Below are 143073 nucleotides of genomic sequence, written 5' to 3' on the forward strand. Positions count from 1 at the left end.
ACAGCTGTGGGGGCCCTTAAGAGTTGTTCAACCCTAGACTTTCTGGTGATTACAGAAGGCTGAAGAACCGTTAAACCACTGCCCCCTCATCCCTTCTCCCCCCCCCTCCCCCATTGGCATCAGCTGCAGCTAGAAAGGAGTCCAAAGAGGGCGGACCACTCATTTCTGGCAGCATAGCTTTCTGGGCAATGAGTCACTTGTTTCTAATAGAAGTGCCTGCATACTTGCCTAGAGAGGCTGCTTATTTTTGCAGACATTGTAGGAATAATCCCGGCATACACCTTACATGAGCATTTTTATGTCTGTTCACAGTCATGCAAGGGAAAGTCGTTTGTGTGAAGGGGGATGAAGGGAGAGTGGCAGGAGTATAAGAGTCAGCCTGGTGGCTCTCTTAGGATGCAAGTTCTTTTACAGAGATTTATTTGCTTAATGCATGGCTTTATTCATGGTTTTGTTTTAAAAGGCTGGCGTGTTTGGAGTTTGCTTCTTCAGCTCATCCTCAAGGAAGCAGCTGACACGTGTGAAACTGGGCACTGCAGAAGACGGGGACAGCGCAGGGAAAAGAAGGGGCAGGGAGGAGACAGTACTGGAGGACCTGTGGGAATGCAAAAGTGAAGGAATGGGAGGGGCAGCCCTCCCGCAATGTTGATTTACACCAGGGGTATCCAACCTTTTTGAATGTGGGGCCAGATCATGAACTTTTTATCACCCAGTGGGCTGGCAAGCCATATTCAAAGACCTCACAGGAAGAAGTATCACATCAGAAAGTGATATCACATGACTTTTGACACCAATGAAGTTGCAGGAAGTGACAATGAAATAGGTCTGGAAATGTGGTTTAAAATCCAAAATAAAAACAATACAAAAGCAATAATGAAATAATACCAAACACTTGACTAAAATAAACACTCAGGTTACGGCAGCAAGCTATTTTGGCATTCCTCCCTTGTCAGCCTGGCAGCTTTGCAGGGAAAGGGGCCAGGCCTTGGGTGCTGCTTGGTGCCCTGGCCATATTTTGCCCAAACCCATCCTTCTAGACACTCACTGCTTGGAAAGAAACAGGCTGGAATCAGGGGCTCAGCAGGCCGTACCCAACCTCCTTCTAGCTGCCTTGGCCTGAGTTCCTCAGAGTTTTGCATCCTATTATTATTTTTTAAAGGTGGTGATGGCTGAGACCTCTCTCCCATACCACACAAGGTGTCTGAGACAGAAGGGTGCCTGTTCTGCTGCCCTGGTGGCTGTGGACACTGCCTTGGAGGGGGAGGCAAAAGGTCAGGGATGCCCCTAGCTTCTCTGCATTGTTCTCTAGTCTCCTCCAGCTGAGCCCTCTCTAGTGCAACCTTATATTAATTTTTATTTTTTACTTTTTGGGCCCCTGTGCCCCCTTGGCCATGCCCATACAGGCTGGGAGACAAATGGCCTCCACCTGTGGTGTTTGGTGGCTCTGGGCTGGGGGTGCAGCTCTAAGGCAGCCTGTCCTGAGCAAGGGACCTCAGGCCAGAGAAAATGGCTTGGTGGACTGCATGGCAGCCTGCGGGCTGGGCTGTATGTTGGACAAGCCTGGTTTACATCATTTTCCTGTGCTTCTGGGCCTGCTTTACACTTTGGCACCTCCTCATCAGAACTGTACCTAGACCCCTGGTGGCCCAGGGCAAACTTTTAGTATCGGGTCCCCCTTCGCTAGAGATAATGATAATAATAATAATAGTAATAAAAAAAATTACTATGTTCAGGCCCCCAGTCTGTCTAGGCCCCAAGCAGCCACCCAGTACACCCATGCCTGTGTCCAGCCCTGCTTATCATTCAACCTTAGGTCATATACTTGCTTGGAAGGTCAGCTTGCCCATAACAGGTTCCTTCTGATTTTTTAACTACAGGGCTGATCACCAAGAGATTCCCTGACACATACTTTTTTTTGTAGCAAAAGCTTGGAAGACTGTGTACAATACACAATTGAAGAGTGTTCCTTGATAAGAAGTTCACAGCCCCACAGCAAGGTAAGAATCTCATGGCTTCTCATATCCACTAGTTATCTTTCACAATCATGGTTCTTCATAAAATACAGACTGGCTTCAGCGGCTAGAACCATCACCCTGCTTTCAAAAATGATGAGCGAGTCCCTAAAATCATATATACCTTTTACATGTGAAAGTGGTAATCTTTCCCCTTTGCCTTCTAGCTTCAGAGCAGGGGATGACATTTAAGCCTTTCTCGACAACCAGGAGGGCCAAAAATTCATTAACTTTTCTGATTTATATTTTCATTCTCTCACAGACTCAGTGTTGGAATGGACCCTATGAATTGCCTACATCCAAACCTCACTGCAAGTTCAAGATACGAATAACTGAACCTTGGGCTTTAAACATACTCAAATACTGCAAGACTTGTAATAAAACTGGAGCTTTTACAACACTTGCATAAGTACAGCTTCCATTCCAGTTCAAGAGCAGTTTGGGTCCTTAGCTCAGAAAGTCACTTCTAAAGAGCCAAAGATCATTCTTTCCCATCTTCCACTGAGTTCCACCAAGGGAAAGAATTTAGAAGAAACTTATTTACTGCTCCAGGCTCAACCTGTCTTTTCTCTGAATCTGTTTCTCTTTTGCATCTAAACTGTACAAAAATAAGAAGTATATCACATGGATTAGTTTTTCATACACATCAGGAGTAGGGTGTTGTTAATCGCTAAGAACTGGCATGAATAAATGAAGCGCTGTGACTGCTTGTAAAAATTAAGGACTGAACAGATGAATGGGAAGGCATTTGGTGTGTGATTCAATAGATGTCCATCTTCAAACATTCCCAGTCTGTCCATCTTCAAAATAATCTCCATATGGGAAAGGAAATACTTCCCAGGAAGATAACACATCTTTTACTACACCACCACATAGCACAGCCTTCCAGGACAGATGACATTCATTATGTTTCCTTTGCTTAGGTCTTCTTCTGTCACAGCACAGTAGAGTTTGGCTTGCTGGACTGTAACCCTGGCTCCTTTCACAGTTTAAACACCTGAAATAAAAACATACGGATTCATGAGGTCTGTTATTCTAGTCAGTGACTCTTTAGTGGTGCTATTAGTGTCATGTAGAGAGAGAAAAACCTATAAGGCTATTCTAGCTTATTTCCCTCTTCTCTTACCAGAATAAGCTACATGGCTTAAGTTTGTGGAGTGATGTCCGAGTCATGCAGCCTGGTTTTTATGAGGTTTTCCTGGTATAAGTGCACCCATAATTGAGGTTGTCTTGCTTGAACTGGACACATTAAAAATTATACACGTAATCAAAATAGCTAAATCACTACAAAAAAAGGGTGTAGACAAGAGCTGGGCAAATAATGAATTGTTTATCCTAATGGCTGGACAATAAAATAAAATAAACTAACTAAAATAAAAGTTGAGATGAAGCAATACAGTATATTTAATAACGCTTTGATGACACCAAAAAAAGATAAAGCCAAACAGAAAAATGTTTCAGGTCAACCCCATACATTTCATTCTACCTTAAAAGTAATCTGTTATTCCATTTTCAGCTCCTTTCACCCCTTTTAAAAAATTTTTCTTTTTAAAAAATTCAGGCCAATCTTTACATGAAAAAAGCTGTTGCACAACCCATCCAGTCAAGAAGCTTTGCTTTGAAAATCTTAAGTTGTTCAGCAATTTCCAATGTGAATTATTGTAATGTTTAGAAGATGTTAAACTGTTTTGACATGTTCAAAATGGTTCATCCTATTTTTTCCAGCTGAAATCCTTTGCTAAATTTAATCCAAGTATACAGGTACTCCACAATGCCAATTTTCAGCCAATTCACTACTGGTCAAAACCTTTTTACTCAGCTCTAGGGTAGATCAGGCCTTACAAGGAAAAAACTCAAAACACAGGAAGCCACCCTCGCTTTCTGCCTTGGGTTCAGTTCTCAGTTACCCAATATACCATGCTGGAAGTGTAAAGTGGCTACAGCCTGAATGACAATCAGGCCCCTTGGGGAACAAACTGCCCAGGTGCAAAGCAGGTGCAGAGGTCTCTCAAATCAGACCAGGTGCAATTTGTGAGAACTGGGTACATTAACAGGATTGTAACTGTATAGTGTTTGAGGCTGTTACTGTAAACTAACAACAGAGGAAAAAGAAAGGATGCTTATAACCAAAAAAGCAGAGGTTATCAGCAGCAAATACATCACAGGTCCCAAAACCAGTGTGGTTGATTGCCCTGATTACGTAGATTTAAAGTTCATAGAGGGTCAACGTCTGCTGAGGTTTGCGAGGCCCCTAGCGGACATTTAAACGCCTTGGGATCTGATCCCAACAACTGAGCCTCCAACCATGCCACAGGTGCATGGCAGGAGGTGCAATTTGGGATTGAGGATCAGATCCCAATCACACCCTAGTTGGTAGTACAGGGGGAGTCTGAGATTATGATCCTGGACTCCCCCTTTACTGGCAAATTGAAAGCCACATGCCTACAGGTTTGGGACTGGAGCCAACAATAAGCTGACTATCAGGCAGGCAGGGACTGCACTGGGGCTGGTTCAAGACCCTGGTGTGGTTACTGGCCCAAGGCAATGGTTAACTCAGCCATATATTCAGTTTGGAGAGCCATATAAACCCATAACTGTTATATGTGGAACAATATTATAGCTAGTTTGCCATTTTATGGCACCTTAAATTGGGCACAGAGCTGGAGCTGACAATGTGAGTGATCGCCCAGGGCCCCGTGGTCAGGAAGGTACACCCCCCCCCAGTCCCTTACACTTACACACACACACACACACACACACACACACACACACTTGTGAAATAGCTCAGTCACCTGTGGAAACAAATACTGCCTCCTAGCCCCTGATCCCTCTGTTGCTCTAACAAAATGGTGCTGGCCTCCAGGGCTGTTAGGAGCCTAATGCCTCTACTGAGGTGCACAGACACACTCCAAAGCAGCATATACCCACCTCTCCCCACCCGCATCCATGGCTTCCTGCTGACAGCAGCATCCAGCCAGAAGCCAAGGAGCTTACAGCACCCCCAGGCCAGCTGTTCAGGGTCCCTGCAAATATACACAACAAAGTGGCCATCATAGAGGGCATTCCAGTTTTCTACTACTCTGTCCTCTATTGATACAAAACCCAATGCCTTTATGTCCTCTATTTTTCTCTTGAAGAGAAAAATAGAGCACATAAACATGTCCAGTGTCATATCAAGAGGGCAGAGGACAACTGGACTGTCCACTATGATGGCCACCCTAATATACAGCCAGCACATTAGTGACTCTCCACCCCCTTCCACATGTTACAGGTATCACACAATTAACTGGTTAATTGCACAATTACCTTGAAAATAGCTAGACACGCAAAGAATTTATCACACCATGAAAAGGTCCAATCAGCTATAAAGTTAGACCTCGAAAATGTGTATTAACTTTACAGTTGGTTGGTATCCAACTTTAATTTGCTGAAACAGAGCATTGAAGGATGTAGCAACAAAGTGAACCCAGCTCCAGCAGCTGAGGATGTCCCAGCAGCTGCAGAGCACAGCTGTGATCTCCCAGTTCTAGGGGTGCATGAAGCTCCCAGGGCTGGGAAATTGCAGCAGCCACAACCTCCCAGTCATCAGGGTTCAGCGATTGCTTCACAGCTGAGGGGGCTCCAAGCCATAGAAGCTTGCTTCTTGCTAGTGCAGGGGGGAACCCAGGATCAGGCTCCCCATGCACTGGCAATAAGGTCTGATGGGATCTACTGCATGATCCCACAATCACATCCTCTGCCATACACATGTAGCATGGCAGGAGGCACAATTTTGTGGATCATGCATTAGATCTCATCGTGCCTTTACCTGAATTACTCCATTAATTCAGCTCTCAAGAGAACATGAGGAGTTATCTCCTCCACATGAATGCACTGAGTAGGGATCAAGATGCTCCTTGACCTGCTACTTCCCCCAGTATAGCTCCAAAACACAGGGCATGATTCTGTCCATCAGGAATTACACTGCTAAAACAAACACTGCCTGTGCTCCTAACTCCCGTGTTTTAACATTATGCCTGCAAGAGCAGGACAACCTTCAGACATCTTCTTCAACACTCCATCTTGAAAGTTCAGCATTGATAGGGGAAGGATGAGGTGGAAAAGGGGAGAGTCTAATATCCCAAACCCAGGCCAGCGGGTCAAATCTCAGTCAGTTTCTTCAGGGAGTTCCTCTGTGTTGCCAATTTACTAACTTCAGTTAAGTTGTACCTGATTAACACCAGCATAAGGGAGTAATAAATTGGATCCTGATGCCCTGCAGTGGCTTTGGACCAAGACTTCAGTGCTCCATCTCTCACTTTCCCAGGCATAATGGGTGGATAACTAGTCCCAAGCTCACTCCAGGCAGGGCAGCAAGGAGTCATTCATGACGGTGTGAATAGTGCAGGTTGCAACAACTGGAACTGGTAGGAAAACAGCCAGGTTCACAGCCAGGACAGCAAGGCTCCAGGAATACCCTGCACTGGATGAGCAGGTAAGCATATCAGCTCACCAGAAAAGCGGGAGGACTGCGGGTAGGAGTCGAGAGGCAGGCTGAGGAAAATAGGAGCTCTGAAATTGTACAGATTATTTCTGCATTTATTCCTTTCTTCTGCAGGAAACCAGCCCCTGGTCCCTACACCCAGCTGGGCGATTGGTAGGCTTCATGCTCCCTCGTCCCTCTGTCTCTCCCTCTTCCTGGGGAAAGTAGCTCTTCCCCATCCTCACTAGGGTTCAATGGGCTCCTCATCCTTCTCAACCCTTCGCACCCCAATTCCCAGTCAGGCACATCATGCTTCTTAGCCATGGCCAGCTTCTTCTTCTTGAGTATGACCCCAAAAGCCTGACTCCCACCCTCAATTCTGGCCAGAGGCTAATGGCCCCTTAGCTTATTTGTCACTACTGGAGACAAGCTCAGACTGGTCCTCCACTGCTGGCTGTTTCATGTCCTTTCCTAAAAGAGGAAGTTACTGGTATAAGTTTCAGGACTACAAAACCCATCTCATTAATAAAGGCTCATGCCCAGGTTGTTTGCTGGAGATTATGAACCTGTGTTAACAGACCTATCTACTTCTGCCAGGTGGTTTTCAGTCCCCAACACCACTGCAGATTCACTTAGACCTTCCCTGAACAACTTGACTGGAATTATGCAGCTGAAAGCAGCTCTTAGTACATCCCCATTTTACACTTTTCATGCCACACAGTCTCCACAAAACACCAACTCACCCTGTCTAAAGCTGCTGACGTGCAGCTGCCCTTGGAACAACAATGCAACCACAATCAGCTCAGAGAGGAAGCAGGAGGCAAGATGCTGATGCTGGCTTATGGATGACTTCCTCTATTTCAAGAGCCCTACAATTGTCTAGAAATGGGTTCTCTTTTACAATACTATTGCGAAAAGAGAATCTTATGGGTCCCAGATTGATATCTCAATGACCAGTGAGAGCATTTTTCCATTCACTTTGGTATGTTCTCTACAGTCATCAGTCCTGCAAACACAGGGCGAAAGCGAGGTTCATTTCACTTCATGCACACTCAATAGCAGGAGGTAGTGCAGGTACCAAAAGACCCTCCTACTAGCACACTCCCCATCTAGTCCCATTATTTTTAATGGTTTAACTGGGGTGGGGGTGAGCAAGAGCAAGTTAGGCCTTGCCTGTAAACAAACCTGCACTGGTTTTAATTAAATCAGTTTAGTTTAAATGGAGCACATTTGGTTTATCAGTACTTTATTTTAATTTAGCTTACAACCTGTTCCCATAGCCTTTTCTTCAGCTCAGGGCTTGATTTTAATTTAGCTTATAACCTGTTTCCATAGGCCCTTCTTCCACTTAGGGCTTGTCTAGCCAGGGGAAACTAACTGAAATAAGCTTGGGTGTAAATTTCAACTGAATAGCTATTCTGCACTAATTCTCTTGGTACAGTTTAGCTCACTCCACTTCCATGTCATTCCAACCTATGAAATTCTCAATGGCTGGCCAAGCTAAAGGCTGGAGCAATGCCTGGCTGCTGACAGCTCTATGAACTGCTGATTTCTGAATTTCAGACTGCACCCCTTCTCTCTGCATTCCCATTGATTTTTATTTATAATATGTCTACACCATTCCCCAGACTCAGTTGGTTCATTCCTCTGTATATCTGGGCACTAAGTCATGGTTTTATTTTTTTTTAACTGCAGTGATTTTTACATAAATGTTTTGGTTAATGTTTTAAAGAATATCCCCAACCCCAAAGAATAGTAGGAGCACTTGAGATAAACCTAGTGCAGTGCAAGCATGCTTGCCATACTCAAAAAAATGATAAGACACTCATAAAACACAGCCCTGTGTAACAGATGCAAGCTGTGAAAAGCTACACTCGGCATGAAATAATTTAGCCCCTATCCTCAGACGACTCAAGTGTCATGCCCCTAGTAACTTTCATTTTGAAAGGGATGGCTCACTGGCTACTCCTGGCATCCTCAAAGTCTCTGAAGCCTTCTCTGTCACTCAGGGTGAGGCTCTCTTCTCTGTTCTCACACAAAGTGAGCACACAGCTGGTAGTCATAATTCATGGTAGCTATTCCTCTAGCCTTGTCAGCGATTGCTATCTCCCTGTCCATTACCACTGTGCTCCTGCAGCTGTTTAGGTAAGCATGAGAGTTCTTTCCAGTGGTCCAAATGTCCTGCAAAACCTTTGCCTGCTATAGTGGGAGAAGATGAACAGGGTGCAACCAAGGGAGATGCCACTGATACCAACAGACCTACAGCTATGGCTGCAAGTCTACCTTGTTCCTTAAATGAAAGGGGTGAAAGTTCCTACCAACTCCAGGATCACAAACATTTCTGCACTACTCCACGTGAACATTGGTAAGCCTGCCAAGATGGGCAACCAGGCCTTGGAGCATAGCAGAGACATATCCCATCTTATTCATGAATTCATGGGAGGCAGATGGTAAGAATACAGATTCCATTTATTCCCCAACACTTCTGGGGAATCCCCCCAACACTCCATACAAAGTTATCAATAAATTCTTGAGGGTAACAGGCCTCATGACCCATGACTTCTGTAGCACACCTGTCACACTATGGCCAAATGCTGGTAAATAAAATAGAAGGCTCATATACTGGTGAGCTGATACTATTTCCCCAGGGTTCTGAAATAGCTGCCGGCCATTCCAAGCCCACAGCACAATCCTCTCCAAGTGGGTGATGTCCATTTCACAAGCCTAGCCATGGTGCTGCACTAAGTGAAGCTGATTCAAGAGAAGGTCTTCCAGAAGCAGCCAGCCTGTAGCTGACTCCTCCTCATTGTCCTCCTGGTGCAGCTGCTGCAGCCAAAACCACAGCAAACGCTGCTCAAGAGGACAGTAGTTGGCTTGCAAAAAGCCCAGTCCAGCAGCAATACATCAAAACACATCAGCATAAGCTGCTTGATTATGCTTATGCAGAATGGCCAGCACTGTTTCACCTTGGATAAGTGGGTAACAGTTTGAAAAGGGCACTAGCTGGCCCAAAATGTGACGCATCTTGGCAGGGTGGGAGAAGGAGAGACCATGAGATAATTAGCATTTGAGCTAATGACCCCATAATTGCAGTTGATTCTACATATTTTCCAGCAGGCATCTCAGAATGCAGGAGCACAAAGGAGCGTGGGATACCAGTCTACCATGCTGAGTGCCTACTGTGAAGGATGTTCATTCCCACTGTGCAGAAGCAGTAACTTGGGGCAAAATAAGAATCATCTGTCTGTGTGTGGATACACCCACTCTATACTGCACCCTAGGAAGAAGTTACCCAGCTGCATTTCATTGCAAGGCAAAGTGCCCCAACAAAATAGAAACACTTCTATATTAGTCAGTCAGTTTAAGAGCAGTAACTAATGTGCCAAAGAAGATCTTCCAGATATGAAGGTACAAGTTTTTATAGACTTTTACAGAGTACAGCCCCACAAAGAGTGATTTTTAAGGTTTCCTAGTAAAAAGTCTTGCTACGTGCATTTCCCTCCCACACCCAGCACTCAACCACTTGACTTGGCTCCATTCATAGCATCACTACATGCTAGAGGGGACAGTTGTATGTGTTGTGTGCCAAGTCATTTCATCCTCCTAATTACTAAACCAGAAAGGTCTGGAGCAGTCACTGCCAAGCCATTATCAGTGGTAGTCATGCTGCTAGTCCAAACATCCATGGCAAGGTGTCTACAGACCCCAGCACCTCCCCTTTTTCAGTTAAACATTTGATAGTAATGGCACATCGTAGACCACATGAAATGTTGAAGGTTGGCAGTGATCTGTTTCTGAAGAGACTGGCAAGACAGAACCAAGAGGTGGTGAGTCAAATCTCAGTCTCTTTCTTTCCAAATGCCAATTCAGGGGCATGGCTCTCACTGTTTTTCCTGACATGGGTTCCTTTCATGCCTTGGGGTAGTCCTTACTTGGGTGCAATCAAAATAATCAGTCATGACCCATGATCATTGCACTGGTATAGGAAAAATTACACAAGATTAAGCAACAGACATCCAGAACAAAACCATGATGAACAAAGCCTGAGAATTTGGGCTGCCAAAATATCTTCACTTGAAAGATGAAATATATTAATAAAAATTGATTTAAGATTATTTAGACTGATTTTAAACCGTATTTTGGCTTCTGATGGAGCTGAAGGACTATCTGAAATGAAATCCTACTAATTCTCTCTGCTTAGCAAGGTTATTTTCTGCTTCTCTCCAGGAATACAGAATCTAAATGATCTGATGTTTAACAGGAAGAGCTATTACAGTAGAACTCAGGCACTTTGCTGAGTTATGTTCCTGAATCCCTGCAAAGGGGAGCATTTATGAACCTGCTGGGTATATACAGAGCCACAACAAACAGCTGTGCAGGTCTGCTGAAGGAGCTCTAGCTGTTTACTGCAGCTTTTAGGCCAAAGGGCACCACTTCACTCAGCTGGAGCGCAGTTGATCAGAAGAAAAGCAACATCCTTTGAAGTAAAACCCACAAACAGCCAAGTAGCTTGCTTTTAATTCGGCATCCTGCTGTGAATTAAATGGGGTTGTAAACTACCCAGACACTGGATGACCCAGGTTCTACTGGACCTTAAACCTTAAATTACCAAAGCATTTCAATATCCTGTCAAAATTATCATAAAGAAACAGATTAATGCTAATCCCTTGACTGTGCTTTTGCAAAATCCATGTCACCCAGGAGGCAGAAGTCTTAGGGGGCTGCTCCTACCATACTACCATAACAGTGTTCAGCTGTACAGTTTCCTCTCAATGCCTGCCATATTGTGGTTTCTTCTGTCTTCTCAGCTGCCAGCTGTGGTTTGGTTGGAGAGACATCATCTGGAACAAGCAGATTCAAAAGGAATGGGCTGTATGAACTGATGGTGTTGAAACAGAGATGTGAACACTCCTCTGCACTCCTGGTCTGCTCAGTTGGGAGAGCGCCTCATTCTTCCTGTGAGATCTTGCTGATAAAAGGACCCACTTCTTTCAGGGCTTGGCTGAATTCTGAAATGAGCTGTTAGCCTCTTTTCATTGGCTCAACCTTTAATGGCGATGACCCAAGTAACATCATCAGTTCATGCCAGGCAATCATGACATGTAGATGCAGCAGGGTTGTAACTGCCTTTGTTTTCAGGACAGACAATTCTAAGATCACCCTTAATGATTAGGAGTTTTAAGTCTCCTCTACTTAGTTGTTTCTCAGATAACCCTTTAGATCCACCAGCAGCCAAAATTCTGTTTCAAATGAGTCCAAATATCCTTATGTCATATAGATGTCACACACACACATCTTTTGGCTCTTTAAATGGCCTTTTATTCTTAAAGAACGTATGTAAATGGTTATTCAAGATAGCATTGTTTCTTCTTTATAATTCATTCAGGGACAGTTCTTGGAAAGATAACTCAGTCTTTAAGCTTGGAAAAGCATTACTTAGGTATTACCTGATGCATATTTAAATTCCCCAATTAGTAATGATATTCCATATTCAAATAGCTTATCTTTGTAATCAGCTTTAGCATAAACAGACATGTAAGCATTTTAACATTTACACAGCAGTGGCGTTAGGAAGTTATTACATTAGATGCTCACAGTAAGATATAAAATGCTTGCAAATGAACATGACAAAAAAGGCAATTTTAAGAAAAAGGTTTTCACCTTTGATGGAAACAGGAATTTAACACTGCAAAAGGATTTTACAAAACAAATACCTCCCTCTCCTTAACCTCTGAAGAATGGAGATTTCAGAGTTTTTTATAAAAGGCATTAAGTTTAAAATTTCTCCTTTATACAACTTTTAAACCAAAGCTCTTTCCTTGCAAAGGAGTATACAAAAGCCCACAGTATGATACAGTTTATGGCATAAGGCACTGATCACCATAACCTCTTTCATAAATATCCCGTATAGAGCATCCTTACACCTTTTTAAGTCAAGACTCTTCCTAAACAAAAACTGTACTGTTGAAATCTTCTCTATGACCAACTGTCTTTGATAAGATATTCCTGTCAGCTTTGTGTTCCTTTTTTGACCCAAAGGGTGCATCCAGACAAGCGTGCATGTGTGGTTTGTGGCGGTAAATGTGCAACTGTGTGCTGCACTGCAAATTTGCCCTGCAGTGCCAAAATTTGATACCAGGATGTCCCAATATTAAAAAAAAACCAAAAACAAAAATGCTGTGGTGCACAAGGCAGCAGCAGAAACTACCAGAAACTGAACCTAGCCATCCACAACCATGCTCTGGCTGACAACCAGGCTTCATGCAACTAGATCAACACGACTGCTGCCTTGGGAGGCCCCCAGGACCTCAAGTAAGACTGCAGGGGCCAGCATGGGTTCTGGCTCCAGCCTCCCCTACCACACCTGGGATAATTTCCAGTTTCAAAAAGGACACTGGGGGGGTGGGGGGAGCAGAGCAGAGGAAAAGCAAAATCCCAGACATCTGTTGATGTTTTAAAAAAAAAAAACCCCAGATGGAGATAGAAGCACCCAAAAAGAGGACATATCTGGGAAAACCCAGACACATGGTAACCCTAACTCTCGTCAGGGAGGATTTTGTTTTGAGTTGGAGAGCAGCTGCTTGCCTTTTATGTTGATTAATACTGGTGGACCGGATAGTGACTAACAGGGAAGGGGGAGGTCACACTGGTACCCCAGGGGCATACAGCTGTTTTAAGCTCTGCCAGGGGCAAGGCTCAAGGCGCTGACAAGTGGCAATGGGGAAGGGTTAAAGCCTAGGCCAGAGAAAGCCATAACCCAAAGGCCTGAAGCCCAAGTGAAAAATGAAACCAGAGCCAAATGGCGAGATTAGGGCTGGGACCTGGAAGCCAAGTCCAGTACAATGGGGCTAGGCACAATGACTAGCTAGAGTAGAGGGGCTGGGAAGACACAGGCCCCCAAAAAAGGAGTGAAGGCCTGAGGTGGCCTGGTGTTGCTGTGGGGCCAAGTGCCCCACCAACGTGATAACCCATAACATCTGTGAGGCATGAGCATGGCTGTAAGGGAGGTCAGAGACCATGACTCTTAAAGCACCTGGGGCCTAGGTACCCCAAAGAACAGCCTGTCTGTAAAAAGATCCCCCTGCGTTTTGGGCAGCCTCCCAGTCATTTTTAAAACAATAGCAAGGCTTGGCAGGTGAGCAGGATGGAGCACACAGAGGACACGAGACAGCAGGAACTGGGGAAAGGCAGTATCATGCCACTTTACTCTTGACCTGTCACAGAGGCTAAGTGACAAGGCAATTTTGGAGTTCTTTGGAATCCTCTCCCAGTTTTGTCCAGGGTCCTGATTTCAGATCTCTCTGGAGAACCTCCTTGGCCTTGTAATGAAAGGCATGCAGTACTGAGGCTCTGGATCCACTTTTGAGGCTTGCCGTACAAAAAAAAGTTCCTTCCTGAAATGACCTCTCTTGATTGTAACAGTTTCGCTAACCTTATGCTATCTCTAAATTGGGATTTTGGGGATGGGATGGATTAATAGTGATGAGAAGGTAACTTGGGAATTATCTAGAAACAGTTCACATCTTTCTCCAGTGTCTGTGTTTCAGATCTTATCTCAGCAACAGGTCCCATCTATTATACAGCACTGCCTCATGCTCAGGACATGCATTAAACCCCCTCTGCGAAACTGGTAAAGTTCTTTAGCAGTGGTTCTCTGTAGAGAGTCAGTTGAATTCCCTGTGTATCTTACTGCATGGTCTCAGTACCTGATGCATCCTCTTCAGACTTGTCAGGTGTTTTTCCATCTTCAGCTTCACCATCTGTAATAAGAAATGGTACAAAAAAGAATACAGAAAAAATTGTAAAAAATGAAACCCAATAAATAAATAAATATAAAGCAATAAAAAATACCTTGCAGTAAGAGATCCTTATAAGCAGTTTGTAATCAACAGCAAGCAGTGCTAGGGCTGGGTGTTAATTTCTGTGGCTGAGGAAAAGAGACCTAATCAACTGCCATGCAGGTTGCTGTTTTTAGTTTAGCTATAGAAGATTTCTTCAGGAAAACTGACTTGCTACTGGGTGGTCATAGGTTTTTTGTCACTAATAAACCAAGCTCAATTGCATCTGCATCAGAACCTGAGCCCAGATAGCTTCCAAAAGTGTTATGATCTTTCTATTTGGGCAAGCTTTTAGCAAGCATGATTAAGTAATGGGGCACTCAAGAGTTTGTTGTATATTGCATCATATGTTATTTTAATATTTTATCTGGGGGGGGTTTATAAACTATCTGGTTTTTTATTGCAAGCTGCAGCAAGCCTTTTCTGGGGAGGGCAACGTATAAAGCTAATAAATTCATAAATATGACTTGACTCTTAGCCCTCTACTCTCACAGTTCAAAATGCACCTTATTAAAGGAGGACAAGTTTCATTCTCTTTCTCCTTGAGATGGGGAAAGGGAAAGGGACCTGCCTATGGTGACTCAGAAACTCACTGGTAGAGCTGAAAACAGAATCTAGCCATCCCCACCACCAGTCCAGGGCTCTACCAGCTGGAAGACACTAATAAGAATGTGAAGACACCAGGCAGAAAGCAAGTCTCCCCCCTAAGACGCTTCGAAAAGATTTTACACTTCAAGTGCCCAGAATTGCAAATCACCCTGTGGCCTTTTCTTCTAGAAACACCACTCCATGTTCCTTCTCTCTTACCATTAACTTCAGGTAAAAGTTAGAAATACTTAACAAAAGTTAAAGATCATGAGAGCTGTTTCCCATTCAGCTGATTCCCTGACATAGGAAATGGCTCACTATGGCTTAAAATGATTCATTTAGAAAACAGAACTAAAAGTGAACTCCTGGACCCCTATGGCCTGCTCCCTGAAGTTGACAGGCAACCACTTATCTCAAAGCACCCAGTAAAATGTTCACTCTGTCCCAGCTCTTGCATTACAGCCACAAAACACATGAGGAAGAACCTGCAGTGCTTCATGGAAAAGGAAGCAAAGGCACCACCAAAGCAGAACCTGCTCAAAGGATCCTAAGAGGCAGACTGAGCTCCATGCTACAGAGAAAGAAAACCTGCCCCTACCTCCCCACCACCCTTCCAAGGGTCTTGGAATTTTCCCTCAGGTCAGATTGTTAATCAGACCCACAAATCTTGGGTGGATTTAACCCTAAGCGAATGAGCAGTACCTACCAGACAGGAGTACCAGCGCACTCAAGCTAACTTCCCAGCTTGAGCTGCAGCCAACATTCATGGCTGCAGAGGAAGGTAAAAAAGAACACCTTGCATACTCAAAAAACCCACTGGATATTAAGTTTCACCTACATGAATGTGGCTTTTCTCATACATTCTTCTTACAGCATTACATGTAGCCTGTCAAAGCGATGTTAGAGTCAGGAGCTATATAGGTCATCACCCTTGACATACCAAAGGTTACGGAACCAAGGAACTGCTCAAGGAGGTCAAGCAGAACAGTGCAACATGCCCATCTTGTGAAGTTCCCCATCAGGATTTTAATTGCTTGTGTTTATTTTCATGGGTGGTAGCTGATGTTAGACAAACTGATCCTTGCGGGATGATTGATGCTTTTATTAACGCCCCCTCCATCCGCCTACACAGAGGGGTGATGCCACAGAAATAAGAAATGCCAATAAATCTATCACTTGGGGCAAACAAAAAGAAAACGGGATAGGCATAATCAGGGTTCTAGAGTTTTGTAAAGGTTGTGTCTTTGTTGGAACTATGAGAACAGTCACAAACATTAGGAAAAATTAAAATAAAACAAAAGGAGCACAAACCTTGGTGTTTAGGGTATAAGCTGACCTTTAACAGCTGGGACAAGGAAGTGACTTCCCTGATAAGCACATCAGGCTCAGATAGTATTTTGTATGCTTGTTCCTTTAGAGCAGTCAGTACCGGCCATTCGCTCAGAGTCCTCCTATCCTAGGTGCCCGCCTGGTCTGTTCCTATCAGGACACTGGTTTACTGTGGAGTCTCTGCTTAACTCCCGGGCCATAGAACAGAACATATTTTCTTTACTTGCTATCTGTTCTTCAGCTGGAGCCCTGAACCTGAACTGCCTACACTAAAGAGGGCAAAAGTGGCCAATCAGTCAGGGTCAAGATCAGGGCAGCCAATCATTTTGCCAGGGTTAAGGTAAGAGTTAAGGAAGACAATCAGTTTGCCAGTCAGGTCAGGGCAAGGTGCTAGTCTGTCCTATCTTCTGCCTGACTTCAGGCTAACACAGCTAACCACCTCTCTGGTCACAGTTGGGGTGACTGACTAGTTTGCAAGGGTCCAGCTGGCAATAGGTTTTAAAAAGTATTTCTATACAAGTACGGAGAGGGACTTAGACGGAAATGTTAAAAGACCAAGAACAAGCGCTGTACAATGTGAACGCGTTCATAACACTTCTGCATTCTTACCTTGTATCGGGTCATTATTTCTTTCATTAAATGGTTCGGTTTCAGACTCAGCATTTTGCTCTTTAGGATGTCCGGTTCCTCCACCTAAACAAATGCAATACAAAAACATGCATATAAACACGCTCAGAGAAAAAAAACAAAACCTAATACATGGGATGGCTGAGTCTCAAAACAAGCAACTCGGATTTATCTTCCTACGCACACATGCAACAAAGTACCCAACTCATGCAGTAGATGCATCATTCAGTAAAACGTTTTGCTGGTACAAAGGAAAAACAGCCTCCCTTTCCCCTCAAAACCAGCTCCCAACTTTCTCACCCAAACCTCCAGGTGGGTTGGAATTTAAATCTTCAGAGCCTGGACACAGGTATCACAGCTGATCTTAGCTAAGGGGTGGGCAAACTATGGCCCACAGGCTGCATCCAGCCTGCCAGGGCATCTATCCAGCCTGCGGGATCCCTAAAAAATTTAGAAAATATTTCTCCACTCCTGACTGCCTCTCAAAGACAACAGAAGCCACAGGTAGTAGGACCCAGGGGGAGCTGGCAGCAGAAGGCAGGAGCTGAGCCCCTCCCACCCCCAGCTATTTGCCTGCTTCCTACCACCACAACACCTGGCAACACCTGGCTCCCGGCTACATTGCCAGACTGCAGCACAGGGCCCTGCCAGTATTTGGGGGGGGGGGTACGCACGCACACAGGCAGGGGCAGTGCATGCATGTGTGCATATGTGTGCAGACAGGGGCAGGGTGTGTGTGCATATGTATGTGTACATGTGTGCGCACACAGGGAGGGGCAGAGTGTGTGTGTGTGTGTGTAGGCAGGGGCAGAGTACACCCATGTGTGTAGGCAAGGGCAGAGTGTATGCATGTGTGTGTGTACAGACGGGGCAGTGCATGTGTGTGTGTGCACGAAGGGGCAGTGCATGTGTGTGTGCAGGCAGGGGTAGAGTGTGTGTGCATGCATGCGTGGAAGCTTGGGCAGGGGCAGAGTGTCTGTGTGTGCAGGCAAGGGCAGTGCATGCGTGTGTGTGTATACAGGCAAGGCAGTGCATGTATGTGTGCAGGCAGGGGCAGAGTCTGCATGTGTGTAAGCAGAAGCAGAGTGTGTACGTGTGTGTTTGTAGGGCGCATCCCACACACACACCCCACCATATACACGCACCCACACCCCCCTTGCACTGCCATACACACAGACCCCCCACAGCCCCCTCACACATCCAATCCACCCTTCCTCCACACAGCCCCCACAAACCCCATGCCCACCCACACCCCACATATCCACACACCTACATGCTTCCTCACCCAATATACGCACACCCCCCTCAAACCTATACCCCACCAATATACAAGAGTAAGACTTCACTTTAAACTACTGTGCAGTCATCTCTATGTACACTACACAAACACATGTAAGTCAGGACAAAAATATTTTTTGAAATCAAATTAATGAATGCCTTAGATGTTCACATTTTAAAATATAATTTGGTATTTTTCTGGTTCCAAGATGACAAGGGCACACTTGCCTGCCTGTACACTAATGCCAGGAGCCTGGGCAACAAGCAGGAGGAGCTCATCCTCCTGCTCAGTGCAAAGAATTATAACGTCATTGGGATAATGGACACCTGGTGGGACTCCACCCATGACTGGACCACTGTACAGGAGGGATCATGTTGACAAAAGGGGTGGGGGTGTAGCTCTCTATGTCAAGGAAAGCTACATGTCCCTGCAAGCTGATGTTGGCAACTGGCATGGACAGCTAGAGACCCTCTGGGTAAAAATTTGTGGGGAATACGGCACAGGGGACACAACGGTGGGAGTCTACTACAGATCTCCCACTCAAAGTCCTGAGCTTGACCAGGAGTTCGCCCGGGAACTGACTGAGGCCACTTGCTCCAGGACCTTGGTTGTCATAGGTGACTTCAATTACCCGGACATCTCGTGGGAAGATCACTCAGCAAAATCCGAGTAGTTGCAAAGCTTTCTCTCGTGCGTGGATGACCTCTACCTGACTCAAGAAGTCTATGGGCCAACGAGAGGCAAAGCGCTGCTCGACCTGGTACTGGCTACGGGGGACAACCTAATCGGCGACCTAGTGATCGATGGGAAGCTGGGTGACAGTGACCACGAGCTGATCACCTTCACCATCCGCCGTAAAGCTGGCAAGTCAGTCAGCAGCACAGAAGTCCTTGACTTCAGAAAAGCTGACTTTGACAAGCTCAAGAGGCTAGTTGGTCAGGCCCTCAGGTACCATGACCCCAGGGAGTTGGGAGTTCAAGAAGAGTGGTTGCTTCTCAAGGAAGTGATCCTCAATGCACAAGCTAAATCTATTCTAACATGGAGGAAAGGCAGCAAGAAGGCACAGCAGCCCCCCTGGCTCTCCAGGGACCTAGCAGACCTCCTGCAGCTAAAAAGGAAAGCCTACAAAGGATGGAGGATGGGATTCACCTCCAAGGAGGATTACTCCACGCTGGTCTGGTCCTGCAGGGAGCAAACCAGGAAAGCCAAGGCTGCAACTGAACTCCAACTAGCTTCAGGCATCAAGGACAACAAAAAGTCCTTTTTCAGATATGTGGGGAGCCGGAGGAAAAGCAAGGGCAATGTTGGACCCCTGCTAAACCAGATGGGGCAACTGACAACTGATGCCCAGGAAAAAACCAACCTATTAAATAGGTACTTTGTGTCAGTCTTTCATCAGTCCCATGGGACGCCCACGCCTGCTATGGGACAAGGAGATCCGGGTGATGGGGATCCCCTACCCTCCATAAATGCTGACATCGTGAAGGAACACCTTGAGAAGCTGCATACCTTCAAGTCAGCCGGCCCTGATAATCTGCACCCCAGGGTACTCAAGGAGCTAGCGAGCGTCATAGCCCAGCCCCTGGCACGGATCTTTGAAAACTCCTGGCGCTCTGGTGTAGTGCCCGAAGACTGGAAGAAGGCCAATGTGGTGCCAATCTTCAAGAAAGGGAGGAGAGTGGATCCGGCTAACTACAGGCCCATTAGCCTGACTTCTATCCTGGGGAAGATCTTAGAAAAGTTTATTAAGGAGGCCATCCTTGAGGGACTGGCCCAGGCTAACATCCTAAGGGATAGCCAGCATGGGTTTGTTGCGGGTAGGTCTTGTTTGACCAATCTCATTTCCTTCTATGACCAGGTGACCTATCACCTGGACAAGGGAGAAGAGATTGATGTCATATATCTTGACTTCAAAAAAGCTTTTGATCTGGTATCCCATGATCACCTCTTGGCCAAACTGCCCAGTTGTGGCCTTGGCTCCACCACCATCCGCTGGCTGGGAACTGGCTCCGTGGTCAGACCCAGAGGGTTGCGATTGATGGCAGTCACTCATCGTGGTGCCCTGTGACCAGTGGGGTCCCTCAAGGCTCTGTCCTGGGACCCATACTGTTCAACATCTTCATTAACGATGTGGACATTGGAGTCAGGAGTGGACTGGCCAAGTTCGCCGATGACACCAAACTTTGGGGCAAAGCATCCACGCCAGAAGATAGGCGGGTGATCCAGGCTGACCTGGACAAGCTCAGCAAATGGGCAGACGAGAACCTCATGGTGTTTAACACCGAAAAATGCAAGGTTCTCCACCTTGGGAGGAAAAACCTGCAGCACCCTTATAGGCTCGGCAGTGCTACGTTGGTTAGCACTACAGAAGAAAGAAACTTGGGGGTCATCATTGACCACAAGATGAACATGAGCCTGCAATGCGATGCTGCGGCTAGTAAAGCGACCAAAATGCTGGCGTGCATCCATAGATGCTTCTCGAGCAAATCCCAGGACGTCATTCTCCCCTTGTACTCGGCCTTAGTGAGGCCGCAGCTGGAGTACTGCGTCCAGTTTTGGGCTCCACAATTCAAAAAGGATGTGGAGAAACTTGAGAGAGTCCAGAGGAGAGCCACGTGCATGATCACAGGTCAGGAAAACAGATCTTACGATGACAGGCTGAAAGACATGGGACTCTTTAGCCTGGAAAAGCATAGGCTCAGGGGTGATCTGATGGCCACCTAATAAGTTTATCAAGGGTGACCACCAGGATCTGGGGGAACGTTTGTTCACCAGAGCGCCCCAAGGGATGACGAGGTCGAATGGTCACAAACTCCTGCAAGACCGTTTCAGGCTGGACATAAGGAAGAATTTCTTTACTGTCTGAGCCCCCAAGGTCTGGAACAGTCTGTCAGCGGAGGTGGTTCAAGCACCTACATTGAAGACCTTCAAGAGTAAATTGGATGCTTATCTTGCTGGGATCCTATGACCCCAGCTGACTTCCTGCCCTTTGGGCAGGGGGCTGGACTCGATGATCTCCCGAGGTCCCTTCCAGCCCTAATGTCTATGAAATCTATGAAAACCCCTTGCTGAATGGAGTATATCTGGGAGCAAGAGACGGACTTCTCATGGCAAAGGTCAGGGGCTAGGAGGCGGAACTGCCAGTCACATGATGGCAACCAGGGGGCGGAGCACCTGTCAAGGGGTGGCAGCCCTTGACAGCTTGCCAAAACTCAGTAAGCAGGCCTCCAGCCGAAATAACTGCCTGCCCCTGTCTTAGCTGGTGGGCGATTCACAAGAGGAAGAGGGATGTCATTTACCTGGGTATTCTCACCATCATACTGCTAGAATGATGAGTCCCTTTCTGTAAGAGAGATCCCTGCCCTGTTACAGGAGAATCAGAGGGAGAGTTTAAAAAAATGGAAACTGCACTTTTAAGGCGAGCTCCTGGGAAGCTGGAAGACGTGGGCCTTGGGGATATAAACCCAGTTCCAAGAACAAGGCAGGGGCATTCTGACCCAGGCAGACCTGAAGGCAGGAGCTCCCTGCCAGGAGCTAACAGAAGTAGCACAGAGAACTGGAGACTGTGAGCAGACCCAGGAGGGCTGTTGTAGATATCTGTAGCAGGTTTGGGATGGCAGCCAGAGAAGAGCTAGGGAAAAGCCATCCTAACTGGGACTGCTTGCAGACTGGCCAAGCCCTAGAGGGGCTGACTGACTGACTGCAGGGCAGCAGGTCCCCTGCTCACCACTTTTCCCTGCCACCCTGCTTCCCTCCCCTGCAACCCATCGCAGCAGGGGGCAGAGGAGCCGCGCAGAGAACCTCTTTGCCACTGCTCACTCCCCTCCTCTGCTGCCCCGGCGATGCGCCCCCTGCACGCGGGGCTGCAGTAAGGGCAGCGGGGCCGGCCTGTGACCCTCAAAGCATCAGGGCAAGTGCTGGAGGCACATCGTCAGGGCAGCAGGGGGGAGCTAGCAGTGGCAAGGAATCCCCATGTGGCCCCGCTGTCCCCAGCTGTGCCAGGTCACACCTGCCAGGCTAGGGAGGCCTGAGGGGAAGGAAGCATAGCGGGAGCTCAAGCCCGCAGCCTGCACCTGCCCCAGGTACAGATCTGGGGGGACACGGGTCCATCCTGCCCCCTGGCAGTGTGCGCAGCAGCAGGGAACTGGCCCTCCCACTCTCCCAGATGAGCCACCCACGGCCCTGTCCTGCTCCCCACTGGGGCCTTGCAGATGCGCATTGTAGCCCCAAGCCCCACACGGCTGAGCAGCAGCCCCAGTCGTACCCAACTCCCTCCCTACAGGGGCCTCGATCCCCCTCTCTGCCTGCTGCAGCTGCTCTGCAGGCTGCCTGGTGCCACATGCATGTCTATGCACATGGCACCCCATCTTTCCACCTTCCTCCTGCTGCCTCCCAGCTCCCTGCAGGCTAGAATTCACCAGCCTGCACGGAGCTTATTTCAAAATGGCAAAATCCGCGTGTTTCTCTGGTAAAATGAGAAAACCATATTTGCCTCTGATACAAGGCAAAATCCATGATTTACTTCGTTTTTCTGTGGGAAATGGAAAACCTGGATCCCTGCTCGTCACACTAACATTCTCCAACATTTTGTTTTGCTGTCCATGGAGCTCTTAATATTTTTTAATAAAAGCATTTCTTGTGCTTCATGATTCTGAAATTTTCTGTCAAGGTCCAACCTTCACAGCAACACATGGCTTTCATCCACACACAGGTCTGAATTTTTGTTTTCATGCTGACCCCTCTATTCTTCCAGATCCATAATAAGTTTGCCATAGCTGTTCTTGCTACAGTGAATTCCCTTTGAATAGTCTATTCACATAAACACAGACAAGCTATCTGGCTCTCACCAGGGACACCATAGGCTTAGTTGGGATGAAACATGTCTGCCATCAGAAATGTCAGCTGCAGCATTGTGAACCTGCCTTCAAACTTAGCTTGTGCTGAAAAGCAACACTGGGCACCCAGCAACAGGTATATTCTCAGAATTGAGAAAAACATTGTTTGAAACCTTTAGACTAAACTGTTCATTAAAAACCTAATCAACTCATCTGCCAATACATCAGGTACATAAAATGTATGCATTAAATCAGAGAGGCTCTACACATTTATACATTCTTCTTTATCAAATGGGGAACCTGAGTTACAGAGCAGTGAAGTTGCTTGCTTCAGTCTAGACAGCAAATTGGTAGCAGAGGCAGGAAAAAAAACCCTAGTTATTTTATTTCTGGTTCTTAGTCCAATGCTCAATCCTCAAGACCATTTAACCTCTTGTTTAACAGCTATATTAAACAACAAAAGGAAAGATTTCCTAAGAACACTGGAGCCTGACAATACCTTCCAGGTATACCCGCCGGGAAGCTCCTATCAGCCTGGCACATCCTGCATAACCTAGGTACCCTGTTTCACTCCATTTCCCCAAACCCCAAGGCACATGTAGCCTGTCAGAGCAATGTTAGAGTCAGGTCATCACCCTTGACATACCAAAGGTTACCGAACCAAGGAACTGCTCAAGGAGGTCAAGTAGAACAGTGCAACATGCCCATCTTGTGAAGTTCCCCATCAGGATTTTAATTGCTTGTGTTTATTTTCATGGGTGGTAGCTGATGTTAGACAAACTGATCCTTGTGGGATGATTGATACTTTTATTAACACCCCCTCCGTCCTCCTACACAGAGTGGTGGTGCCTGATAAGCACATCAGGCTCAGATAGCATTTTGTATGCTTGTTCCTTTAGAGTAGTCAGTACCGGCCATTCGCTCAGAGTCCTCCTATCCTAGGTGCCCGCCTGGTCTGTTCCTATCAGGACACTGGTTTACTGTGGAGTCTCTGCTTAACTCCCGGGCCATAGAACAGAACATATTTTCTTTACTTGCTATCTGTTCTTCAGCTGGAGCCCTGAACCTGAACTGCCTACACTAAAGAGGGCAAAAGTGGCCAATCAGTCAGGGTCAAGATCAGGGCAGCCAATCATTTTGCCAGGGTTAAGGTAAGAGTTAAGGAAGACAATCAGTTTGCCAGTCAGGTCAGGGCAAGGTGCTAGTCTGTCCTATCTTCTGCCTGACTTCAGGCTAACACAGCTAACCTCCTCTCTGGTCACAGTTGGGGTGACTGACTAGTTTGCAAGGGTCCAGCTGGCAATAGGTTTTAAAAAGTATTTCTATACAAGTACGGAGAGGGACTTAGGCGGAAATGTTAAAAGACCAAGAACAAGCGCTGTACAATGTGAACGCGTTCATAACACTTCTGCATTCTTACCTTGTATCGGGTCATTATTTCTTTCATTAAACGGTTCGGTTTCAGACTCAGCATTTTGCTTTTTAGGATGTCCGGCTCCTCCACCTAAACAAATGCAATACAAAAACATGCATATAAACACGGTCAGAGAAAAAAAACAAAACCTAATACATGGGATGGCTGAGTCTCAAAACAAGCAACTCGGATTTATCTTCCTACGCACACATGCAACAAAGTACCCAACTCATGCAGTAGATGCATCATTCAGTAAAACGTTCTGCTGGTACAAAGGAAAAACAGCCTCCCTTTCCCCTCAAAACCAGCTCCCAACTTTCTCACCCAAACCTCCAGGTGGGTTGGAATTTAAATCTTCAGGGTCTGAACACAGGTATCAGAGCTGATCTTAGCTAAGGGGTGGGATAAATACAGTCCACAGGTCACATCCTGCCTGCTGGGGAATCTATCCAGCCCGCAGGACCCTTAAAACATTTAGAAAATATTTCTCTGCTCCTGACTGCCTCTCAAAGATGACAGAAGCCAGGGGCAGTAGGACCCAGCAGGAACTGGCAACAGAAAGCAGGAACTCAGCCCCACCCACCCCCAGCCATTTCCCTGCTTCCTGCCACTGCACCACCTGGCTCCCGGCTGCATTGCCAGACCACAGCGCAGGGCCCCGCCAGAATGGGGGTAGGGGGGAAAGGGAATATGTATTCGTGTACAGGCAGGGGCATAGTGTGCACGCATGTGTAGGCAAGGGCAGAGTGTGTGTGTGTGCGCACAGGCAGGGGCAGAGTGTGTGTAGGGCAGGACACAGTGTATGCATGTGTGTGTGTGCAGGCAGGGGCAGAGTGTGTGTGTGTGTGCATGCACACACACATGTGCATGCATGCGCAAGCAGGGGCAGGGTGTGTGTGTGCGCGCACAGGCGGGGCAGAGTGTGTGTAGGGCAGGACACAGTGTATGCTTGTGAGTGTGTGCAGGCAGGGGCAGAGTTTGTGTGTGTGTGTGTGTGTGTGTGTATGTGTGTGTGTGTGTGTGTGTGTGAGAGAGAGAGCAGAAGCAGAGCATGTGCGTGTGTTTTTGTAGGGCAAGTCCCACATGCACACCCAACCATACACATGCACCCCACCCAACTTCCACTGCCATACACGCAGACCCCCATAGCCCCCTCACACCCCCATCCACCCGCCCCCACAATCCCCATACCCACCCACGCCCTACATATCCACTCCTACATGTTCCCTCACCCTATATACCCACACCCCCCACAAACTTATACCCACCCCCCACAATATACAAGAGTAAGACTTCATTTTAAACTATCGTGAAGTCATTTCTATGTACACTACACAAACACATGTAAGCCAGGACAAAAATAATTTTTTGAAATCAAATTAATGAATGTTTTAGATTTTTGCATTTTAAAATATAATTTGGTATTATTCTGGCTCCGAGATGACAAAACCCCTTGCTGAATGGAGTATTTCTCATTCTTGGTCCAATGCTCAATCCTTAGCACCATTTCACCTCTTAACAGCTATATTAAATGACCAAAGGAAAGATTTCCTAAGAACACCGGAGCCTGACAACACCTGCCAGGAAGCTCCTATCAGCCCAGCACATGCTGCATAACCCAGATCCCCTGCTTCCCGCCATTTCCCCCAACCCAAGGCAACTATCCTCTATACCCCCAGTGCTCAGTCACCCTTCCTCTCATGCCAGGACTTCTGTGTATCATTACTGTTGCCTCCCCATAAAGCAAGGTCTCACATTCCCCCCTCCAAACATATACCAACAGTTGCGTTCAAGCCCCACTCCCCTCTAACTCCTCATTCTCCTTCTGATATGTCTACGTGCAACCCCCCCCACTACCTCCATTTGCCTTCATGACTAGGGACCTACTAAATTCACAACTACGAGCAGATAAAAGGGTGGGAAGCTCTGCAGTCTTAGAATATGGGGGGGATGGGAGGGCTGTGGAGCAGGAGGCTTGGAGACTGCAGACAGCTGCACTGTGGTCCCAAACCACCCGCAGCAGGCAGCCTGCAAACAGGGTCCACCGTGCCTGGCCCAGCTTGCTGTGTGCGAGTAGCCAGGCCAGGACTCTGTGGATGGAGGTGCAGCCTGCCACCTGCCTGCTACAAGGCGGCTGTAGCAGCTGACCCCACTGCACCTTGCCACCCCAACAAGCTTCCCATGCCCCTGCTCCAAGACTACAGGGCTTCCCACACTTTTCTTTGTTTGCAGGGCAAGTTTTTTGGAGTTTCTTTTAAAAGGCACTGCTTGGGGATGTTCCAAAACCTTAGCTCAATTACCCTGATTAAGCCCAAGGAAACCATTAATCCACACTTAATCAGGTGTGCATTAATGATTTCCCTGGGCTTAGGCAGGGTAATTTCCCTCCAGTCATGAGTATACTCTCAGGAAAGCAGCCAGCCCCCTGGAATCACATCAGCCTGGACTGTTCAAGTAAAGATAAAATTCTTCCGGGCACCTAAGTGAGTGCAAGCAGTCAGGATTCACCAGTGGTGCTCCTTCTAGGGCCTGCAAAATCACTAGCAACTTCTGAGAAGTTGATCCTATGTGACTCCATAGAAAAAAGCCAGAGTTAAAGGGAAGATATGAGAGTAGAACAATTTTAAAAAAGCCTAACACTCTATTTTATTCATAAAATTGTCAGAAATTTAAATACTTCCATTGAAATTTAAATTCTTTATCTAAAGATTCACACTAGAAAAGTTCAGTTGGTTATTTCTCATATAAAAGATTCAGTCACAAAGCCCACATACTGTCATATGACTAAGGTTTCTACTCACACAACACAAAATAGCCAACAGCAAATTGTCAGTGCAAATAGTTTGCAAGCAACTAACCATCACAAACTGGGGGGTTTTTTCTTTTTTTAGTGACTGAATTAATGCTTGCAAATGACAAATGTTATTCAAAGACACTGGCAAAGTGCAGTCAAAGAAAGGAGTTAATTTAATGCAGAAAATTAAGTAAATAGGACATTGGCAGGTTCTAAAAGGGAATTTGGAAATTTCTGGCTCTCAGTCATATATTCAGACAAACAGACCAAGCTTGTGATCTTATGACAATAACTCAAGATGCATTTCAGAAATATAACAAGTTCTGTTTTCAGCAAAACTTTTGCTGTGAAAACTCCACCATGAATCTTTGCAAGGGTTGTACCTAGAGTATATTGAGCCTACAAGTTCGGCATAAAATAGGATCATTTACCTGGCAGTCTTGAGGCAATCCAATTGGGAAGACGACCTTAAAAATAAAATAGATGCATCATTCTTAGCAGATGTAGTGAGTTTAGAAGGAGAAATAAGGTAAAAGTGAGGCACAGGCACAAAGTAGCACCAAATTCTGGCTTAACAAGTACATAGAACATACCAGATTTTACATGTGTATTAAATATATAAATACATGCATTTGCATTTTATTTGTAATCCTGAAGACAGACTCTGCAGGGACTATGATGACTGCATTACAGTACAGGCAAACAAATAATTTATATCAAGTTAACAGGGGACAGAGACCTACTGCAGAACAGCCAAGGTGCTTGCTCCTTTCCCACAATAACTGAAAGCTAAATCAGGGCAGCTGAGCCTCATTTCATCTGTAGCTAAACTTCTACACTTTAAGCCCTCATTTGCTGCAAAGTAAAGAAACTGTCTGTCTGGAGCAACTGATGTGCTAAGTCAAAGAATCATAGAAAATGAGGGTTGGGAGGGACCTCAGGAGGCCATCTAGTCCAACCCCTTGCTCCAAGCAGGACCATCCTCAACTAGATCATCCCAGCTGAGGCTTTGTCTAGCTGGGTCTTAAAAACCTCCAAGGATGAGATTCCACCATCTCTCTGGGTAACTTGTTACAGTGCTCTACTACCTTTCTTATAAGAAAATTTTTCTTAATATCTAACCTAAACTTCCCTTGCTGCAACTTGAGACCACTGCTCCTTGTTCTGTCATCTGCCACCACTGAGAACAGTCCAGCTCCATCCTCTTTGGAATGCCCCCTCCAGGTAGCTAAAGGCTGCAATTAAATCTCTCCCACCCCAGTCTTCTCTCCTCCAGACTAAATAAGCCCAGTTCCCTCCGCCTCTCCTCACAAGTCATTTCTAAGAGAAGACCATCTTATGAGAAGACCAACCCCCTAACCATTTTTGTTGCCTTCTGCTGGACTCTCTCCTATTTGTTCATATCCTTTCTGTAGTGCGGAGCCTAACACTGAACACAGCACTCCAGATGTGGCCTCACCAGTGCCAAATAGAGGGGAATAATTACTTCTCTCGATCTGCTGGCAATGTTCCTACTAATGCAGCCCAGTATGCTGTTAGCCTTCTTCACAATAAGGGCACACTCTTGGTTCATCTTCAGCTTATTGCAACTCCCAAGTGTTTCAAGGGTCCTGGTACCCTCAAGCGTACTCTCTCAGTGTACGGGCAAGTGTTCACCCCATAGAGACAAAGTATGTCAGCACAACTGCCAGCGGATTCTTCATGGTAGTGTTTAACAGCTATCATAAACTGCCCGTCTCAAGGTTAGCATTAAGTATTGCTTTTTTTTTACAATGTCATTAATAAAGTATGGTGATGGTATTAGTTACAATTCAGTGTGTAAGGCTTTAGATTCATAGGTTGTAAGGGGCTGGCAGGGACCTCAGAAGATCATCGGGTCCAGCCCCTAGCACCAGGCAGGAAAGATAGCTAGTCAGGTGACCCCAGCAATGTGACTACCCAGTCTCCTCTTGAAGATTTTCAGGGTAGGCAATTGCACCACATCTGGAGGGAGCTTATTCCACAGTCTGGACACCCTAACTAAGAACTTGTTCCTAATGTTGAACCTGAAACAGTTTTCCAGGAGTTTGTGGCCATTACTCCTGGTTTTCCCTAAGGGTGCCCTGGTGAACAGTTGTTCACTGAGCCCTTGATGTACTCCCCTGATGTAGTGGTAAACTGCTACAAAGTCCCCTCTCAGCCTTCTCTTTTTCAGGCTGAAGAGTCCCAGGTCCTTCAGCCTTTCTTTGTATGGCTTGCCATGCAAATCTCTGATCATACGAGAGTCCCTTCTCTGGACTTTATCAAGCCTTATCACATTGTTGCTAAAGTGCAGCACCCAAAATCGGATGCAGTACTCCAGCTGTGGTCTCGCCAGTGATGAAAAGAGCAGAATAATCACTTCCCTGGTTTTGCTGGAGATGCACTGATTGATGCATGCCGGAGTATTATTTGCCCTGCTGGCTACAGCATTGCGCTGCCGGCTCATATTCATACTGTGGTCTATTATTACCTCCAGATCCCTTTCATTCATAGTGCTGGTCAATTTGGTGTTGCCAAGCCTAGAGGTGTGCAGGAAATTGTTCATCCCCAGGTGGAGTGCTTTACATTTCTCGATGCTGAACCTCATCTGGTTCTGACTCACCCAACTTGCTAACCTGTCTAGATCCACCTGTATCTGTAGCCTATCTTCAAGCATGACCACACTTCCCCATAATGTGGTGTCGTCCATTAACGTGGCCAGTGAGCTCTTCACCCCCACATCCAAATCATTAATAAAGGTGTTGAACAGTACTGGACTAAGCAACAACCCCTTTGGGACACCGATGGCCTCTTCTCGCCAAGACGACACACATTCATTAGGACTATCTGGGTCCTACCCCGCAGCCAGCTTCATACCCACGTAAATGTCTCACCGCTAAGCCCATAATCCTCCAATTTTCTTGTGAGAACATCGTGGGATACCATATCAAAGGCTTTTTGGAAGTCAAAGTGTACGATGTCAACCTCTTTTCTCTTATCTTAACTTCATAAGCCATTTCAGTTTAGAATTTAACAGAATGTTTAGACTGCTTAGCTTAATCAAGGTAATTGCGCCACAGTTTGGGGCCACCTGCCAATCTGCAGTAAAAGGCAGGACTGCTGGGGCCCCTCAGCCAATCAGAGGTATGGGGGGGGTCCTTATTTGTGATAAGCCCACAAAAATAGGCACCACGATCAGCCTGTGAAATTGTTCATCAGCCAATAAGCTTGTGCTTGTCCTACAAGAACTTACAATGCAGCAAAATCACAGTGCATGGAAATAATTTTCTTCAGTACTATACATACCTGTTTTCTGAAGGAAGATGGCTATCAGTATCAATGCTATCAATACTGCCACGAAGTAAAAAAGTGCTATCAAGCCAGTTCTCGCTCTTGTCTGAATTAGTTTTACTTTAAAACAAAAAAGAAAGAAAAAGATGTGCTGAAAGGACATCTGCTGTACATGTAAAAAAGGGTTGACTTGAAGCCATGAAGAAACCAAATTCAGTCACAGGTGTATTTGCACAAGCTTCAGTGGAGTTACATCAGGGATGACTCCATCCTAATGACTGCATGTGACACTATCAAGCTTGAGAGAGGACAAGACTGCAATTTTCCCACATCAGGTTGCAGTTGGCTGCCACCCTATGTCTATCTAATGGAGTCGGCAGTTTTTGACAGTGAACAGTTCTACATGCATTAGAGGAAAGGGTAAGAATCTCCATACTAAAAAGTCTTGGAGTAACTTGCTGCAGGGGGGAATTTATTGTTTGATTACAGTTAATGGTTGGCTTATGCTCCTAGAATATGAAGAATCAGGTTCCATCTGCAAGGCTGATTGGATCTAATAGAGGTGTTGATTTTTCTCGAAGTGTTTCTCAAACATTGGCCTCAGCCATGTTCCAGGGCACCAAGTTCTGGAGGTTACTAAAAGCAATTTACTGATGCAGTGAGAAGAAAGGAAAGAAATCACTTCCATTCCTCTTCTAAGACATCAGTTCAACTCCAGATCAAGTCAGCAGCAACTCCATTATATGACGGCTTGGTGGCCTATACAAAATGATCTGATAGCTTCAGTCTGGTTCTGAGGGAACAGGTCTTCACAATGCCGTGAGCATTAACAAGCTAACAAGGGGGCTGGAAGCTTCAGCAGAGGCCAAGTTTTACTCTGTCCAAGGAAGGGAGACTGCAGTCCTCTCCTTTCTCGTAGAAGCCCATAACATCGTAGCTAAAAAACAGACTCTGCTCATCTCCCTGCAGCCTGCATTCTGAGGCAGGCATCCAGCATTTATTAGCTCTCTAGTCCCTCTTAACATTAGAAGCACCTGATAACAATGACTATGGACTACTTACAGACATTAATCCCCTCCACCCCTGCCCCTGCCCCAAGGGTGCTTTACTTTAAATTCCGTTCACCCCCACACCATGCCTAGCACATGCCCAGAAGATGCATCACTTTAGCTGGACCCAGCGCACCCAATGACTACAAGGGTTTTTTTGGCACTTTTATCTAATAGCTGATTGCATCAGCTTTATATAAATGCATTAAAAAGCCCTGCTGAAGCACCTGATCTATACATATGCTGCCAAGCCAGGCTGAATTAATGTGCGGCTTCTTCTGGTAAAGCACCTTTTTCCCCCCTCCCATGTCTGTCAGCACCCTTCTTTGCTTCAATCTTAATGGCATGAAAAGCGAGTCGGAACCAACACTTCATCTGCAAACTCATTCCCTGCTCCCCTCTTAGGTTATATCTATACCGCATGGAGCAGCACCATGCAGAGAGACACCTGAGCTAGTTCTTCACATACTAGATCCAGAACCAGAGGCAGGATAGCCACACTGCCTCATTCTCTGCCGAGGCTACTAAGAAGCAGGGGTAACTAACTCAAAAGCAGTGCTGCATGCACTCCTGCAGTGATAGTGCTGCCTCACACTGTGCACATCGCAGTGTGCCAGCTAGCATTCACAGCAAGGCCCAAATATCTCCACCCCACGCTGCATCAGGCCGTATAGTGATATCTTTTGTGTTACAGACATTATCTTACACATATACTTACCTACAGGGCACTCATCCAGAGAGAGTGAACCATTGATTCTTCCACCAGAAACCTCAATAATGCAATAAATTTTCTGGGAACGGTCTGAAGTCAGAGGAAGCTTAGCAATATTATTTTCCCAAATCAATCTGTCCATGTTACTATACCACCAAAAATACCCAACGTTTGTGGAGAGATCTGTGTGGCAAAATATCTCCAGCCTATTTTCAACAATTGTGCAATTTAAACCAGGTGGCAAAAGAGGACCTAGGAGGGAAGAGAAAAAAAAGAAAATCCATGTTAGTTTGATTGCATACTGTTTGTGTTCCAAAAGGGCTGCACTTCTAACATTAAAACATCACATAGAGGATATTTAGTCTAGAAAACAAGCAGCAACAACAATATTTATAATTCCATAGCACACAAAAAAAACCTGGAGTACTTAGAATAGGGGTCTTCTTTCAACAGGATACCAGCTCTCCAGGTATTAGATCCAAATTTAGACATCACTGCTTTTTTACCTCATGACAGGACCAGCCCTACAAATATTCCCAGCCTGAGGACCACCCAATGCCCCTGTCCTCAATCACTAGCAAACTGCAAAAATCAAAGTAAAATAAGAATGCAAAATTGTATTTTAATCGAAACTGTGCTGTATGAAAACAACAACTATATTTCATTAAGTTTTGGGTAAAAGTATTTGCTGTTGCCAAGTGAGCCATTCATTTTCTGGCCACCAAATTTTCTTTCTGTGGATCATTTTCTTGAGAGGGCAAATTTAAACTTTTTTTACTAGTGAAAAAATAGACCTAGATCAGGGGGGGAAAAACCCCTGTAAAAATATGATACCCAACTGTTTTAAGTGAAAACTTGCAGAACCCTGTAGGTTTTTCAGACAATTGTCAAATAGAGTACAGCATAAGCATGAGCATGAGCATAAATGAATGTGAGATGTTGCTGCCTGGAGGCAGAGTTCCCGAAGAAGATACGGCTAAGTACAGACAGTCAAAAAGCCAGAGGCTAAATAGGTTCAGGCTTTGCAAGTTAATTTAAACTGAGTAGACTGAACCAATAAGCAAGAGAACAGACATTCACTTTTGATTCCAGAAATGCAGCCACATGCCTACAGTGGCTCAGGCCAGAAGCTGAAGGGTGCTAGAGCATGTCTCCCTGCTTGGCTGGGACAGACAGCCTGGACCAAGGCTAGCCAGCCTGCAAGGGACTGTCTTGTCAGGTCTCCAATCCATGCTGGAGGGCTGTCTTCATCATGTCTCTAATCCAACCTTTCTATATGAGCTACTCCCAATATTCTACACAGGTCACTGCTTCTGGTGTTGGAGTTGCCAGATATTGTCAGGTGCATTGTGGTGCTATAGGGCATCTCAGGAGATAATCCATGGTTTGCTTTGCCTGATAAACACATTGGTCGGTTGCAGCTGGGGGACTGTGAGTTAACTTAAATTTGGAGGGGATCTGGGACAAAAGTTCAATAAACCAACTTAACTTAAATCAGGTAAGTCTGATACCACATCCATCCAGGTGTATTTTAAACCAGTTTTAGCCATTTTGAAAACGGTTTATGTGCATTGAACGTCTGCTGTGTTACACAGCTTTGAACCAGTTTCTAATCACTTATACTGGTTTGTGTGTCATGTCTGTCCCTCATCTAAGAGATCTACTATTGCTATCAGCTAAAACACCTTTTCTTTTGTGTCAATAACAGAAACTTGAGGTTTTGGAGTTTAAAAATTTTTAGATGATTTAGTACAGTGATTTTCAATCAACCCCTGGGGTGCTTTTGAGACCCTTTCAGGGGTGCCATCAGGTGCCACACACTGTGCAAACAGTTCATAAGAAAAACTCAAGATGTTTCAAGTAGGAATTCACAATGTCAAAAACATTCTGACCTGTTGTGGTTTGAGTTCTTTGCAAGGGAAGAACTGCTTTATTATTTTTTGGTTGTGAAAAAAAGAATGAAGGCTAAGATCTGGCATTTTCCAAGAGATCGCTTGAGTCTAAAAAAGGTTGAGAACCACTGATTTAGTAACAGAGGCAGGGCCTTATCTCAATTACATTCTTTTAAATTCAGAGAAAGTCTACTTCAGTTGAGTTACTACAGAGTTTCACTAATGTTTTGAGGTTAGGTACAGACATGACACTTTTACCAGTATAAGAGACTGGAAACTGGTCTATACCCATAACAGGACAGAAGTTTGGCGCACAGACTGACAAAACCCGATCTATATTTGAGCCCCTCCTACCAAAGGGCAAATGTGTGCTCTGTTTGCTACCCATCTAAGACCATGCTGCTTACAGAAAACCACTTAGCTTAGATTGATTCCACCTCAGACTTTTTGAATGTCTGTACCTAGCCTAAGAATACCAGGCAGATGGTGCAGGCAGATTGGGTCAACTTGGCCCAATTTTTATATCATTCAGAGCACAAGGATTTAGGATTTAGAACAATGGCATGATCATCACCAACTGACAGTACAGTGGCAAGAATCAGTTGGGTTGTGAGAGGCAACCAATCCTCAGGACTTTAAAAAAAAAAATCTCAAACCCCACTCTTCTACTCTATAGGCATTATACGTGTGGAGGGTGAAGAGCACTTCATGAACAGGGACTGCTCAGACCCATAAAGCTGATGCACACTTTCAGAGCAATTTTCAAGCAAGGGAAGTCACTCAAGGTGGGAATTCAAATGGAGCACGTTACATAGCAACTGCCAAACCTGTTGCTGCTGTTGCAAGGCTGTGTGTATAGAGTTAACAATAAGTCAGCAGCCACGAAAACCAACGGCTCTTTGCAAGATAAACACAGAGAAATTACTTTCACTTTGTCAGTGTCACCCTAGAGCTACTGGCACATGCTCCCTCACTCAAAACTCAACTTGAGTGCGGAAGTCCAAACATCCAGTGCAAAGGCCACCCATTTGTAGAAGGCAGAAGCTGGCTGGGTGAAACAGGTTCCTTTACTTTTCTTAATAAAATTGTGACAATTTGAAAAACTAGAATTAAGTATTACAAGCAAGTTGGAATGGGCTGCATAAGGTGAGGTAAGTTACGTATCTGGGAACAGGCAGAATGAGGGCCCAAGGGACTTGCGGCCCTTTTGTGATGTGAGTTAGTGTGTAGGTATGTGTGTTCAGGGGTGGTGGTGGTGGGGTGCTCTTACACAAGCCTTGTTGCATACTTCTTAGCTGCTTTTCAGGCCTTCCTTGTGTCATTTTAGAAAGACAGGGCAGATGGACAAACAATGGAACAAACTACAAGGAGATGGAGTGCTTTCTCTATCTCTTGAGGACTTTGAATTGAAAACAGGTGCCTCTCTGGAAGATAGAAGAAAGGTCCATCAGACTAGCATACTTAAGGCACACTATTTTCTTTGCCAATTGCATACAAGGGAATGGTATGGCCAGCATCACATTTAGTTGCATTTGACACCCAAGCCCCAAAGAGCAGGTCTTCCATTGACAGCTGGGATACAACTGGGGACAGCCTTGGGTATGAGCCCAAAGCAGAGCTTGAACTCACACCTCTGGAGCAGTGGCAAAATATCTTAACAGTTCTGCCACTGCAGCCCTTCTGAAAGATATACATCAGTCAAAAACCAAAAGATATGGTTCAATCAAGAAGTAAGCAGCTGAAAGTTAATAGTCTCCAGTAGAGAGGAGTAGGACTAGGTGAGCAAAGTTACTTCTGGCCTTGAACTCCAGGCGTCTATTTACAAATACAGAGAATTAAGGGTTAAATTTCCAAAAGCAGCCTCCTTTTGGTTCACTCCATTTGTTGGTGGGCTGGCTTATGGTGCTTCAAGGGTCCAACTGTCTGCTGAGCCAAGCATTTATGGTTTCCAAAGGAGATGGTGGGTGTTGTGGCACCCAAGGACCTCTGAGCCTAATTCTACATGGCACAAGTGCAGCACAGAACTACTCCATCTGGTTCTGAGCAAGCTGGCCTGAGAACCAGAAGTATAGCTGCCTTAGTGGACCTTTGGTTGGGCTAATTAGAAAAGTTGAGAGGTGGGGTATATAAGTCCAGGTGGAGAATCACATTTAAGAGCTCTGTGAATTCTTGGATCTAAACAACCCAGTTCAGACCTAGCGTAGGTAGGTTGTGCCGTGTAGACATACCATAAAAATCAAGCCCTAGGCATCCAGAGGGGCACCCAAAAATTAAGGCATGTAAAATTAGAGGCCAGTTTAAAAAATCTGGGCTTCTGCAACATGTTAACAATAGCACAGTGACTAACAGCAGAGCTGGGAACAGTCACTTGAGCTCTCACTCCACTCTGCAGTTCCAGACCCTCCCTCACCCTTTCAACAGAGAGTGATAATTTCTCTCTCTCGCTCTCTCTCTCTCCTCCCCAACCAACAGATCAATACATGCTTTTTCCCCCCTTATTAAACAAAAAGGAAAAAAGAAGTTAATCACTGAAAATTGCTCCTCTGCTACTTACCTGTTACATTTAAATTATAATAACATCTTTGGATCATGCCAGTGCTGCTGCTGTCATCATCTTCGGCCAAGATCTCCACCTCGTATATTCCTGTATCACCAGCTTGTGCACTTAGGATGGTCAAATTGCCAGAGGATAAGCTAAGCTCTGCTCTACCAGTGAGGGAACCATAATATTTGAACTGATGACCATCCCATTCAGCTACTTTGTTGGTCCCTTTCTTCCATGTCATTTCTGTTAGACGTCCTTTAAATGTTGGTGAAAAAACAATGCTTGTTCCTAGAAAGCCAGATACCTCAAATCTACACTGGGCACATCCTATGGAAAGCGGGGAAAAAAAAAGTCATTCACCTGCTGTTATCCAAGCTATTTTTCGTGTGACCCTGTATTGTTTAGATAGGATATTATCTAAATATCCCAGGCTAAAAGAACATTGCTAGGCTGTACAGACAAGTATTCTATAATTAGAAAGTGCCAAAAATCAAGCTTGCATAAGGGTAGCAAATTAAGGTCACATGGCATATGTAGTATGAGGCAGCCCCTGTGTTCCAGTCCTAGTCTGCTTCCCCCAAGCAGGCTCCTTGCCCTAAATCTACTCCACCATTCCACAGCTACATTTAAATCAGATAGCCTGCTCTTCTCCAGCTGGTGTCCAAGCAACATAGAGGGACATTGCTATGGGCTCAGATGCTCCACGTCATCCCACAGTAGCAACTGCAAGGGAAGAACTGCTCAATCCCTACCTGGAGCCTGTTCATTGCAGATAGAATCTTCCAATTATTTTAGCAGCAAATCTCTAACAAGCCTCAGTGAAGCAGTTAGGAACAAGCCTTTTCCAAAGGCTTATCACGTGGCCAAATTGGATGACTTTTCGTGAGGACAATGATAAAAGTACAGCTGCTGTCAAATTCCACATGCATGTCCCACTTCATGGGCATACTGGAATTTGCCAAAGAAAAGATAACTGCAGTTTTTTTTAAACATAGGCAAAACAATACATTTTTCACAAGCCTCTCTCTCAGAAACAACCAATCCATCTTTGGCTCTCCCTTCCATGCCAGAAAGAAAAACTTGGAGGCAGACAACAAGATTATGCTTAGGGGCAACCAACACAGGTTCACTAGAGACGGGTCCTGTCAGACCCACCTGGTGGCCTTCTAGGAACAGGTCACAAAATCCTTAGATGCAGGGGTAGCAGTGGACATAGTCTTTCTGGACTATAGGAAGACCTTCAACACTGTCTCTCACCCCATTCTCATTAAAAAACTAGGGGACTGTGGCGTTGACACCTACACCGTCAAATGGGTCACTAGTTGGCTGGAGGGCCGCACCCAGAGAGTGGTGGTGGATGGGTCATTTTCGACCCAGAAGGATGTGGGCAGTGGGGTCCCCCAGGGCTCAGTCCTTGGGACCGCACTGTTCAACATCTTCATCAGTGACTTGGACGAGGGTGTAAAAAGCACCCTGTTTTAATTTGCAAATGACACTAAGATGTGGGGAGAAATGGGCACACCAGAAGGAAGGAATAGGCTGCAATCGGACCTAGGCAGGTTACAGGGGTGGGCGGATGAGAACAGGATGGGTTTCAACACTGACAAGGTGCAAGGTACTGCACCCTGTTCCCCCAAGCACTACCAGGAGTGACAAGAAATAATGGTCACAAGCTGGCAGAGGGTAGGTTCAGGCTAGATATCAGGAGGCACTACTTCACTGTCAGGGCAGCTAGGATCCGTAACCAACTTCCAAGAGAAGTGATGCTGGCTCCTACCCTGGGAATCTTTAAGAGGAGGCTGGACGAACACCTGGCCAGGGTCATTTGACCCCAGTACTCTTTCCTGCCATGGCAGGGGGTCAGACTTGATGATCTGCTTGAGTTGCTTCCAGCCCTACCAACTATGAAACTATGAAATAAGTACAACGTAAAATTCTGTACCAAATGGGCACAGAAGTGGATAGCCATTATAGTCTCAAGTCAGGTAGAAAGCAGGGCAGGGTGACACCTTAGAAACTAACTCATTCAGAAAGGCATGAACTTTCATAAGCAACACCCTATTTGGTTAAATGCTGCCCATACCTAATGGTTAAAAGCTGGACAAAGCAGTAAGCAATTGAAACAGAGGTTTTAACACTGGAAATGTCAGGTAAAGATATTAGTGCTACCCACAATCATATATTAAATACATACTTATGTATAACCACATATACACACATATCCAAACAAACTGTCATGTGCAGAAATATATATCAACAAAAACAAGGATGAAACAATGGAGAGAAACTGAAAATTGCATAACACAGATCCGCAAGAGACAGCAGAGTCTGATGCCATCTGATACAGAAGAGGTCCTGTATGACGTCTGTCAGCCATTTTTTGCCACTTGCAGGGGCATAAAACAAACAGGGTTTGCACAGTTGGCAAACCCTGTGGGACAGCAGGGTGGGGTGTGGTTGCAAGAGTCAGGGTGGGGAGGGCAGTTCTGAGAGCAGGGGCAGGGGCGGCACAAAAGTCTTACCCCAAACAGTCCCCAGTGACTGCTGCTGCTGCCTCATGTTCTGCCCACCCCATCTCTTGCTTAAAGCAGCACAGGGTCTGCACATGGGCTGCTCTTGCTCCCACAGTACAGACACTGTGGGGGATGGGGGACAATTCTGGCATTCCAAGTTGGTGCCTGGGCTGGTACCCCTGTCACCCACCCCTAGTTATGCTACTAGCCACTTCGATACAGCAGGGTCATGAAGAAGGCAGGCAAGAGAGCTATGGAAGTCACGTTGCCTCTTTCCTCTGGAAGAGAAATACTAAAGCTCCACCCAAAGCTCCCCCCCTTCCTGCAAACACTTCCACAGCTGCTTAGGCTTTAAACACAAGAACAATCTTATGGGACCCACATGCAGATACCTTTCCAGGTACATATCCAGGCTCTCACATCACCACTTTCCCCCAAGTAGGAGTACATTCAATTACACACAAACCTTTTTGTTCACTTCTCCTGGCTTATTATATTTTCAGATAAAACAATCCCTACCCAAGCCCTCAGCAATAGCTACATGCAAACTGCTTCCTCCTGCTTCCTGTGACTGTCAGTCTCAAAGCTAGGATCATAAGAATGCCGCATTGACATATATAGAAGTATTGGTGTGTACTTGCATACATTTACAAAATCCAACTCCTATAGGTATTAAGAGTTTCATCCTGTTCCACTGAAGCTTTGCTACTGACTTTGATGGTGGAAGAGCAAGTCCAAAATAAAGTGAAGCAGTGTTTTTTTAAGATTCTTCAGAGGCAAACAGGACAGTTTCCTTTTCACCAGTGGTCATGGTCGGAAAAAGCAACACTGCCAAAACAGCAGTGAAGAATCCTACTCTTGACCCCCACCCCCACCCGTCCCAGCTTCATTTACAAGTAAAAAAAATTATCTTTTCCTAACTGACCTCAAGAATCTTCAAATCTGCAAATCATCCTGTGCTCCTTTTGTTTCTCACACTGCCAGCCATAATGAGTTCCTGGTGTGGAAGCACAGATTTCACTGTTTGTAAACCACAGTAGATGTTACAAACAAGGTGCACACAGTAGGAATATAGGCAGCAAAAAGGTGCCCTTTCTAAAAATGTGTACGCATACCAGCACAGATCAAATCCATCTAATCCATGATCGTGTCTCTTAGCTGGACCAGATCAGAACAACAGTTCTTCTAAACTGGCTGCCTTCCTGCTATCCCAAAACACAATCAGTGGCCCATTTGACTTAATATCCTGCTCTCCTTCCAAGCAGAAGCAGACATGGTCCAACCACATTTAAAAATGAGATGGGGCACGGGAAGAGAAGATAACAGCGGTATATATATAATGCCTTCAAAGGTGTAAAAAATTAAGTAGGGATTCACTATTTATTAACTCTCACAGCAGTAGAATTAGGCAACTGTTGGCTCAGAAGCTCAGTTAAATCCTTGAGATAAAAACAGAAAAAGAAAAAAAAAAACACAGAGAAGGGAGTGAAGGACAAAGGTTAATAATTAGGGCTCCAAGGGCAGACACCAAGGAATGAACACTGGCTAGTCCCCACTGTCCCTCAAAAAGGTACCCAAATAGCCTGTGGACACCACCCAATGAAACTGCCTGGAGACACACATAGAGGAGCAACAGGAAAACAGCCCCTGGTCTTATAGATGGACAACTTGGCCTTGGCCTTGGCCAGAGCCAGGAAGAGGATGACCAGAAGATCTCAGGACTTGGTGGGGCTACGGATGGGATGCCTGTGAGCTACTGGATACTGGGCTGTGATTTGACCCAGCATGGCATTTCTAATCTTCTTAACAGGACCAGGGATCCAAGCTATTCTAGTTCTCTGGAGTTCAGAGGGAAGTTTACTCCTATTTCTCACCCTTCTGTCTGTAGTTTTGCACCTCAAAACTCCTCTGAACCCTAAGCCACACGCTCATGGCCTGGCTTCTGTGGAAATGAGGAATGGGAAACAATAGTCCTCATTTCCACGCCCTCAAAGAGAACTCTACAAGTAGGGGGCCCTCAAGAGAGCAGTCTGTCACTGTCCTAAATAATTTTTGCCCTAAATTCACTTGTTACCTCTCCTCCTTCTCAACCATTCAAATGAGAGGGAAAGCTGAGCTAAAAGCATGACAAAGTCCCCAGGTTTACAGCTTGGGAGAGCTGAGCTGCCCTCAGAGCTGTCTCTTCTCCCTGATCAGCAAATCAAAGACAAAGCAGGAGACTCTGAATGGAGATTGGCAGAAGGAGCTTTCTGGACTCTCATACTTTCCTGCCAATGACGGGAGGAACAAAAAGATCAAGATTAGGCAATAGAAGAGACCTTCATTCATTTCCTGTCCATCACAAGGGACGTGCCACCTCAGCCTCTCAACTGGGTCATATACAGGTGGGAACAGAAGGGACAACTGTCCCCATTACTTCAAGGAGGCTACCAAAGAGCAAAGGATTCATTCCCACAGGTCAGGCTCCAGTGATAGAGCTATCCCTAGACAATACACTGGCAGCAGTAGGGTGACCCCGATTGGGCACACCCCACTGAGGCAGAGCGGCTGTCCCCATGAGGGATGAAGTATTCCACTGCATGATGTTGGCCCGCCCCTGTATCTAAGCAATCAACATGGCTACCTTCCACAGCCTCTTCACCCCGCTACTAGTGAGAGAAGGGAGAACTCCCTCTTGGCTCCTGCCAGATCCCTTTTCAGAGAGAATCTATATACAATGAAAAGTTGCTGCACTGAAGTCTTTTGAAATCTCCAGCTTCTATCAGAGAAGTAATTGCATCAAACGTTTCAGAACAATTTGTAGGACAGAATCTTGCCCCTGTATTTCTTGTTTGTGTTAATACAGGACAACTCCATTACAATGAAATCCTTATGAGCTACAGCTAGTCTGTATTCTCAAGGCAGGGGGTAGGAACCCACTTTGGCTACATTTCTTTTCTTGCCCTCAGTTCTCCCCTCCTCCTTTGCTCTTGCCATGCATGTCCCATCACCACAAGATAATACGGTGCTTCAGTACTGCATTAAGATCTTTGATCACAGCCACCCAAAATCCCCATTCCTTCTTAGCTCCGTCAACCCACTGTTCAAAGGAGTCATTGAAGTGCATCTTTTACCCCTCCCAGCTCCTCAAACAGCCAAGAATAGAACAAAAATGTGATTTTTTTAAAGAAAAGGGTACTACCAGGATATATCACCACATCACGTTTCAGTGTCACAATTTTGTTGCATGTCCTGCTTCCTCCATTATTCTCCTCTCCTCACACCAGGCTTCTTCCTCCTACTCAGTTTAGATTGTAACGTGCTCACAAGAAGGCCTGGGCTGCACTTCCAATGTTAAGTTTCACACAGACAAGTCTTAATAATTATGCAAAGTTAAGAAGCACCACAATATTGCCTTCCTGATTAAGAACTCAGCTAGGCTAGGGGTAACTATGTGCCCTTGTCCCAGCTGGGTGAGTGCGACATTCCACCTACCAGTAGTAGATGCTTTTAATTTTCCATTCTACATCTAAAGCAGGGGCGTCCATCTCCTTTAGTCCCATGGCCCAGATGACTTACTGCTGTGTGGATACTTTTCAGCATGTTATGTATAAATTGTTATGTTTGACCCGGATTGCAGGAGAGAACAGCAGAACTGTAGACAAGGTACTGCTCTTGGAATAAACACACTTTATTGTTTTATAAGCCTAACACCTTGGTCTTTTGAGAAAAACACATGGTTTCAAGAGAGTTGCAAAGAAAGACAAAAAAAAAAAAAAAAGAAAGAAATGGAGCATCTCAGAATTCCAGAAGAGTTAACAATGCAGCAGAAAACTGGGACAAATTTAAGGAGAGCTTCACCATATCTATGATGGAGGAGAGAAGGAAGATTCAGTAAAGGTAACTATTTTTTTTTAATACAGCAGATCTAGAAGTTCTGCCTCTTTATAAGAGCCTACAACTATCAGAAGCAGAACAGAAAAGCTATGGCACAGTAATAAAAAGTTTGATGAATATTGTATACCCAAACAAAATGAAACCTTTGAACAGTATAATTTCCACGAGACAGCAGAAATAATGTGAGGCAATAGAGGACTTTGACAAAGACGTCAGACTAAAGTCAGTTATCGGAGACCACATAGTCTTGGGTATATAAAGGATATAATCCTCAGGAAAAGACTGCTAGAGGATCCTGAGCTTAATTTGGGAAAGGAAGTTAGAATCTGCCAAGTGGCTGAGATAACAAATGTCAAGCTGCAGAAGCTGGAGGAAAAAACAGAAAACACTGAACTAGACATCATTACAAGACTGCAGAAACCCAAGGCAACACACAAACAATACAGAAAGGAGAACCTCACTATGAAGAAGGCAAGTGGAGGCCAAAGAGAATTGCTTGAAAAAACAAAGATGCTGTGGGGTTACCACAAACCCTGCATTTTGTAAGCACTGCAACAGAGGCAAAAGATTCAATTTATTTTACAAGAGTGCAGAAAGGAGCAGGATACACCACACAAGAAACAGTAGGTGCATGCTCTAAGCAATGAGGAAACAGAAGAATTCTTTTGAGGATTAGACAATCACCCCAAATATCAATGGACTAATGATAACTGTTAAATTAGATTCAAGGGCACAGGTCAATGTAATACCAGAATATATTATTCAAAAAAATGAAAACTAAACTGGTGTACTATGAGAATAAAAAAGTAAGACTTAGAACATATAATGGGAACATGATTGCAACCAAGAATGTTTGTGCACTGCATGTTAGACACAGGGGTAATAGAATACTAATTCAGCTTGTAACAGTCCCAGGAAAGCTAGTGCAAATTACTGGGTTACAAATGTGTAAAACTTTAAGTTTGATTAAGAGAATGGATGCCACTGAGGAACTAGAAAGCAAGAACACAGAAGAATTTTATGATGCGTTTCAAGGCATAGGGAAACTGTCAACTGAGTACAAGATAGAATTAAAAGAACCAGATACTCCCACCTTACGTGCTCCAAGAAATGTTCCCCTTGTACTAAAGAAGAAACTGAAAAAGAAATTAGCTAGATTTGTTAAAATGGACATAACAGAAAAAGTAAAGCAACCAGCTGCTTGGGTTCATTCAGTGCTCATAATAGAAAAAAAAAAGGTGGGTCCTTGAGATAGTCTCTGGATCCTAAGCAAAAGAACAGTTACATCAAAAGGGAACATTTTCCTATTCCCACCAGAGAAGAGGTATTTGGCAACATGGGAGAAGCTAAATATTTCTCCACTTCGGATGCCTCTTCTGGGTTTTGGCAAGTTCCCCTAAAAAAGAATATCACTAGATTATGTACCTTCAATACGCCCTTTAGAAGGTATTGCTTTCATAGGCTTCCTTTTGGACTGTGTTCTGCATCTAAAGTATTTCACAGAAAGGTGCAACACATTTTTGAAAGTCTTGATGGAACTATGGTTTATACTGATGATATATTAGTAAATACATGGAAGTACTATGGAAGAACATGACTTGAAGCTAAGAAAGGCATGAGAAAGAGCTTGCAGAATAGGTTTGAAACCTAACAAACAAAAATATTCAAGGTTAAAATTATTACATATCTAAGGGAAAAGCTCTCTGAGAAAAGGGTGCAAATCAATCCTGTAAGGGTTAAAGCCATTACAAGCATGCTACCCACTAAGGAAGGAGTGCAAAGATAACTTGGAATGATCAATTTTGTAGGGAAATATCTACCAAACTTATCAGAGAAGACCAAACACCTTAGATCACTCCTACAAAAGAATTCTAAGTGGATGTGGGAACATGAACATGCACCCGAATTTAAAAACTTGAAGGAAAAAGTAATGAAAGCTCCAGTACTAAAATACTATGTATGACCCTAAAAGATGCATTAAATTGTCAACAGGTGCTTCTAAAGAAGGCATTGGAGCAGCTTTACTTCAAAACCATGGGGATAGCTAGAGAGAGTCCAGTAACATGCATCTAAGGCACTCTCTAAGTCCAGAGTGTCTATAGGCACAAACTGAGAAAGAAAGTTTAGCTCTGGTATATGGCTGTAAGAAATTTCATACATTCATCTATGGCAAGTTTGTGACAGCTGAAACTAATCATGAATCCTTGGTAACTATAGCAAAGAAAGGGTTATCAGACATTCCACACAGATTAGAGACTTTTCTTTCAACTGCAAATATATGATCTAGACATACAGTACATGCCAGAAAAACATCTACTTATTGCAGATACATTGTCCAGAGCACATGACAATGGAAAATGACAGAATTCCAGACTCGGACATAGTATGTGTTAATCTAATTAAAAGAGTGTTTCTTGTCAGAGATGGATACAATGTGGGTACTAATGGCAGAAGCTATTGCTCAGGACACCACATTACCAAAAGTGGTAACAGCTATTTGTGCTGTTGGCCTGGAAAACAAATACCTAGCTTTTACTCTCAGTTCAAGGAAGAGCTGTCAGTACTGGATGGCATTTTGAAATGTTCAAAGGCTCACAACTTGTTGTTCCAGCAGTGCTAAAGAAAGACATGTTAAACAGAATACACAAGGGGCATCTAGGCATTGAAAAATGCGAAAGGAGAGCAAGGAGTGCTCTATATTGACCCAACATAAATAATGACATATAAGATGCTGCAAAGGCTTATACAACATGCCTGAAGTACAGACCAGCACAAAGAAAAAGAGCTGATGATGGTCATGGAGGAGCCCGTAGCTCTGTGGCATCAAGTGTGCATTGGCTTATTCATACATGCAGGAAAAAATAATGTATTAGTGGTGAACTATTATTCTTACTATCCTGAACTGCACTGCTCAAAAGCACAACAGCAAACCATGTCATAACTCACATCAAATAGATTTTTACTAGACCTGGGATTCCACAAATTGTGAAAACAGACAACGGACCTCAATTCAACTGTCTTGAGCCTGCAAATAAATATGGATTCCATCTCAACACTTCATGTTCTAAATTCCCACAACCCAATGGTCTGGTGGAAAATGGAGTACAAACAGTGAATAAATTGTTGAAAAAAGCTACAGATTCACACACCAATGGTTACCTGTCACTCTTACATTACACGGCAGAAATACTGTTTAACAGGAAACTCAAAACCAGGCTGCCAAATCTGGTGGGCAATACTCATCAAAATGAAAAGATGTGAAAACATTTAAAACATTTTGCAAACTCAAACAAAAATGGTACTATGACAGGGGTTCCAGGGAGTTACCACAACTGCACAATAGAAATATGGTGCTTATTTCAGATGGGCAAATGTGAAAACAAAAAGCACTAGTTTCCCATCAAGTAGCTCCCAGATCCTATAAAATAGTCACACTGGAAGGACACGTGTCAAGAAAGAACAGATGACACTTGCAGGAGAAAAGAAACAGCATCACAAGATTCACCAAAGGAAACAGAGCTAACATCAAAGCAACAAAAAACAACACACAAGATTGAAAATGACACAGAAGTAGAGACATCTGAACAAGAAAAACAAATAAAAACCAAACCAATAAGGATCAAAAATGCAGAGAAACTGAAAAGATCACTTAGAGCTAAAAAGCCAATGTACTTTAACTATGGGTTGAACTAAACTTGCAATGTTAGTATTATACGGGAAATGCTACATATAAAGGGGGAAGATGTGTGGATATACTTAAGAGTGTTATACGTAGCAGAAGGGGATTGCAGGAGGAAACAGCAGAACTGTAGGCAAGGTACTGTTCTTTGTATAAACAAGCCTTATCTTTCTATAAGCTTAACTCCTTGGTCTTTTGAAAACAACACAACAATCAGTAGCTAAACAAGCAGAAGTGGTATTAACTGCAGAGTTGCTGCATTGGTAAGGCCAGCACAGAGGCTGATACCTTCATTGGTTTTCTCACTGGCACTGAGCTGTGTCCCCTTTGGGGATCTCAGCCCAGCAATTTGGTAGCATGGGGACTGACAGGAGTGATAACCCTACAGGTGCAACCCCCCTGACACAGAGGGTTTAGCAGCCATGAGAGTTAGTGCTGCCACTGCTCACCTTGGCATCAAATTTGTATCCCTGCAGGCAGGATTCCGAATTGGTCGTCAGGATGACAAAAAGCCCCCCTAATCTAAAGCAGGGGTGGCTAACCTGTGACACATGCCACAAGCGGCATGGACAGCCTCTGTTTGTCACCTGGATGATTGGGAAGAGAACAGGAAGCATAGTAGAAAATAGGGCATGGAGCAAAAAGCAGAGCAGTAGATCAGGCAGGGGAAGAAGATCATAGTGGCACTTGGAGAGGGTGCAAGGTTCATTTGTGGTATGCCAGCCAAAAAGGTTGGTCCCTACTGCTCTAGAGAAATTGCCTCTGCTATTTTTCCTGCCACAGATACATGGCTTATGTTCAAGCTACACCTGCAAGGGGCACCCATTGTGCTTCTTTGAAAACAGACTGCCCACCATCTCCTTTACATGCCAAACAAGATTCACAGACTGATTACAGCTGTAATGGTAGCATGGAGCAGTGTGTAGAAATACAAGCATGTTCTGTTTCTTTCCATCCCCCTCTCTGAAGTTGGGTGGAATGATTTCTTTTCTTCCTTTCTTTCTTTTTTGGGGAGAGCAGGCAAGCGGGGGGAATCCATTATTTTAGTAAGATGCAACCTGAATGCTACTAAAACATACTTCCAAGTGTTTTGTTTCTTAGTGTTTTCTTTTATTGTGAATTTCCCTGAATTCACCTCAGCAAGCCTATGGATTGAGCGGGGGCGTTGCATGCAAGCCTGTGTGCATGCATGTATACATGGGACAGGAATAGCGAAAAGTTCTTCTTGGGGGACACAGGGCTCTGTGCGGCCTCAGAGATCTGCCTGACTGAACTGTTAAGGTCAGGACTGAGAGGAATTAAATCCACAGAAAGACCTGGGGCTGCAAGATGGTCATGCACCTATCTCAAAATAAGATCCAGCACACACCAAGTGGAGTGCTACCCAAGGTAGCCAACAGGAAACCACTGAAGCATGCGGCTGAAATCCAAACCTTCTCCTGGGCTTAGGTGCCGTATACTCAAGGATTCATGCAGGCCCGCCCCCCTGGGAATGTGAGAGAAAATAAGAAGCCTCAGCCCTTTTCTTTCAAGAACTACGCAGGGGCCTTTGAGATACAGCTGGAGTCAAAAGGAAAAACAGTCCTTTTTCTACAATGACTCAGTGATGAAACTCAGCCAGCAAGTATTCCTAATTAAGTATGTGCTGGACAATACACAAAAACACTCCTTGGAACAGAGGGCGTTTACAGATGAGATCTGAGAGGCTGGGGGGCAAGGCACATTAATTAGCAAGTCGCACTAATTAAAAGCACCCCAAGCATCGCTTGAATCAGCATCCCCGTGCTGAAAAATGGCAGCAAGCTGCTTTGAAATGAAGCTCAGTGAACCAGCTTTAGTTCAAAGCGTTCTGCTACTATTTTTCAGCGTGGGGACGCTGATACACGTGACGCCAGAGACTGCTGGAACGCATTAATTTCCGTACTCCAACCGACTCTATTAAAATCGAGCCTACTCAAGACGTGCTGGATTCACAGAATGTCGGAGCAGCCTCGCTGCATGTCTATAGGAGCCCAGAGACTCTAGTGGAACCCGCTACTTCCCCTTCTCACCCGAGTGCTCCATCTGCCGCCACCTTCGCCTCATGAATAAAGGCTGCACTCTGGTGCTTGGGAGGTGGGAGATGTGATTTGCCTGCTACATGCTTTACAAACACCAAAAAAAAAGGGAGAAACACTTCTTGCTGACACTACACTTTGGGACTGACTACTGTGGGACTCTATTTTTAAAAGCAATGTTGCATACCACAGATGTCATCACAGTATAGAAAACAACCCAGAAAAGTAATGCTGCTTTAAAACAAAAAAACCACAGTAGTGCTGCATGACACTGGGGAAGATGGTTCATGTTATGTCTTGACAAGATATTCACTGATAACTGACATGCCATTCCCCACCCCAAACCATTCATTGCAGTGGCAGTGAGAGAAGTGAGGTGGTGACAAAGTTCTATGCAAAGATGTTGGGTTTTAAAGGTAAATTGGGCAAGCTTTTACCCAAATTAAATACTTCAAGTGCTTCCTGTTTGATAACTGAACAGTTTTAACATTCCAAGTAGGGCAGACAGACTCTCCCTTTCCCTGTGCCCTCTGCCATGTCACCCCAGTCTCCCCAGCCACACAAACTGAAGGCTGAATCCCTGTCTCCTGTACATTCCTCCTCCACTGCCCTTCAGCCTGTTCCAAGCCCTTTAGCTGCCTATCCAGTCTCCATGTATTCCTACACTCCCTATGTCCCTGTCCATCCTATGAACCTCTATTTTGTCCTTTACCCTCCGTCCCTTTTATAATCCTCCCTGCTTTCCTTTTTTCCTGCTTGCTTTTCCCAAGTCATGCACCCGCTGTGCCAAGTGCACGCATACAGACCTCCCTTCTGTATCTTCCTTGGTTCCCTTGTATCCCCTCTTTACTGTCCCCTCTCATCACAGAGGAGCCTGACACTCTGCCATGAACCTGAAAGCCCCCACCCTGTGTCCAAACTCAGGGGTGGACAGACCCAAACTTTGCCTGAATGCAGTTCAGAGCTTTGGCACTGAAACCATTCATCTCGGCATTTCTGTCTTCAGCTCAGCGTTCCTTAAACATCCTTAGTTTCCATTGGGTAGCTTCCTTTATGTTGCAAGCCAACACGCTCCACTGAGGTTGATTTTTAGGTCCAAGGGGATGCCTTCTCCTCAGGCACCCTCCGCATCCTTCCTGTTTATCTCTTTCTTCTTAAAGGTAGCTTTCCTACCTTTGCCTTTTAACTCAAGTGCTTGCCCCCTGAGCAGTGGCTGTTTTTGTTCAGTACCAAGGTCCCCTTCAGGCTGCTTCTAGCCAGACACATTCATTTACAAAACCTTTCCTAATGTTTAGTGTCACAGCCTGCCTGCGAAGTATAGCCACTGTCAGGCTTTGTGTACCCTAGGGATCTCTCTTTTCCCCTCTTCCATTTTCTCACCACTGCTATCACCAGTGCTACTAGTAACAAATGAAAGCCTTAAAGTCCTGGGCAGCTTCCTGGAGCCAAGTAGACATTTCAGTAGTGGCTGATGTAATGGTTGAGGCAGCTAGCACACCCTTTCTTGCTAATCTTGGTCATGCACAGATATTATCATGGAGAGGGGAAGTTTGAGTACAAAGGCTTCTGCACATATGGCTTTATTGACTTGACCTCTGCCTTCTCTCTAGGACTCCATTCACTACAGTACTCAGCATTACGCTAAAAGAGATCTCTCCCTCCCCTGCACCTAGGCAAGTTATGTTATCACTGCTTTACCATAGGTCTGCCTTTTGACACACTCACTCCTCATATTACTGTTACTACTTTATATCTAGGCTTGGCAGAATTCATGTTTTTAATATTTTGACAACTTAAAAAAAAGCAATGGTTATTTCTAAGCATTTATTTCAGTTTTATCAATTTAAATGTTTAGGCAGGGTGAAGAGAGACCAGGCTGCGCCACCTGCGCACTACTCCTTGGGCAGCAATTTGGGCAGTCAATGCAGGAGCTGGGGGCCATGCTAGTAAGGCTGTGCTGGGAGCGGAGGTTAAAGGGTCAGAGCTGTTGGCAGCACGGAGCCCAGGAGCCTGGTGCCACTGGCCACAGCTCTATGGGAGTTTGGCCTGTGTGTGCAAGTCTCTGTGAGTGCCTGTTTGTGTGGGGATGTGCGCACATGTCTGCGTCTCTGCGTGTGTGCATCTCTCCAGGGAAACTTGGCTGCAAGCACAGCACCAGAGCAGCCCCTGAGCAGGTGAGGCCCTTCCCCTGTCCCCTCCTAGTGCAGCCACTGGGTTTCCTCTGCAATCCCACCCAGGGTCTGGCTTCTCTTCTGCCAGCCTGGAGCAGTGTTGGAGGAGTAGCCTGGGCCCTGTCATCTCCCATAGTCCCATGGAACCAGCTGAGAGCCTGGGTTTTTTCTGCTGCTGGGGGTGGGCAGAGCCCTGACCTCTGCCCACCCCCACTTCATATGGGTCCTGCAGCCAGGATCCATAGTCATAGTCGGTGTGTACACACATGTGCACACAGCACCCCCTGCCCCAGATTTCCTAACCCCCATCCTGAAATTTCTTTTTTTTTCCCCATACTTCCTCTTCCAATGATTACTGACAAATATTTTTCCATCGGTCTGTGAGTGTGCCATGACATTCAATTTTTTATCTATAAACATCTATATATGGCAATCGTGCCAAGCCTACTTATATCCCAATACACTGACAGCTTTAGCCTTGCAAAATTGTCTCTCGATAAGGTGCTGTGTTTCACCCCAGTCCTGTTAACCATCATTTATAGACAATTATTTATTGAATCATTATTAAATCATTCATTGCTATCATAAGGCACTACAGATGATGAACCTGGCACTTTATGGGAGGACAGGGAAAGACTGTTCTCCCCCTAAATTTATACTATAGCCTTTCCTATATGCAACCCTAGGCCGCATCCCCACGAACAGGAGCCATGGTGAAAAAAAGCACTGCACCGCAACGCACACCCCTGTACATAGGCTTAATGCGTGGCAAAATGCTCTGGGTAGGAAGGCAAGGTATTGCAAGTGCTGGCCCTAATCTGGGATCCTGGAGGCCTCCTAGGACAGCAGCAGCACCAATCCAGCTGTTCAGGCTCTGGCTGGTCAGGCTCCCATTCTGGTGGCACATGGTGTTGCCATGTGAGCCACATCACTTTTCTTTGCAGTATGGTTTGTGGGAGGGGTTTAACACTGGGATTTCCCAGCATCAAAAAAAAAAAAAATGCCCTGCTGCAAATCTGAAGTGCAGCAAACAGGTACATGTATACTGACTGCAGTTTGCAGTACCACATATGGGTTTGCACAAGCCCATTTGCAGTGGCACCAACTGCACATGTGCACTCATGGGGACACTATCCTAAAGCACCAAAATGTCCCCTTTCCTGCAGGAGAAGAGAGGGCCTGTAACACAAACTTACTCAAAGGAATTAGCCTACCAGAGGAGGAAATCCCCTATACAAATGGTGGCCCCATGTCAACGAATTATCTGAGATTTACAGTATTGATTGCTCTCATTCATAACGGTTTGTTTGAAACTTCTCAAAACTCCCTATTACCTTGCTTTGCTTTTATGCTGCTCTATGAAAAGGAAAAAATAAAAACCCTGCCCAAAACCTGAAATGTAGCCAGGAAAGGGAAACTGTCAGCCAGTGAACGCAAAACACACTGATCCAGCTGCACAGTGGGAACTCACTTGACAAAACCTCAGGGGGATATAACCCAGGAAAAGGAGTGGGCATGGTTGCTCTGACACTAAGCTACTGTTGATGGTTGGACTCAGCACAGGTTTAGTTTATGTTATAACCAGTGCGCTTATTTTTTTGTTACCGTTTAATCTGGTGGTTTGCATTTGGGACTATCAGGGGTTAGGGGAGGTCCCAGTAGTGTCTGAAGACATGTGGGAGGTGTCCTGAGCCCACCAAGGGCTAAGGGCCCAGGACACAGTGAGCTTTGGCCCAAAAGCAGGCAACAGCCACAAAGGAGAGAGTAGCTTATTTCAGGTGGAAGTCAGGCAGGGCCAGGGGCCCAGACAGACAGAGCCAAAGTAGGCTCAATGCCTGAAGCAGGGCAGAGACAGGGCTGGAGCCAGGACAGGCTGAGCCAAAGCATTCTCAGCACCCAGAGCAGAGTGGAGACAGGGCCAGAAGCCCAGACAGACAGACCCAAAGCAGTCTCATTGCCCAGAGCAGGACGGAGACAAGCCCAGTGGGCCTAGGATCCAAGTAATAGAAACAGGGACTGGAACTCAAAAGCCATTTCGCTATAAACTGGGAGGGGTTAATTAGCTGGGACTAATGCCTTTGCGAAAATTACAGTTTTGGAAGGGAGGACTTCTTATCTCCTTCCGTCACCCCCTTGGAAGCATAATGCACAGCGGGCTGGACCTAGAAGGCCCAGCAAAAGACAAAAGGGGGAGTGAGAGAAGGCTGAGGCCCAGACAAAAGGAGGGATTGCAGAGTAACACCCATGAGGCATGGGTGTGATGTAAGGGGTGGTCAGAGCCATGTAACTGGTCTTTGGGTTACAAGTACCCTGGGGTGGCACAGGCAGATCAGGAAGACCCACTTAGCCCGAGAGGGGCAGAAGAGAGACCAGAACAGGGTTCAGGAGGGACCTGCTAGTGGCTAGAAGAACTGGGGTTTATTCTAGGACCCTTAGACAGCCTTCTTTTTGATCAAACAAATACATCAAAGCATGGCAGGTGAGGTGAGAAGGGGAGGGCACCCTAGAGCTGGAGCAGGGCAGGGGTTGTGTGGTCACCGGGGAGCCTCATGCCATCCCTGAAACAACTTTGCTACAAAAAAAAAATCAGGAAGGATTTGTGTTTATAGGCCAGTTGGTTTACAAATCTGGCATCTTTTCTTTTTATGCTTCTTCCATTGGACATTCAGATCTCATCTCCCACTCATCCTGGAGGACTCACTAGAGACATAGAACTAAGGCATTGTATCTATGAAGCTAAAACACCTGAAAAATTGAGGGTGGAGAAAAAGTGACTTTCATTCCATTTCTGTTAATACCTACTTAACCACACTGCCTGTCCAACAAATGGAAGAAAACATCCATTTGAAAAGATTCAGTATTCCAGCCCTTTCCTGTATGAACCCCAGCAATTCCCAGATGATCTCTGACTCATTCAAGGAAGTATCCAGAAAAGCTCCAGGAGATCAAACTGCACATTCCTATAATCAAAAGAAATAAGCAGAATAAAAATGTATGGGTTTTTCTTCTGGGCTATTTTGGGGGGGGACCCCGACCCTTTCAAACCTTTCCACTGTAAAAAAAGCAGAAAGGAACAAAAGCCTCATGTTTTCCTTGAAAATCAGTTTTCATGGCAGAATATGCAGAGGGACAGGGAAAGTGGTGCTTTACAGTAACATGAGAGGAGCTTGCAAACCCCTTTGGTCAGCTTACAAACACTGACTAAAGCAACCTCTCTCATTTCATACCCATCAGAAAGACTGCAGAGACTTTAAAGAGAATGTTTATGTCCCTCTGCCTCTCACTGGGGCTGGGAAGGGGGAAAACCAAGAACATGCCTCCCTCCAACCATTTTGCTACATCAGCAAGCTAATCATTGAGCAACATAGAAAAATGCTAAATAAAAAGAGGAAGAAAGTCAGATAAAAAATAAAAATGTGAACTGTCACAATGCAGGTGTACGGTAAAGTCCTTTCTTCACCACCTCTGTTTACTTCCTTTCCACTGGTGACATGGGGCCCACATTGAAGTCAATGACAACTTAGCTGCTGGCCTCACTGAAGCCCAGATTTCACCGCTAGCAAGCTGACTTGTACGTCAGCTGCAAGAACTCCGGTTCTGTAACAAGCTACTGCACCCATGTGGAGCTTCAACTTATTCTGCGCGGCTTTGCAAAGCTGTAAGGATCTGTCTGTGGAGAACACATTTCAGTACTAGGCATGAATGCTAGGGGTGCACCAATAATGATTATTTTGGCCGATATTGAGGGCCAATACCAGCCATATTGGCCAATACCAATCTGATAGTCAATATGCAGCCCAGCAGCATCCAGCCAGTAAGCCTGTTGAGAGGGAAGGAGTGTGGGGGAGGGAAGGGGTGCAAGGCAGGGCAGATCAAGGTCCCCCCTCTATGAGGGAGAGAGTGGGAGAGAGGCAGGGACAAGGAACGGAATGGAGCTGCAGACCGCTTGTCTGGAAGGCACGGGGAGATGGGGACAGCTCCTGGCTGCTGCACACACCCCCGGGATTTGTGCACAAGGTGAGGGCAGGTTACCCACTGCAGGCTGAGAGCCGGGGGCTGTGCCAGACTCTTCCCAGTGCGGGGTCTGGGCTGGGGCTGTGCTTGGGGCAGGCAACTGCAACACTGGGAACGGGGCTATGGTGAATTTTGGGATGGCTATAGCCCACCCTGTAGCCCCGCTCTCAGTGCTGCCACCGCCCAGCCCACCCCCACCCACCCCAAAAGCAGCCCCAGCCCAGTCCCCCCATCAGGAAGAGGCTGGTGCAGCCCCTGGCCCCAAGCCTGCAGCAGCCCATCCTCACTCCATGCACAAATGCAGGGGGCACATGCCCCCATGCCTTCCCTGGGGGTGCACATAGAGGTGGAGAGCTACCCCCCTCTCCACGCTTTCCCACACCCCCCAAACAAGCTGCCCATGGCTCCCACCCCAGCTGGGCAGAGCCTGTCCCAGCCCCACTCCCTCCCTCACTGTGGAGGCCTTGATCTTCCCCCCACCACCCTGCCTGTTCCCCCCACCCCCATGTCCCTTCTCCCCCACAGACCTATTGGCCAGACACTGCTGTCCAAGCTGCCCGGCTGCATTCTTGACCACGAGCATGCTGCGGCTGCACGTGGCACTTATCGGTGACGTTATCAACTACACTTGACAAAAAATGCTGATTGCCAATAATGTCAATTTTCCTTTTATCAGTGCATATCCAATATGGAACAATATATCGGTGCACCTCTATTGAATGCTCCTACCATGTGTATACTCGTCACTACTAGAGCAACATCAGCTTGGCCATCAGCCCACTGTGTTCACTGCCAAAGTCATCCGTAATCATTATTGCTTCTACTTTCAATCCTCAGCTCTGTTCATGCTCAACTTGCCCCATGGAGCAAACTAGGATTCGCCCTGTTTTACAGTTAGTCAGGATCAAGACTCAAAGAAGTGATAAGTCAAGGTCTATGAAGTCACCCCTGGCAGAGGTAGGAATGTTATTCATCTACAGATGCACTCAGAATAGGCCTGGGTGGTCCCTTCGGATGTGGGCACGTGTATTTGGAGCCCTTTCAGAAGCTAAAGCTTTTGCTGCATTTGAATCCTCAGCTTGTTCAAACATAACAATTAAAACATACCAGCTGCTGCCCTTCTGAAAGGGCTCCAGGTATACACCTTTAGAGACCAACTGGTTCAGTTGTTAAAGTTCCCTACCTTCTGCCTGATTCAGGCTAACTCAGTTTACTACCTCAGTGCCATTTTTTAACACCTTAGCTCATAAACATTCAAATCTTAGCATGGGCAAGTAGTTCTAACATCTCAGCCTCAAGGTCACCCTCTCCAGGAAGTCACAGGCTTTTGCCAAAGATCATGTCATGCTTGATTTCCTGAACTGCTATTTATAGAAATATATTTTTGTTTGTCAGCTCCCATACTGATTTATTCTTTTGATTTCTCACTGTGTGAATGACAGTTATTTAAAAGCAGAGTCTGGGATATCCTATTTACAAGCCTGAATCAAGCTTTATTTAACATGCATTTTGAATGTTAGCCCTGACAAACCCCTACATGTTTATCAGAGTGGCCACAACATGATTTTACAATTTGCATCTCTATACTTGTATTCAAAAGTTTGTAGGAAAGGATGCTGGAGGCAAAGAGGACTACAAAACGAATATATACCAACAGTGCATATACTCTTGTTGCAAAAAAAAAAGCCAATAGCATTATGGGCTAAATTGATAGAAGTGTTACTTGCAAGTCAAGGGAAGTGATTCTGCTACTCTGCTGCGCACTGGTGAGGTCTCATCTGAAGTACTTTGTCCAGTTTCGGGCATTGTACTTCAACAAAGACATAGAAGAGTTAGAAGGAGTCTGGTGGACATCAACAGAAGTGATTAGAAGTCTGTGAAACATAATTTATGAAGGAAATTTAAAGAACTAAGATGATACAACCTGGGAAAGGGAAGATTAAGGAAGGATTTGCTATCGGGCTTCAAATACCTGAAGAGTAGTTATAAAGAGGACAGTGATAGACCAGCAGTCAACAAGGTTTTACATAGGTAGGCTGGATCAACTTGGCTCTGGTCTGAAACAACCCAATGCTGCCGACCCAACTGGTCCACTTCTCCCCACCACCAGGCTGTTGTTCAAGCAAGGCCATACTAAACCATAGGCCAAGATCCAATGGCTCCACAGACAATGGACCATATGTTGCTGACCCCTATAGCAAACTATTCTGTTTGGCCATAGGGGACAGAAGAAGTGACCCCTAAAATGCAGTGAGAGAAATGCAGGTTGGATGATAGGAAGAATTTTCTCACAATAAGGTTGGTCAAGCAGTGTAACAGGCTATCTAGACAGGCTGTGGAATCTCCATCCATGGAAGTTTTTAATAACAGGTTAGACAGTCACTTGTCTACAGTAGTTTTAGAGAGGAATGATCCTGCCTTGAGGATTTCCTCTGAGTCTAGGTATAGTGGTAAGCCTGCCCTAAGACACCAGACAGGACCCTAGGAACCAGAAAGCTGAGGTGCTAACCCTACTTCTGCCACTGCCTTGTCACCTGTACTTGTTCAAGTTACTTCACCCCCCCTGTACTTTGGTTTTCTCATGCAGGCATAATACACTTACCACTCTGTTTAAAAAAAAAATACATACTGAAATCTGTGGCTACATATTAGGCTATATAACTTGTTCAGCTACCTCTGCTATTACCACAGTCATCTGCTTGTTCACCTCCTCCTTGCTCTTGTGGGGTAAGGGATCTCATCTGCTGTACATTTTTATGCCATATCACACAACAGGCCCCAAGATGTTCAGCCTGCAAGTGCTGCAGAAATGTATTTTAAATAATAGCATGCACCTAGAGGGCTAGTGAGTTATCTTTAAAAAATTAACTGCATCGACATGTGTTTAGACCTGCATCACTGTTCAAAACATTACAGAAGCTCAGATGAACAGACCTAGAGTCCAGAGACCAAGACTCCGAGCCAGAAGTGGGATAGGTAAAGTGGATTGTAGTGCATGCGTCGGGCTCCATTGCCTTGCATGGCACCCTACACAAGCTCAGCTAAAGAGGAGTGGTTATAAAAAGCTACTATCCAAAGGTTCTGGGAGCCCTTGGGAAGTAGTCTTCAGGAGTTTTTTCATACAGTTTACAGCAATTTACAGGCCTAGAGAGGAAGACTGCCCTTTAAAAAAAGGGGATGTTATACATCCTGTTTTATACACCCAGGAAACTCCCAAACAACACAAAAACCCATGTGCAATTCTCTTATGCTATAAGAAATAAGTCACTAAAGAAAATCAAGCAGAATTCCTGTTTCAAAGCATCCGGTTTGGTCAAACTGGCTAAAATGCTCTGACCATTTTTCATTTTGCCTGGTGAATCATGCACCAACAGCTAACTTTCAGCAGTTACTTTTAATACCAATAACATAGAAAGTGGAATCTCTCCCCTGCTCCCCCACCGCCATTCAGATTCCTTATTCTGAGACTTCTTTTGAAGTTTCTATCTTGTATTTCAGGAGCAGCATGATGAGCAATTTTTTCCCTTACCCGAATGCCATATTCAACACTTAGGTCACTAAACATGACAGGTCCCTTATGCATTATCTCTGAAAAGCAGAACCAGAAATACAACGCATTCACCATTTTATTGACAACCACACCTAAACAAAGCTACCAAGCCTCTGCCTTGAAAGCCAGGAGTTACAGTTTATCAGCCACCTGCCAGTAACTGTTAACAAGTATCAACTATTCGTAAGGCCCTATCAACATGGAAAAGTTAATGGGCGTGACAGGGCGTGAATTTACAGAGCCCTTTTTTTTTCTATACTTCCTAGGTGAACACACTTATTGTACAACATGTATGATATATTTTATTCCCTTTTGAAAGGGAGGTATAATAGGATTATTGGTGTACTGTAAAAGTATATTCCATCTCATTTTACTTCACAGCGACTCTGCTGCATAGAGCACACCCAAAAGCAGCCACGCCGCATCTTTCAAACGTTGAAACCACTGATACCAAAGAGGCAGAAATGACAGCACCACACTGAGCGCTTTCTATCCTAGCGCCAAAGAAACGACAAGCCTCCCCTAATAAGGGAAGAGAGCAGAGCAGAGCAGATAGAAACCTGAGGCACTAAGTGGGGAGCGGGGCTCCCAGGTTAAGACGCTGGGGGAAGGGGGCAAGGAGCAGGGCACACCCGCCCAGCGGCACTCTGGGAAGGCAGCAGGGTACGCCCAGCCAGTCACACGGCGCCCGCAGAGGAAGCTGGACCCGGTTCTCCCGCCCGAGCCTCCTTGGGGCGGCCTGAGCCACGGCGAGTCTCTTGGCTGTAGCGGGGCAGAGCCCGGCTCTGCCCTGCCGCTGACTTCCAAGAAACCACGTCCGGCCACGCAACGCGCTCCCGCTCACGCCCTGCCGCCGGAGCGCCCCTCGGTCCCCAAGGGCTAGCGCGGAGCCGGGGAAGGGGCGCCGACCTTACCCGCCGGGGCGCTCAACACCAGCACCAGCACCAGCAGCTCCATGTCACCGTGCTGCAGCCTCCCCTTTCCGAAAGCGAAAGGCGAGCTTTGGAAGCACCGCCCCAGCCGCAGCGAAGAGGAAGAGGAAGAGAGCCTCGCCCTGTCTCCTCCCCAGTCCATGCCGAGGTTTCTTCCAGGAGCCCCAGCCGTGCCGGCCCCAGGGGTCCGCAAAGGGGGTGCCCCCGGTGCCAGGCACCTCTCCGCACCCCCTGGCATCCTCCTGCCCCAAAAAGTCAAGAAACTAGAAGCACTGCTCAGAGGGCAAAGGTTATTCGGGTGTCAGATGGAGAGAGCTGCACTGGGCTGAGGTCACCTGGAAAGCAGGAGCTTGGCTGCCAAGGGCAACTTGAGGCAGGGTGGGATGGCAGAACAAGGGGTTTGGTTTTGTTTTTTGGTTTTTTTTGTAAAAAACTTATGTAGAGAGATATCTATAGATAGATATCAAGCTACCTAGGCGCTCTCTATGCAGCAGTTACGTATATAGACATCTATCGAGATCGATATATAGACATCTATCGAGATCGTGTGTAAGTATGCATGTATAAAGCTTGATTCAGGTTTGTAAATAGGATAGCCCAGACTCTGCTTTTATATGTACATACACACACACCTTCTAGTCGCTGTTCATTACCTCAACCCACCAAAGGAAACCCATGCCCCTGTTACAATATATTCACCTGCAGAATGGCGCCCCAGCACATCCATCTGCAAGGCTTCATCTTCCTCCATCCCTACCACCACCACCACCACCATCTCTTAGCCTGGTCCCTGAATACTGGATTTAAAACAACAAGGGGTAGCTCTGCAAGGGAGGAACGGCACAGCCTCTAAAAAAGGAAAGAGGGGCAGTAGCACCTGTGGAACAAGAAGGGATCAGTAGGATGATGCTGAGCCATGAAGCCAAGTGACTCCCTCAGCTCTGCCTAACTAGAAACAGGTAGTTTTAAACATTGGGTGAAGCAGAAATCAAAGTGGGGTGTAAGTGTGCTAGTGCTCACACCCGTGGATTTGCCTCAACTCTTGCCTAGACCAACCATTCTCAACCAGGGAGCCGCGACACCCAGGGCTCCCTCGAGTCCCTTTTGAGGAGGCCTTAGCACCGTTAGGTGTACAAACAAGATTCGTGGGTTAAACACAGATTTTAAACCATAACCCATGTTTTAAAACCATGCTGATCTGTTAGGGTGCTCCTGAGTTCTCTGCAGCAAAAGAATGGCTCTGTTATTTGTCTGTAGGCAAAAAAGAAACAAACCCCAAAGAGTGAAAACAAAGAGCTGGTGTTTTCTGAGAGGAGGCTCAAGTCTATCATCTAAAAAGGATGAGAACCACTGGCCTGGAAGATGCATTTCCTAATGGCCTAGATGGTGGAGCTCCACTCTGAAGCCCCTGGGAAATGGCACTGATGAGCAGAGAGAGGTAGTAAGCCTTGTTAGTCCAAAGTCAGGTAGAATACAGGGCAACTCTGCCCTGCCTCCTGCCTAGAGAGACCAGCACAGAGCTGAGACAGGATGGCTGAGAAGGTGCAGACAGCAGGGGAGAGTTGCTTTGTATACCAGTTCATGGGGAAGCTGTGCAGCAGGCCACAGTACTGGCCTCCTCCAAACCTAAATAGGAAAGTTCAAATGCCTGGTGTGCAAAGATTTGTCCTTGAAAGAGTTCAGCCTAGACCTTGGTTGAAGGAGTTTAGGACAAAGCCACAAGAGGACTGAGGGAAATAAAATGGGACATGGATAGGGTTTAGGCACCCATCCTTTGACCCAACTTCCCTACCCCTGGGGCTAGCCCTGGAGACATCTGTGTTTTAAAGTTCCAGTGGAATCAGGCTGCACACAAAACATACCAGTAGCCATTCCCTTTAACCCAGAAATGCAGAGGCTAAAGGACTCACTCAGGATGTGGGAGATCTGGGTTACATTTCTCCCTCTGAGATTCAAATCTCTACCACCTCCCTCATGCTAGACTAACCAACAAGCTGTAGGCCTAGAGTGGGGCAAGGGGCTTGGTCATTTCTTACTACTGAAGTTGCCTCACTGTGAACAGTCACTGATCAAGAGAAGGAGCCTGGTTGTTATGGTTTCCATATTCCTGTTCCCATGTTCCAGTTCCTGCTCTCATGAATGCTTATGATTTTTATATCAAACATTCTTTGGACAAAACACTTAAATAAGCCTTGAAGTAGGACTACATTCCAAGGGTGCCTATAGACAAGTGCAGAGCCTTCTCCAGTGTGCTATAATTACAGTGCATTGGAGCAGACTTGATTAATCTAGGCTGCTGGAGCATGGTAATTACCACACTCCAGCCAGCCTCTGCATCTCATGTATCCACTTCCCCACTTGTCATTAATGGCGGCAAGAGCACTGGAATTAAAGCTCGTCAAAGAAGCTTTAGTTCAAGTGCACCCACTGCCATTTTGAAACATGGGGACGCTGATACACCAGACAGCGCAGCGCTTTAATTAGAGTGGATCTCAGAACTGCTGTAATTAAAATACCTCATCCCAACCCCTTAAGCACATGTAAAAGTGCCCCAAGTTTTGCTTTTCCTAGGCAAGTGCCTTGACCACAAGGCAAGAAAGTCCAGCTCCTGTTTCCATTGTCCTGCTCTTTCCAACAGATCTTCCATTCCTTCCTGCAAAGTCTTAACAACTGCAACAGGAGGGACTGAGCGATTCCCCTCCCTCCCAGTAGCTTGGTGCACTCTCACAGGAGGTGAGAGGTGTGGGTTTGAATCCCCTTAGGCACCTAACAGAAGTCTTCCATGTCTTGGCAGATACTCCAAACACTGAATTATTGGATAAAAGAGGGCCGCTGCCAAGCCCTGTTTTAAAAGTCATGATCCCTTTGTTAGAAATATTATTAAAAATGTATAATGAATAGAGTGTTGTTAGAACTGCACAGTTTGTATCTCGTACCTGATAAGCAGAAACACCACCAAGGACATCTCGCTAATTTACTATCTTTTTCCTACACTAAATCACACATACCTTCAAACTCCTCTGCCTCTACTCTTGTAGATTACAGAAACTGTGATTTAATTGGCTGTGTCCTTGGAGGAGAGAGGGGTTTGAACTTTTGGTAACCTGGAGAGCTTTCTAAGCATGCGTAATTAGCTAATGCATATATGCCTATCCGCCCCGCATACTTAAGTAGTTAATTATAATGCACATGCGACGGATGACGTGACGTCATTTCATGTATGTTTGTATGAACCGGAAATGAGTTGTAAGAGTTCCTGCTTCTGCACACGTGCCCAGGAGGGAAGGGATAAAAGCCAGCTAAGAGTTTTCCTCGGGGGCAGAGTGGTCTTTTGTCTTCACTCTGACCCTATTTGCAAATATATCCTTTGTGTTGCTAACAATGTGTGCCTGAGGAATTATTATTCGTGAGCCTCCAAAGAAACGAACCGTGATTTTCATATCACCTTCCCAGTCTTTGAGCAAGAGGACATAGGCACGAGATGGGGAATGGTATTGTTTACAGTATTTGTCGTTAGATGTATTCTCATTATAAGAATGTTGTATGCCTGGTTTCCCTGACTAGCTTATACACGAGGAAAGAATAGGTATATTGTACTGTGAAGTAGACCTTTGTGGATGGCCCAAGTGCCTTATAGAGGAGAATGAGCCATTAAACAACAATGAAGCAAATTTTTTCTGCTGACACGCCAAGTGGGCTCAGGCCCCAGCACCTAGAGAGACTCCTCGCTTAGGGAAGCCTGAGAGAATAGCTGAGCCCTTGCCTAATGGAGACTGCCTGAGAGCTGTCTTTGGTATTGTGCCTCAAGACCACTGCCTCCTGTGTTGCTGTCAGCTAATACATATTATTTAAAAGCTCTGCTGTGTGTGATTTTGGATGCACTCCATCACAGGGGCAATGTGGAGGGGGTGCACATACACCCCCTGAGAGCACCCGTGCACCCCCTGTCAGGCTGCACTCTGTTTAGCTGACAGGCAGGGGGGCAGGTGGGAGCACCAGTGCCCCCCTGCGATCACTGGTTAAGGAGCGGGGCCACCAGCAAAAGCAGCACTTCTGGAAATGGCCACTTTTACGGTGAGTGAAATTGGCTGCAAGGGACCCCTCCTCGTCCCCCCCGACTCAAGAGGCACCAGACACCCATGCTCCATCCCCTTAAAGTTCCTCCCCAGGAGCTAAACCAGAAGTTAGCTCTCTGAGTAGGTGGCCCACTTAAACCAGGAAAAGGTAGTGGACAAGGCCCTCAGTGATATGTCTTGGAGGTCAAGGAGCCAGCAGCTGACCCCTTCTAGATGATACACCATGGCTGGCTTCAGGATGTAGTCAAGGTGACTGTACAAGGCTGTGGGTCCCAAGCAAAAGCACCTTTGGATGATCCATAACAGTGCATAACTTCCAGAGAGGTTTGGTGCAATGGGTTCTAAGCAGAGGCACTTCTCAGAGGAGCTGAGTATGGTGCCTATGCTGAGGAGAGGGCAACTTGTAAGATGCACCCGTCCCAAACATTTCCAACTAATTAGCTATGTCAGTGCTGTCCAACTCGCAGCCCACAGGCCACATACACCCCAGGTTCCTGGTCCAGCTGCCACTCCCCCTATTGCTCTAACTCCAGCAGGAGCCACGGTCTCTGGGCTTCCCCTCCACCCCTCTAGTCTTTGCTTCCTGTACTTGCTTCAGGAGGCAGTGCAGCACAGAGCAGGCCATGGTGCTGAAGGAGCCTGTAGCCAGAGAACTGAGGGTGGGGCTACCCACATACACAGTGCTGCTGGGGCTTATCTGCATGGGCGCAGCCCAGAGACCTGTGCCTCATAATACTGTAGACGTCATGGCATATAGCCCTGTGGCGTGGCTCATATGGGGGTCCAGGCGTCAGCCACTTGCACACGGGACATCTTTGGCTTAGGTGTATCCCTGCCACTGAGCAATCTGGCTGTTGTGGCTCCTCTTCACCACCTACATCTCACCATCCATTGTATACAAGCCTAGGAGCCCAGCTCAGGGCTAGAGATGCAGCTGCTGGGGCCAAAAGCACAATGTTTAGAGACTGCAGTGCTGAGGGAGAAAGCACACAAGCTCACAAACAAATGTTTGCAACATTCTTATAATGGAAATACGTTTAACCACAACATTGCATTAGTAGGAGCAGCACATGAAGAGAAGTAATTATTCCCCTCTATTCTGCACTGGTGAAGCCACATCTGGAGTACTGTGTCCAGTTTGGGGCCCCTCACTATAGAAAGGATGTGGACAAGCTGAAGAGAGTCCAGAGGAAGGCAACAGAAATGATTTGGGGGGCATATGACTTATGCAGAGAGGCTGAGGAAACTTGGCTTATTTAGTCTGGAGAAGAGAAGACTGGGAGTGGGGTAGGGGGTGTTGATAGCAGCCTTCAACTACCTGCAGGAGGGGTCCAAAGAGGATGGAGCTAGACTGTTCTCAGTGGTGGCAAATGACAGAACACGAGCAATGGTTTCAAGTTGAAGCAAGGGCAGTTGAGGTTAGATATTAGGAAAAACTTTTCTCGCAAGGAGGGTATTAAAGCACTGGAACAGGTTACCCAGAGAGGTTGTAGAATCTCCATCCTTGGAGGTTTTTAAGACCTGGCTAAACAAAGCCCTGATCAGGGATGGATTAACACACAGGGCCCAGGCTCAGGGGCCCCTCCCAATCAGCGCAAGGGCATGGACAGAGGCTGGGGCAGGGACCTACTATGCTCCCCAGCCTGCAAAGCACTGAAGCTCCACCACATGTTAAATGCATGAGAGCTGGTGGGAGGCAGCGGCTGGGAACTTGTCTAACCACTCCATGGGGATGGCCAGGGTGAGACAGCAGCAAGGATCCCTACCACCTCTGCCTTTCACTGCCCAGCTGGTCTGTCTCTCCTGTCCCTGAGTCTGAAAGGAGCCCGATCCTGCCATCCCTCCCTCCGAAGGATCAGGTTGCAGAGCAGGCAGGCAGCTTGGACCAGGCTGCTGTGCCACTCACAGTTGATGCAGAGTGTGTGTGTTTGGGATGGGAGGTGCAACCTCAAATCAACCCCAAACTATGCCAGATCCTCCCATGGGGCAGCACATAGTGCTTTAGTCCAGCTGCCAAGGGCTGCTTTGGGCACAAAGAAGGGGAATCCCACTGCTCCTGGGATGCTTCCTACAGTTCTCAACCTCAGCCCCCTTTGCAGCATAGCAATCTGTTCATGCCTTTTCGGTCTGGGCAATGATATACCTAAGTTCCTTTGCAGATCAGGGCCTTATTGTACAGCTAAGTGAGGTGTACATACACTCCCACAAATGTAAAGGGCACAGGATATTCCAGTGGTCCTGATTTGCTCAAATCAAAGCCAGTTTCCTCCAGAGGCCTGGTGTCACTCCCCAGTGAGCACTGTTACAGTTTAAAGTGAATTTTTAAACCTAGTACTTTAAGAATTGACACAACACTTGGTTGATGAATAGCAGAAAGGCTTGCTTTAATAACTACCAACAAGCTATAAAACTAAATGACAGAAAAAGACACCTTCTTAATATTCAATACATGAGCTATTACAGTCTTCGTATTATTTTTGCTGCAAGAGATTTTTACCCAAGCAGACAGGAAGCAGGGTTTTTTTTACCGCTTCAACAGAATGTGGGTCCTTCACTTGTGGGTTGGGTGCAAGATGGCTTCTTAATCTTCCCTGGACTGCACACTATGCTAGCAGTTCTGTCTTGCTGTTTATACTGTTTTAATTGTATAGCTTCAAAGCATTTTTCCTTGATGGCTGACCAATTAAAGTCTGAACAAAATAGGGAGGAAAAGGATGCCTATGACATTACAGTTGTTAAATTGCCTGGCTCCTGTTTTTGGATTTGTTCAAGTGTGAAGACTTGTGTTTCTTGCAGCTACTGACTAGCTCAGCAGTTAAATGTGATGGGTCTTGAGTGGCTGAACAGGATACCTAGAAGCATTGGTTACCATACCTGTCTTTGGGTATTTGTTTAATAATGGGGCAAATTTGCAATAGCTTGTACTGGTGATCTATTTACAAAACTCCAGACAGACATTGAATGATTGAGATGTTTGTAACACCTTAGACGGTGGATGCCTGTTTTGAGAAATATGAGGATGTATTTAGCAAGGCATACATTTGTCAAATACAAGGAATCTTTCCTGTATTCAGTGCACATTTTACAGGTTTTGTTTGAAATGTATATTTAGTCTTTTGTCTTCTTTAGTTGCCAGTTCAATTGAAATGTATATGTAGTTTCCTTGCCTTCTCTAGTTACACTAGTTCAGCCTCCCTTGCTTTCTTAGCTTGGACATACACATGTAATGTGTGTGTCAGGTCTCTGCCAACAATTTTCATTTTCATCAGTCTTATTATTTTATGGCATGAGTCTGATATTAAGTTCCCCAAGCTTAATTTTCTCTGTGCGTAATGGGTTGCAACTGTAGTGGACACTTGATTTTTCTTGTGGCAGACTTCTCACCACAATCCAGTCTTGCCCCAACCACTGTCTTGCATTTTTGTGCAAGAGGCACTGTCCAAGCTTTCACAACCATCACATTATTTCCATGCTAAATCACATCTTTCAGCTCTCAACTAATTTTGAGAGCTATTTTCTTCTATCTCCTCACCTTGCCAAAGCACAAATATGTTAATCTTGGAGCACATTGCAAGGCAAAAATATTTCTCCAGGGTACCCAAGACATTTGTTGGTGGGTGGGGAGTTTATGCTTTTTGAACCTGTTTCTAGACAGCTCTATTTTTGTACTCTTGTAAATGGAACATATGCATAAAATCAAGGCAATGTGGTTTTCTCACATTACTTTAGTTCCAACTTAGCCAGACTTTTTCATTGTGATGTTATAATTTATGGGCTTTTTATAACACTAGAAAAACATTGCATTTTAACTATACCAATATTTAACATGGCAAAATATCCCTAATCTGGATACATTTTACCAGTATAAAGAGTGCTTGTACCATTATGACTGGCTCCTGTTTGGGAAATGATGTAAGGTGTAAGACACTGTCCTAAAGAGATAACTCTGTCTACATGCTAGCTAATGCTGAGAGATGTCTGTATAAGGCAGACAGGACAGTGTCCACTTACGGCTTTTTGGAGCTAATCAACAGGTCAGCTGGTAATGTCCCTCTGTTCCTTCCTTGGAATAAGTTGTTCAAGAAGAGTTTGAACTAATGAGAGAGGCTTTTGTTTTCTTGATGGGGTGCTAAACTCTGTGTTATCAACTCCCTGCTGGCTCCCTCAATGGTCAGGAGCAGCAAAGGGGGAAACCCATCCATAATCAGAGCGGCCTGCAGGGACCTGACCAGGCCCCACCCCAGCTCAGCCCTGTAAAAGGAAATGGAGGGCTGCTCTAGTGCCCCCTGGCTTCTAGCCTGAGCCACTGCAGGCATGTGCTGGCATTTCCTCAGTCCAGAGGGAATGTGTGTGCTGTTGCAAACCAGTTGAGCCTAGCCAGGTTAGAATAACTTGCAAAGATTGAATCAATTCAGGATCAGTCTTTTTGAACATCTGTCCCTAGCCCTAGGGAATCACTGCTCCTTCATCTCCTTTGCCAGGAGTCATCAGTGCTCTGCTACTAGGGCTCCACAGCTCTGGCTTTGCTGGGGATCACCATCACTGAGGATCTGCTACTCCTCATCATTGCAGAGAGCTACCACCACTCCTCATTACACTACTTGTGCAACCCCAGCTATCTTAAAATCATTATTTTCACTGTGTTAAAAAGGAATGGAAATCTCTGAGTAGCTCAGGGTCTATCTGAACCCACTGCAGATACTTGTTCTTACAGACACTTTTCCTTGAGGACTTTGATGATTAACTATATAATAATAATAACTGCAATACCATCAAAAGAGTAACTTGTATTTGAATCCTTTCCTGCTTCTTATACATTGTCTCAGCACTGGAACTGAGGGCCACCTCATTGCAGATCTCTGCAGAGGTCACAGTGAGTGCTGACGCCTAAGTGACCTTTGTGCAACTGGTTGCAATATTTGCTGGCTTACAGATTTCAACATGAGGCGTGTGGGCCCAAAAAGCTAATCCACCTGGCAATTTACATTTGCACACTTTACCCAGAACAGAAAAAGGCAACATCCAAATAGCTTGCCAAACTTCTGAATTTATGTACTAATGAGAGCAGGGGCAGATCAAGGGGGTGCAGTGGTATAATTGCATCGCCCTTTTGATCCTCAGTCCACCCAGGTAATAAAACCTGCTGTTGGGCAATGACAGCAGCATCTCTGTTCAGGCAGCAGTGAGGAAGTCAACTGACTTCTCATCTCTTTACAATCTAACTGGTTCTTTTTAATCTCTTTATTCCACAGGTGTTAATGACCATCTATCATTCCTAATGGTGTCAATGTTCCACTAATCAATCTATTCTTTCTTCTGCAATTCTGCTGTCTGTTAGCTGCTCTGGTAATGTAGCACCTACTTCACAGCCCTGAAGACTGCTGTTTTTAACTCTAGTTAAACACATTAACTCAGGTGAGCATGAACTCAGGTTTAGAGACAGCTTTCAGTGAAGTCTTGGATGCACTGTCAAGATGTTCAAGAAGAAGGCTAGATATTGCTTTATGAATCTGAAAAAGATGTACATTTAATTCTAATGACTACAGAAGTAATGAAACAATGTTTGGGGGGGTTGGGGCCAATTTGTATTTTACATATGATATAGCAAATTAACACACATTCCAATTAAGTTATATTTGTTTTTGCTTTGATCTTAAACTGAATAATATAGCTTTAGGCCCCTAGCTTTTTAGGAAACCTTCTAGTTTCCTTACAGTTGGAAAAAAATGTATGATGTGCTATATGCAGTGATGTACTACACCACCTGCACCTCCACCATTTTCAAAATCCTAGATCCCCCCCCAGGGAATGAGGGAATGCAAAAAAGGAACACAACACACAGACTTATGGTAATATATAGTAGAATATATACAACAAGCAGGGTTAGATGTATGCTTGCAAAGCACTTGGCAGTGAGTAATCAATGCTGCTAGAAATACAGGCTTGTTGTAGCTGAAAAGGGGAAGGATGATATAATTGGTTTCCTTTCAGTGGTGTGTTATGCTGTGAAGAACAAAATAGTCATGGTAGCTATAGCTGTGCTGTTGCTATGAAAGCACAATTATTTTTTATTAGAAAAATGTTTATGATACTCCAACAAATATTCTTTACTCATCAAGTAGTATAATCAGTAGGACTTAGCTGCATAAGGCAAGCCAGAGTCTGCCCTTTAATGTATAAACCTGGCCATTGTTTCATGTTGACCAGGACAACAGTCTCGTGCTTGCAGCAGAAATAGGTAGGAAGGAAGTCCTTGATGGTATGACTAGATCTTCCTGGGATCATTTAAAATCCCTTTTGGAGACCATTTTCAAAACACAGGTGCCTAAAATTAGGGCCCCTAAGTGTTAAGTGCTTGCAGCTGTCACAGAAGCCAAGTGGCTGCTAGGTGCCAGTTCCTTAAGATCAGGCTTTATATATATGGGCATATCTGGTGAATGGAAGTGGAGTAGGACCCCTCAGGAGTGGTCCAAGCCCATGTCTTATTGTAGGCTGCAAATGTGGTCAGTAACTGAAAAACCACAACAGGTCCATGTTGCAGGCATAGCATGAGCCTCAGTTATGGATAACATGTACTTCATCTTGTACATATCAAAGTGCTCAATGTACAGTCAAGTAAGCAATAGCTAGGGGAAGTAGAATAATATGTTAGGCAAGATCACTAGCATCAGTTTTTCTGAGGTGCTTAGCTGTTGGAGGGTTCCCAATCAGCCTCTTGCCTGCTTTTGCTTTTGGTGTTCAAACTGCTTGGGTCACGGTGCTCTCAGAGATAGATGCCTACAACAAGCCTCCTGAAGCTCAGGTGTGACACAGAAAGAAACACTAAAATTTGTGTTCAGTGCTGTAGCAAGGGGGAGTGGGGGTGAACAACATGAAAGCCTCAGGTGCCAAAGTGAAGGTCACCAGCAGGCACCGCCCAGCTGGGGCAGGGCATAGGATGGAGCCACAAGAGGCTTGTTTGGGGGAGCATGGGGGAAGGGTGGCTCCTGCTGCTGTGTGCACATCCAGGCAAGCATGGGGGAGGGGCAGTATGCCCCCTGGATATGTGTGCAGGGCAAGGGTGGGCTGCACTTGTCCTTGACACCAAGCTTCGTTGCTATGCCACTGTTAGTGCTCTGCACCAAAAGCTCAGATAGATTTATTGTCTTTTAGGACAGTAGCTAGCAGGTCTGCATAGCAATCAGTCTGGCTCAGCAAAACTGCCCAGGCAGTGCTAAGTTATGCACTGCATGCAAATGCTCCCCCCCAAGTTGCTACAAAAGGCCAAAGGTTGCGACCCCTGTATTTATAGCCTAAATGTCCCCACTGTGGGTCAGCTGTTATTACTCTCTCACTGTCGATGTGTCCCTTTTTTACTAGTCTCTTTGCCAAGGCCAGACACCTGCAGCTCAGTCCTTGCCAACTGCAGCTCCCTCCTTCCAAGTCTGGGCACTCTCCAAACTCACTCTCTGCCGAAGCTGGGTTTTTCTAGTTCACCCTCTTACTGAATTTGAGTATCTTCAGCCTGCTGAGTACAACTCGCCTCTTGTTATCTCTAGTGAATTGTAACTTTTATTCCCCAGTTTGTTTAGTTATTGTTTCTTACTTTGAATTAGCCTTTTCCCTCACAGGCAGTTAAGGTTCTTTGGGGAAATGTGATATCTTTTATAAGACCAACTAAATAGTTGAAAAAAATGTTCTTTGCAAGCTTTGGCAGACAAGGTTCTTTGCATGAATCTGATATCTTTTATTAGACCAACTTAACTAGTTGGAAAACAATTATTAAGCAAGCTTTTGGGCACAAAAACAGTTAGCAGTCATGTAACTGTTACTATGGGTATGGAGGAGCCTGAACAGCCCTGCACCCTAAAAGCAATCCCCCACACCCATCCCAGAGCTGGAGGGACTCACCAGAGGTTGAGGACGCTGGTCCAGGGATGCAGAGAGCCTCCCAGCAAAGGAGCTAACTGAATGAGAGAGCGAGCCACGTGAATCAGCAGGGGGTGGAAATAAGAGACTCTGAAAGCAGCCTCTGGGGTGGCTGCACCAGCAGAGAATGAGGTTGCCTGGAGCCTAGGGTTAACTGAGGATAAGCAGCCATGAGCAAGGCTTCTTTTTTGTTTGCACAAGCCCTGCAGGCTCAAAGCCTCTGAAAGATAAGACCCTACGGGCAAGTGAAACTTGGGAAAAACCTAGCAAGCCAGAGGCATGAAACCAGCAAAAAAGCTAAGTGGCAGTTTATTTGTTTAACTGTTTGTTTCTTTTGCATCTCTTACAAGCCCAGGGTGGTGGTTTTGCTATCTACTAACTTGGCTGCAGCAGAAGCCAGGACCCTGAACAGTGCGTCTCTTTTGCTAAGGCCAGCGATAAAAGGGTGCCTGATCAAACATGCCTAGCTCTGCTCTGCCCAGAAGGTACCCATAACAGTGTACAAGTAATAACTGATGTAACTGACTGCATTAGAATGTAGCTTTGCTATAATGAATTTGTATGTGTTAAGTGTCCTAACTAAGTCATAAAAGTAAAGGAACTTTGTTCGTGAAAATCATAAGCCAAGAAGAAAAGGAAACCCAACAGTAGCAAAGAGCATTATGCTTCCAAGGGGGTGACGGAAAGAGATAAGAAGTCCTCCCTTCCAAAACTGTAATTTTCACAAAGGCATTAGTCCCAGCTAATTAACCCCTCCCAGTTTATAGGAAAATGGCTTCAGTCCAGTTCCAAAAGTTTTAGTGAAACAAAGACATTTGAATAAATTAGCAAAGAATGGTTATAAATCTTGAGTGTAGACAAGGGAAAATTGGAGAACTCAACAAATTCAAGACAACCTGATGTGCATCGTGCCATCCTCCTTAGCATTCGAATGATGGGGGGGTTTTGGGGGGGAGTTGAGCCCCCCCATAAGAGACTAAGCAGTTCAAGCAGCAGCAGTAGCTCCTTCCGGCTGCCACTGCCTCAGACTCCCCAAAAGTCAGAATGTCATTCAAACTCTGAGCCTCCTCCTTCCTGAATCTCCCCCAGCTAATATAGGTGCAAATCTGTATCACATCCCTCAAGTAGTTAGATAAGGTATTGGAATAAGTGCTTAACCTTGTGCTTTAGGGTGTAAACAAAAAAGATCAAGCTGTAAAGATGTCTCTTGCTTCTTTTCTGACTGGTGTAGCAGTAATACCCTACCAGCCAAGAATGGAGGAAGATTAGAAAGGATAATAATTAAGGGAGGTGTGCCAGTTTCTTAACTTTGTGTCTCAGAAGGGTAATCAAATCACTAAAGACTCTGTAGCTGTATGTTTAAGTTTGCAAAAGGATTCATGGTCATAGATGAACTGTAATTTTCTCTCTCAACAGGCCAAATATTCACAACTTTGTGGTAACCCAATGAGCTTGTAAGGTCCCTTCCAGCCCCTAACATCTATGAAACCCTATTTCTTACCTAACTTCCCCAGGAAGAACTTCTCTTGTGTTGTCCTGGAGGATAACAAGGCTTTCTACATGGATTATGAGCAGATAGCTAAGAGAATAATCAAACCACTAACATCTTGTGCTTTTGAGAAGGAAACTACTAACTGGAATCTGAGAGGATTATTCAACCCCATTTCTCTTTGTGACTTTGATGTAGGCTGGACCAGCTGCTGTACCCACTGTGCTGTTTTTAAAAAAGGAAGGGGGAAGAGCAGAGGCTTTGGGGCTTAGGTATGGGCATGAATTCCCTTAATTTTCACCCCACAGCCTTCCCACGCCCTAGGGTAAGGTTGCATTGTGCCCCCATGAGGCTTAGTGCCCAGAGATGATATTTTCATACAGGACCAAGCAGCCAGTCAGAACACGGCTCTGGACAGCCCACATGTACCAGATGTCAAACGTCCCCTTGGTTTCATGTTGACTGAGACTAGATTACACATTTCCTTCCATCCTCCATTTAAAGCAAAAGGGGCATGAGTAAACCGTTTTATCTACATATGCTAGCTTGGCCAAGGATGTGTCATAGAGATGTGTAAAATACCCTGCCTGTGCCTGCTTATGAGCCTGAGCAAGTGGTCAAATAATCACTTCTGACTTGGTTTTTTTAATAGCATCTGAAATAGATAAGTTTCCTTTAATTTGCCCATTATTCTTACTTGCTAGAAAGTAGAAACATAACACCACTAAAGAATAAATGTCGTATTAAAGATATGCTGCTGTGTACATGTCAGATTCAGACTTTGACAGGTACGGAGGAGCCCAGTCACTCTAAGAAAGGTCATGTCTATGCAGGGTTGATTTGTGCCCCAGCAAGCCCCACTTTGCAGTGCATCTTATATTAGGGTTTTCCCCTTGCATAACTGCAATACAGTTAACACCTTCCTGCCCATCTCCCTGGTCTGAATAAATCCTCAAGCCCTCTAGCTAGTCAGTGTCAGAAGCCAGAGTCTAGAAGATGGAACAACTGGGAACGCACCCAGAAATGACACACCCATGCAAACAGCAGTTTGAGGTGGTACAATTGATGTGCTGGGACTCTCTCCACTAGAGAACAGCATCAAGGCAGTTTTATCTGTACAGCTGATGTAAATGCTGGCAAAGCCAAAGATGCAGGCTTAACAAGGGAACTGGCCACTCACATAAGAAATCACCTCTGTTCAGAATCAAAGGTGACAGTGGGACCCAGACTGCAGATGTTTCCTTTCCTTCATGTGACATCTTCTCATTCAGATGGACTGTCATGCTAGAACATATCCTTTTCTCTAATTTTTCAGTGAACCATGAAACCCCCTTACCTGAGAATACTCTGCAACTTGACATCAGTAGTTCAAGACCAGGTTCCTTCTTAGGCACAGTAGCTCAATCAGAAATCACTAGGTAAAATTCTGGACCCAGTGTCATACAACAGGTCAGAAGAGATTAATACAAAAATCCCTTCTGACCATAAGCTGTATGAATTTATAAATCTCTGCTCTCAGTGTATGACCTTGGGCCACCAATCAATGCCTCTTTTGTGACAACAGTGGGGGTCAACATTTTTTGTCAGGAGTACCACAGATTAGCCCTACACCCTCCCCAAGTGCCACCCTGATTCCTTTCCTCTCTTTGATCTGATGCTCTGCTTTCTACCACCATGCTGATTGTTCCCTTTCTGATCTTCCACATGCCACACAAAGAGGCCACAAGGTGGCCACCCCTATTCTACACCATCTGTAAGATGGGAATCAAAAGACTTCCATACCTTCCAGGGGAGTCCTGAGGCTTTATTTATGTACATATTCATTAATATTTACAAAGGACTTTGGGTAGAGGCGACTGAAAACCCTACCATCATAGTAACTTTGTAAACAGAAACAGCCATAGTGACTGGTGCCAGAAGCTGACTCCACAGCCGTACCTCTGCTTTGGGAAGAAGTGTGGGTTCAACAGCCTTCTAGCAGCAATTATAGATATTTTGTGCTGATGCTAGGGCTTTGACTAATAATCAAACAGGGGCAGAGGTGCTTGCCCCTACTTTTATTTTCCCAAAAAAAACACAGGCTTTGTTGATCATTAACAGCACCAGCCCTATCAGAAGGTCCCAGTGGCGCACAGGAGCTGCCTTCCCCTGTTCCCCACTACTGATCTCAACTCATTACAACCCCAAAAGAGCTTGGAGGGAGATGGCTTTTCCCAGAAAGAAGTTTCTTCTTGGTTTAGCAGGTGTACTGTTGCTCAGCTCAGCATATGCAGGTAAGGCAGCAATGGGGGACACTCAAACACCAGAGCTGTGGGGCAAAGAATGTGGGAGGATTTGCAGAAGCCAGTTCTGGCATTGAATTTAACCAACTTGAGTCTCTTAGGCAACCTGATCCCTTCAGCAATGAGTCTGAAGTCCGTTTAAAGGAATCCCTGCTGCAGCCAAGTCCCATTTCAGTGAGCCCAGCAACTGAAAGTGCTCCCTTTCTTACCCCATATATCAATCCAGAGGTGTAGATGGGTCCGCTGACTTGACTTTACAAATTGTTCATGCCTGCTTGCTCCACAGAGGCAGTGATGGGAAAGACAAGTGACCTTGACCTCCTGCATCAGCAGGTTCTGCCTTGGAAACAGAATATGCTTGATCTGGAAGCACAGAGAAAAAAGATAAATGTGGGATCTAGCCACCTCTTTCCCCTTCCTTCTTCCACCCTCCATCATTCAAAAATTATTCTCTTAGCTAACATTTCACAGACTAACATTCCAGGTCACCTGTTTCTGCTTCTTCAGTGTAACTCCTGCCCCTCCCTCATTCACTTTGCCCACATGTTGATTCTGGACTGCACAGTGCTGTCAGAATTTGCCCTATCTAATTTGGCTTGTCCACTCAGTACCATTGATCAGGTGCACTCTTTCGGACTGGAATTAAATGGGACCCCAGGACACACTTCACCTCTCTCCATCCCCAGAGGCTGAATAAGGTCTAAACAGACATTAGGGAAAGGGACACATCCTGTAGTGGGCACCTTGAGTCCTGAGAGATCTGCTTCTCAATTCTGTGCACTCGCTGTTAAACTACATTCCTTCCAGAATGGCTGCGAATGCACCTCAGTGAGTAGGGGACTAGTTAATGAGTTGTATAGGCAGGAAGAGGTTGTTTTCATTATAAACATAGCTTCAGGGTTGTTTCACTTTCTCCAATCTAGAGGTGAAAAGGGATCTGTTTTCAGATTCATCCCTGTTATTCCTGAAAAATAGTTTCATAATTTTCTAGGCTAGAAGATGATTAAATCAACTAATTTGTGCTCCTGTCTGTCACAGGCTATTAGAATGGACCCAGGTACTCTTGGGTTGAGAATAATAATTTGTATTTGCTTGAAGCAGATCTTCCTAAAAAGGTACCCAGTAATGAACTGAAAATGGTGTGCAAGGGAGAATCCACCCCTTTCGTCATCATTTATTCCATAGTTAATCACCCTCTCTGGTAAAACTCTGTACCTTAATTCTAACTCAGATTTGTATAGCCATTACTTTTTGCTATGCCCAACTCTGCTAAAACAAAAGAACGTCTGGGTGCTCTCAGCATTTCTTCCCTGTGAATGTGCTCAGACCTTCTAGTGAGGTTATTTCATCAGCAGTGATACTGTGTTTGTTTCCAGACTCATTAAAACGTGGCATAGGACAAAACTGGTCAGGATAGAATAGATAGAATTGGTCAGGATTCCCACAGATGACTTTTTGAGATCTGTCAGCTACCTGGTTCCTTATCCATTTAATCTGTGTTTTATTGCTATTGTATAGGGCTGGTATGTGACAGCTGTGTTGCAAAAAATTGCGGTCCGTTTCTTGGAGGCCACTAAAATCACAGACACACACTCATTAGATGGCACAAAAGGTGTATTTGCAAATAGGGTCAGAGCAGATTCAAAGACTCAGATTACTCTGAATCCCCCAAGGAATTTTTGCAGGCTGTATTTATCTTTTTCCTCCTGGGCATGTGTGCAGAAACAGGAACCCTTACAGCTCATTTCCGTTTCATACAAACATATATGTGGTTACATCACTACATCCATCGCATGTACATTATAATTAACTACTTAAGTATGCAGGGCGGAGAAGTAAATATGCATCAGCTAATCAAGCATGCTCAGAAAGTACTATAGGTCACCAAGAGTTTAAACCCCCCCCCTTTCAAGGACACAGTCAGTTGAATTCCAGCTTCTGTAATCTGCATGAGAGAGGCTGGGGGAGAGTCTGCGATTTAAGAAAAACTGTGGCAAGGCTGGCCAAGGAAAAAAGTCCTTGGCAGTGTTTCTTGCTTATCAGGTGCGAGATGCAAGCTGTGCATTTCTAACAATACTCCATTTCTAACAGCTGGATACAAAAAAAAACCCCCACAGTATTTTCCATAAAACCATGTTGACTTGTATGATATTGTTGTACTTTTAATAGTAACAGTTGCCTTCATTTCCCACTGAACCAAGGTGGGCTTCTATTTCAAGTTGCTTTCTGTCTGGGTTTTGAGGAATCTGAAAGAGCTCCCACTTTACATTTCCCTCTCTAAACTTTTTCTCCTAATCAGTATCATTTATAATTGTCCTCATCTCTGGGAAACTGGCCCTTTTGATATACCACCCAGTACTGATAAGGTTGAGAGCATTTGAGGAAAGCTCATGTATCTACCAAAAATAAAAGGAGACAGGATGTCTGAATGTGTGAAGCAACCAAGAGACTAAATAAAACTGTGGCTTTTCTAAAGCAGATAAAGCCAAGCCACTTCTATGGCTGTCAGGTCTGGCCTTGCCTTCTCTGCTGCTCCTACCACTGTTGGCACAGTAAGCCAATGTAACTTTCCTCCAGGGAAAAGAAGGGAGGAAGGCTACCAGCACAACCAGGCAGTGCCTTCTCTAAACCTCCCCCTCCATCCCCATCCCTCCCCCTCTTCCTCTGCTCCTTTTCACTGGGTGCACACAGGCTGGACAGTTTGTGGGGGTAGGGGTTCTCTTTCTCTCTCTCTCTCTCTCTCTCCCCCTTTCTAGGGAATGAAACCAGTATCTCAAGACTGCCCTGCTCTGACTTCCAGACTGCCAGCTTCCTCCGGGGCATGAACCTCAAGATCCAATTCCTTCTTTTCTCCTCCTTAAACCCCAGCTGTGGGCAGCTGATTTCTGTTAGTGATGACAGGAACTCCAGCTTCAACACTAGCCTGGACACCAAGATATTAATCCATGGCTTCAGGTGAGAACACATAAAGAAGGCACTCTGGGTTCAGGCTATTTCAGCCACTGGTCCCTCTTTCCCCTGTTATACCTCAGCGGTTTGAGCAGACATGGTGCTCCTCGGGCTGCTTGTCTTAAGAAAGGAGATAGTTTCCATTTTTTGTATCAGTAGAGCTGGGCCATGTCCGTTTGAGCATTTAACGTTCAGTAAAAAAGGTGGTCAGCTTTTCTAATTCCAGCCAAGCAGGGGGGAACTATCAATAAACATGTTACTTACCTTCCTTCCTCCCCCATTATGTTAGCAGAAAAGTAGATCTGGGCAAAATTCTTCAAATTTCAATTAGCATTTTAAATGTTCTATCTGTTAAAGTGAAATTGAAGAACAGTTTTAAAAATGTAATCTTCTCTCTGGTTTTGGACAAGCTGTACTCATGAAGAACCCTTGCTTTTGGAAGATTCTCCTTACTATCTCAATTCTGGCCTTTCAGCCCCTGGGATGAGTTAACTTACCAGAAATCCTACCAAGCCCACCTTTCTTATTTCTGTCCTAGAGACACATGGGCATGAACCATGGCTTTTATATTACAGTCACTTGACAGTAATATCATCCATCCTGTCAGTCTGCTTAAAAAAAAAAAAAAAAAGTTTAGCTTTAAATATTACTGTGAGATACAGTAGAGGGTCAATTATCCACACTGAGCCCAAAACACGTTCATAAAGTCTAATAATTCAGCTAATAAAACATATATTACATAAACATTTATTTCTGTAGTTCCATATTTATGTAGATGGATCAACTGATCAATCAATCATAGAAAATATGGATTATTTCAATTGTTTTCCTCATTCGCTAAAGTAATTCTTTTTCTTTTAGTCACCATGTCGGTCATATCTCACATACTTTGCAGGCTGGCAGCATGTTCTACATTCAGATAACTGTACAGTTTCATAATTAGTGTCTAAATAAGTGACTCAGGTCATGTACTTATTGTACTCAGGTCATGACACATTATAACATAACATAAATTACAGGTATGGGCCAATATATTGTCATTTTACAAAAGAGGAGAAATTGCAACACAGAGGTTAAGTCATTTGCTTCATGGCAAACAAAACAGTTTCCTATGTGGCAGGAAATTTCTCTCTGTGCCTAGCTAGTGATCAGCACAAGCACCGCAGCATTTCATAGATTTCATAGACATTAGGGCTGGAAGGGACCTTGAAAGATCATCAGGTCCAGGCCCCTGCCCAAGGGGCAGGAAGTCAGCTAGGGTCAAAGGATCCCAGCAAGGTAAGCATCCAAATGTTTCTTAAAAGTGTCTGGAGTAGGTGCTTGCACTACCTTTGTTCCAGGCCTTGGGGGCTCAGAAAACCTCTGAGGTCGGCTCTAACAGCAGCTACTATTCTGGGTCACGTCATTTTCTAGTTTCTGTTTGAATAGTAGGTGTTGGAGTTTCTAATGAAACTGCTGTGAAATAAAGCTGGGGGGAATGTCTTGACAGGAAACAAAACTTTCATCAAAGCTGTTTAGCTGGGGGAATTTGAGGCACCCCACCAAGGAGAGCCCTATTATGGAAGGTGGCTAACACGGTTATTTCTGATGGCTTACCAGAGCTTTGGGTACAAAGCCCTCCTGGATCAATGGGTTTATCAGCGCCTTACACCGCGCAGCCCGAGTGAACGTGATCGCAGTGGACTGGGTCTATGGAGCAACCACAGCTTACCCCACTGCCGTGGAAAATGTCACCAAGCTGGCCCTGGAGATCTTTCATTTGATTAAAAAATTGCTGGTAGGTGTAAATGTTAGAGGGCATGGCAAGGGGCAGAAGCCAAACTAACACACAGTAGTCCGGACAGCCATTTCTATCCTAACCTCCTCAGGAAACAGTCAGTTGGACACTCTCTTTTTTTAAAGCACTAAGCTCACTACAGATTCTCTTTCTCAGCCCAGCCCCAGAGATGCTGTCATCTTCCTCACGTTCCTGAGTTGTTTTTTTTTTTAAATAATAAGATAACATCTGCTGTTTCAGCCCATCATTACATGAGGTCAAGCCACTAAGGAGCCTGTCTTTACTCACACAACTCCATTCCCTTGCCTATTCTACACTATAGTGACGTCCTATGGTGCACTGCATAGCACTGTTTTACTACGTTGCACCATACCATGCATACGGCAAAGCAATGCACTAAGCAGTGAAGTACCCTCACTTATTACAAGCACAAGACTTTATTCTCCAGGGTTTTCCTCTTGTTCCCTCACCTTCACGTGTGAAGAACAGCTGTAAGACACCTACCAAGCCCAAACGGACAGGACTTTGTATCCTATTGTGTTCTTCCTATCTTGTTCTGTATTGCCACAATGGGATGCACCATATTTGTGGCAGCCCATTGTATTTCACTGGGTCATATAGTATTGTGCTTCATACTGGCCCTTAGTCAGCAAACGCAAACTCATGCTTTTGTCCTATTAAAGATATGGCAATCTAATCTAGGAAGATGAAACCAATAAAACCGTGAGGATCGTATCAGCCTGGGTCCTAAAAGACAATAAAACAAAGAGAAATACCTTACCTTTTCCATTCCTATGGATGGGGCTTCCACATGGTGGGGGCATGCAGCCCACCTGGGAGACTTTGAGGGAGGTGCTCCTGTTTAAAGGCATCTGGGAGGTGAGAACATCAGACCTGGTCATGAACCGAGGGGTCGGGGAAGGAAGGAGGAAGGCTGGCAGCTATCATGCAGAATATTTGTGTCCGCTCTGAAAGCACTAAACCATGGAGAATCACTGTGAACTTTTTGGTTACCCACTCTCTTCCCTGACATAGGCAGCACAACCTGGAGACAGTGCACTGGAGTGGGAGCTAGGAGACCCAGTTTTTCTTGGCTTTCCCCTTGACTTGTACTAATTATATTGCCATCCATTCTCAGGCCCTCGGAGCATCAGAGACATCAATCCACCTGATTGGGGTGAGCCTTGGAGCACACGTTGGGGGCCTGGTGGGGCAGTTCTATGAAGGACGGCTGGGAAGAATTACAGGTACTGAAATGCTGAGTCCCAGATTCTCCAACATCCCCAAGTGACAGAGAGAGCAAGAGAAGTGTGTGAAAGCTGATGTGAAGGGATTGACAATGGCCCTTGGGCTGAGAATGGGTGTATTAGACAAATCTTAGGCTTCTGGGCTCCTTCTCTGCTATGGAAGAGTTCAGCAATGCCTTTCCTTGGAAAAATGGCAGGATTCTGCTTGCAGGGCTTGCAGGTACAGACCCTGTGACATTCCCACACAGTACCATGCAATAGAATTCATTCCACTTACTGTGAGGGAATCAGTGCAGCCACTGCACTGTGAGTTCCTGAAAATCTAGACCCCAGAAGACTCAAAACAGTAGTGCCTGGAAAAAGTTTTGTATTTCCAGAGCAAGGCTGAAGGAGTGTGTGTAAGACTGAAAACACGCAGAGTTGAATTATAAGGATAGTGCTTGGGCATCACTGTAATTGCAACCTGAGCCATCTGAAGGGAGTGCTGGCTCAGCTGGGTAGCTTACCTGGACCTGGGAACCATAAAACCTTACATCTAACAGTTCTTGCTACCCACTTTCTTGCATAAGTTTCCAGTGTACAGAGATCGGAACAGATCCTTCTGATATATCCGTATGCTAAAGTCTTCGAGAGAGAGAGCACAGTATCTGTGACTCACTTCAGGAACCACTGCACTTGCTTTACACTCAGAGGTGCAATGTAGGGAAACAGGCTTACCCTGACAAAGGTCCATGCATATACCCTCTCAGACTATTTTTCTAAAGCACCTGCATTATTTATGAACAGCAGGGTAGTGTTTAGCGTGAGGCTAAATGGAGTTGTGGAGAAGAGCCTTTGGGACTTGCTCTCTCTCCCGTTCCTCATCAGCATTTTGAGATTCAATTCTCCAGCAGAATCTTGGTTTCCCCATTTTTTTGTCCAAGCCCGTGCATGGTAAAATCACTTTCCTGCTGCCCAACAGCTGCATGGGCTCTAGACTTCCTGGCCTTCTCTGTGTCTCTTGCACTCTCCCCTTTCACTTACGCCAGGTCAGTTAGAGGTGTAGGTGCACTTTCCCCCTCCTGCCCTAGGATTTCACAGGTGTACTGGAAGTTGCATATCACTTCCTACTCAAATCTGCAGCTCAAAGTCCCTTGGGCCAATCCCTGGGTTTTGAGGTGCTGAACTGAACTCCTCCAACCCTGAGCAGGTTCCATGACTTTCCTTAAGGAAAAGTGGGCTACAAAGTTTTCCACTGAAACTTTGTTGTTTTTTTTCTTACTACAGCGCTGGATCCTGCAGGACCCAAGTACACAAAAGCCAGCCCTGAAGAGCGCCTGGATCCTGGAGATGCCCTCTTTGTAGAAGCCATTCACACTGACTCAGACAGTAATCTGTTTTCTATGTTTTTCAGCCTGATTACTCCCCCGTGCCCCGCCTTCATTACTGAAAAGTAGTGTGCTCCTCTAGGCCTGATGGTCCTGGGCTCAACTCCCACATCAGACTGTCTCTTCAGTAGATATGTTTCATAGACATTAGGGCTGGAAGGGACCTCGGGAGATCATCGAGTTTCCTGGAAGGTTTACTAAAGCAGATCTAGTCAGGGAGTTTCTGTCCATGCTACAGTGCCTCAGAGCAATAGAATTTCCCCATCATAGGTTTAGACTATGACAATCATTCATCAAGCACTTCTCCTCCCTAGCCTGTGCTGTAAGGCTGCTGTATAGTGCTGCTGGTAGGCACTAGTGAACACCACACACTGATGCCTGTATGTAGTAGACAGGCATTGCTATGTACTCACTTCTATGCCCTTTGGGCACATACTTCAGATCTGCTCCAGTGTAGTCTGCAGGGATGGCTGATAAACTCTGCAAAGTGGGTGTGTGTTAAGATGAAAGGTGCTATAGACTAATAGTGTCTTGTCTTGCCTTTCTGTAGTCCCTTCCATATGAAGAGCACAAAGCTCTTTACAGACATTTATACATTAATCATTCCCATTTCAAATAAGTAGGAGCCCAAGGCTCCAAGATCTAGAAGTATACAGGGTTATTGATTGCAGCAGCAGCAGAATCAGGACTAGAATCTCATCCCTGTTTCTATAGTGCAGGAGGCTAACAAATGACTCTGGGATTTTGGCTCCTTTCAGATTTCGGCATCCGGATTGCTGTAGGCCACATTGACTACTTCATCAACGGAGGCAAAGACCAGCCTGGCTGCCCCCAGTTCTTTGGTAAGAAGGGCTAGTGGCGTGTTGTCAAAGGAAGGGCCACACACTGCTGTTTATCAGCCTGCAAACAGCTCCCACTTGGGAGAGGGGAGGTGGCCACATTTGTAATGATTAATATAAGGCCACAGATATTTGGAAAGGAAAAGCCATCATAGTACAAGTTTCATACCACAAGGCCTTTCTGCCCATGTCTCTCCTTCTCATTCCTAGGTGAAAGCATCTCACACACACTGGAAACAAATGTCATCTTTATGGCATCATAAAAAAATTTATGGAAGCCCAAAGGCCAATCAAACAGACATCCATGTCCCTTGCCACACCACAAATGCCCAAAATGTGTGGTTGCTACATAGGTGGTATGAATTTGTCAGTTATTTTTCTGCAGACATCTATTTGCTTTAAGACAGGGGAGAGTGAGCAGCTTGGAGCGACCCACACTCTCCAGCTGCCCTATACAGGCAGTCCTGGGACTCTAGGGGCCCAATCCTGCATGACCAGGGAATTCCTATTTCCAGAGTTTGCAGGATCAGGCCCCAGAAGGCCTGAGAGTGCCTGCTTGGGTTCCCCTGTTTACAGAAATGCACCCTGAGAATCCCCTGGCAAAGGATTCCCTGATTCTGCATCACACTGCTGTAGCCCAACACAAGGTACACGTCTGCAAACAGGAAAACTCGGGGTTTCCCCATTTGCAGAAATGCATGCCCAGAGAATCTTGACTTGGGGCATGTCTTTACAAATAGGAAGAAAAAAAAACAGGTTACACTTATTGTAGAGGAACGCCCAAAGATTCCCCAAGCAGTCCTCTTTTCGTGGGGAAACTGAGGGTTTCCCTGTTTGCAGAGGTATGCCTTGAGTGTTGTCTCACAGGATTGGGCCCCAGCTGTGCAGGACAACAGGTAACATCTGTTTCATTCAATGAAGTAGATCAGCTGCACCAGGCCTGCAAGTAGAAATTTGTACCAGTAGAGTAAGATCAGGAAAGACCAGGATTGTTTGTGGCCTTTCTATGCTGACAGAAGCTGTTATGTAGTCAGAGCTGGTTTTGCTAGCTTATTTCATTCAGAGGAAGAGCTTCTAAGCTTTGCAAACAAAATAACTTTTTTCCTGGTATAAACTGTATCTGCAGGAGGATGGTTTATTGGTATATAGCAGTAAACTTCCTTCTAACTTGAACTAAGCTAGTATTTATAGAATGTAAGGGGCTCTGCATCTATTTGTCTTAAAGTCCTTGGGTACATATCAGTAGGCTGTTCCACTGCACTGCACTGCACTGCACTGCACTATACTTCATTGCACTGCAGGCTGCAAATAAAATTTGCCAAAGCGCCTAAGTGACTTTACTTTCAGTGGGACTTAGGCTTCTAAACCACCTGGGCACCCTTGAAGGTTTTAGCTGATGGGCTCTTGCAGACAAAAGATTGTGCTTCTTAACCTGTGGCCTGAATATTACTGTCAGATTCCTCAGAAATGTGTAGAGAGACTAGGTTTTTGTCATTGTGCTTTATATTTCAGGCTACAAATACCTGATCTGTGATCACATGAGGGCAGTTCATCTCTACATCAGTGCCTTGGAGGACTCCTGTCCTTTGATGGCATTCCCCTGTTCCAGTCACGAAGATTTTCTGAATGCAGAGTGCCTGGATTGTTCAGATCCCTTCCAGCTCTCCTGTCCCAGAATAGGTAAGGTGCCAACTAGGGACCTGCACTGGCAGAGGGAGAATAGAAGCCTGCAGGTTCTCAGTGGCTTTGGGGTGTGCAAGTCTACGAAAGACCCTGGAGATCCCTGCCAAACCTATGATTCCATGGCACTTCCCATCAGAGCTAAAATGCTTCAGATCAGCAGTATTGACTGCCCCTGTCTGTCATCACCAAAGTTTGGAAAAAGTCAGATCTGAGGCAGACCCTTCCTCTTGCCCTGGGCTGAATCAGATCCTCACTCCAAACTCCCCTAACCCTGGAAAAGGATTAGAAATGGGGATCTACATCTGGATACAAATGTTGTGGCTGGTAGCCAATTCTAGTATCTATCTTGGTGTTCTAGCCAGCCACCCATGGCAGTAGTTAACTTAGGTTCCTCCTGGAGTCTCAAGGTTGTCATCAGTCACTTACAGGCATACCTTGTTTTATTGCGCTTCGCAGATATTGCGTTTTTTACAAATTGAAGGTTTGTGGCAACCCTGCGTCGAGCAAGTCTATCAGCGCCATTTTTCCAACAGCATTTGCTCACTTCGTGTCTCTGTGTCACATTTTGGTAATTCTCACAATATTTCAAACTTTTTCATTGTTATTATATTTGTTATGGTGATCTGTGATCTTTGATGTTACTATTGTAATTGTTTTGGGGCGCCACTAACCGCGCCCATATAAGACAGCGAACTTAATTGATAAATGTTGTGTGTGTTCTGACTGCTCCACCGACCGGCCGTTCCCCCGTCTCTCTCCCTCTCCTCGGGCCTCCCTATTCCCTGAGACACAACAATATTGAAATTAGGCCAATTAATAACCCTACAATGGCCTCTAAGTGTTCAAGTGAAAGGAAGAGTCGCACATCACTCACTTTAAATCAAAAGCTAGAAATGATTAAGCTTAGTGAGGAAGGCATGTCAAAAACCGAGATAGGTCGAAAGCTAGGCCTCTTGTACCAAACAGTTAGCCAAGCTGTGAATGCAAAGGAAAAGTTCTTGAAGGAAATTAAAAGTGCTACTCCAGTGAACACACGAATGATAAGAAAGCAAAACAGCCTTATTACTGATATGGAGAAAGTTTTAGTGGTCTGGATAGAAGATCAAACCAGCCACAACATTCCCTTAAGCCAAAGCCTAATCCAGAGCAAGGCTCTAACTCTCTTCAATTCTATGAAGGCTGAGAGAGGTGAGGAAGCTGCAGAAGAAAAGTTTGAAGCTAGCAGAGGTTGGTTCATGAGGTTTAAGGAAAGAAGCCGTCTCCATAACATAAAAGTGCAAGGTGAAGCAGCAAGTGCTGATGTAGAAGCTGCAGCAAGTTATCCAGAAGATCTAGCTAAGATAATTGATGAAGGTGGCTACACTAAACAACAGATTTTCAAGAAGAGTCAATCGATGCGGCAAATTTCATTGTTGTCTTATTTTAAGAAATTGCCACAGCCACCCCAACCTTCAGCAACCACCACCCTGATCAGTTAGCAGCCATCAACATCGAGGCAAGACCCTCCACCAGCAAAAAGATTACAACTTGCTGAAGGCTCAGATGATGGTTAGCATTTTTTAGCAATAAAGTATTTTTTAATTAAGGTATGTACATTGTTTTTTTAGACATAATGCTATTGCACACTTACTAGACTACAGTATAGTGTAAACATAACTTTTATATGCACTGGGAAACCAAAAAATTCATGTGACTCGCTTTATTGCGATATTCACTTTATTGCGGTGGTCTGGAACTGAACCCACAATATCTCCGAGGTGTGCCTGTACCTGCTGAGCCAATTCCTTTTTGCTGCAGTGACAGAGGCATTGGCAGTGTCCTGCCCTCTTCCTGTGGTACCTTCTAAGTCTTTTCCATAGGGTGCTTTGTGGCTGTGGGGGGCAGGGATGAGAGGGGCCAGAGTGGATATGAGGACCAGTGAGGGCTCAGTCAGATCCCTTGTGTCCCCATCAGCAGTCACTCAGGATATCTTTACATGTGCTCCAGGAGTGGAGGGGACGGGGAGTTTTAATTAGAACGGCTCCGAGTACTGCAATTATAGCACACTGGAGCAGCATCCCCACACATCTACCCGCGGGTTCTTTTTCCTTTTAGCTTGAATTTGTTTCTTCCCATAGGTTTGTTGAAGCAAGCTGGAGTCAGCCTGAGCAAGCTGCCCAAGGAAGTAAAGGTTTACCTGGTGACCAAACCCTCAGCCCCGTTCTGCAGTAAGTAGCAAAGAGGAAACTAGAGTCAGCAGAAAGCCAGCCTGGCTGCACAGACGAGGTGTGGGGAACTCCCATTTAGGAAGACAGGCCCAAAGGGACAGTCACTCTCTGCTTGAAACAAGTAGTCCCATTGAGAGCCACAGGTCCTTCAAAATTGTTGGGGAGAAAGATTAGCTTTAGAGTAGCTTCAAACCCCTCAGTACGCACTGTTGAAAGGGTCCAATATGTTGTGCTCCTCCGAGGGAATGCAGACATCCTTGTGCCTTCAGCAGCCAGGCTCCTCAGTGGATCTCACTGTCCTGGCCCCTCTTTCAGCACCACCGTGTTCCCTCCTTCACCAACATCCTCAGTTGCTGAGGAGCCATGCTGGGTTGCAGGCAGTGGGCAGAGCCAAGATGCCGGCATGTTGCCTGCTGTGGACCCTCACCTGCATCCTTTTACTTACCCACCAACGGAGACAGGAGACGCACCTGAGTAAAATAGAGTGACTGAGACTGGGAACTGGCCTGGAAGGTCTGAGCCATGGTAAACCCATGCTCACAGAAACAGTAGCAAATATCAGGCCTGATTTTCCATGCTTCCAAGAACATTACCCTGGTCTAACTCCACTAGTCCTAATAGAGTTCTACCTGATTTACACCAGCAAGAGAGCATACCGAGGCCAAGTGACAGTGTCTGATACCTTCACTTCCTCCCTGCCCTATTTCTCTGTTTCTGCTTCACTCTTGCTCTTAAAATGACCTGCAGCAGAACAGAATCCAACAAGCAAACAATTACACACCCAGCCAGCTGCCAAGTAGTCTCTTTTTTGTGACAAAGCTCTGCTCAGATTTTCTCCATACAGTGTTTGTGAGGGCTGTTGGTGGGGTTGGGAGACCTTATTTGGTGAAAGGTGAGGGCTTGACCCAGAATCAGCATCTTCTGCCTCACTCTGGCACACACTGTCTGTTTCTCAGTGTATTACAGCTTGGTGCAGTTTCACCTGTCACAGAAAAGGAACTCGGTCACCAACCTCGAGATCACTTTCCGCAGCGGTGACTCCACAGACTCCACAAAGATCTCCATGTGAGTGACCTCCAGCCTCTCCCTGCCTGGCGTGAGATTGTTTCAAATCAGGCACATGCCCAATGCTAGCACAAATGGCCCAGTGCAATCTCCATCAGGTGACCTGGAAATGTGACAAATCTCTCTGCTGCCCTGGACAGGTGCATGCACCAAATGCCCACCTTTAACAAGGTCTGGCCAGACTAACCCAGCCTCCCAGACATTTGGCCATGGGACAGGATTAGAAATGACTGGAAAAGCTAGAAGCGGCAAGAAAGGAGTTTACTGACATATCGTTACATGCAGCAAAAAACCCAGGATACAACCAAAGGAGGAAATGCACTGTGGCTGGGGACCAAAACCAGATGTGGGGATAATCAGCTCTGTCTGGTCAGCTCCCATCCTCCAAACTGTATTTGCCTTAAAAGGGCCAGGTTCCCTCTCACCCTCCATCTCCCTTTGACTCAGCTCCTCTGCTGGGGGTGGATTTCCCCACCACAGAGGAGTTCCCAGCAGGCTGGGAGCCAGCCTCTCCAACTTATACATTTGCCTTTTCTCAGTCACTGGCATGGCAGGCAAGAAGCTGCAGGGAAGAGGCGAGACCAGAGTGTGCAGCATTCTGCCTGTACCCAGTGGGTGCACATCCATTTGGAGCCACTGCCAGCTGGCACAGGTCAGAGTAGCACAAGCACTGGTGCCCAGATGGCTCATTTCTGCCAAGCTGAGCTGAAATGTGGTGCAGCAAAAAACCTCAAACAAACAAACAACCCCCCCCTCAACCCTCATACAAAAAAACCCCCTCTTTGAATTGTGCTGCTTCCAGAAAAGAAAAGGTGAGATAGAGGGAGGAGGGTTTCCCCCAGGGGATCTCCAGGCTACAGCTGTACATCTGTGAAGATTATGAGCCTAGGCTCCAGACTTAAAGAGTTTACATAAGTCCAGGTGGATGGCCAGGCCCTTTAGAGCTTGGACTGACCTACATCATATCTGTGAAACTGAAGCCCATGAATATTTATTGCTAGACAGATAATTCCTTAATCATCATCTCCAGGCTCAGCAGCTCAGTAATTTGACAAGCATCCACCAGATGGAGCAGGATCTCAGGAAGGAAAAGGACACAGAGCCAGAAATAAACAAAGTTAAGGCCTCTTCTGCCTCTCTCCTCCAAAAGTTACAGGTATTGCACAATTAGCTGGTTAATTGGGAAATGAACTAAAACCAGCTGCGTGTGCAAAGTACCTGTAACACCATAAAAAGCACCAGCCAGCTGTAAAGTTAGACCTAAAAAATATATACTAACTTCATAGCTGGTTGGTATCCAACTTCAGTTTGTACCTGTAGCAGGGTCTCCCCTGCAGCTGCAGCTGGGAGCTTCGTCAACTGACATGACTTCCAGCTGCTGGGATGCATTGTGCCTAGCTGTTTTGGGAGTCTTGCAGACCCAGAGTCCAGAAGCTGAAGATTTTTGTTCCTGGCAGCATACCTTCCAGTGCTAGGACTCAGCTGGGTCCCAGCAGCTGTGGGGTACAGCTGCAATCTCCCAGACCCAGAGGTGCATGGAGCCTCCTGGGGCTGGGAGATCACAGCTGCTGCATTCTCCCAGTTCCAGGGGCTTTACGCACCTCCAAGACTGGAAGACTGAAGCAGCCATGATCTCTCAGTCCCAGCATTTTCAAGCACACCAGGGGCTGGGAGATCACCGCTGCATCTTCCAACCACGGAGGTGTGTGGTGTGCTGCCTCAGCTGGGAGCCCTTCAGTTGAGGGGTCCCAGCCAGGAGAGCTTGCTTCTTGTCAGTGCAGGGGGAGCCCAGGATCAGGCTCCCCTACACTGGCAATAGGGCATGATGGGATCTAATGAGTGATCCCACACTCACACCTTCTGCCATGCACCTGTGACATGACAGGAGGTGTGACTGTGTAGATCTTGCATTAGATCCCGTTGCACCTTTACCTGCACATGTAGAGGAGCCCCAAGTTCTAAAAGGAAACATTTTAGCACTTAACCATAGGGCACAGAGCTCCAGTAGCATCAATGTAACCCCACACATAGGAGCGCTCATTCCCATAGAGGAGCAGCTTTATCTGTTTCCCTTCAAGCCCTATAAAAGGTGCTTTCAATTCATACTGAGAAGTTTATTACCAATATGTCAGTTTAATTCCATACATGAAGGAAGAAGCTTTTCTCATTTAGGCTAAGGCCTACCTATGCTTCCCACATAGTCTGGCCTAGAGTCTTACATGTTCCCACCTGGGAACTTAAACACAGGCCTTTCTATCCCCATTAGGCATTTAATCAAGGAACCCAGGTTGCAGATGCTCCAAGCACATGACCATTCCCAGGGGCATCAGTAGAATTTGAAGGTGTTCACTTTAGAAAATTTTCTTAGGCTCCTAAATGTGGACCAAGAGCTCCTAGTGCCCCAAAATGTCCCCAGATGGGGTAAGGCCTGCAAGATGTTTTCAAACAGATCCCCCTTTAAGGCCAACTGGAGCTGCACATGTACGGAGCATGAGGAATCTGGTCCTTTGTTGTTTGCTAGAGTAAAATCATTTAGTTCTCTTAGGAACATAATCATTTACCCCACTCACCAATTCTGTGATCCAGTAGGGGGTGGGGTACATCCTACCTGTAGGCTTTGTTCTGTAGGAAAAGAGATCTCTCTTGTTTCACAGTTCCTTGCTATTCATAGACTGCCAGGGTTAGAAAGGACTGCCAAGGTATTTAGTTTGACCCCAGACATGCACAGATTGCACAATTCCTCTTTTCTATTTATGGTACTTTTATCTTTGGCAGCTCCAAACCAGACACAGCAGGCCCAATTCACTCCACCATCCCATGAAACTCCACTGGCATCAGGGGAATTCCTTCTAGGGATGTACTAGGAACACTGTTTTCTAACCCCCAGGGGGGCTGATCACCAGGCATGCCAGTCTCACTGCCCCATCTCTGACAGAAACCAGGGCCCAATATTTAAAAGGGTGCAACATCTCTCACTTTATACATTTCCAAATGCTCCAGGTCACACAAGCTGCATGAAAGTGCTGGGAAAGCTGCTTTAACTGTGTGGAATAGGCATGTTCACATCCCCCTGACTCTGCAGAGGATAGGGATATAACATGGAAGCCCTTGCTACATGTTACATATACTACTCAATTAACTGGGTAACCATGCAATAAATTTAGACCAGCCACATGTGCAAAGTAAGACCAGCCACAAGTGTGAAGTAATTATCACTTGATACAAATGACTATTCAGCTATAAAAAAGAGCCAACCAGCTATAAAGTTAGCTCTTGTAAATGTGAAACAACTCTATAGCTGGTTTCTATCCAGCTTTAACAGGAATGTGTAGCAGGGCCTGGAGAGACAACCTGAAGGAAGGAGAGGTTTACCAGGACAGAGCCTCCCTTCTCTACTGCAGGATTTAATCCTATAAAAGGATCTTCTGACTTTTATCAGGTTTTATCAGGATTCCTACTAACAGTGCTGCCACCTGCTGTGACTCAATGGACATCTGTATCCTCTCTCCCCATTGCCCTTCTGTACACCAAGTTTACCTACACTTCAGTCCCCTGTTCTCATGGGCATCCTTCACCCTTCTTTGCAGACCCAAGCAAAAGCAGATGGGCCGGGGGCTGCTGGTTCATACAGTCCCAGCATGCCAGATGGAGAGTGTAGTGCTGACGTACCTCCCTAGGAACCGGTTCTGGAGAAAGGATGAGATCTCCATCACAGGCAAATTCTGCACAGTTCCGCTGCCAGTTGAGAACGGGTAAGGCACAGGCACACCCCTCAGGCCCACTCCAGAAAAAGAGCCTTGCTGGCTGGTCTTGTGCTGTGATCTTTCACCCTTTGAGAATGCGCTGCTCCTCTGGGAAATCTGAAGCTCCCCAGGAGCTTGATGCATGTGTTAAAGCCTGCCTCTGTATCTTCCCTGATTGTTGCTGGGTATGACATGCACCAGCAATGGAGGAGGAACTGGGGAAGGGCTGACATCCCACATAGGCTCCTGTGCCTACCTCAGTATAAGAATATGGAAGTGACTTATAATGAATGTAGCCCATGATCTGAGCTAATGAGTCATTGCTTCTTGAATGGGTAAAAGTCTCTGGAAATCTCTGTCCTAGACCAAATTATTTTCTACCCCTCACTTCCTTCACACTCATCTCATCATTGGAAGGGAAAAGATCTCAAGTCAGATCTATTGCAGAGGGCCTTATTAATGCTGTCCAAGACCGTGGGCAAATGGCATCTGCACCAGCTTCTTCTTGGTTTTGTCCTCATTTGTGCTCTCTACCTGATCCTTCCCAGTTTCATCTTCATTTTGAGAGGCTCTGATCACCAGCATCTTTCATGATGGGGCCTTTATGTCTGAGAAGGCAGAAACCCCTCCTGGTCTCTCTGAAATCTATGGCGGTTCCTGGGACATTATGGCCCAGGGTAGCCATCTTGTGAAAAACAGCATTGTCAGTACCAGAGAGCATGAAACTGCTATCGTCCAGCCCAAGTGGCTCACACTGACATATCCCCATAGATGGATTCAGGCGGAGTGCATGGGGGACAGTGTGCTCAGCAACACCCTTCTTCACCTGTGTAGCGCAGTGCTGATGGGCTTGTCATATTGTTCTAAAACTCAGGGCACGAACGCTGCCTTTACTCACCCACCCAAATCTGGTGGCAGTCGAAAAGGGGGCAATAAGCAGTAGCAGGGCTCAGCCCCTGGGTTCCAGAGCCACAGCAAGCCTGCATGCCCTTGTTGTCATGTGGTCTGGCAGCAGCTGCAATAATGAGCCAGGGAGGACAAAGAGCTCACCATTTGTCTGCACATCCCACTGGGAGGTATGGTTGCAGCCACTTTGAATCTGCCTTAGCCACATCACCTGTCTACACTTGGATACCTTCTCAAAGCCAAACCCCAACTTTTCAAGGCACTGGAACACAAGGCCAATTCATTACATCCCAACATGGCAACTCCTGTAAAAACTTTCTACCAAAAAACAGACAGGAGATGCCTCTGGGACATAGAGCTGCCCCTCAGAGGTGCAGCGGCAGGCTGGCAGTCACCCACTGCTCTCCTGGGCAGTTCCCCATGAGACATGAGCAGTTGATAGAAGCAAGCATTCCTCCTCAGCTTTCTACAATTTGCTAAACTTTTTGTACTCCTCTTACAGTGAAAAGATGTTTTGCCTGTCTCAGAACCTGACACTGACAGGAAAAAAAGGCCTTCAGCATGACTTGGCGATCGCCTGTCCGTAGGACAAGACCTGGAGCACACCGAGTGCACCGGCATGGGGAGATGCACTTTGAAACGTATTCTCTTTTTCTGCTTCTGGGTAGTATTTCCTCCAAAAAGGACAGAACTGGATGCAGTCTTCATCTCCTGCCTTGGGGTAGAAGGACTGACCACGCTAAAACAGAATGATGTGCGTACAAAGAAGAGCAAAACTTAAAAAGATTACAGAAGTAGTTTGGGAGTCCAGACTCCTGGATTCTAGTCCCAGCTCTGCAAGCGAGTGTGTGTAGCCTTAACTTAGTCACTTAATCTCAGTTTTCCTTTCTGTAAAATAGGATAGTAACATCTTGCAAAGGGATCACAAGGGTGAAAGGACTGGTTCAATAAAATGCTCTGAGATCTTCACATTAAAGGTTCTAGGTAGGCAGAGTATTATTTTTATCAGCAAAAGCTTAAGGCCCAGAATTGTATGAGCAGGAATCCATGTCATAGTAACACTAACACACATACACACCTACTTCAATCTAGAGACACATAGAATTTGAGACCCTCTTGATTTCATGAGTGGCTCTACCATCCATTTATGAAATTTCCCCTTCACATGACAAGACTCCGTGAGCTTTCCCAACTTCCAAATTAGGCTCTTTTAGGTCAGCTCAAAGTCAGATAAAACACACTGAGGTGATACAGCAATATCCCTCTTTTAAGCTGGTGTCAATCGCTCCACAAGATACACAGCAGTGGAGAATCAGGCTCATCATACACATCATACCTGGAGAGCCATGGCAATACAGAATGGTCTTTCAAGGTCCGAGACTGTAAAAGGATGAAAAGGGCTGTATGGAAGGCCTAATGTGGGGGGACATGGACACAAATGTCTCTCTCCTTGTTCACGCCATCTCACTGATCTTGTGAGCCCTATGAATTTTCTAGGTAAAGAGAGGAAAGTGTTGCTACCTTTTCTACCCCTAAACCCATGCACCTTAGTGCACAGATCCCTAGATTCACTGGATGAAACCAGCAGAAGGGACATGCAGAGAATACTAAGGCTTCCTGAGGCTTGGGGAGGTTTTTTTCACTTGCCACCAAGGAAGGAGCCTGTCAATTCTACTCCAGCCAAAGTGAGTGGCTGCAGACCTATACAAGGCTCTCCTTCCCTCCAGTCCTCACCCTTCCCCAAGCTCTCCATTTTGTCCATTTGCAAAACAGCTGGCTAGCATACTAACTAGGGAGAGGCTACAGGAGTTTCTTTCTACCAAGGACAATTACATTTGGTGCCCCAAATACACATTTTTAAGAGGAAATGCTTTGGAGGGCATCTTGAGAGATACAACAGGCCTCAAAGGTACCAGAAGTCTACCCAAGCATAGAAAGCTACCTCAGAGAGATTTATTGGATTAGGCGAGCCATCCCTATAGATACAGCCCAACTTGTCAAGTCTGGTGGCTCCAAGAGCTGCATAGTTCCCTTGTGCTGATCAGAATCCTTTACACCCTTTCTAAAAGGACACTAACAGCTACCCCAGAGAAGCCTCCTAGCTGTACAGCAAGCAGCAGCAGCAATGAATGACTTCTGTTTGGGGGACCATGCAGCAGGGCTGTGGCAGAGGAAACTACAATGCAGTGGCCCTGCACCAGTGCTGTGGTAGAGGAGCAGCTGTCTGAGCTGCAGGTCCCTTCACAGCAGCTATATGCACCCCTTTTTAAGTGGCCCTGGCTGAGTTTTGCAGGAGCTCAGAATCACCAGGTCACAAGGCCTGCCCCTAGCCAGACCAGAACACCAATATATGAGCCTCTTGTAGAAGCAGCACAGAGCTGTTGGATCTGCCTCTGCATCTTGGTGGTAGGGGGCATTATGCCTGCAGTGTGGCCCCACTGCACCAGCCTAGCTGAAAAAGTCCCACAGTGACTAATGCTGTCATCACTCCACACAAGCCACCAGCAGATGAAAGTGCTGGGAGTGTCTGCAGCACAACTTTAGTCACTACTATAGTTGCAAGGTGCCTTCCACTTCCACAGTGGTTTGAGTTCAAACCCTGCACCTTCTTTGCCTCTTCTTTCTGACCTCACTGATCCTTCTGGGAGGGCTTATCTTGATCAAACCTCCCCTCTGTCTTCATGTGAACCCAGAGTCCATTTCAGGTGAGCAACAAAATCCAGCTCAGGTTCCTTCCACAGAGCTGTATCCACATTCTCACTTCAAAAGGGATATAAATCCATTTTGGGTTCTTCCTCCTTCCAAGGCTGCACCCAGAATCCATTCCAGGAGGGCACAGAAATCGTATCCCAAGTCTTCTCTTCCTTCAAGTTACAAGTGCGTTGGCCAAAAGACCCAAACTTTCCTGAGTATCAGAAATGGCTAGATTGTCATGGCCTGGCTGTGGCTGTCAGAAATGGAAAGAGGCAAGTCCTGGACATGGAATTATAATAAGTCTAAGAGGACTAGCTGCCACAGTATAATATTGAAAGAAACCTGGACACAGCTCCACCCTCCATATGCATGAGGTCTAACACTATTAGATCTCTCCCATTTCCCCACTTCCAGAGACAACACAAACATCTTCTGAAAAAGGGATCTTGCCCTTCAAGCCCACAAACCCCAGTACTTCATCCCTGTCATTAACTGGTACCCTCAGATCCAAAGAGCATTTAGACTCTGTGAACAGGCTGACACTGCTCTCTCTCCAACAGTTTTAATGTACCTGATTACAAGAGCTGTTGACACACCACTGAGCTGAAGGATTAGAATATAAAAATGAACACACACAGACATCTCTGGTGCCACTGCCTGTGAACAGAAGGCAGGGTGGAAAGTGTCCGGGAGGGTGGGTAGGTCACACTTCAGTCTCATGCATGTACCTCGTGTAGCTGTGTGCGTGCGTGGCATACCCATGTGACCAGCTTGGTGCATGTTAGTGTCTTTCTGATTAGAGGTGTGTGTGCACACATGCGTGCAAGTCTCCATGATCAAAACCAGCTGCTGTTCCCTAGAGTTCTGGGGTCTGGGTGGGAGCCAGGGGGGCTCGTCCTTTGAAGAGAACTCTGGGATAACTCCGAAGAAGGTTTCCAGAAGCTGCAGGAGGAAAAAAGGAAGGTGGAAGTGAGGGGATGGAAAAAAGAAGCCATTATTACAACCACAGTTCTTAGCCATTTGTCAAACTCTTCCCCTGACAATGGAAACCAATGCCACTCAAATCAGTTTGCAAAATCCACATCAGTCTTACTCACACAACAAGAAACCAGAGGCCTGGGGGAATGTATGCATGCACAGCTCTACAACAGCAACAACTGCAGCTGATCATGAGCACCTTCAGCACTGTGTGCCATTAGGCCCAGTTCTTGTCGCTTTGCCCCTCTGTGCCTTCCTTTTTCAGACTAGCACAAAAAGGGTGTAAAATGCTTTCTGGGAACTATAAACCCCCAAGGCAAGCTGTGCAAACATAAACAGTCACATTAGGTGCATGAGGATGAATGGGGCAAGGCCCAGTGGGCAAAACACCAATGCCCGCTAACAAGTTAGCCTGAGTAGTTCAAGCCCCCCACAAGCTTCGCTCAGTCACAAACCAGAAGAAATGCAAAATGGAAGGGAAGTCGCAGGGTTTTGGTAAGAAAGCTGAATTCAGTGTCCTAGGAACTATTCCAGGCAGAAGTACATGGGTGAAATGTCTGAAAATTATGCAAAATCTTTGGATTGTGTATTTTAAACAAGCCATCTGAATGTTACCAAGGCCCCTCTCAGACAGCTGGTGAAAGGTATTTTCTCTACTGGATTATCACTGTTTATACTGCTCTTAGCCAATTTTATTTCCTGATGTGCCAAGGGTGGATTGGTTTGTTCCCTTTCATATGACTAAATTCAACCTGGGAGTCAGAGGATAAAACAAGCGAATAATTTGCCTCTCAACAGCACTTCTAACACCAAAGGATCCCAAAGCCTCTTTACAAACTACAGGTTGAAGAATATCACATACCATTGAAACTTAGCATGTTTGTAACACCACACAGTTGTTCCATCCCAGTTTAGAAAAAGGAAATGAAACTACATGTTACACAAAGGGGGAATTTAGGAAGGCAGCGTGTAGGCTGCCAAGGAAGCTGACATTAGGACCCTCTGAAAGGGAAAGCCCCAGGGGATCTCTAATGACGACAGACAGGATCTCAGTGATATGTTGCTTGAGATGATGACACCCCGGAAACACAGCACACTGTGTTTGTGTGAATCACCCTTGTTTTCTATTGCTAATTGTTATGAAGATCATTACATAGCAAAGGGTTCCCTGGTTTTCTACTGCTAATTGTTATGCAAATTATTATGCAGCAAAGAGTTCCCAAACTGTAGCACTGTTGATGTACAGAGCATGTGCAGGTGAGCTCTGAATGTGAAGCTGGCTGGACAGAGGGTGCTGCTTCTGCTCCTTATTTCCAGCTAAATAGTATTAAGGGGTTTTTAGCTTTCAGTAAATATTTTCCAAATGTAACCCTTCCCCATAAGGCAAGATCATCCCTATGCAAACCATCCCATACAAGTCCTTGTCTAACCTATTCCTATAACCAGGGTTCGACTTACAGGGGGAGCTCAGGGGGGCTAAGCCCCCCTACCCCCATAAGAGACTAGAGCCCTCCTTGCAGGCTGGTCAGCCCCCCTTCCCCCTCACTCCCCCACAACAGCCCAGAGCCCATGTGCCGCCGCGCACAGCCCCTGGCCCACCCCACACTTTTCTAAGCAGCCCAGGAGGTGGCAGCTCCTTTCCGCTGCCACTGCCACTAGCCCCAGCCCCACAATACTGGCAGAGACCCATGCAAACAACCCCAACCCTGGCCAATTTTTTTTGCAGACCACCTCCAGCCCCCCCAAGTGTAATTCAAACCTGGCCTAAACCTATGTATAAACCCTGCTACACAACTACAAGACATTGTGCCCAAAGACACCAAAAGCACCTCGAGCTGCCACCAATAAAGCAGGGGGATGAAGACGGCCAGTGTCCTGCCACTGCAAGGGTTGTTAAAATGCATGCAAGAGATGCAAGAAAGAGGACCATACCTCTGCTACAGAGGAAGGTAACCCCCGCCCCCACTTTCTGTGGCTGAGAATGGCAGAGGAGGTGGTTTATGCTCTGGCGGGTGAGCAGGGTGGTGATCTGTACAAATGTGAATGGGGGAGGAGGTCTCCATAAAATAACCCCCATATGAGGATGAGCCATGAGCTTTAAGTGCTTTAAGAAACCTCACCTCCAGGCTGAGACATTGCTTCAGGACTGGCTGGTACACCCAACCCCTGCAATTTCTGGACTTTCCTTGCAAGTTTCCAATCTGAGTATTGACACAGCTCATTAGCTTGTGAAACCCAGCAAGTCCAAAGCCTGAGACTGCTCAGCATGCAGCAGGTTTTAGTGGGGCTGTATAAAGTGGAAGTTAATATTGGTGGCCCCACCAAGCCACACGCACAATATTTGTTTTTTTCTGGTGTAGAGGGGAGAACTGAAAGGTTCTGTTGAAAAAGCTGGGAGATTTTTCCTGCCTATTAAGATGTGAGGTCTCATGAAAATGTTTTACCGAAAAGACTCTGTGGATGGCTGGAGTTCTGATATCCTTCCAGCATAAGGATAGCCTAAAAGTCAAACCTGATTTGAAAGATGAAGCAATTTTCATTTATACTGGGTAAAACTCGGATTTTACTTATGTTTGCTTACATCTACTTAATTCAGATGTCTGGCAGTGAAACATAAAAGGCTATTATTGTTATTATTTGTAAAAGATGCAATATGTCTGCCACTTCAAGTCAGGACTGGAAAACTCCAAGTCCTCCAACAAAACCTGAGGAGACAAGACTTAACATAACTGAGATTTAAAATGTAAACATGAATCAAGAAATTTAAAAAACAAGCAAGGAAGCCCACCCACCCCTATATATATATACACATATATACAAAATCCTTGTAGGTCTCTATCTACGAGAAAGAAAACAGGAGTACTCCCTTCACCCTAAATGAGGCTCTTCTTTTTGGCAGGTTATGTTTCTGTTTCCCAAATAGGCCCATCTTAATTTGGCAGATATGGGAGCCTTGTATGAAGGGGAAGGAAGAAGCATTTAACCTAGAGTTAAAGCAAGCCTGCATAACAGAGGAAGAGTTTGGTTTTGCCACTGAGCCTCTGTTGTTTTCAGGCTGTTTTCTCCGAATGGTGAGTGAGAAGACTGGGCCAGAAGCCTCCCCCTTCCCCATACACACATCTTCTTTAAATAGAAACAGCCATCTGATCTCCAGAGATCATTTCAGTTATAGGCCTCTGAAAAGACTATCCCATCCCTGTCAGAGTGGAGCAGCTTGCAGCTAGATCACAATGAGCAAATGCCAGGACTAGTGCTGAATGCAGCGACCTGGTTGAGATAGCTAGGATGGCTTCCAGAGCACAGCAAAACACACCTTGGAGCCCAAAGGGTGAGAGCTGGAAGGCAGAGCTGAGCCCCTGCAGTGCAGCAATGACTGTGATAGCAGTGACTGGCTATTGCCTGTTGTATTTAGCAATGGGAAGCCGAGAGCGGCTGTCACGGCACTGTGACGGCAATCAGCATGAGGGACTACAACCGGAGAGCGGCAGTAAGCTAAATGTAGCTCAGCCTGGAATTCAACCCTTGACCCTGGATCTCAAGCACAACCTATCCTGGCAGCTATTTTTGTTCAGAAATCTGTCCTAGTCCCCTCGGATTTGCACAGATCCCAGCGTCCCTTCCTCTGAGGAAGGAAGGGATGGGTGAGGGGAAGGAGCCCCAGAGGAGAGAGCCCCTTACTCTCATGCACCATCAGTAGTCAGGAGGCAAGGGGAAGCACACCATGTTCCTTTAACAGGACGCACCCAGGGGAATCTGGGGCATACTGAAAGCCCTGCTCACACAGGAATGTTTAAACATAATGGCTGCTGGCACAAGGAAGCCTTGGCCACACCTTCTTACTCTGGCTGTGTACAGTCTTGGCAGAAACAAGGAGACAGAGCTTGTGCCGCCTCAGAGGAGGGGCTGGTGGCCCAGGGAGAGTGGAGTCAAAGGAGGCTTAGAGCCATCCTCGCGCCACTTGCACTGGCTGGGTATCAGGCAGCCCCCAAAGTCAGCAGCCCTGACAGATTGCCTGCTCCAGCCTGGAGCAGCCCATAGCATTCAGTGAAGCCCTGCACCCTTCTACAGCCAGCCAGCAGGCCCCTCAAATGCCAGGGGTTTCAGGGGGCTAACCTTGTACTGGGGGAATTCTCCTCTGTACTGCTTGTGACACCTTTACATCTCCTGTATATCACCGGGTGAGGGCCAAAATCAACACACCAGCTTCCTATGAACGGTCCATCCATGCCCCAAACTCTGGGCTGGTATTTGGCTAATTTACCTTGAAATATCACCCTGCTTCACAAGAGGAAACACCATAAGTTCACAGCCCCAACATGTCTGTGAGCACAATGGTGCCGAGTCAATCCTTCTCATAGCCCACTCACTAAATGAGAAATCACGACTAATGCCATCAACTTGGTGATGATTAAACATTGATTGATGATCTCCCAGTCTTTCAGAGCAGCAGCTTGATGGCTTTTTCTGAGGCAAAGAAACACACCAACGTAAGTCAGGAGTAATGCTGCAGAAATCAGTGGAGCTACCAGGGATTAAGCTAATGCAAGGGCAGGACCAGATGCTACAGACCAAAGTCTGCCCCTGGTGACCCCCATGCAAAGCTGTGGAAGTCAGTGGGGCTATTCACTGGGAGCATAACAAGGAATTCAGGCTGCATGGTTAACAGGAGCCACAGGGGACTCAGGGGGTCCCTGGGGAAGCCTAGTGTTGGCACTTCCAAGCTCCCTATATGTTCAAAATCACTCATCCTCCACTATTATGTATAGGGACCACTGTAATTTGGGCTTCAGGGGCAAGACTGAAATTCAGCATTTCCTCCGAAGCCCCCAAAAACTACAATTTGGCTGAAAATGGCCTGAAACTGTGGGAGAGAGGGAGGGTGGGGAAAAAAGTTAAAAAACTTACCTGAAGCACAGAAAAAAAAGGTAGCAGAGCTCTGGAAGCACTGGAAACCCCACATATTTCCAAGGGCAGCCTAGTACAGACTGAGCCCCTGCTGGGGCTCAGCCAATCAGGTTGTCTGATTCCCCACTTTGGCAAGGAGTTTAAAAGCCCTTCCCAGAGTGGAGCAGGTAAGAACCCCCTGCCCTAGGGGCTGCAGGCATACGAATGTCAAGTGCCTGCCTCCACAGTCAGGAATGGGGCGCAGGACATTCCTGCTGCAGGGGCTTCCCCCCAACCCAACATGGGTTTTCCAAGTCCTGTTTTGCTTTGCTGCTCTGCAGGAGTGGGGGGGGGAGGGGGAATTTCCCCCTATCCCCCTCTTTGCATGGCGGGGCAGAGCATGGCTCGGGAGAGCTATGCCAGGTGGAGGCCCCACCATGCCAGGCAATGCCCCTATACCGGAGGCACACTGTGCCCTATGCCCAGCTCTGGGGGCAGGCACCTGGCAGGGGTCTCCCAAGTCCTGTTCCGCCCCACTGCACAGAGAAGGGGAGGGTGAAATTCCCCTCCTTTCCCATGTGGCAATAGAGCAAAGCAAGGCTCAGAAGATCCTGTACCAGGCTGGTGGAATTTTTTACTTGTACCAGGTGGCTCTGTTGAGCTTTGATGCTCAGCTGCTCAAGTCCATTCTTGGGGAGGGGAAACCACATGAGCAGGAATACCCCATGTACGTAAGCAGTGTCAAAGAGTGCCAGCTGCCCATGAACAGCTGAAGAACAGCCTCTGTGCTGCTGTTCAGTGGTAATCAGCCCCATGGCAGAATCTCTCAGCCAGTCAGGGGTGTGGGAGAGTCCACCCTGAAAAACACTGAAATTGGCTCAGGCAAGCCTGCAGGGAGCCTGCTTCCCATCCCACCCAATTCCCCCATCAGAGCTTGAATTACAGTGGTCCCTAACCACGTATAGCTACTCCTCACTTAATGTCATAGTTACATTTTGAAAAATGCGACTTTTAAGCAAAATGATGTCAAGTGAATCCAATTACATCACAATAGTTACCTACTAGCAGACAATGGCTAAACAAGGTTATAACCAAACATTGCACAGCTTTAAACGAGTATGTTCTCCAATAGATCAGCAACGTAATAAGGAAACAACATTAACCAAGACGATGTTAAGTGAGGAGTACCTGTACTCTGCCATATATCACACAGGGCTCCTCCTGAAGGAAATTCTCTTTCCTGTCCTGCTTTGCACTTCTTCAGATTGTTTTGAAATGTGGGTCTCCTCCCCTCCTCCTCCTGCATCAGCTTTGTGGCATGATTCAACATGTCCTCCTCCCATATTACTCTGCTTGTTCTAAGATTTCCTCAGATCTAAAGATGCTGTAACCTGACTGAACAATTTCCAGGGCAACCACAGCTACCAAAGCCCAGAGTGTATTTTAACCTAAGCTCCTCAGGAAAATTACACTAAGAAATTCCCCTGGGGGCATGTGCCAGGTGCAACACGCATCATGAGATTCTCAGGGAGACGTGCCCCCCCAGAATGCTGTAGTGAGGAAAATTTCACAGCCACCAGCAGACTTTCACTGACACCGAGAGCCACACAGTGATCTATTTTTGACTAGTAAAAGGATATTTGAGAGATTTGGGGTTCCCCACTTATTTCAGCTCTATTGCACCAAGCATCCTGTGTGGGTGACATTAACAAGGGTAGGAAGGAGGGAGTTGCAGGCTATTGTCTATTTAACCGGTGCCTAAAAAGGCTTCCCAACCCATGAGGGCTAAGTGGAGGACACTGGGATCTGTGCCCCTTACCCAGTCTTCATGGACCCCAACCAACCCCCTACCCCTTTAGCAAATTAGATTGGCAGATGTTAGCTCACCACTCCCCCTAGGCAGCATTAGTGCTAAGCTTTGCATAGACAGTTAAATCATTCACCACCTCCAAGGTGCAGAGACATGCACGTGAGTATTTCCTTCCACAGGCAAGTGAGTACTTACACAGGAATCCTACACAGGGTGATGTGTGCCCATGTTAGAAGTGCCCTCACTTCATATACTCCCCTTCGCTCACATAGTCCATAAAAGACCCTGGCAACTCAGCAAAATCTTCCAACACAAGACTGGTAGAGTCCTCACCCAGCAGGTCACTGTCAGGCCGGCCTGCCTTGGGGTGGGCAGGAGGAGCAGAAGCAGGAGCAGAGGGAGGAGGTGGTGAAGGGGCTGAGGCAGCTGTTTGGACAAAGGTGGGTAAAGGACGAGGGGGGACTGGTGGCTCATCACACTCTTCCAGCTCCTTCTCCAGCTCTGTGGAGGCTGGTCCCAAGACGTGGTAGAGGCTGGGCAGGCGAATGTCAAAGCGCAGGCCAAACTTTGCAAAGAGTTTGTCATTGAGGGCATAGAGCTTCTCCGAAATGTCACAGCCAAGGTGGGATGAGAAGAGACGGGCAATGTAGCGATCCTTCCTCAGCAGAAGGTACAGCCTCTTCCGTGGCCATGAGACATAACTGCAGTCAGTCTCTGCTGTCAAGGTGACCTACAAGGGGCAAGGGGGAGGGAAGGGACAAGAACATGATGGACTGAACTGCTCAGCTATGGGGCTATTGCCTTAAAGTGGGGCTCTATCCTGAAAGGGAACCACTACCTATTTTATGCTCATGCCCCTGCCTCCACCCGCATGTGCCGCCATGTGTTGGACAGTCGGATCTGCTGATCTCAATGCCTAAAATGGTGGCTTTCACTTCTGTTCACCCTACAGAGCCAAGGCATCTCACTACTAGAATTGTAAACTACATTTAGTGAGGCACCTCTGCCCCCCTCTCTTCAAATTGTACCCCCATTTATGCCTGCATAAGGCCACTGAAAAGACCAGGGGAGAAAGTACAGGTATCAGTGAAAGCCTGGCTTTCTGCAGGACTTTTGTCACTAGGGTTGGGAACTGATTTCAATGGGGAGTTCGACCTATAAAAGGTTGTGGGCCAGTCTTTTCCCTGCACACCATTGTGGTGGGCTGCCCCTCTTGCCTTAGCTGGGCTGCAGGCGTGCATGGTTTAAGAATGCCTGGGGACTGGAAAGCAAAAAACTTTTCCTCTTGGGCGTGACCCAACTTCTCAGCTCTAATAGAAGCAGCAGCTGCTGCTGCGCAATAGTCTACTGGATTTCCTGACAATGTGATCTAGTCTTATTGTCATGCGATATTCCTGGTATTACTCCTATTGGGGCAGACTATAAACAGCTGCTTAACAACGCTACAATGCTACACAAAAAGGAAAGATATCACATGTGGCTGATATTTGAGAAATGCTGTAATTATGCAAGTAGGAATTGAACCAAGACATTAAATGTTCAATTTATTTGTTTTTACAGAAGGATTCAGGGCAAGGGTAGGCAACCCTCAGCATGCATGCCAGAGTGTTGCACACAAAGGCATTTTGGTTGGCATGCATGCCTCCAGGCGGAGGGCGTGGAAGGTGCCAGGGCTGCAGCTGTGCTCCCCTGCCATTTGCCCATCATGCCAACATCTTACAAATCGAGGTTGTGGTTGTTTTTGGCACTCTGCCCAAAAACTTGCTGACCCCTGCTTCAGGGTGGGTTTTTTCCCCTCTTAGATCTTGCCCAGAGAAAGCCAGTGTCTTCTCCAGCAAGAGTTATTCAGAAACTCATCAATAAATTAAACTGTCTTTGGTTGGAGCAAAGCAAAGCAGGCCAGAGAGTAACTGAGATGCAGGTATGAGAACAGTGCCATTCAGACCATACTGTAGGGACTCCCCATACATCCAAGTATCTCGTTACCAGGGGACCCCAGGAGAGGTTGCTTGGAAGCCAAACATGGCTCAGCTTACACCCATGTGCCTTTGAGTTTGATATTGAATGTCCTGCAGGCAGCTGCCTTGTGAGACATGGGAACTAGAACATGAGAACTTCCCCAAGACAGGTTGCGAGTGACTCAGGGTCATGCCAAAACCTAAAAAGGCCAGGCCAGAATCTTCCCAACAGGTTTTTGCAAGGACTTGAAACTGCCCCAGCAAATCTCATCTTTTGCTCACAACTAATAAAGAGAAATATGATACCCAGCTCAGCAACACACTCATTACCATCTCTCTCTCTGTGCACCATCAGCTCTTACGGCTCAGGCCTCTTACAAGAAGAGTAACCATGTAACCCAACCCAGTTCAGCCCCTGCCAGCTTGCCAGCTGCTGTGCAATCCAGGTCAGAATGTGGGCATTAGCCTGAGCCCATTACCGTCAGTCTTTTACCCTTCTCCAACATACAGAGAACGGAGCAGTAGGGCTGGAGTGCTGTTGTAGCTATCAGGGTGTCCTTCCTGATGCCTGGAAGCTTTGATTGTCCAACAGCTCTCCCAGTTGTACAGTTGAATGGGCTACTAGCATGAAGCCAGCCATGGGCAGATCTAAGGATTTTGGAAAGTGGGGTATCGGAGCAGCGACTTCTGCTGCAGGGGTGGCTGCAGCACCTGCTCCTGTCCCACCCCCCACACCAGGGTAGGCAGACCATGCTGCTTGTAAAGCAGTAGGGGACTTTTTTAAGGTCCTCAAGCAGGTAAAAATCTCCCCTCCCTCCCTTCCCCTACATGATCAGTGGCACATTCCCTCTGCTCCCCCTTTACTCCCCCCACTTCCCACTGCTATCTCCAAATGATATGGAGGGGGTTGCAGTTCCAGAGCCATTCCTGCTTCACTCCAGCTGAGCTGCACATGGAGCTAGGCTCAGTTAGAGAAAGTAGCAGCAACAGGCAGGTTCCCTTCTTGTACAACTGCTCCTGGGTTGGCAGGGCAGGAAGAAAGGACCTTCCTACTGCTGCCACTGTCCACAGCTAAGCCTGAGCAGGAAAAGCTCTGGAGCCCCCCGCCCCGCAAATCCACTGGACAGCAAGAGACAATAGCAGTGGTGGGCAAGGGGTGGGCAAGTGGTGAGAGGATGGAAGGGAGGTGCCACTGAGTAGAGGGGAAAGACTTGCTTTAGGGAATGGAAAAAAATGTCCCCAGCTGCTGCTCCCACAGCATGGCTGACTGAAAGGGGGTACATCCACACCACTGCACCCTCACTGGATTCACTCCTGGAGCCAACTAAGCACAGCTGTTGAAGTATCTTCCTTCCACAAACACACTATTTCCCAGAAATTGCCCAGTTAGATTTTCAACCTCCAGGAGGTTGCTCTTAGCTGACTATGGGACTTGAGACAATCTATTTCCTTCTCTGTACTCTGGTTCCCCCATTTGTAGAATGGCAATGAGTCTGTCCCACCTTCTAGGGTAGTCACAAGGCTGACTGCATTGCTTGTCAAGTCCTCTCATTTCTTCCTCAGGGAGAACTCTTCAGAGGACACAATGTGGCCACCGTCAGCTATCCCCTTCCTCACAAGTCATGAGCTATCAGTTACCAAACCTGCTGTAATCCCATGGAATGATTCCCCTTGTGATCCACCAAGCCTAAGTTTGTCAGTGGCAGCCGATTCATCTTTCAAAGTAACCTCAACCACGCTCTCTCTCTCAGTAGGAGGTGGAGGAGGCCACATTTACACCTGAGAAAGCAGAAAGCACCATTTACACCAGGTCTGAAGTTGGTTCCCTATGCAGTGTATTATCTTGCAATAACCCAAATTGCACTCAGGCAATTAGCAAACTCCCTTCTCTCTGTCATATTTTAGATAGTGGCCATTAATCTCCTGACAAGAATTAGTCAACCCCAGAGAGCAGAGAGAGGGGCTGATCCAGCATTTTAACAACCTTCCTCTGGAATAGGAAGTACTCAAGTACTATGGGGTTGAGAGCCCAAAACAGGCAGCCTCAGGAATACAATTGCTACAAACAACACTGAGCAATCTGGCACCAGAAAAGCCTCTGATCCTTCTAGGAGGGACATCTACACTTGAACCTAGCTGGATGCAGGTATGAATCACCCTCACTGTTCTGGGACCGTGCAACTTAATAGTGCAGCATATGGAAACAGAGCAATGACTCCAGTTTCCCAGCTACGCCAATGGCCCTTACGGTATCCTGTAGCCAGCTGAAGACTGAATGCTTCAAAAGAAGGAAGAAACAGGTTAATGCATCGGATGACAGTACCAGTCCATATGATTTGCTATGGGTTGGTGGACTGACAATTCACTCCCTGCCCTCTCCTCCCTTTCCCATACATGTGCAGAACAAGGAAGAGCAAGTCTGAGCAGCTCTGGAACAGTCAAGGGGTTACCTGGAAGGTTCCTTCCTCAGAGGGCCGCAGCGACTCCCACTCAGGGGAGTCCATGAACTGGTAGGGGAAGATGTAATGCAGAAACTGTCCATCCTGGCTCACTCTGACCCTGGAGAAAATGAACGGGTGACAGACTTAAGCCAGAAAAAGGCCAGTGCAAGCCATACATAACCCACTCAGATTTAGGCCAAAACATTTAACACCCGTTTCTCTCCAACTCTTCTTCAGGTCTTCCAACCCAACAATATTTTTTTCTTGTTGCCCTTTTTCTGGTCGCTTCAAGCCATCCATGTCTTTCTTCTACTGCAATGCCTAACTGAAGAGGTAGACACAGAGGAGGCACTGCCTCCACAGCAAGAAATCTTTATCGCAGGAGCCTAAAACTTCATGGGGTTGTTGTCGTTGTCCATGTGGCTCCCTGAACACCCATGGTTTGCTTTGACTTCTTGTGGCCTCACTGCCCCTTCTGAGTATCCCTTTCCCCTATGGCTGCTATAGTTGTCTAGCAACGTCAAGGTCAGACATGACCAACAATGGTTTAGGTTTATGGGTCTCAAGCAAAGAAGAGACTCAGAGTCGGAGAAGTGGGGACCTCTTTGTTCTTAGCTGATTATGGGAATTGGGACCATCCATTTCCTTCTCTGTACCCTGGTTTCCCCTTTTGTAGAATGGCAATGAGTCTGTCCCATCTTCTAGGGTAGTCACAAGGCTGACTGCATTACTTGTCAAGTATTTTGAGGTTTCTCAACTCAAGGTGTCAGGGAAGGACAAAATATGGTTTGCTCATCTTTCTAATCTGAATGAAATTCAACCTTTGGAAGCCTCCCTCCTGCTCCTTTTAGGCTATTGTTCACATGAAACCCGGAAATAACCTATAAAAAATGCCAAGGCCCTCATACTCCCCTCCTGTGCAACACCATGTAAAAGGAGCAGGGAAATGCTCCACTGTATTCACCCATAATCACAGCATACAGGGCCACAGCAAGGTGTGGGGCTGGGAGGGCCAGCAGTAGAACCTGGGATCCCAGTCCCAAGCCAGTTGTTACCCCAGCGAAGCTGCTCCCTTTGTAGGCTGTCTGGTACATCTGGAAAGAACGTGGTGAAAAATCATAGAATCATAGAAAATGAGGGTTGGAAAGGGCCTCAGGAAGTCATCTAGTCCAACCCCCTAATTCAAGGCAGGACCATCCCCATCTACATCATCCCAGCCAAAGCTTTGTCTAGCTGAGTCTTAAAACCTCCAAGGATGGAGAGTCCACAACCTCTCCGGGTGACCTGTTCCAGTGCTTCACTACCCTCCTAGTGTGAAAATTCTTCCTAATATCTAACCTTAACTTCCTCTGCTGCAACTTGAGACCATTGCTCCTTGTTCTGTCATCTGCCACCACTAAGAATAGTCCAGCTCCATCGTCTTTTGAACCCCCCTTCAGGCAGCTGAAGGCTGCTATTAAATACCGTCTCACTCTTCTCTTCTGTACACTAAAAAAGCCCAGTTTCCTGAGCCTCTCCTCATAAGTCACATCCCCCAGTCCCCTCACTATTTTCATTGTCCTCCACTGGACTCTTTCCAATTTGTCCATATCCTTTCTGTAGTGGAGGGCCCAAAACTGAACACAGTGCTCCAGATGTGGCCTCATGAGTGCTGAATCAAGGGAAATAATCACTTCCAATGACCTGCTGGCAACCCACCTACCAATGCAACCCAGTATGCCATTAGCCTTCTTGGCAAGAAGGGCACACTGCTGGTTCATATTCAGCTTATTGTTCACTGTGATCCTCAAGTCCTTTTCTGAAGAGCTGTTGTCTAGCCAGTCAGCCCCCAGCCTGTACTGGTGCATGGGATTGTTCTGTCCTAAGTGCAGGAATTTGCACTTGTCAATTAGTTTTGGCAGTAACCCACTTTGCTGATATCTCCCATTGGATTTTCTCTCTAGGTTTCCTCCCTTTCACAATGGAGAGCCAAGGAGTGGTGGAGCATAGGGGCCTCAAGCAGGTTTTATTCCAATAGAACATGTTTTCTACCAGGCCCCCATACACTCTGTATAATCCTAAAATACATGGGACAGGCCTGAACAAAGGCTTAGGAATTAGGGCTCCTGGATTCTAGCAGTGGTTAAACCACTGACTTCCTAGGCCATCGTAGACTTTACCCCTTTGTCTCAGCTTCCCCAGCTATAAAACAAGAGTAATACACAAATATTTTCCAGTGGGAAAGCGCAGTGAAGATTAGTTATATTTTCAAGGAACTGAATAATGCAGAGAGCTGTGTCAGCGCTATGAACACCCCACTAGCCAATGGTACCTTCCAGATGTAAGGTGCCATTGGAGTGTACAGCACTTATTTGTATTATTATTTGTTATCTGTTCTCCCTAGTCCCCTTCAATACATGCTATGTGACAGAGGAAGGTGATGAAGGAAAAACAGTAATCCATCCACCACACGCATGCTCCCAGGGTGGGGAGAAATCAGGCTAAGAGCTATTAATATTTTATTGTACATGAGCCTAGGGCAGGGGTATCAAATATGGGGCTGGATCATCCAGCCCACCTCCAGGGCCTAGATATGGCTCTTGGAGCTTGTTGCTGTGACTGCCTGAGCTGCACTGGTGTGGCTCTGGTTCCCAGAGATTTAGCACTGCCACCACTCACCCTGCCTCCTACCCACCATTAAAAACCAGGGTTTTTAGTTGTTGTTAGTGACTGAAGTCAGCAGCAGGGAGAAAGTGAGGAAGGTGAACGGCAGCAGGACTAACCCCTGTGTTCTGGAGCCATGTTAACACAGTAGGGTCACAGCCATGTTGACACCACTGCTGACAATTGAGGGTTGTCCAGCCAGCTTCCAAGAAGCCCTACAGTGTGGATCCATCCCACAGAGCTAAATCAATTTGACACCCTGGTCTAAGGTGATAAACTAGCACTCAAGCAGATCTTAAGCCTTCAGAAGGTCTGTTATCCTTGCCCAAGGAGCAGTGCCCAAGAACAGCAGCCCCAAAGAAACATTCAAGGAACTGCAGACAGCTGCAATGCCAAGCAATGTTCTTACCTCCCTTCCTCAACCTTGAGCAACTTGCCACCTTTTTTGGATTTGCCTGGTCCCTCATTCCTGGTACTCAAAGGATCCTGGCAAGCTATCTGAGTTCAAAGTGGCTTCCATTTCTGGTCTCTATCCTTCCTCTCCAATTGACTGGATCTTACATGTAGTTGGGTTGGGACCATGAAGTATTTTAGTGTCTCATTTACTTTGCTACACTTCAATTTTTCCAGATGAAAACTGCACATGCTAGCTAGTATGCTAACATCCGAAATTCCTTCAGTCACTGCAGTACTAGCACATTCCTTTGAGCCATGATGTCCATGAAAGGTTAACTTCAGAGTCTTTCACAGTCACTGCACTAGTGAAAGTAACCACAACCCACGTGTGTGAGGGCAATGGGGAGGGATTCCCAAACTATGGCCTGTGGATATTCAGTGGTCCACAAGGGCACCACTTGGCAGTCTACGGTGTGAAGCAGCATTGATGGGTTAAGGGGAAGGAGAGCTGCCAGGTGAGGCAGGATCCAAAGAATCTGCCTGTTACCAAATATCCTGCAGAATGAAGAAGTTGCAAGCCACTGACTCTGTCATTGTGAGTCAGGAATGTAGCCTTTTTCTTTTGACTTACTGTATGAAATGGACTGTTGAATCCCGCATCAGTTTCTAGAGACAGGCATCTGCATCATGGGGACTGCCAATCCGATTTCTACCCAGCACTACCATAAGCTCAGTGTGACTTCCCTCCTACCTGTACAGGTTGTTCCTTGCATACTGGCAAGGTGGTGGGAAGTCAGCATTCACCTATTCTATTGATAGAAGCCTCTAGACATTCCCAAGCTGTTTGCCATCATCTCCCACCAGCACTACCATCTCTGTAATATAGCAGAAAACAAATGAAATGAAAAACAACCCATCCATTCCCTGTGAGGCTGAGTAACCAGATTCATGATATATACTACACGGTTCTCCAAACCCTCCCTAAAATACTACTAATAAACATTACCTAGCTCTGATGTAGCACTTTTCATGAGCAGATCTTGGAGCAGTTGACAAAGGAGGTACCCTCTATTTACAGATAGGGAAAATGAGGTGCAGAGAGGTGAAGTAACCCACCCCAAAGTCTGCCACCAGCCATAACCGAGCTAGAAAGTCTCTTGAGAATTGGCCCAGTGCCCTATCCATTAGTCCAGACTGCCTCCCTCCCATAAATATTCCAGGGTTCAGAAAGGTAAAGTCAGGATAAGGTACAGCCTACCTGCCAGAGAGAAGTAGAGACAGGCGGTTGATGGGTGTCTTGCCTTCCAGGGCATAGCTCTGGTCTCTGGTCAGTGAAAGGACCTGTTCTTCACAGCATTTCACAATCTCTTTGTAGACCTGGAGGGGCACCTGGAGAGGCTGGTAGATGGTCTTGTAAAGAAGATCAAATTCTTCCAAGAAGGTGTCCTTACGGAGAAGGTAAGTCAGGTGAGCCAGCTGAAGCAAGCAGGCCATGACCAGCAGCATGTTCCAGATGAAGATATCCAGCCCACAGGCATCCAGCCAGCCCCAAAGAGCATAGCAGAAGTAGCCAATGGCCAGTAGGCTAAATATGTAGATGGATCCAAAGATCCCACTTCCCCCCATGTAACCCAGCAGAAGGATGCAGCCAGCTAGATGATAGGCTGCTTCCTCCATGGTCTGCTTCCAGACCTCGCATGAAAGAGGCTGAGAGAAGATCTGGTCCCAAAAAGTGCTGTTTCTACTCATCCTTTCCCAGTCTCCACCTGCCCCAGCCATCCTGGTTTAGAAATATATTGTCATACAAAAATCATACACAGCCAGCTGAAACCAGAGCTGCAGGGCAGCCCTGCGTCTCCTGAGAGCTCTTCAGACCCTCCGCACGGTGCTTCAGAGCACCATTTCCAAATAACTTTCAATGGCTTTCTTTGCTCCCAGAGATACAGCTACTTTTTCTTTCTGCTGCTTCTGGGTGCAGGAACTGGTTCACTGGCCTCACCCACTAGCCAAGGCTGGAGAAGACAGAGTAGGCAAAGACAAGTCTGAACAACTCAGTCAAAAAGAAAGCAAAGGCCTTTAGGTAGAGAACTCAGAGCAGGGGACTGAGAAGAGATCCTGTTGCACTCTCTCGCCAGTCCTCCAGAAGTGAAAATAGACACACACAGAGCAGCAGGGAGGGAGGGAGGGAGGGAGGGCAGGGGGGAAGTACAGGGAGCTTGTATTGAATTTGGAATGTGTATCACTTGGCAACGGGTAGAAGAGAGACCCCAAAAGGATAACCATGTTTGGAATTGAAATCCAAGGAGTAAAAGCAGCAAGGGGAACAGGCAGGCACTGGCCACTTAACATAACTCAGAGGACTAGATAAGCTTAGTGCAGAGCAAGAAGGGGAAAGGGGATAGTTTACTGCAGTATGTGCATGTGATATGGTTACACACTATTTTTGGAGAAAAGGGTATTATTAATTGTGCCACAAATAAACCAAAACACTACCTCCGTTCTTGGGCTGTAACTCATAGTAATGGGGAAAAGTGTCAGGAACTATTTTCTGGCAAGGATACCTCTCAGACTGTGGCTTAGCCTTTCATGGAAAGTGATGGCAGCTCCATCATGTGAGACACTGAAATTTAGGATGAATGTCCACTTGGCCACATTACTTATCCTCTGGACAAACTACAGTAGATGAGCCATGTAATAGTAAGAGCTTTGCTAAGAGCAAGAGTTTTGCATGCTGATTCCATAGGAGGCCGGCAAAGCGGCATGTAGCCTCCTGCTCTGTGAGTGTGACCGAGTCGTGAACCTAGATAGTAGAATGTTGTGATACAGGGGAATGTGGTAAACACCAGGTGCGTTGGATCACAAATCATCCCCATTTTCCTAGCTTGAGATAACATTGTTTGCTTCAGACTATATAAGCTATGCATTCTTGGGTTGCTATGGGTTTCTCCGCTCTGGCAAGAGTTCCGACTTGCGTGGAGCCCCAGCGCAGGCTATTGCGTCCCTGGGACTGGGACACTCCAGGGCCAGGGAAACCATGCGGGGTAGCGGCTGCTGCCTAAGGCTAATGTGAGGTGGCCATCCTCTCTGCTCTGTTCTATCGCCTGCTTCTGCAAGTATCCTTAAATAAAGCTTTGCACGGGTGAAAACAACCATAAGGACGTCCTTTGTTCAAGCGTGAGGAATCTGCTGAACCCAGTAGTTCATTCTAAGACAATTGGTGTGAGCAGTGGGATTCCCCTGACATTTAACATGAATTTATTTAAGAAGCTGCGGAAGGGGGAGGGAGAGGGATCAGAAAAAAGGATGCCGGGTTGGCCCGACACTGGGTTGTGGTATGAAGTCGCAAAGGCACTCTGTAAATTGAGTTCATCTGTTTATTGGAGTAAGCAGGAGTGCCCTGTAACTCCTGCTGAGGTGCAACAGTGGATTGAGAGGGAGTTTAAGTCTGAGGGGGAGAGTGGTGCTCAATGCACTGTCCCTTGGCTGCTCCTTACGGTGCTTAAATGTCTGAGCACACAAAATGCCTGTCTGCAGGAACAGCTCAATCAGGCTGTCCATTGGCAGACATGTCTGAATTTGAAGGGTGGTCCCCTAAAGCAAATGTTGTACTGAATCTTCTCTTGCACCCTATTGTTGTTATTTGTATTGTAGCTGTATGCTTGTTATTGTGGACATGCTTTTTATATTTGCACGTTCGGTCCCTCACCCATCTGTATAACATCCAGCGTATACGAACTTCTTAGGACGATTGCGAGTTAGACCTCAAATTCTTGGTGGTCTGTCTCGCAATCGAGGGGTGGACTGTAATAGAAAGAGCTTTGCTATTAGCATAGCGTGCAAAACTCTTGCTCTTAGCAAAGCTCTTACCATTACAGACCACCACTCAATTGCGAGACAGACCACCACGAATTTGAGGTCTAACTCGCAATCGTCCTAAGAAGTTCATATACGCTGGATGTTATACAGATGGGCGAGGGACCGAATGCACAAATACAAAAAGCATGTCCACAATAACAAGCACACAGCTACAATACAAATAGCAACAATAGGATGCTATAGAAGATTCAGTACAACATTTGCTTTTAGGGGACCACACTTCAAAAATGTTCCACCAATGATGCACCGTAAGGTCACGCTTTGTTCAAGCGTGGGGAATCTGCTGAACCCAGTAGTTCATTTCTAAGACAAGACATTTGGATTTTTCCACCTTCAGTTACCACAAGGACACTAGAGGACATAACACTTAGTCCATTTGGAGAAGTGCCCTTGAAAAATGTTTTCTCACAAAGGATCCTCCATCCCGTATGCAGAGGGCTCTGGAGAAAATAATGCATTTCCATGCTACAAGGAGTAAGGCACTGCACAGCTACAGGGTGCTGGCCTCTCATGCAAACAGATCTCCTTTTTTGGGTCTGTTAAAACAGCAGCAGTAACAACCATGATGCTAGGAAGCAAAGCTGCATAGGAAGGGCAGGAGTACCCACACCAAGGGAATTGGAACATCAAGTTAAAATGACTCAGAGATCCACAAGCTTTCATGATCAAGACAGGACATAATACTTAGCCCACTTGAAGATGTACCCCTGTGATCTGAATAGAAAAGATCATGGAAGGGGAAGAGGTAGAGAAAAGGAGGGTGGGGGTAGTGCTGAGAGGGCAAACAAGTAATAAACCCATAGGGACAAAGAAGCCAGAAGAACTAATCCAGAAAATGAGATAAGAATCCACAGTCCCTGTTTAGAGCATACTTAATACAATCCAGTCTGTAGAGGATCTCCTATTCCACAACTTCCCATTTAAATTGGCTTTTAAAGCTTCACTGTTAAAGAACAGCTAATCTGAGGTCAGTGATGAAAGGTTAAAGAGTTATCCACAGACTTCTGTGTGTTTTTGGACTTCATGGCAGATGGATGTCTCCTTTCACATGGTGACTGCCCCTATGGCAACCTTAAGACATTTGTCATTTTCCAGGAGAGGTTAGAGATCATTAATCATGTGTCCAAGGTGTGCTATGAACTTTCTTTCACAATATCTGATAAAACTTGCTCATGAAAGTTTATGCATCTCTGATTCATTTAGCCTCTAAGGTGCAACTCTACCCTGCTTTCTGTCTGACTTGGTCTCAATGCCGTTAATTATCTCTCTAATCAAATCAAAATATTACAGCTTTCATTGTATACGCATTTTTCATCCAACACAAGAAGCAAGGGGATAGGGGCAGGGAAGGAGGGGAAAGAAACGATAGCACAGTGCATCATACCACAAACACCTCTCCTCCCACCACCCACTCAGGTATCTGAAATATATCAATAGACTGGTGTCTACTATATATGACAGATTTTTATATTTTCCCTCCATCATTCCAGAATCGGAAAGATTTCAACCCCGCTGGAACTCATTACTGCAAACTGCACTCAAAGACTTGGGGAAAGAACCTGGGTTCTTTCTAGTCTGTTACTTATGACTAATTCAAGGGTTATAACATTTCTGTCTGGCAGTCCAGTGTCATCTTAGCTCTGGAAGAGCCAGCTGGATTCGATTACATCCAGATGACCAGTGATACAAGTATCAGCTGAGAACCAAAGGCAGGAACCTAAGGCAGGAACTCCACTGTTGCCAGAAAGCAATTAATTTTTCAAGCCCAGTTGCATCCTCGGAGATCAAAGTATAAATGCAAAGGACAATGGTGTGGAGTGAGGCTGGATGAGCTGTGGAACAGGCCTTTCTGGGAGGTAGGATTACATGGGTGGTTCTGTTTCAGGACAAACTTACAGCAGTCATTCCAGGCATACCATTCGCTTTGGCACTAGTCATTCAAAAGACACATGAGCAGCTCCTCTACTAATAGTTCAGGAAGAACACAACACTCACTTGTGGCAAAAGCTAGAGTGAAACATTGCATTCCACTGAGGGGGAAAAAAAATCTGTGACATCAATCACAGTCTTGGCTGGTAAAGAAAGAGAACACTCCCTTCCCCAGGAATCTGCTGAGAAGTGGGAATGCAGTGGGCTTCCAGGTATTCTCTCCCCCCTACACAAGGGCTTCATTTTATGAATCAACCTCTAGTTCCAGGAGTCTCACAAAAGGGAAAATACTCCTCCAGGCTGCCGGTGAAGGGAGGTCTGTTTTTTCTACCCCAGAGCCATGGAGCTGGCAGCATGCAGGTGTTGTTCCAGCCCCCACGTTCCCATTTGGCCATCTCCCCCCACATTACTCAGGCTGCAGCAGAAGCTGGGGTTTCTGAGCTCCCATTCCCACCCCACCCCAAGGGACAGGACAGTAAAGTGCAGGACAGGCCCCAAGGCCAGAAGAGCCCACAGCCTAGGAGCTGAGAATGAGACCAGGGGCCTCCACAGTATGTGGTCCCCAGCCATTTAGAAGTTGCTGTATCCCTTCCTTGATTTCTATGTTTTAGGCCCTGTGCCCATGGAAAGCTTTAGGTCACAATTTTCCAGTTTCTCAGCTACCCCAAAGTACAAATAAGTAAGTGGGGGGAGGGGGAGAATCTGCCCTTTCTGTATATCCATTAAAGTTGAGGCAGGACTTTGACCCACTTGTTCATGTGATGTAATACATGGACCTCAGGCATAGCCTAAAGTGAAGTCTGGTAAGCATCTACAGCCATGAAAGCTAACACACGGAGCACTGACAAATGTTCAGCCCCCCTGCTCTAACTCATGGCTACATAAAGACATTTGCCTGTTGGTTTGGGGGGGCGGGGGGAATAGATCCTGCTTGCAGAAGCCCAAGGAGCCACCCCTCTCCCCCAGCCCCAAGCTCCAGTGCTGTCAGCAGGAAGAGAGGGAGGAGTGGGAAAAGTGGCCAGCTGGGGTTTGCCTGGCTTGGGCTGGAGGAGAGAGGGCTGGGAGGAGCTACGAGGTGGGGGGGCTCTGATCCACCTGCACCTGCCCCCCCTCCAGCTCATGCCAGGCAAACTCCAACCCATAGCTCACTCCCCCTCCCCTCCTACTGACAGCCCCAGGAGCAGGGCTGAGCTAGGCTGGGCTGGCCTGCATCAACCCAGCCTCGATCATGCCACAAATTAACCCTAGGAAACACAAGGTCCCTCAGGTGCTCTAAAACAGAGTAGCCTTAATATGATCCCTCATTCGATGAGGCTTAATTTGTCACACAACTGCCCCATTTAAAAGCACTCTGCAGCCATGCATGTGTGTCACAGCATGGCTGTGGAGTGCTTTCAGAGGGCTGATCATGCAAAAAACAACTTCTGTCTGCACCCACAGTTTAAAAGGCCCAGAGAGATACGTAAGAGTCATTGTTGGTCTTACCCAGTGACCCACGACTGAAAAGGCTGGTACCTGTCCTTTGGTATATTGGCTCTTGACAGAAGAAAGCACCAGATACAGACTGCAGAGCCTTGCATTTAGCCACATACAACTGCAGTGAAGCACAAGTTCTTTATATTGAGGCCTTGAGGGTCTTGATACTTTTGTTTCAATTTCAAGTTCATTGGTACAGTCAATGCAACTGAGTAGTAAATGGGGCAATGTGGCCCGATCAAACAATTCCTGATTAATGGGAAGAGTAATCCTGGCTAAAGCCAAATCTGCAAAGATGTCAAAAAGTATGTGGTCTTCCTCCTACAGAACAGGAGTCTCACACCTCCCTTCCCCCAAGAATGGAAATTGGCTCCTGGATACTTGTGAACCTTAGTACCCGCGGTGGGGCAGTAGCAAAAGCATACACCTTGTTACATGTTGGCCAGACCAATGCCAAGGTTGACAGGTCAACAGAATCTGAGGTATACCAGAAATCCAAGGGTCTTTTGGCATCAGTGATTCCAGACCTCAATCAGGGAATATTTTCTGACCTGTGACAAGAGAAAATGTGTCCCTGTGCTGGCCAGGATGAGTGGAATCAGTTGTCACAACAGGAGCTACCTCACAAGCAACACAACTACCTCCAGACAGCAGCACTCAGAACACGAAAATCAACAGCTTCTCACAACACCCACTATCCCATTCTGAAGTATCTGCACTCCCTAAAGGCCTGAACTTCTGCCCAGAGAAAAAACCTGACAAGATACTAATATGTGCAGAATTAGCAGACTTTGCCTAAAAAATACTTCCACAATCAGGACACTGCCACCTCTAATAACCCTTCTGCTACAACTGAAAAAAGAAATAATAATAAAACATTCCAGTGGATATAACCACACATTGGACTACTTACTACAAGAGAAAAGCTAACAGTGACATTTTCAATAAGAGCCAGAACCACAGCAACCTCTCCTCTTCAGTGAGAAGAGCCATGTAGTCCCTAAGATCCAACAACGAAATAGTTATCAAACCAGTGAACAAAGGTGGAGCTATAGTCATGCTTAAGCCATGACCCATAGAAGCCAGCAGACCACTCTGATACCTAATACTATAAAGAGCTTGGGGAGGACACCACCCCAGGATTCACTCTGGATCTGGAAAATATCACACTAGCCTCAGGAAGAACTACCCACTTACCCCCTACTCTCCCACTCAAATAACTTTCCACTTGCTCCCAAAAATCCACAAACACATTAACCCAGACAAACCCATCATACCCAACTGTGATACTGTTAGCAAAGACCTGGCACAGTCATGACAAGTGTGGGCCCTTTAACTGATTCTGAAGCTACATGACAACTCTTAAGTAGGGCTGTGCAAAATTTAACAGCTGTTTCATTTCAACACTGTTTCAACTTGTTTCAAGCTCAAAACGGTGAAATGGAAAGGAAACAGAGGGCTTCAAAACAGCCTTGAAACAAAATGAGGCCAGCCGAAATGTTTCCAGTTTCAAAGCAGCAGACAGGTGGTGGGAGGCAGGGGAGAGCCAGAGCTGCGCTCCGCAGCCCCACGTGGCTCAGCCTGGAGGGATGCGCAGCCCTGGCTCTCCCTGCCTTCTGCCGCTGGGCTGTGCTGCAATGGGCTCCGCCAGCCCCATGGAGCTCAGCCTGGTAGCAGGAGGCGGGCAAAGTTGGGGCTGTGCTCCGCCTCCCGCCACCAGGCTAAGCTCCATGGGGCTGTGAGCAGGTGGGACCTGAGCCCAGTGCGAGGCCAGAGCAGATCAGCTGGTGCAGGGACCCACCCCTACTCTGGGATCAGGGCAGCAGGTCCCTGCACCAGCTGAATTACTCTGGGCCCGTGCCACTGGCCCCAGGTGGCCGCACCCATCTCCTGTCAGCTGTCGAGCGCTCACCGGCACCCCCCGGGAGGGCTGCAGGTGCTGTACTTTCCCGGGGTGTGACAGGAGCCAGGTGTTGCCACCTGGGACCGGCAGCAGCACTGATCTTCCTGGCACCAGTCCCAGGTGGCAGCACGCAGCTTCTCTCATCTGGCAGGCAGATCAGGAGCTTGCACCCCCAGAAGGACTCTGGCACAGCCCCCGCAGCCCGCCCAGGGATGCCAGCAAGGCCCCAATCCGCCTGTCTGCTGAATTTTGTGTTTCCCCATAATAACTATGGGCAAAACAACGAAACAGCATCGAAACAGCAAAACAGTTTCAACGAAATGAAACAGAACAGTGGTTTCAAAACAAAATAAAACTAAACAAAACACTGTCCGGTTGAATCATTGAAACTGAAGCCAAATTGGAACAGTGCTGTTTTGCATGGCCCTACTGTTAAGTGCCAGATGTTAATTGTGTGACCTGAGGTAGCAGGGGAAAGGAAGAAGGCAGGGGGCTACATTTATCTTTCCAACTAGGATCTGCAAGGGTCAAGAGACTGGAATACCTAAGAGGCAAGAGACAGAGACGCTGAAGCAGGAGAGGGCTGGGGGACCCATGTGAGGAGAAGAGGGAGCAGAGATCACCTATAAAAACCCAGGCAAAGATAAGCCCTGTGGGACTGCCTTCACCAGCTGAGACCTGCAGATCCCTCAGAAAGACCTTCTGAATACCTGGCTGCAAGGAGACACTCTGCCCTCAGGACCATGCAAGATCTCTGCAAGGTTTTTTATTTTTATTTTTTTTGGCTTATTATGTTGCATTTTAAATTAAGCTAAGTTCTGTGTGTTTTCACTGACTTATTGGGCTGTGTCTTAGCTTAGGTGGATTTTTTCTGTTGTTCTTTGTCATATGCCTGAAACTGCTAATTGTTGTGCTCAATAAACACTCTTCAGAGCACGGGCTATTTTCATCTAAGCATTTTATGAAGTCAGATATTCATACAAGTCTAATACCTAAAGTCTAATATTAAGTTTGGTAACAATACCTGTTAGGGTAACTTGTTATGTTAAATGCCTTGAAGTTGCACCTGTTTATAGTATTGTTTATATTTATCCTTATTCATTAAGTTTTGTTCTTATTCACTTTTTATTTATTCTTTTAGCTGGCTTTGAGTTGTTTCCGTGGAGCTCATAGGTGCTTATTATATTATATTATTCTTTTTTATCACTGTAAGAAGTTCTTTTAACATAACATAGCAAAGTCCTTGTTATTAGCACCAATGAACTGAACTTGACACTAACTGAATCAGAGGGATGAAAGGATTGGATATATTAATGATAGGTGATAAAGGAGATCAGTGGACAATGCCCAAAGTAAGACATCGGAAAAATTCCAAATTAAGAGGTGTGCTTGCGATGGGTCTGTTAGACAAAGGAGTATGCTGTTGGGATAAAAGATGGAGAGTATGCTGACTGAAGAGAGACCAATCCAAAAGCAAAGAGTCATCAAAGGAATGAAGTTGAAGAAAAACATAAAAGAGGGGGAGCAAGAAAGTTAATAGTCATTGTCATAAATCCAGCCTTCAACACTTGTCTGGACTTTCCCCAGCTCACAACGTAACTTTTGCTTCCAGGTACTGAGTGAGGTACTGAGTGGCAGTGGGGGGTGGTACTGAGTGGCTATCTTTTTTGTTGAGCAAAGTAAATTGGGATTGGGTGAGCATGAATGATGCATGCCCCCGGCAGCTGGGGAGGCACGGCAGTGGTGGGAGCACAGCAGTGGTAAGCAGTGGAGCTCCCACAGATGCTGCTGGCACTGTTGGCAGTGGGGCAGGTGGCGAGCGGCGACCTAGGGGTGGCAACCACCCACAGCCACTGCCAGCAGCATCACCAGGAGCCAGTGAGGATCATGGACCACCTGCAGATGCTGCCAGCGGTGTCAGCGGTGGGGTGGCAAGCAGCGACCACCTGCAGGCACCGCTGACACTTTTTGTAGGGGGTGAACTGCCACGCTCAGAGGGTTCACGTGCACCCCCTATATGTTGCCCCTGTGGATGAGATTATTGTACTGAATGTTTTTCTCTTTCTGAATATAGGAACTGCTAAAATAATACTTGTTGCACTAATAAAGTCAGACTTTGATTTTAGGACAAAGTTGTCTGGCTTCGTATTTCATGTTCCATTTAAGGGTTTATTGTGCTTTAACGATCCCTTTGCACTATCTGGGAGACAGTGGTGCTAGCATACCCTCACTGTAGAGCTTCATAGAAGCTATCTTAAAACCACCTGTCATTCAAAGAGCAAGTTTTCTGCAAGACACCACAGACTTCCTCAACAGCAGTGGTGCTCAATCTTTTCCCCTGGTGGGCCAGATGGGCAGTGCCCAGTCCAACCACAGGCTGGCTAGTGGTTCTGATCCAGTGCCCAAGGCCAGTGTGGCAACCACCATCCAACCACACGGAGGGTGAGGGGGTAGAGAAGGAAAGAGCAGCTTGCCTGATTCTCCCCCCTTCCCCACAGGGGCAGAGGAGAACTTCACCTGACCCCACAGGCTGGAGCAGGAAATGAGAGGGAAGAGTGTGGGGTATATGGCTCAGCCCCATGGTGGCGGGGGTGTGGTCCAGCCCCTACTCAGCCCTGAAAGGGAAAGGAGAAGGGTCTGGTTCCAATCAGGCAGATGGGGTTTGGAAATTTGGCAGGGGGAGGATGGCCATGGTGATGGCCACCATTCCCCTGCTGCCAAATTTCCTGACTTGTCAGGAGGCCTACAGCTCATATGAGATGGCTCTACAGGCCTCATCTGGCACCGCAGGTCAAGCACCTCTGCACAGAATCCAGAACATCACCTGCCTCCCTGAGAAAGCCACACTTGCACCCATGGATGTCACCAGCCTAACATCTCACACCATGAAGGCGCAGCTGCCTGACTATAGTACCTTCAAAAACAAGAGGTATACAACATGTTGCACAAACCATCCATTTCATACTCACCCACAACTTCACTTTCAACAATTGTCACTTCCTCCTAACCACAGGCACACAGATGGCTCCTCAATATGCCAAACTCTTCATGAGCCACCTGGGGAAAATATCCTAGAAAACTAACCTGCATGATACCTATTTAAATAAATGATATTCTTATCATCTGGCCTGAACACCTGGACTCACTTATTGACTCCCACCACAGGTTTAACAACTATCACTTCTTGATCAAGCTTTCTCTGGGATACCCCTATGCTAACATCAATGTTTTAGATACCATAATCCATATCCAAGATGGCATCCTACAAACCATTATATACAGAAAACCCACAGACTACCATATGTATGTCCACAAGGCCAGCAATCATCCCAAGCATAGCAAAGAAGCTGTAATCTACAGCCAGACCCTCAGACACCACAACATCCACTTTGAGGCGAACACTTGTGATGCCCACCTGACCAGCTTAAAATCTATCTTTATACAACAAAGGCACTCCAGCAGCAAAGAATAGACCCTGTATTTAAAAGAGCTATCCAGATACCTCACAGTAACCTGCTATAATACAAAAAAACCCAACTCTGTAACTACACCAGCCTGGTGGTCACCTGCCAGCCCACACTGGAACAGATCAGGAGAATCACCAAACAATTGCAGGCAAAGATCAGACCTTGAGAGAAATATTCCCTACCCTTCTGCTCCTAGCCTTCAAACAGCTCCTGAACCTTGCCCAACCCAGGAGCAAACTCTCTGCTGTCCAACAGGCATCACGGAGAACAGTTTTGCCCTGCCGAGAAATGCATAACCTGTCAGCGTATCTCCACTGTCACTGCTATCAACATCCCTCATTAACAAAACCATCAAAATCCATGGTTCCTATACACGCCATTCCCAAAAAGTGATACACCTGATCCGGTGCACCAAGTACTCTCATGGCAACAGTGTCAGTGAAACTAAACAGCAATTATGCATCAGAATGAATTCTCACAGAAAAAACCCCCCATAAAGGACAGAGACACAGACACATGCACACCCACTTCCTCCTGCCTCCCATTAGAAGCACATTTCTCACAGAAGAACCATTCCCTCTCTGACCTATCTTGCTGCTGAAGGGAAATCTACCAAACACCTTTAAAAGGTGAACTTGGGAACAAAAATTTGTAAGCTGTCCAGACACCAAGAACCAAGGACTAAACCGTTGGCACATGTGCCAGAGCATGGCACGAGAAGGCATTTTGCTTGGCTTGTGCACCTTGGGGCAGATGGCAGGGGAGCTGTGAGAGGCCCAATCCTTTTTCTGGTAGTATAGCCCAGGCCCCTTCCCCACCATCCACCTCAAGGTGTGCGTGCATCTGCTACTGAGAACAAGCTGGGTTGGGGCTCCACACACCCAGGTGCAACTGCTTGCAGCCTCCCTGCCACCTGCTATGAGAAGCCCAGGCTCCATGGTGGGCAGCAGGGGCCTGCCCAGGCCAGCTGTGGCATGCAGCCAAGAGGCAGCAAGAAGCTGCACCAGGACCTGTGGAGGCCCAGCTCAGCTCATTGCTGGTGGCAGGTGCACACATACCTTGAGGTCGACAGCAGGGAAGGGGCTAGGGCTGCACTGGCACAACAAGGATTGGGCCCCTTGCAGCTTCCCCAGCATACCAACATCCTGATGTCATTCAATACGGAGAAATGCAAGGTGTTCCACCTTGGGAATAAAAACCTGCATCATGTTTATAGCCTTGGCAATGCTACACTCACTAGCACCGTGACCAAAAGAGACTTGGGGGTCATGATTGACCACAAGATGAATATGAGCCACCAATGCAATACTGCAGCTGGCAACGCAAATAAAACTCTGGCTTGCATCTACCGATGCATCTTGAGCAAGACCCAGGATGTCACCCTCCCGCTGTATTTGGGCTTGGTGAGGCTGTAGCTGGAGTACAGCATCCAATTCTGGGCTCCACAATTTAGGAAGGACATGGAGAAGCTTGAAAGAGTCCAGAGGAAAGCCACACACATGACGAGAGGGCAAGAGAACAGGCCTTATGAAGAGAGGCTACAAGTTATGGGACTCTTCAGCCTGGAGAAGTGCAGGCGCAAGGGTGACATGGTGGTAGCCCAGAAGTGCATAAGGACTATGCATCAGGATCTGGGGGAACACCTGTTCACCCGAGCACCTCAGGGGATGACAAGATTCAATGGTCACAAACTCATGCAAGACCATTTTAGGCTGGACATAAGGAAAAACTTCTTTACTGTCTGAGCCCTCAAGGCCTGGAACAGACTCCCCCCAGATGTGGTGCAAGCACCTGCTCTGCACACTTCCAAGAAACATTTGGACACTTACCTTGCTGGGATCCTTTGACCCTAGCTAACTTTTTTCCCCTTGGGCAGGAGGCTGAACCTGAAGATCTTGCAAGGTCCCTTCCAGCCCTAATGTCTATGAAATCTATGAGATCTTAGAAGTTGAGGTTGCAAGTATTTTTGGCACTCTGCTGAAAAATGTTGCCAACACTGAACTAAACATTGATCCATTTTATAGCACATTATGTATCTAGCTTGTGGTGCTCTGGCGAGGTGCCAGAGGACTGGAAAAGGGCCAATGTGGTCCCCATTTTCAAAAAAGGTAGGAAGGAGGACCCAGGAAATTATAGGCCTGTTAGTCTTACCTTGGTCCAGGGGAAGTTCTTTGAGAAAATTATCCAGGTGCACATCTTCAAGGGGCAAGCAGGGGAGATCATGCTTAGGGGCAACCAACATGGATTCATTAGAGGCAGGTCCTGTCAGACCAACCTGGTGGCCTTCTATGACTAGGTCACCAAATCCTTAGATGCAGGGGTAGCAGTAGACATAGTCTTTCTGGACTTTCGGAAGGCCTTCGACACTGTCTCTCACCCCATTCTTGTTAAAAAAAATCAGGAGCTTGTCAATGCCTACACAGTCCGATGGGTTGCCAATTGGCTGGAGAGCTGCACCCAGAGAGTGGTGATGGACAGGTCATTTTTGACCTGGAGGGATGTGGGCAGTGGAGTCCCCCAGGGCTTGGTCCTTCGGCCGGCACTGTTCAACATCTTCATCAGTGACTTGGACAAGAGGGGGGGAAAGCACCTTGTTCAAATTTGCGGATGGCACTAAGATGTGGGGGAAAGTGGGCACGCTAGAAGGGAGGGACAGGCTGCAATTGGATCTGGACAGGTTACGGGGTGGGCGGATGAGAATAAGATGGGATTCAATATTGACAAGTGCAGCAGCATACCTACAGGCTGGGGAACTCCCTTCAAGCCAGCACAGAGGCAGAAAAGGATCTTGGAGTCATTATAGACTGCAAGAGGAACATGGGCCGCCAATGTGGGGACGCAGTCAGGAAGGCTAACCACATCTTGTCATGCATCCACAGATGCATCTCGAGCAGGTCCAGGGAGGTGATCCTCCCCCTTTATGCGACACTGGTCAGACCACAGTTGGGGTACTGCGTCCAGTTCTGGGCACTGCACTTCAGGAGGGATGTGGCCAGCATGGAGAGGGTCCAGAGGAGGGCCACTCGCACGATCAGGGGGCAGCAGGGCAGGCCGTACGAGGAGAGGCTCTGGGACCTGAACCTGTTCAGCCTCCACAAGAGGCGGCTGAGAGGGGATCTGGTAGCTGCCTATAAACTTGTCAAGGGGGACAAGCAGGCAATGGGAGAGTCTCTTTCCCCCGAGCACTACCGGGAGTAACAAGGAACAATGGCCATAAGTTGATGGAGAGTAGATTCAGGATAGATATAAGGAGGTGCTACTTCACAATCGGGGCGGCTAGGAGCTGGAACCAACTTCCAAGGGAAGTGGCGCTCGCTCCTACCCTAGGGGCCTTCAGAAGGAGGCTAGATAGACACCTAGCCGGGGTCGTTTGACCCCAGTACTCTTTCCTGCCCATGACAGGGGGTCAGACTTGATGATCTGCTCAGGTCCCTTCCAACCCTACCAGCTATGAAACTATGTTTTACCCAACTCCTGAATTCTTTCCACACAGAAAGTGACAATGACCCTCCTAGCAGTCAGCTTCTTTTCTTCTTAGAATTCTCTCTCTGCTACTCCTGGAAATTTCTTATACCTCCTCCCACTGTTGTTCTTTACTATGCTGTGCCTGGCCCCTGGTGATCAAACCTGAGGAAGGTCTTGCATTCTAAAGCTTGTCTAACTCTATTCCAACTACATAGTTGGTCTAGTAACAGATACCATCCTAAGAAATCCTTGCCTCTTAGATAATTTCTGGACCATCATGGCTACAGCATCACTCTTACACTAGTATAACCTCCATATTGGCACTAGCGCATAGGTACTCATTACAGAACCCACATTAGTGTTAGTGAATGCCCTGGAGCTCACGACGGACCTGATTTGGTCTGAATTTCATTCCTCAAAGATAAGGTCAACGCCAAGCAGAGAACCAATGGCAGCACCATCTGTTGCATCAGCCGGCTCCTAGCCTCAAGGCCAGAGCAGAGGGGCACCCACCAACTGATTGTATCTAGCTTGTGGTTGCCCCGGCTCCACATAGGAGCAAGTCCTGCCCCCTCCTGCCCATGCCCACAGTCCTGGTCAGCATGCACAGCTTACCAGTGGGGCTTCTTCAGCAGCTGCCCAGGTACTGCTCAGCTCCACCAAGCCTCCTGCACCTCCCTCTCCTCTTGCCCCAGCTGCACTGATTAGGGTAGCACAGGGAAGCAATGGTGGCCATGGGGACATGCACTGGGCAGCAGATGTTCAGCCAGAGAGGGGGAAGCTGGAGCAGGCAGCTCCTGCCCCAGTGTGCCGGACTTCAGCAGCAGCTCCTGGCCATTTTCCACCTACTCAGGTGCCTGCTCATTGCACTGGGTAGGCAGAGTGGGTAAAAGGCAGCCTGCAGCTGGAGCCCCTCACACTGGGGAATGATCCTTCTGGCTGCAGCTTCCCCCCTACCTGGCTGGGCATCTGCTGCCCAGCCCACACTCCCACAGCTTCCCCACACTACCTGCTTCCAGGAGCAGTACAGCAGGAGGGGGAGGGGGAAGGGGAGCCACTGGAGGTGGGGGGACACAAGCAGCACAGAGATGGCTGCAGGTTGGTACACCACCCAAGCAAGCTCTGCTGCACGCACGCCCTCCCCACCTTCAGCTGGTTCCTGGGACCTAGCCTGTGGGCAGCCCCTCAAACACACATGCACACCCCATTTTCTATCCCCCCTGCAAACACATAATACACAAAAGTAAGATTATTTTGAGCTGTTATATACACCTCTGTATACACTACTCAAAAGAAGTCAGGACAAAAGTATTTTTAAGTAAAATTAAAATATAGTAGATGTTTGATTTTTAGTACAGTATATGAAGTTTTTAATGTCAAAATGGTATCTTCTGAAATATTTTGTGTGTGCAGTCATCAACAGCTCACCAAAACTTGTGGCCTCCCAGCCAAAATAATTTCCTACCCATGCTCTAGCCCTCAACATCACCATGCAGAGCTTCTCTCCAAAGTTTCTGTAGTTCTTTCTGTACTCTCAGTACCTGGAGCAGACCCCTTCACATACAGCTCCTAACAATAAGACTGATGGCTTCAGTGTTGGAAACTAACTTCAATGGCAGGTCTTCCCTCAAAACCATCCTCTTTAGCATGGTCTTGGGTGTCATCTGCCTGCCCCATCACTATTCAAAAGTACTGGCCTTGACCATCAATGGATTTTAGATCCTGACCTTCCAGGATATATTTCCAAGGGGTATTCGAAGAGTTTCAGCTTTCCATTACACAATTTACAAGTTTTTGCAGTGAAGGATAAACATGTGGAACATCTCAGGATATGCAATTCCCTGAAGACAGAAAAGAAGCATTGTGCACTCCCATTTGAGGGAGCTGTCCATGCAGAATGGTCTTAGGTTGAAGCTCACAGATTTCAAATGTACCATTTTGACAAGCCTTGTAGTACAAGGAAATCTTAAGGGGAAGTGTGGAATAGGGAAAGAGGCAGAGTGGCAAGTGGAATACACAGACAAGACACTGGAAATGTATGTGGCTGGGGGCAAGGGGGAGAAAATAAGAAGTCGTTCTGAAGTTTGGTTTGTTTGGGGTTTTTTTTTAAAGAAATATTTCAAATTTAATCCACAACAAGAGCTAGTGGATTTGACACTTCATAGCTTCCTTCTCATAGCCATGCAAAAAGGGATCTGAGGGAGAATTGTGGCTATGCACAAGCATGAGGAAGTACAGAGCACAAACATAATTTAATGGTTTTCATTAAGAAAATTCCCCATGTTGCTTCTGTGTCCACTGGGGAGAGCACCTGTGCCCCCTCCAGCTCAGTGATCTGCCACAGGGGGACCCCAGGTACTCCCCCAGACCCAAGTGGCACTAGTTGACCTGGAAGTGGACTGGAAGTGTTTCTGGTCCACTTCTGGGTCTGCTGCTGAACACACTGGGGAGTCCCACACGCTCCTGTGGGATGCTCCATGTGCCCCAGCACTGCAGCATTTACGAACCACCTGGTACCTTGAGGTACGTAGAAAAAAAAACATTTCAAGCCATGTCTATGTCCGAATCACTGAATCTTTCCATCTGGAGGGTTCCAATTCGATTTGGAGAGATTAAAGGGTTGCCCGATTCGATTCGGATTTGGCCACCAAATCAGGCCGAATCAAACCAGGGACCAAAGCTTCGCACAGCCCTAATAAATATAATCGCAACTCACAATTCTCATTTCAACACCAGTAGGAAAAGGAAGCACATTATCTAACTGCTGCAGCAGCAGCAGCATCACAGAAACTGGTTTGGGTTAAAAAGGCTGTGTCTTTTGCTTTAAAAAAAATGCAAGAGGAATGAACATTTTTTAAATCCTTTATTAAGAAGAAAATGTCTCTCTATTCCAGCTGGTCAAGATCTCATAACATACAGTTCAGAAAGGTGATAGGCAGTTTCTTTACTGTTACAGTTTTGTTTTGGTTTTTTTTTTTTTTTTTGGGGGGGGGGAGTTATATATATATATATCTCTCTCTCTCTCTATATATAAATAGCTCTCATTATTAAGGTTGTCCCTTGAAGTAGCCTGCAGAAATAACTTGATATCCTTCAATTCCCTGGAAAAAAATCAGTCACCCCACAGCAAGTCACCTAGAAGAGTAAAATAAATAGATAAATAAAAAGCTTCGAGAGAGAAAAATTCTACAAGACAAGACATTATCAGTACTCAAATAACTTTCAAATTAAAGGTTGCTCTAGTGACTGACTTCAGGGTTTCACTTTGGCAGCATTTCCAAGAACACAAAGTATTGCCTTTTGTCACAAGCATGACGCACAATAAAAGATTACATAGCAAGGAAAGCCATATTTAAAGCAGGACTGTCATTTTTAATAATCTTAAACCTTCTCAGCCCTGGTTCCTACCTGCCTTCACATTCAGCTCTGTTCCAGGACAACTTTTTATTAAGGATCGAACCATGTTCTGGCCTTCTAGGATTGCTCACAAAGGATGCAAACTCCTGATGGCCTTTCACTACCAAAGACTATCGGAGGCCAACATCAGTTACTCTTGTGCAGAGATAGATACCTGCTTTCCCTTCCTCTTAAGGCAGCCAAATTTCACAGCCAACAAAATCTGTGATGGTTAAGGCAGTGCTGATCCTGTCTTGAGCAGATAGGGTTGAACTAAAAGTCTTTTCAAAATCCTTTCTAGCCTCATTTTTCAGTTATTCTGTTCTGCTAGTTCAGGCCGACTAGTGACACTGAGTTCTTAGGGTCAATGAAGAGACAGTGACCAAGTGGGGAGCAGAGTTTTGAAATCTATACTCACCACACGCACAGCTCCATTATTCATCTTGCTTATACTTTAAATCCCAGTGCTCTCATGCATTCCTTATGGGCCTCAATAAGAGGCCCACAATTCTCCTCCCCTTTTTCAATGATACTACAAAGCAAAGAGATTTCTCTGGTTAGCCAGCAACACAGTCATCATGTTAACACTCCTATACACAAGACCAAAAATCTGTAACTTTCATTGTAAACGGGACACAAGCATATCACAAAATTTAGTGCGAGACTAAGTGTAAAACCAGCCAAGTTGGTAAAGGTAAACATCCCCATTTGTTTGTTTTTTCAAGTTTCCCCCCTCCCCAAGTTTAGTTTGCTGCCACTAACTCAGCTTCCTTGATAGAGAAATAACTGAAAACAAAACAGCACCTAGAAAAAATGCTGTCTGCCTCCTTTTGTTTCCAATGAAATGAAGGCCACAGGAAGGCCTCAGTTAAGATGGATACCACTTTCCAACAGCTTCTGCAAATGTAAAGCACTAACTTTCTTTGCCAGGGGTAATCTCCCTTGAGAAGATGGCAGATAGTTGGGCTCTATTGTTAGTCTGTTTAGTAGAGCCCAAGACAATGCACTGTTTTGCTAAATAGGAGTTTATAAACTATTTGTTCAGAAGTGAGTCCAAAAGAAGGTAAACCCACCCAGGCTGAAAAAGTTTTTGAAATCTTGTGATTTGAGAATCCCACTGCATAGATTCTGTAGGCTAACTATACTCCATCTGCTAGGGACTTCCTCATCCCTCCACCAACAAGCCATCTGGGCACCACCCTCTCTACTTTGGGGACATTTTGCAGTTCCCCACAATGTTTCCTTCACAGTAGGTCCTCTGTTGCCTGTGGCCCTCTCCCATAGCCAGGAACCTGTATGCCCCATGATCCTCACCTGCACTTGCTCCCTACCAGTTCATTTTTCCACTCCATCTTCAGTCTGGATTTCTACTTTCCACATCACAAACATTCACATGTTCTCTTGTGAATTCTACTTTGTCCCCACTACCAAATCCACTCTTCACCTGGCACATACTTTTTCAGACTATCACTCTTTTCCAGCAATGGGTCCTCGCTTCCTCATACTGCTCCTCTCTGGGTCTCTCACACATCACTGTGGATATCCTCCCCCAAACCCCATGCCAAACCTGGTTGTTCTAGCTTCCCCTTCTACACTAATTCCTCTTCTAACCCCCCCTACACATACTTCCTATAAAGGTCATCTTACTTCTACTACGGTCTAAGCTACAGAAAACACCTGCATACAGCAATGAAGCTGCTGCCTCCAATAGATATAGCCTTCAGGTACTTGAAGGCTGCTATCAAATCCCCCCTCAGTCCTAGGATACAGGATATTCTTAAGCAATAGGTTTTATATCTGTTCAATTACGCATCCTTTATTATCCCCTCTTGAAGGTTAGGCATTTATATTAAACTAGCTAATATATCTTTATTTTAAATCCTACTAAAAGCTTGTCCTTAAGGATATCAAGCAAGCAGTACTGAGTGCCACAAGCAACCATCTGTTGCATAAAACAGCTTAATTTTAAAATGCCTAATCTTTCCAGAGAAGGCATCTGCTCTTTCCTCACAAGGAAGCATTTCCTTTTCAGGAACTTCTGCACAAAATTTTGTACCACCTTAAAAACAAAAGAAAGGAAGGTCTGTACCTCAGATTGTACACCTTTCAATCACAGGAGCTCATGTATTAACAGTCAGGGTGTTGCTTGCTGCTCTACACTACTACTACAAGGTTTCAGAGGTGTTGAACAAAATCTTTGCACAGAGTACTGTTTTTAAAAAATAAAGCCAATTTATTTATTTTTAGAATGTTTACCGCAGATATTATCTCCATCTATGAAAGCACCTACCAAGTTTTTGTGAATTAAAAACCACATTTCACTAAAATACACAAAAAAGTTTCTATTTTTTTGCTCTGTACAAAACCCAAGGCAACAGAAGACCTTGACAAACGTGAGAAAGAAAGAAAGCATAAAAAATGGGTTCATATGAATAAGATAATACAAACAAGCAAAAAACCAAAACAGTTAAGTGCATAAAGGTAATTGCAGAAAAACTGCAATTTTCCTTTTGTCCGTATATAACTCCACCCAACCGAAAGACTTCCCCTTCTTGAGCATTTTCAGTTTCACATGACTCCTAGTATCTTACTGCAGAAGGAGTGTTGCAACCCCAGTATCTGCCTGTGCAGAAACACTCAGCGAAACTTAAATGCAGCAATATTTGGAAAGGGAACAAAGTATGCTAAGGGGTAATTAATGAATAATTACAAGATGGGATTTCAGGAAAAGGCCATGAGATCTCTCAGACCCTGCATTATTACTCTCTCAAGGAAACAATGCCAAGCACACAAAGAAAAAGAAAGAGAGACAGGACAATATACTACAGGGGCCAACAATCTTGTGCCAGGTGAGAAGACAGATTAGATGAAAACAAAGTTTTTCCTCTCATTACTTATACTGGTGGTTCTCAACCTTTCCAGACTCTAGGTACCCTTGGTAGTTAGGCTCACAACACTACTCAGAAAGTGCCAGGTGTTAGCATTTGCTTGGTGTCTTTTCTGACTACAGAACTATACTAGAGCAATTCTTCTGCTGCAAAGAAGTCAGACAGAGAACTACCGGGCAGTGTTGTTCAGCACTATGGATTTCTAGCTCAATCATACCTGCATGCCCTAGTGGACCTAACACTGTGTGGCACCCTTAAAAGGCTCCCAAGATGCCCCACAGGGCAGTCGATTCCTGAGTATCCCTGACCAGAGCTGCCCCTATGGGTGTGCAGGGCCCGGGGCATATCAGCCTGTGCAGGGGAGGGAGGGTGTGGTGTCAGCGAGTGGCCAGAGCACAGTGGTGGTCTCCTCAGCATGTACCAATAGCACTGTCCACAGGGCCCCCCCATAAAGCACAGGGCCCAGGGTGGTTGCCCCGACTCACCCCCCCACAAGGGACAGCCCTGTCCCCAGTTTACAGCCATGACACGCAGTTATGAAAACACACAAAAAAGTGGCATAGCAGTTTGGGCCCTTCGGCTTTGCAGTAAAGGGAACAAAGAAGCACCTGTCCCTTGCAAGACACCCATCTCAGCTGACTCCAAAAAACACAAAAAATAAGGTCAAAAAGTAGTAAAATTAAAAAAAAAAAAAATCAAGAGGCCAAGATCAAGTGGAGAAGGGAACGGACAAGCATCCATCCCTTGCAAGATGCTCATCTCAGCTGGCTCCAAAAAACAAGATTAAAATATAAGATAAGAAATAAAAGAACCAAAAAATAAGATAAATAAAGCAAAAAACAGTATGTAAAAATAAATAAATAAAGCGGTTAAAAGAGAGAGAGAACCCAATAACAGGCGAAGCCCAGGTGCGGAGGGGAGTGGGGAACACCCCGCCCCATGCTGCCCCCCACGCACCAGGTGTCCCGCGCCGCCTTGGTCTCCGGGCAGGCGCAGCAGGGCTTCAACGGCTTCTTCTCGGCGGGCTCCGGGCCCTGTCCGTCGCACGTGGCCGCTACCAGGCTCGACATAGCCACCGTCCCTGCGTGCACCACCTAGGAGTAGGGAAAGAGAGCGGAGGTTAGCGCTGCCCACAAGGCACCGCCCCGCCTCGTCGCCCTCGGACCCCTGCCCTCGCGCACCTTCAACGCCTTCCGCTTCCAGGGGGCCCAGCACCACCACTGCGCACGCGCCAGCCAAGCGGACCTTCCCCTTCCGGGATGCCCCATTCTGAACCTGCGTGATCCGTCCAGGGCGTGCCGGGAAATGTAGTCCTCCACCGCCCCACACAGATTCGTCCGCACCGCAGGCTTCGGCGTTACAGTGCCGATGCAGTTAGCCCCGTCCCTCATGACGTAGCTTTGCCCCTCAGCCCACGCGCCCCGCCTGGCTCCATTGTCTGGCTCCTGCCAGGCCTGTGGCCTCTCCTGGCGCTTGTTGCATGATGATGACCCACCCTTACCAGCCAGCTCCCGGAGCATCGCCACCTGCCTCGCAGCCCCCTTCCTACACCTGGCTGACCCCCCTGCGCCGCCCAAGGCACATGCCCATCCTGCAGCCACCCTACTAGTTAGGATTGCCAACGCTCCAGGATTGGCCTGGAGTTTCCAGGAATTAGAGACGAAGCTCCAGGAGACTGCTGAGAGTCGCCAAAAGATAAATGCTGGGGCGCTCATTAAAATAAATATTAAACGTTGAATCTGATGTTTGTAGTAAGCCAGTGGGATTTTAAAAGGAGACAGGAATGTGCATTTGCCTTCCTGATGTGAAGTCATCCGTGTCATTACATCGTGTGATGAAACCTCCTGGAATAGATTTGGGGAGAGTGGGCAGTCTTACCACTAATTTGATCCAGACCCCAGCATGTGGGCAAAGAGGAAGGACCCTGATGTATACCCCCACTCCCATTACAAACCTCTCAAGGGAAGAGGGAAGTACGTATGGGTTCCAACACCCATACTGCCCCTTCCACCTAGGCACCCACTTCACCCCTATGCCGGTTTAGGGGGTCTTCACATCTGGAGTCACCGTCCTCTCACTCTTCACTGTTCTTGTTCCCTAAGTTAGGGGTCCTAAATTCTGCAGATCTTCCTGCACCAATCCTGCAGTCCCAACGCTAGCATCAGCTTGCAGTAAACTCTTGCATGGTTCAAAAAAAGATGCATATTTAAGGAACAGTGTGGGATCTAAAACTACAGCTAGTAATGTTGCCATTTGTCTTACTATGGCTAGTGCTTGCACACGTGACAAGGGCAAGCTGCATGGTAAGTGGCTGGCTTGCACTTTCTGCTTACGGCCTTCTCTTGCTTTACACCTGAGCACTGTATTTCCAGCACACTAGAGTCCTAATCTTGTGCTACAAATGAAGGAGTCTCAGTCTTGTAACAGCAATGTTAGTCTGACACAGCCAAACAAGTCTTTAAGTGTTCACATTCTAAATACACCAGTCAGACAAAGGAATGATAAGAAGACAGGGATGCAGAGAGGTGAAGTTACTTGCTCCAGAATCACGTGGCAAGTCAGGGACAGGACTGGAAAAACATCCCTCATTTACTAATGCCCAGGTCACATCCCTCTCTATCACCTGACCATGCTTTCTTTGGATTACGGTTGTCTTTTTCTCCTTGCACATTTGCAAGACACTTGATATCATCTTCACATTTGGAGTCACCATCCTTTCACTCTTCACCATTCCCACAATAGCATAGCTTTTGGAGAGAAGCTAGGAAAATTCTGTGGTCTCTGTTTACAGGTTCTGAGACACAGCAAACACCTCATCTGACCTAGGACTGAAGTCCCAGGCTCTGATCCACATCCAAACAGGTACGGCACCATCATTTACATACATCACCGTTCCAAGCTGCATTGCTGCTCTTTCACCAGTAGGTGGCCAGCGAGAGCACAGCCGTAGTATTGTACCTTGTCTCTTGAATGAACTGTATCTCTACAGACCTACAAAAGGATATCCAGGGGAAAAACTGTTATGCTAGTGCATCTTATCCAGAATGTTTCAGAGGGACTAGAAGTGGGATAATGGATGTGTATACTTCTACAGTCCCAGGAAAAAAGATGGTCTCCCAGGACATGCAATGTCAAAGGACTCTTTCTTCTTTGACTTAATTTTGAATTGCAGATTGGGAGTTACTATGGGAGAAAGCAAGCTAAAAGTCACCCAGACCAACTGTCTGCTCTTACATAATAAGCACTGCCCTGAAAGTCTGAGAAAATGCTTTGGATTCCTTTAGTTAAGCGGATTTTTTTTCCATCATCATCATCTCCCATTTATTTATTTAAACTAGTTGGCAATCTTGCATCTAAATGTTATTTGGAAGACCTACCTGAGGTTCCAGTCTTGCTGTCTGACTTCCTTTATACTTTTCCTATGATTTTATTATAAATCATCTTAGAGGTAAAAGAATAAGATTTTTTTCCTCTGTACATCTCTCATTTTGAATAAATGGTGGTAACAGCATAGATATATCCCCATTTCATTGCCTTTCTATAAATCCTTGGATGACATCTGAAAATAAATCTTCATTCCCTTCTCCAAGCAATTTATTTCTCTATCTTTCTGCTTTAGCTTTTATTATATTGCTTCAAAGCTCTTGGAGGGAAAACTTTATGAAGGTCTGTGCAAAACAAATAGAACCAAACAGGAAATGATAGCAAAATATGCTTTATGAAATGCTAGTACGTTTTTGCAAATATACATTATACTGATACTGTTAATTGCTAAGCTGGGAGTCTGCTCATCCTCACTCAGTTGTATTTTATACTTGAATCCAGCAGTGTACTGTAATGGCTGGGTACTTGAGGCAGCTGCTATGCCAATGGGCAGTGGTGATTTCCATGGCCATCAGCATAACTGTGCACCGATAGCAGCTATTTTGCTGCCCCAGCTCCCCCAACTTAGCACATGGGCAGCTGCCCCAGTTGCTCTACCCTCATTACACCACTGCGTGAACCATACAGTTTAGGTGAGTGTGGTGTGTAATGCATGTGAGAGGTTTTCTTGTTTTGTGGGATTTTTCTAAATCTGGAAACATTCCAAAAATACAGAGTGAAAAAAACCGAGTAATTAAACCCCACTCGCTGCCATTTCTAACTTCACCAAAGAAATAAGCACCCAGTTGCTACAATGACAAGTGCAGAACAAAAATATGGATGAACAACCATTGTCCAAGCTGAACACAGTATCCTTGACTGCCTTCCTGATCAGAAAAAAAAAATATATATATATATATATATTATATATATATATATATATGGGTGAACTGTAAGTTATGCCTTTGTCACTAATTGAAAAAAACAAAACAAAAAAATGAAGTCACTTACAGATTGTGAATTTAATTGCTGTGTGCACTTCCAGTTCAGTTCAAAAGGAAAAGGAGCTCTTAACCATCAGACACCTAGTAAATCAGAACTGTAACATGAATTTGTGTTGTCTATTTGCTGCTTTGATCATTTCATCATGTGCGCTTTGCCTTGAGGTATAGTTCAGCAGTTCAGCATATCAGCATGAGACAAGTTCTAAACAAAGTAATTCACATTTGCTTGATTGCCCATGCTCTCAAGCTCCTACACATCGTAAGAGTGCAGAAGTACACTGAAGAATGGAACTGGCTCAGAAAACTAACCAACTAATTAATTAAAATGTTTTTGAATCATAAGTCACAAAAACAAGTCCTCAAACCTTTTGCACATTACTGGCCAAGTTTGGAAGCCACTACCCATAGACAGATCCAGGTTGGTTAGTGATACCAGGGAGATGGACAAGGAGCAGGCACACAACGAGGAGGGAAGGGTGCAGGACCTGCCCCCGTAGCACCACTGTTGTCCCTGGCTGTCCTTGGGTGGGATGAGAGGCAGAAGCACACCTGCTCTGCTCAAGTCAAGGGCTATGGGAAGCAACTGCATGAAGAACCTGCATGTTGCTGCTGTCCCTGGATGAAGCAGGCATAGGGGGAGCCCCACTTCCTCTCCTAACCCTCTCCTGCCCCATGCTAGAGGGAATAGCTGTGTGGGGAGGCAGGCTCAGCTGGGGACAGCAGCAGCAGCATGCAGCTCCCTCCTTCCACTACCTCCACCTTTCCCCCAACAGGTTGCTCCTGGCCAACCAGGAGCATCAGCAGTCCCTCAATAGAAGGATTACAGTCTTCTAGTAAACAGGGGAAACCTTGGTGAGTCTGTAGACTGACGAGGTTGATCTATGATCTGCATTTTTGACTGCTAATGGGGCAGCTAGTGATGTTAGGCTTCAGCTCTTCCCTGTCTCTGTCATTTATCTGCTTCCACAGTGAGGCTCAAAATTATCAATGCCATGTCATGTGTCATGGCACCATGTGGAATGATTCAGTGCTCAAGTCTCCCAGGAACTGAGAGACTTCAGACCTACCTTGAAAGCTCCTCTTTTGCTTTCTTCTAGGAGCAGTGATCATTGGCAAGTTGGGCGTATAGGACCTACCAGTTCTCCAGCATCCTTATAACATGTCTTTTCCAGAGCTACTGCCATATAACCATGGCTTCAATCCTGGTGGCATTTGCTTGAGCCAGAATGCAAGCATTCATTCTTCTGTCCTTCCAGTTGACATGGAGGATGTTCCAAAGACATTGCTGATGGTTCAGTTCCAAAGCTTGCAGGTGTTTTCAATATACTGTCCAAGTTTCACACCATTACAACAGAGTAGGGATGACAACGCGCTGGAAGATAGGATGTTTGGTTTGTATCCTGATGTCATGATCATCGAAGAGACAATCTCAAAAATGTCCAAAGGCAGCACTGACGGATTTTATCCAGTGTTGAATATGGCCACCTCTTTACTTTTTGGGAAAGCTGGCTATCCAGATAGGGGAAGTGTTCAACATTCTCCAAAGATTGTCCTCCAGCTTAAATATGTGGAGGAACACCTGGTTGGTTTGGGGTGTGTTTGTAAAGTATCTTAGTTTTGTGAAGTTGACAGCGAGTCTGAGAGTTTCATACACTTCACAGAAGCAATCAAAAGAGCGACCTGGAGCTTTTGAATTGAGTGATCACTCATGACACAGTTGCCAGGTAGCGAACCAGGAAAGCCAAGGCTGCGACTAAACTCTGACTAGCTACAAATATCAAGGACAATAAAAAGTCCTTTTTTGGATACATGGGGAGACGGAGGAAAAGCAAGGGCAACATTGGACCCCTGCTAAACCAGATGGGACAACTGACAACCAATGCCCAGGAAAAAGTCAACTTGCTAAATGGGTATTTTGCATCAGTTTTTCCACCAGTCCCATGGGATGCCCCTGCCCACTGTGGATCAGGGATGCCCAGGTGAGGGAGATTCCTTACCCTCCATCAATGATAACCTTGTGAAGGAACACCTTGAGAGGCTGGATACCTTCAAGTCAGCCAGCCCTGATAGTCTACACCCCAGGGTATTCAAGGAGCTGGCAAGCATCATAGCTCAGCCCCTGGCAGGGATCTTTGAGAGCTCCAGGCACTCTGGTGAAGTGCCTGAAGACTGGAAGAAGGCCAATGTGGTGCCTATCTTGAAGAAAGGGAGGAAAGTGGATCTGGCAAACTACAGGCCCAGCAGCCTGACTTCCATTCCAGGGAAGATCCTAGAAAAGATTATCAAAGAGGCCATTCTTAACAGACTGGCTGATGGCAACATCCTGAGGGATAGCCAGCACAGGTTTGTTGCAGGTAGGTCTTTCTTGACCAATCTCATTTCCTTTTATGACCAGGTGACCCATCACCTAGACAAGGGAGAAGAGATTGATGTCATATATCTTGACTTCAAAAAAATCCTTCAATTTCGTATCCCATGGTCACCTCTTGGCAAAACTGGCTAACTGCGGCCTTGACCCCACCATGATCCGCTGGCTGGGGAACTGGCTCCACGGTAGGACCCAGAGGGTAGTGGTTAATGGAAGTCAATTGTTGTGGTGCCCTGTGGCCAGTGGGGTCCGTCAAGGCTCTGTCCTAGGGTCTATACTATTTAACATTTTCATTAATGATGTAGACATCAGAGTCAGAGGTAGACTGGCCAAGTTTGCTGATGACACCAAACTCTGGGGTAAAGCACCCACACCTGAGGACAGGAGGGTGATCCAGGCAGACCTTGACAGACTCAGGAAATGGGTGGATGAGAACCTGATGGTGTTTAACACCAAAAAAATGTAATGTTCTCCACCTTGGGAGGAAAAACCTGCAGCATGCTTATAGACTCAGCAGTGCTACACTGGCCAACACTCCTGACGAAAGGGACTTGGGGGTCATGATTGACCACAAGATGAACATGAGCCTTCAGTGTGATGCTGTGGCTAGTAATGCGAGCAAAATGCTGGCTTGCATCCATAGATGCTTCTCAAGCAAATCCCAGGACATCATTCTCCTGTTGTACTCAGCCTTGGTAAGGCCGCAGCTGGAGTACTGCATCCAGTTTTGGGCTCCACAATTCAAAAAGCATGTGGAGAAGCTTGAGAGAGTCCAGAGGAGAGCCACCCACATGATCAGAGGTCAGGAAAACAGACCTTATGATGAGAATCTGAGAGCCATGGAAAGCCTAGAAAAGCACAAGCTCAGGGGGGGATGTGGTAGTCACCTATAAGTGTATAAGGGGTGTTCACCAGGATCTGGGGGAACGTCTGTTCACCAGAGCTCCCCAGGGGATGACATGGTCAAACAGTCACAAACTCCTCCATGACCATTTCAGGCTGGATGTAAGGAAGAACTTCTTTACTGTCTGAGCCCCCAAGGTCTGGAATAGACTGCCACCAGAGGTGGTTCACGCACCCACTTTGAATGCCTTCGAGAGACAATGGGATGTTTATCTTGCTGGGATCCTATGATCCCTGCTGGCTTCCTGCCACTGGGGCAGAGGGCTGGAATCGATGATCTTCCAAGGTCCCTTCCAACCCTAATGAAAGATTCATAGACAAGGCCTCTTGATAACTTGATATCTTGATTTTCAAGATAGTCTTTAATGGGCTTCAGTGGTATCATCTTCAACATTAATAACTCCATTCAGGAGCTCGTGAAAGTACTCCTTCCACTGCACCTTTATGGTGGAACCATCTTTAAAAAGAGTGTTGTTCCATCTTTGGATCTTAGTCTTTGTGTGTTTGGGCCATAGATAACTTTGGTTGTGCTGAAGAAACCGTGTATATTCTAGCTGTCAGCAAGCTTTTGAATCTCTTTCACCTTCCCACCACTTGCTTTTTTTTTTTTTAAATCTCAAATTTTCCTCTGGGTCTCAGTTTTAATATGGCAATAAATGTCTTGCTTCTATTTGGAGCTGTTGTCACTCTGCCAAGCTTTGAAGGCTCTCCTTTTTCTGTCAATGAGAGTTTGAATTTCCCTATTGTTCTCATCAAACCAATCCTGACGTTCCTTTGTGGAGAAGCCTAGCAATCCTTTGCATGCATCATGGATTCCTTTCTTGAGGCTCTCCCGATGCTCAATGGCATAATAATCATCAGGGTTTGGAGTCCATCAACTTTCACAAGCCGAGGAAGAGGTGGCTAAATACATGGATATGAAAACAAGCCTCTCATAATACATCAAGGCTGCAAAAATAGTGTTTGTATTAACAGCAAGTTCCATAGCCTACTAAAAAAATTAAGAAAAACATAAGCAAAGTAAGACGCAAGTAGTTTTATCTCATTTCTATAAACTATCTGCAGCTGACAGTCTAACTGGCAAGCTCTGGCAGCCAAAGGACCGTTGCATGGACAGCTACCCCGATGCCCCAAAGTGTAACATGCACATTCCAGTATAGTGTGCCAAGAAACAGTAGGATTGTATTTAGAAGGAACTCAGCTATAATGCTCCAATGCTACCATGGCTGCTGCCAAGGTGTTTGTTGTTAATGTTTGGCAAACAGGCTGGCATAGGTCTCAGCCAACTCTCTAAAGAGCTGTCAGATAAATGGAGGAGAACCTCTTCCTCAAAATCCAGAATTAGTGCAGCCAGAGCAAAAGTAATCTTACCTTCCAAAAAAATACTGATGTGAATAGTATTCCTTTTAGTTTCTTTTGGTCCCCTGTTGCTCATGCAAAGCATATGTTATGGCTCTGTTAATCTACCTATAGGTAACAGAAGATTGCAAATGGTTTCTCACTTATCAAATGTGTTCTTTCTTGAGCACTATTGATGCAACTACTGGAGCCCCACACTGCTCTTATTTTCCTGCTTTAACTTTTTGTTTCCATTTTATTTATACCCTGGAATAATGGTGTTATCAAGGTAATGCCACTGAAAGTTTCTGTGCAGAACTCAGTTTTGCATTTGACAGGAACTTTGATGACAGTCCTGGCAAAAGTGACAATTTCAGCAATAGCCTTTGGTTGCTTTGTCTGTCAGCTGCTGTAAGTGATGCCTGGACTAGGACTGGCCCATAGAATTAGTACATTATAGTGCTCTCTGACACCCTCTCTCCTGCACTAAGCAGAGATCTGCATAGCCTAGGATGTGGTCTCCAATTTCAGAAGAATTATGCAGATTATAGGTACCAAAAGAAATGGATATGTAGGAGGAAAGGGAGAGCAAACAAGCACTCATTGCTCAGAAGAGCAATGTGGACCACAGATTGATAGGCAGATGCACTGCAGATTAAAAGGACAGCTTACATTAGTAAGATTGTGTGAAAGTCTTCTTGTCTACAACCACACTGTCTCCACAAGCCCTGCGTGGAAAGGAGAGGATACACATTATGGCATATCTATTATAGCCTTCAAAGAGGGATTGAGTGATTTAACAAGAAAACTATGCAGAGTTATAATACTCCTAGAAGAGGTTTGACAGGCATCTAAAAGCCTTAAGCTTCAGTTCTTAAACTAAATCTCTGATAAGG

At 46.2% G+C, this 143073-nt stretch overlaps 4 protein-coding genes across 11 annotated transcripts; 1 reads left to right on the forward strand and 3 right to left on the reverse strand.

The window, feature by feature from the left end:
* Window positions 1-820: 820 nt before the first annotated feature.
* Window positions 821-81046, reverse strand: CD58 (CD58 molecule). 4 transcript variants are annotated; one of them, XM_090056993.1, is made up of 10 exons: window positions 80722-81046; window positions 78428-78511; window positions 75424-75577; window positions 36677-36994; window positions 32237-32482; window positions 30485-30589; window positions 27610-27645; window positions 24391-24474; window positions 16839-16922; window positions 10698-14234 (listed from the first exon to the last, which is right to left on the reverse strand). In XM_090056993.1, exons 3-10 carry the CDS (start codon window positions 75539-75541, stop codon window positions 14161-14163), a joined length of 1065 nt encoding a protein of 354 aa, XP_089913119.1. In that variant the 5' UTR covers window positions 75542-75577; window positions 78428-78511; window positions 80722-81046; the 3' UTR covers window positions 10698-14160. The 4 variants fall into 4 exon arrangements, with proteins under 4 accessions (XP_089913101.1, XP_089913119.1, XP_089913109.1 ...); XM_090056975.1 differs by lacking the exons at window positions 75424-75577; window positions 78428-78511; window positions 80722-81046 and adding exons at window positions 821-3009; window positions 59442-59593 and having other exon boundaries at window positions 14181-14234; XM_090056983.1 differs by lacking the exons at window positions 78428-78511; window positions 80722-81046 and having other exon boundaries at window positions 75424-77846.
* Window positions 71492-96098, forward strand: PLA1A (phospholipase A1 member A). 4 transcript variants are annotated; one of them, XM_090056932.1, is made up of 13 exons: window positions 71492-71739; window positions 73131-73204; window positions 75033-75205; window positions 77971-78169; window positions 79763-79940; window positions 81079-81187; window positions 82454-82555; window positions 83313-83396; window positions 84906-85073; window positions 87194-87283; window positions 88240-88348; window positions 91936-92100; window positions 93500-96098. In XM_090056932.1, the coding sequence occupies exons 3-13, from the start codon at window positions 75136-75138 to the stop codon at window positions 93582-93584; spliced, it is 1359 nt and encodes a 452-aa protein (XP_089913058.1). In that variant the 5' UTR covers window positions 71492-71739; window positions 73131-73204; window positions 75033-75135; the 3' UTR covers window positions 93585-96098. The 4 variants fall into 4 exon arrangements, with proteins under 4 accessions (XP_089913058.1, XP_089913067.1, XP_089913048.1 ...); XM_090056941.1 differs by lacking the exon at window positions 71492-71739 and adding an exon at window positions 71755-71928; XM_090056922.1 differs by lacking the exons at window positions 71492-71739; window positions 73131-73204 and adding an exon at window positions 71755-71928.
* A 141-nt stretch (window positions 96099-96239) lies between these two features.
* Window positions 96240-114407, reverse strand: POPDC2 (popeye domain cAMP effector 2). Of its 2 annotated transcripts, none has more exons than XM_090057015.1 (4): window positions 112060-114407; window positions 107772-107880; window positions 103697-104093; window positions 96240-96633 (listed from the first exon to the last, which is right to left on the reverse strand). In XM_090057015.1, exons 1-4 carry the CDS (start codon window positions 112578-112580, stop codon window positions 96548-96550), a joined length of 1113 nt encoding a protein of 370 aa, XP_089913141.1. In that variant the 5' UTR covers window positions 112581-114407; the 3' UTR covers window positions 96240-96547. The 2 variants fall into 2 exon arrangements, with proteins under 2 accessions (XP_089913141.1, XP_089913133.1); XM_090057007.1 differs by having other exon boundaries at window positions 103559-104093; window positions 112060-114406.
* Window positions 114408-129761: 15354 nt separating this feature from the next.
* On the reverse strand, window positions 129762-134484 carry COX17 (cytochrome c oxidase copper chaperone COX17). Its single transcript, XM_090057029.1, has 4 exons — window positions 134383-134484; window positions 134159-134295; window positions 130732-130845; window positions 129762-130052 (listed from the first exon to the last, which is right to left on the reverse strand). Exons 1-3 carry the CDS (start codon window positions 134467-134469, stop codon window positions 130761-130763), a joined length of 309 nt encoding a protein of 102 aa, XP_089913155.1. The 5' UTR covers window positions 134470-134484; the 3' UTR covers window positions 129762-130052; window positions 130732-130760.
* Between the last annotated feature and the right edge of the window lie 8589 nt (window positions 134485-143073).

Source organism: Crocodylus siamensis, chromosome 1, assembly GCF_052110815.1.
Source record: "Crocodylus siamensis isolate JL-2025a chromosome 1, ASM5211081v1, whole genome shotgun sequence".
In the NCBI taxonomy this organism is placed as follows: domain Eukaryota; kingdom Metazoa; phylum Chordata; order Crocodylia; family Crocodylidae; genus Crocodylus; species Crocodylus siamensis.

Coding starts and splice junctions, on each gene's coding strand:
- CD58 (XM_090056983.1), bottom strand. CDS start 75,652: ATGATGGAGGGTGGAAGAAGGAAGGGGAAAGAGGTGGCTAGATCCCAC. Junction 27,646..30,484: donor CATCTTCCTTCAGAAAACAG/GTATGTATAGTA, acceptor TTTATTTTTAAG/GTCGTCTTCCCAATTGGATT. Junction 24,475..27,609: donor GATTGCCTCAAGACTGCCAG/GTAAATGATCCT, acceptor GCATTTGTTTAG/GTGGAGGAGCCGGACATCCT.
- COX17 (XM_090057029.1), bottom strand. CDS start 134,469: ATGGGGCATCCCGGAAGGGGAAGGTCCGCTTGGCTGGCGCGTGCGCAG. Junction 134,296..134,382: donor GGAAGCGGAAGGCGTTGAAG/GTGCGCGAGGGC, acceptor CCCTACTCCTAG/GTGGTGCACGCAGGGACGGT. Junction 130,846..134,158: donor AAGGCGGCGCGGGACACCTG/GTGCGTGGGGGG, acceptor TTTGCTTTGTAG/TATCATTGAAAAAGGGGAGG.
- PLA1A (XM_090056922.1), top strand. CDS start 71,903: ATGCCTAGCTCTGCTCTGCCCAGAAG. Junction 75,206..77,970: donor GCTCAGCTCAGCATATGCAG/GTAAGGCAGCAA, acceptor CCCCCTTTCTAG/GGAATGAAACCAGTATCTCA. Junction 81,188..82,453: donor ACGGCTGGGAAGAATTACAG/GTACTGAAATGC, acceptor TTCTTACTACAG/CGCTGGATCCTGCAGGACCC.
- POPDC2 (XM_090057007.1), bottom strand. CDS start 112,580: ATGGCTGGGGCAGGTGGAGACTGGGAAAGGATGAGTAGAAACAGCACT. Junction 107,881..112,059: donor TCTCTACTTCTCTCTGGCAG/GTAGGCTGTACC, acceptor CATTTTCTCCAG/GGTCAGAGTGAGCCAGGATG. Junction 104,094..107,771: donor CTGAGGAAGGAACCTTCCAG/GTAACCCCTTGA, acceptor TGCCCCTTGTAG/GTCACCTTGACAGCAGAGAC.